Below are 132295 nucleotides of genomic sequence, written 5' to 3'. Positions count from 1 at the left end.
AGGGCAGTATTGGGAAGCCTTGCCCCCAAGTTGTTGGGACAGTCCCTTTTCCCTAGAGGGGGGATTGTGTCCCTGATCCTGCGAGCACGGGGAACTGCGAACTTTGGAGCACACTGTGCTGGGGCTGTGGGTGCTGCATGGGCTCTGTGGGCGCTAACTGGACCCTGTCCCCACAGGCAGACCTGATCTCCACCATCGGAGAGAGCGCGGCACTGGGTGCAGCTGGGGCCATTCTGTGGGGAGATGCAGTTGACACCAGAAACCGGGTAAGTTTGGGGTCAGTGTGGGAGGTAGATGGGTGGAGGGATCACCTGCCCCAGAGGGGAGGACCAGTGGCTGAGCTGCCCTCTCCATCTGAGTTACTTCTCCCTGGGTCTCACCCTGGTGCTTCCCATTCCCTAGGAGTTGTGCCAGTTCATGAAAAACTACCTGGAGGGGGACCTCGGACGCTACATTGTGAATGTCACGACAGCAGCAGAGCTCTGCAGCACCACGCTGTGCCAGGGCCGGGGGCGCTGCCTGCGCCAGGACAGCCATTCCGATGTCTTTCTCCACCTCAACTCCACCAACTTCCAGCTGCGGCGCCGGGATGCTGACCACCCCGAGCGCCCCCTCTTCTGGGCCGAGGGCCAGCTCTCCTCTGCTGACGTACTCTTCCTACGGACCCACTTTCACTGCCACTGCTACCAGGGCTGGCAGGGCAGTGGCTGCCAGACCCGCGCTGGCCCCCGCAGTCATGCCCCTGGCCGTTTGGCACCGCTGGGACTCGGGGTGCTGTTGCTGCTTGCAAGCTGGTGCTACCCGCCCCTGGACTGAGCTGCCCCTGTCTCTGGTGGTGTAGGAGGAGCCTATTTAAGATATCCCTACCCTGCCTGGGAGGCAGCTAATTACGGAGGGCTGTCCCTCACTGTGGCGGTGTGGGGGAAGAGCTCTGCGGTTGCCCCATCTCTACCCACCCTGCTGCAGTGCAGGTGCCCTTCCTGGGGATGGGGGAAGGAGGGGACCCCTCTCCTGTTGTAAGGAGAGGGATGGGGGCAAGAGGGACACGGGGGCGGGGAGCGGGTGCTGCGTGGTGCTGATCCCCCGTGTGCTGCCCCACACTGGAGTGCTTTACCTCGAATAAAGCTGGGTCAGACTGAGAGGCGTGGGCTGATTTGGGGCGAGCACGGATCACTCGACTCGCGGACCTAGCCGCCGGGACGGGAAGCGGTGCGTGTTGGTCTGCAGCCCGGGGAAAGCTCTGCTCTGCTGGGAACTGCCCCGCGGAGCCGGAGCCGTTCGGGGCAGGAGCCGCGTGGGCAGCCACGGCCGGGCCACCCACGTGGAGGCGGCGTGCGGCCCGCCCCGGCCCGCCCCCAGCGGGATTCCCCGCCTGGCCCTGCCCCCGGCAGTGTCCGGGATGCGGGGCTGGAGCCCCGGGGTCGCCTTGTGGCGACGCTGTGCTGTGCGCCACGGCCGGGCGTGGGTTCCTCCCCGCGGGGCCGGGGACACCCCTGGGCCGCGCCCGCCCCTGAGCTCCGCTGTCCCGTGCCACGAGTGTCCCCCAGCGGTGCCCTCGCGTGGCTCCTTGTCCCCGACACTGCCCTGCTCTGCCTGTGCCCGTGCAGCCTCTCCGGCCACTGCCCTGTCCTGAGGGGTGCCCGTGGGCATGGAGCGGCCCCGCGTGGCACAGCCGCCTCCCTGCCCACGCTCCTCGGCCGCTGTGAGTGCCCGTGCCGTGCTCGCTGTGCCTGCTGTCCTGTGCTGCGGCTGTCCCCAGGCCGTGCTTTTCTGTGCCTCCTGCCCCCACGCGTGAGTGGCCCCGGGCCGTGCCCTCCTGTGGCGGCAGTGCCCACGCGGGAGTGTCCCGTGCCACCGCGGGCTGTGTCCCGCCGGCTCCTGCCGGTGCCGTGAGCTCCCTCCCGGCGGTGCCCTCCTCCCGCCAGGGAACGGCCGTCGCTCTTCACTCGGCGAGCGGCGCCCGCCCGGCGCAACCCGCGTCCATCACCGTGACCTTCCTCCCCCCGCCCCGTCCGTGTCTGTTTGTCTTTCCAGCCCACTCATCGCCGGCCAGTCATGGGGTGTTGACTCTGCGCATTCCTTGCCAGCCGAGCCCGCCGCCGCCGCTCATGACGCTGCTGTCCCACTCCGGGGCCGCTCCGCTGGGCTCCAGCTGCTGATAAATTCCGGGACTTTGAGGAAGCGGAAAAGGTGACCCTGGGTGACCGGCACCGCTTGGGAACGGAGGTGTGGATTAAGGCCGGTCCTGACTTGGGAATAAAAGCTTCAAGGTTTCAGCTCTCTCCAGGCAGCTCCAGGACTCAGACTGAGCACACCATGGAATCAGCGTGGTCCTGCTGGGTCCTCCTGCTGCTCCTGCCTGCCCTGACCCACGCTGGGGGGCCTGGTCCTGTCCTCGTCAACCGCCCCTTTGTCACCATCTGGAACATCCCCACTGAGCGCTGCGCGGAGGAGCACAATGTCACCCTCAGCCTGGAGGTCTTTGATGTGTTGGCCAATGACCAGCAGTCCTTCACCGGGCAGGACATCACCCTCTTCTACAGTGACAAGATAGGTCTCTTCCCCTACTACACATCTGAGGGGGTGCCAGTGAACGGGGGGCTCCCCCAAAATGCCAGCCTGGAGGCTCACATCCACCAGGCCACCCAGGACATCAAGGTGACCCTGCCCAGCCCTGAGTACAGTGGGCTGGCTGTCATCGACTGGGAGAAGTGGCGCCCGCTGTGGATCCGCAACTGGGACTCCATGGAGATCTACCAGCAGAAGTCGGAGGAGCTGGTGCAGCAGCAGCACCCACAGTGGCCTCCCAAGGAGGTGGAGGAGATGGCCAAGCAGCAGTTTGAGAAGAGTGCCTGCGATTTCATGAACAAGACCCTGTGGCTGGGCGAGAGCCTCCGTCCCAGCGCCTACTGGGGCTTCTATGGTTTCCCCGACTGCTACAACAATCACTTTGATAGCCTGCCCTACAACGGGACGTGCCCAGATGTGGAGCAGCAAAGGAACAAGAATCTGTCCTGGCTCTGGAGGAGCAGCCGGGCACTCTACCCCAGCATCTACCTGCCCCTCTGCCTCAACGGCACCAACAAGGTTCTTACCTATGTGCGGCACCGCGTGGCCGAGGCTTTCGCTGTCCAGCAGGGAATCCTTGACAGTGCCATCCCCGTCCTGCCCTACTCCCAGATCACCTTCGAACGCACTCTGGACTTCCTTTCCCAGGTGATGAGGATGTGGGGATAGTGGGCACCTCTTGGGCTGATGGGCTGGCACCAGGGAGTCTTTCTCTCTGCCGGGGCTGTGTGAGGGCTTTGGGCACTGCTGACTTCTCTCCCCGTGGGTGCAGGAGGACCTGATGAACACCATCGGGGAGAGCGCGGCTCAGGGTGCTGCTGGCATCATCTTCTGGGGCAGCCTGGACTACAGCGCCTCCAAGGTGAGTGCAGACGGTGGCAGCAGGTCCCTGTCAGCAGGGACACCCAGTTCCCCTTGCTGTGCAGGGCTGTGACACCGAATGCCATTGCAGGAGATGTGCCTGAGGCTGAAGGACTACGTGGAGGGTCCCCTGGGCCACTACATCGTCAATGTGACGGCCAGCGCTGACCTGTGCAGCCAGACCCTGTGCTCCGGCCAGGGCCGCTGTGTGCGCCAGGACAAGCAGCAGGGCTACCTCCACCTGGACCCCTCCCGCTTCACCATCGACCTGCACGCTGGCAAGCCCTGGCTGGTGGCTCAGAGCCTGGAGCCCGGGGAGGACATCTCCAAACTGGCCACGGAGTTCAGCTGCCAGTGCTATGACAAGTGGCAGGGACCCCGCTGTGACACCCAGGGCTTTGCCAAGTGACCCCCCTGCGCAATCCTCCCACCCTGGGGACGCTGGGGCAGACAGGGTGACACTACCTCAGCACCCTTGCCATGGGGTTGAGAACCTGACTGTGGGACTCTTAATAAAACCAGAAAGCACCAGCACGCGTCTCCTTGTCTTCTGCTGCAGCACGGTTTGGGGTGGCAGGGTCCTCCTGGGACTGCTGCCTTGTGATGCTGCCAAGGGCTGTCCTTTGGGCTGGGAGTTGGGAACTTATGCCTCAGAGAAACCACAAGGAAAAAAGAAAATTTATGGGAAAAGACATAGGGAGAGGGACGATGGGGGAAGAGGATGAGAAATGGAAGAATGATGGGGAATGGCCAAAGAGTGGAGGCAAAGGGGGTGAAAAGATGTGATTGTGTGGCTGCAGTTGAGGGAGGGTGTGCTCCATGCCCTCACTGTGCACAGAGGAGTGGCCTGAAACCAATGCCCCCACTTTGATTTTCCCCTGGATAACCATATGCAAAGCAGTTAAGGCCACAAAAGATATGCAAAAGCACTGGTTTCTGTAAGCCAGGCCACAGACTTAACTGTACCTGTTCAAAGCAGCTGGGAGAAGGCATGAAACCCTGTCCCAGCTGAGATAAAGATGTTGGCATCTTCCTCTGGATGTTCATCTTGGGGTGGGGAAATCGCATGCTCATTTCTCTGATTTTAGGCTTGAATTCAGGTAATCTCTCCTTTTTGGGACTGCCCTGCATGGCACTCTGTGTGTACTCGGGACTTACAAAGCTGCACACTTAATTTTTAAGCTGGTTGGTGTAAACCATAGCAGGGTTACTACATTTCTTATGTTCACTTTTTATTTTTACATTGAGGAGGATCTGAGAAGACACCACTGGAAACATAATTAGGCCTTTGGATTCCCTAGTCACAGCTTTCAGAAACATACACTCTGTTATTACCGAGCTCTTTGACAAGCTGGGGGCCCCTGAAAAAATTAGTCATAATTGGATTTTGGCCCAGAATTAAGAGTTTTATCTAATTCTTATAGAGATAGCTTGGTAAATGTTGTATGTTAATATTGGAAACAATATTATCTTAGTATTTTTTGTATGTGAAATGTGATTTAACTTACATGAGCATTCAAACATGCTCCTCCCAAGCTACAGGAAATCTGATATTTGCCCTGTATTAAATGCTGAAATGGAAAGCAAAGTTCACCTAGCTGTTCACACAAAGAAAATTACCATGAATTTCAAGTCCTCCTTATGCCTGGAAGGGATCAGAGCTGTGTGCTTGTAACTTGAGATAATTTAATATGCTTCAAGTATTCAGCTACTGGTGCCTAACTGGGGGCTGGTCTGAGGTTCTCCTGGACAGTATTATCTCAATCCATTGACCAAAGTAAGCACTGAGGTGGGCATCAGGAAAAAGACATTTCCTCAGGAGCTGAGAGGCTCTGGCACTGTCAGAAGCCACAGAAGCCCTGCAGAAACCATGTCTCCAGGTGTGGGTTTGTGGCTTTTCTTGAAGAAAAGTGAGGCTGGGAAGTGACAGACTTCCCTTATTTCTTGAAGCAGCTCCTTTTCTTGTTATTGAAATAATGCAAACTTAGGCATGAATGCAGTTTGCCACTTTCAAATAATAGCTTTGAATGTGTAAGAGGATTTGCTTTATTCACCCTACTTATTGTAGCTCTTCTTCTGTCCTTGCCCCTCACACTGTGTCTAAAAACACCCAAGAAGCTGGATTTCATGTAATTTAGCTTGTCTTGCTCCAGACTCTGAGGAATGGAGACGAGAAAGGCACTGCATGTGGTGCCAGCAGACAATGTGGAAGCACAGAACATCTGCTGGGTGTTTTTTTCCAGGTCTGAAAACCTGTCCATGTGTCTGGCTGCGCAAAGGCAGCCTGCCAGAGCCAGCCCACGCTCCCTGGGCTGCGCTGGAGAGCAGCCAGGGTGACCCAGGCCTTTGTGTGGGTCACATTTCTGCCTCTGGGGGATGTGCTCGCGGTGTTGTCGCAGCAGCTCCTGTTTTCCATGCTCGGGGTGACTGACCCACCTGCTGTGTACAGAGCTTACTTGTCCACTACATCACAGGCTTCACAATAAATCAATTTCTAGGCTTTTTCCACGTGCTGCTCTAAGGAATGAAGGAAGACTGTCACTTAGAACTGTCATTACATTGCCAGGTTTTTCATTTCAATTACTCATTGTTTTTTGTCTACGTTCTTAAGACTCATCTCCACAAATAGTCCTAAGTATTTACCACAGTTAACTATCCCAAACAGAGAGAATTGAACTGCTGAGTGCTCTGAAGACAGAATGGCAATTTTAAAATCTAGAATGAGGAGCTTTTAAATGCTTTGATATAACCAGGACAGAAGTAGTTCAGCTGAAGGGTAAGGTGTAGATTAAGTCTTGCATAAAACAGATGGGAGGAAGCCCTTCCAAGCAATTCACAGGCTTTTCAGATACAAACAGGAAATTAGTGGCCTGTTATTTGCCTAATAAGAAAAGTTGTCATCTGCCTTGCTCCCCTGACTAGAAAAGTCAGAATCTGTATAGAGAGATATTTCCCATGTTGTTAGAAATCAGTTTAGTCTGACACAGACATGGTTTTCAGTCTTGGATTAACAGCCCACACCTATGGTTAGATGACCAAGGGTGTGATGACATTTTAGACTCCAGAAGATGTTTTAGGATTCTGTTAGCTATCATTTGCTATCCTTTTGCATTTCGCTTCATCCAAAGATCTGGGCTGAAGCCATAAAACCAAAACCAGGAGCATGTGAAGCAGGTCCTTCCAGACTACTTCTGCATCTCTTCCAGCTGGATGCTGAGCCTCTCCTGATATACAAGTACAAACCTCTCTTGGAAGAAACAGATCCTTCCCAAAAGCAGATCACAGCAACTGTAGTCTTGAAATAAAGAGGTGGCACGCGAGTCTTTAAAATGCCCTTTATTCCACTGGCATTGCATGGGAGGCTTGTGGCACTCAGGGCTGGTCACTCCGAGCTCGGGTTGCTTCGTGGGTGTGCAAACACATGGCAGCTCAAAGGCAGAGAGGAGGGCTGGGGCAGGTTTTGGTCTCTCTGTTTGGCTGCAGCTGCAGAAAGCCCCCCTGACTCCCAAACACACACTGCTCTGCTGCGCCCAAAGCTCCCGGGGAGCGGCTCACCCAGCAGGAGCAGCTGAGGGGACTCAGAGGTGTCACAATATGACACAAAAGGACGACACGGACACTGTTGTTCTCCAGGTGAACGAAAAAAAAAAAAGGACTTTTATTTTCTGACTCCAACATTTATAGTTTTCCAAAAGTGACAGTGGATTGGAGGGTGACAGTGCCACCTCTCCAATGACACTGGGCAGACTAAGAGTCTATCAATTCTCTCCTCCTCCATTAAAGAATGCAAAACATAAGTTATTTACAGAATTGTGTGTGAGAAAGTTTGTTACAAGAATGCAAACATCAGAAGGCTTAGCAAAGTCTTAAAAAATCAGGGTGACACAGAGGTACCTCGGAGAAACATGAGACCAGGAGGAGGAGGAGGAGGAGGAGGAGGCAGCAGCACAGAAACTGCCTCCAGTGACACTTGAGCCTGTGAGCAGCTTGAGGGGCCACCCAGAGCAGCAGAGGTTTCATTGGCTTTGAACAAAGCACCCCCCATATGCCAACAGCCCTGAAGGTGTGCACAAGGCTTCACCGCTTTCCTGCTAATGCTTTTAACTAAAACTTGCCACTTCTTTTCCACGTGCAATATCAAAGTTCACTTCTGGTTATTGTTTCAAAAGTGAAAGATCAGCTCCCTACAGAAATAATTTCCAGAGCTTTAATGCAAGACTGTATCCCAAGCGCCCTCAGTGTCACTTAGAGCAGCACCGACTTGAACACAGAGTTTTCAAGCTACCAGTTATCTAAAGAGGAAGAAAGAGGGGATCTTTCTTACAATGCTTTTGTCTCTCTGTATCTCTGTTTTGTTTGAAAATCACCCACTCCAAACCTTTTCCCTTGCTTTGTCATTTCTAGAAAAGAGGTGAAAAGAGTTATAAAAAATAAACCATATTTAAGAAAGATTGAAAGTGATCTTCAGGGGTCACAGGCTCTGCTACTGCCCTGGACCCGACATCCCTTGTTTCCGAGAACTAGCAGGAATATCAGCCTTCATTCCTCTGATTCATCAGATTGCAATTTCAAAAGTTACTTGGAAAAAAACAAAAGTGAGCCCCAAAGCACCGTCTGTGGGCTCCCAGCGAGTGTTTAAGCATCCAGCACAAACAGCAGACCTTGCTTTATGCTGTACAAACAGAAATGCCTCTGCGCTGGAGAACGTGTCCCGCTTTGTTCCAGAGCTTTTCCAGTCTGCCATTCCTGGGGCTGGGCAGCAGAGCAGGACTTGCACCACAAGAATGTGGGCGCAGCAGCAGCTCCTTTGTTGTGAGAGCTCCCGGCCAGCCTCAGGCAGGGCTGGTCTGTGGGGTGCAAGGGCTTCCAGGTTTTCTGCTCGAGAAAAGTCTAGTTTGTGTTTTTCACTGCTGGTGGGACTCCAGAAGCAGAACGCTTGTCCTATTTGCAGCACCTCCGCCGCTCTGATTTGGCAGCAACTTCCCTCCTGGTTATTTTCCACCCTGGGGCTCTCAAACAGGCTGAGCAGTGTCCTGTGCTGGCATTAGTAAATCAGCAGGAGCGTTATCAACAGCCCGAGGAGGTCAGAGTGAGGCCCTGGGAGCGCTTCCAGTGAAGCTGCTGGCTTGCACTGCATAAAACACCTTGTAAACTCATTTACCTCCAGCAACATGTTAAGCACAGAGCCATACAGCGCTCCAAACTGCTCTAATCTGCTGGTGCAGACTTCAAGCAAACACCAAATAATATAGCAAAACATTTTGTGGGAACTGTCCTGCATTTGACTGTAACATCTCAAGAGGAAAAATTTGATTTGACAGGGTACTGGTCCTATTCCCCAATTAAGACATAAACAGTTGTAATCCTCTGTGCTGTTGGGCAGAGTTCAAGGCTAGTTTCAGCAAAAACAAACCAAGTTAGAATTTAAGCAAGGAAAAAAAAAACAAAAAAACCCCCAAAATTTGGAGGCAGAACCTGCCCACAGTGCAAAGCACATATTCTTTATTATCTTGTTTGTTTTAATACACACCAACTGATACCTGCCCACGGCAGATACCAGCTGAGATAACAGGAAGGGAGTTCAGTATTTAAGGCTTGGCTTTTCTCACCATAGCAACAAATCTGTAAGGAGAGCAAGAGGACATGGATAACTGGCAGCATCCAGCCCAGCAAGGGCAGTGGTGCAGGCAGTGTGAATCCCCCACAGCCCCGCGGTGCCCGATGCAGAACCACGGTGGATGTCTGACCACCAGCACCCCGCGTGCCCTGGGGACTGCGGGCTGTGCAAACCAGCAGCAGAGCAAACACAGAGGTAGGTGTTTGCTTCCTTGTCTTCGAGGCAGCTGGGAAAGAGGGTGGTCTCTGTTTAATCTTATTTTCCTTTTATTAAATAGTGGAGGTGGCGACCCTTGAGTGTGGGTCTGCTCTCCCTGACTGCATAAATCAGCTCCTGGGGCACAGGTGGCTCTTCATAGTCACTGGCCTAGAACAGAAGAGCCCTCCAAAGGTACCCTTTCCTCCCTGCACCTCTGCCACTCTTCCAAAATAAATTGAATGAAACAGATTCTCTGTCATAAATCCATGCTGCATTTATTCACGTGGACAAACACCTATGTTGCTTTTTATTTCATTGATTAACTCTTGTTCGTCCACTCATAAAATTTGTTGAATCAGTAATTACATTCCAGTTGAATGAAATAACTTGAAGATCTGTCATCAGTGTCCTATCACTGTCTGAAACCAGATGAGCCCAAGAAGAATTGCCACCAACATCTATTTGGAGCTGATCTTCAGGGTTAGCTTCAGGATGTTGGTCAGAAGAGTCATGAAACCTTTTCCATTTCAGTTGTGATTAGAAGGCATAGTATGAATACTAATCTTCTGCCAGCTACAAACAAACAAACAAACAAACAAACAAAAACCAAAAAAAGAAAGCACCTTATCTTTGTTTTCTAAGCAAGGAAAAATTCTTTCTACCTATGCAGGTTTATCACAAAATACCTTCCAAAAACCCAAAAACCAAGAGTAAGGGGATCAATCTTTAAAATGCCCTGATCTGTGTTCTTGGTAGATAAATCAATGTCAGAGTTATTTTAACAAGGCAGTTAATTGATGAGGAATCCCCAAGTTAGAGGAGACACACACCAGAGTATTAATTTCCTTTATGGCCCGAGCTCGTCATTTATTTCTTCTATCACCCAGACACTGGTGGAAAGAAATGCAACACCAATGCAAGCAATTTGCCCAGAAATGTGCTTAATATAATATTTACATAATCTTCTTACATGCTGCCTGTTGTGAAGGGGAGCTGTGATTAAAGATACATTTTTTCTTAGTCAAAGGTTATGGAAAATCTCAGTTGTCTGGGATCAAGAAGCAACACTTGACTACAGCTGCACATACAAAACTGAGCAGTGTAAAAATAGCACAACAAGCACTCCAGCAATGCACATAACAAGATTTGCCTCTTCCAAAGAGCCTGAGAAAGGCCAGGCAAACTCTTGGGGTCTGACCAGATTGGAGATGAGAATTCCCACTCAAAAAGATAAGGCTTCCCAAACATCTTAAGTCTCCAGTCTTGAGTACCTTAACATGCTCCTGATACACCTGATTTTTAAAGATCTCATAGTCTAGACAAAAGAAACAGTTTAGAGAAGTTAAAAAAAAAAAAGGTACAGTGTGAACAGTGGCTACGCGGTGACTACCCGAATAATTGTATTAACTTCTGCTTGCTGGTTCACCTGTTGGTTTCTGCCTTTTATTCTTCCCCTGCACATTTACAATTTGGGTAAAGGTTGCAAATATATCTTTAAGAAAGAATTGTGTTATCTGGCTGAACTGAATGCAGTGCAATCCTGCACGTGGCCAATTTCCAAGGAATTTAACAAAGCACCCAACTGCTTAAACCTTCCAATGGAGCTGAGGAACAAAAATCCAATTGATTTACTCATCTTTAAATTATTGTCATCCAGAGGTAAAAACTACTGGCTGCCATTAGAGCAGGAGGAACGTGACCTGTGAAAACCACAGTCACTAGGATTGGTGTCCCCAGGCAGTCCAGGCCTGCCCCAGCCACGTTGCTCTGATAAGCCCCATCAGACGATTTCCCTTGCCAAGCAGCTGAAGGAAAAATGTATTTTTGTGGCCTTCTCTTCAGTTCTTTGAAACCACAAAGCCACATGTAGGGAAAAATATTTTCCAAGGCCTGTAAACGCAGCAATTTTTCCAATTTAACTGTTTTTGAGAAAGGCACAGGATTAAGTCAAACATTTTCCAAACGGATGACCCTGCTCGTTCAGTTTATCCAAGCACAAGCAAGGGTCAAACATCCCAGGCAGAAACTGTATTTACCTTGAACACTCTTCTCTCCTGCTGAGAGATGCAAATAAATTATGATATTTATTTTTGTCCCTCGCGAAGCTGTTCCTAGTTCCACTTGCCAAATTAACTACACCTCACCAATCTGGACAAAATCTCGACAACCTTATCAGTGGCTGGCTACACAGATCTTGAGCAAAACCCAAGATTTCTAGCAGGTTTTGCTGTTAATGCTTGCCCTGGTTCATCAGTGATTTAATCTGCTTTGCTCTGCACAGTTAGGACCCTGCGGTACAGCTTTTGTGGAGGCAGCTGCGGCACACAGAGGCCAAGGTGTGCCTTCAACCTGGAAAAAATGCTGTGGAGGAGGATAAACATAGCTGAGCAGAGGAGAAAAAGCACAGACAGAAGGGGCTATTTGATGCCCCCGAGGCTCTGCCCAGCAGCAGGGCAGGGTTACAGGCTGCCCTCCCTGCTGCTGCTCGGGACCTTTTGTTCTGCCAAGAGGAGGGGAGGCTCCTGGCTGACACTGAGCCACATCTCAGAGCCCAGCGGGACAGGGGAGTCACTCTGAACCTTTTCACCTACATCAAGCAGTAAGGAATCCTTGCAGAGGGGTGGTTTTGTTGGATTTTCTTTGTTTTTAAGGCCAGGGACAGGAGGGTGAGCTGCTGCAGTGCCCAGCCCCCTGAGCTCCATTTCTGGCTGTGCCTCACTACCTGCTGCTTCACGCCAGCTGCAAAAAAAAACCAAAACAAAACAACCTCTTCTTTTTTTTTTTTTTTAATAAAACATAGGGATAAGGTTTCATTAAGCCCAGAAACTGTGACTAAATGATGTTTCACGGGGAGAGCAGATGAAACAAAGGGCCTCTCTCCTATCCCAGGGCTCAGGACTGTATGATATTTCTTTCAGAGAAGTTCTCAAACAACTCCAGTGGCCCTCGCTTCAAGCTGCTAGCAGTCAGCGACCAAAAGCAGAGTTAACTAAACCCAGTTTTGAGCTGTGCCATCTGTGCCAGTGACAAGTGCTCTGCTCCAGAACAGCACAAGGACATGGTGGCTCTGAGTACCCACCACATCATCCTCCTCCTTCACCGCTGCTCTTCTTTGCAGTGGACAACAATGCTTGCTAACGTAGAAAAGGCCACAGTTATGTAAAGTCATTTGAGCTCCTTAGAAGATAAAGCAAACTAATCATTAATACTTCAGATGAAATCCTGGAGAGTTAATAAGGTTTAAGTACTGTCCAGAAGGGAGACACAGGTGACTGCACCTCCACAGAGCCACCATCTGCACTCTGGCACCTCCAGAAGCCGTTCAGCTCTAGGGGCTGCACAAGGAGCTGGATCTTTGACAGTTCCCCGAAAGAAAAGGAATTTTCCCCAGCATTGCACCAACAGTACACTTTTCTCTTGTGTTTGCCTTCAGCTGTGACAGCCGAGCATTGGAGAAGCAGTAGGGCTCTGGTTTCAGACCACAGGAACTCTGTCCTTGCTCTGAGTCAGCACACACGCACGTGAAGGAAGGGATACCGATCATCCTGCTGATCCCAGCCGCTGAGCTTCCTCATTGCTGGAGGCATCATCACCTGCAGATAAGCATGCAATTCTCCCTGTCTAAAAAATCCACACCAACAAACCGCCCTTTCTTTCATGTGGCTTAATTTCTATAAGCAATCCAGAAGTTGTACTTCATTAACTGAAGTTTTAAAGCGTCAGGTGATGCCCGAGCAGAGCCAACGTAGTTACAATGCTTATGCTGCCAGTGGGGCTCTGAAACCAACTGCCCAGACAGAAAACTTAGAGTTATGTCACTTGGAGACAACTTGGATGGAGGTGTGTAGGTAAATGAAAAGACATCCTGACAATGTAAAGAAAATTTGCATGTGAATTTTACGCAAAACCAAAAAAAACCAAACCCCAACCTCTTAACTCCATTGCCTGCATCGACCATTTTAATCTTAAAAGGGGAATTATTACTGATTTTTCACTAGAAGTGGATTTAGACTGATGCTTCCTGAACCGTCCTTCATGTTCTGTTTGGCCCCCCTCTCATCTGCAGCGGTGTTTCCCCCTCCCCACAGTTGTGTTTGCCTGTCTCTGCAGGCCAAAGGCAGGGCAGTCTGATAACTCTCCTGACAGAGCTGCCTCTCCCGCTCCTCACCCCAGCGCAGGACACGCAGTGTGATAACAGCTCTGAAGCTTCTGCACACACCCACTTAGTTCATGCCTGCCTCGGGGGGACAGCCTCACAAAATTACAGAGCCGTGAGGAAAGGCAGCCACAAAAATAACGTGTCCCAACCTGAACGAAATAACAAACGCACTTCAGTATCACCCCAAGGATGGTATAAAGACCTGGAGGATTTTTGTCGTTAAGCTCAAGCTTGTGTCAGGGGGAATGCTGCGTGTGTCCTCAGGGATGCTGTATGGCGAGGGCAGGCAATCTGCAGCCCGAGGCGGGTGGGTTGCTGGGCCCCGAGTGCACGTAGAGGCTGTGTGTGCCCAGACCGCCTTCACCGGGACAGCTCCGGCTCCCTGCGAGGTGGATCCCGGCCCTGCCTGCCCTCCTCGCCCTGCCCTGCTGCCGGTGGGGTGAGCTCGGCTGGATCAGCGCTGGGTCACCTCTGGCTCCGCGGAGAAGCTGCGCGGATGCTCCCGGGCCTGGCCGAGCGCTTGCTGCTGAGCTGAGCCCCATTCCTCCGGCCACTGCCGACCCCAGCTCCTGCCCCCCGGCTGCATGCACACCCAGCTCTCCAAAATGGCTACAGCCGCCCCACCGCCCTCACGTCCACTTAATTTTTACTTCTTAATTAATCAATTTTAAATTTCTCATTTTAACAAACCACAAAACCCAGGGGAGCAGACAGCGGAGGGACGGCCGCGTCCCGGCAGGGAGCGGGAGATGGGGCGCGCAGCGGTGCGGTGCGGTGCAGGGGTGCGGTGCAGGGAGTGCGGTGCGGTGCAGGGGTGCGGTGAATGGGGGTGCGGTGCGGTGCGGTGCAGGGGTGCGGTGCAGGGGTGCGGTGCAGGGGTTGCGGTGCAGGGGGTGCGGTGCGGTGCGGAGGGGGTGCGGTGCAGGGGGTGCGGTGCGGAGGGGGTGCGGTGCGGTGCAGGGGGTGCGGTGCAGGGGGTGCGGTGCGGTGCAGGGGGTGCGGTGCAGGGGTGCGGCACAGGGGGTGCGGTGCGGTGCAGGGGTGCGGTGCGAGGTTCCGCGGCCGTGCCCGCGCAGAGGTGCGGGAGCTGCTCCCCAAACCCCTCGGGCCCCCGCGGGCTGCGGGCGGCCGGGGCGGAGCGGGGGCTCCCGGCGGGGCGGGGGCTGCCCGGGGCCGGTCCCTCCGCCCCGCTCCGCCCCGCGCGGGGCGCGCACACCCGCGGGCAGCTCCGCGGGGCTCCCGCGGCCCTGCGCTCCGTGCCAGCCTCCGCCGGAGCGGAGCCCAGCCCGCCGCCCATGTGGGGCTGCCGCCGCCGCGGCCGCTGCCCGCAGGGCCGGCGCTGCCGAGGTAGGACCCCCGGGACCCCCGGGACCCCCGGGAGCCGCCGCTTCTCCCCTCCCGCCCCCGGCTTCCCACCCGCGGGGCGGCCCCGAGGGACCCGCGCGCGGCCAGGAGCGGGGAAGGGGGTGGTGTGTTCCTGGAGCCCTGCTCGGGATTTTCCCTCCCGGCTCCACCGAGCAGCGAGGGTGCCCGGCATCTCAGAAAGCTCGGCCGGTGGGAAATGGGAATTGCGGCTTCTGCTGGAACAGCCCGGGGTGAAGGAAGGGTTGGGAGATGTGGCGTGGAAAGAGGGAATCGTAGTGTAGCAGCAGCTGTTTGCTTGCCGAGTTATTTTTGGAGATTGCTATGCTGTGATGGACTTCTTTTTCCCCAACTGTCTGTAGGAAGGCGGGTTTACATCTCGCTCCTCCAAGCCTCGGTGCTCTCCATTTGCCGAGGAAAGGTGTAAAAGCGGTGCTTTGGCAAATACTGATCTAACTGGTTAGCTCTTCTTCCCTTATTCCTAAGGGCAACTCCATAAAAAGCACACAGTCTGCACCTTTTTTATCTGCCTTCGTGAGATTTGGCTGCTGGCTCGTTGGGGCCTTCCTTGGAAAGGGCTGGCTCTCCCTGGGGCCCGAGGTCTGGTGTGTTTGTCAGGCACTTTGTGTAATACAGGGTGACAGCTGTGATGCAAGTGCACCAAAACTTCTGCCCATAGCCTTGGTCATAGTTATCTTTGGATCTAATTTCCCCACTTCCTAGGAAAATTGTGTTACGTAGGCTGGAAGGTAAAGCAGGCAGTGCTGCTGCCGTGGGGCAGGAGGGGAGGCAGGGATGGATGTGGCCGTGAGGGTGTTGAGGAGCAGGGATGGATGTGGCAGTGAGGGTGTTGTGGGGCAGGGATGGATGTGGCCGTGAGGGTGTTGAGGGGCAGGGATGGATGTGGCAGTGAGGGTGTTGTGGGGCAGGATGGATGTGGCAGTGAGGGTGTTGTGGGCAGTATAGGAAGCAGGGATGGATGTGGCCGTGAGGGTGTTGTGGGGCAGGATGGATGTGGCAGTGAGGGTGTTGTGGGGCAGGGATGGATGTGGCAGTGAGGGTGTTGTGGGGCAGGGATGGATGTGGCAGTGAGGGTGTTGTGGGCAGGATGGGGGGCGGGCATGGATGTGGCAGTGAGGGTGTTGTGGGCAGGATATGGGGCAGGCATGGATGTGGCAGTGAGGGTGTTGTACTCGGCTTTGGTAACAGGACCAGGACCCCGGTGTGCCCGTGCCACACAAAGCTGGGTGTCACTGGGTGCAGAGTGCCTGTGGCTCTGCCCAGTGAGTCACAGGCTTGCTCTTGTTTACAGCCATCCCTTTGCTTCTGCCAGCCTCCCAGTGGGCAGCTGCCTGCTTCCTCGGTGCCCGACTCCACCCCAGGGCATGGAGAGGGGGTTCAGTGAGGTTGGGGTTTCAGAACCTCCTGGACTAGCAGGGGCACCCCCACTCAGCGGCTGAAACGTGCTGATGGCCGTTGCTTTGTGTCCGAATGAAAACCCCTTGGCTGCCCCTTCGGTCATTCCCACAGTGCTTGGGCTGTGTCTTCCACGAGCAGGGATTTGTGGCTGTGCCAGGGGAATTGCAGACTGCCCTTGCTGCTCTTGTCAACACCTGGCTCCTTGCTGGCTCTGTAACAGGTCCCTTGGTGCTCATGTGGCTCTTTGAGATGTGAGGAGGAAAAACAAAGACGTTAATACTGAAGAAACTTGGAAGACTCTTCAAGATTTTTCAATCTTTAAAGACATTAATTCTAAATTAAACTTTTTTTTATTGGCAAATGCCAGAGAAACTAGTTCATTTGAGGCAGAAACATACTAAACCAGCTATTACTTGGAGCAATCCCATATATATAGGATTGATTTTGTAGTGCTTTGTGTAGAGCTGAAGATGGGACTGAATAAATGCCCATTGTGGGACTCCTGGTGCTCGTCCAGTGTGTTGCAGAGCAGTCTGCAAAGTTTCCAATAAGTTTGCTTAATGTGACCTTACTCAGTTCCGAGGCACTCCCATAATTATGGCTGCAATTAAAGGCAATAACAGCCATTTACATAAGATGCCAGTCCTTTTAAATCAGTGCATCATCTAATGAGAGCATTCATGTAGGGATAGCTGTGCAGGATGAGGGCCCAAAGCTGAGAGCACTTTGGGGAGGATTTGGTTTCAGAACTTTCTTGAGGTCATTCGAAGGATCTTCTATGAAATAGGACATTTTGTTATGAAAATGTACTGATTTATAAATATAACCCTTACCAATAGCAGGATGTTGTTGAATTGAGTGATCGTAACACTTCATTTTTTTTTAATGTATCATCCATCCAATTAAAAAAAAAATCAGCGTGGTTGCAACAATATTTTTCTCAATTTGATTGCGTCAATGTTCCTTCTGCTCCTGTGAGTAAGAGATTTGGTAAATCCAACTTGTGGACAGTATTTAATTGCTGGTGAAGCACTATGGATGTGTTCTGAATGGCTCACTGGACTTGCATGGTTTCCTTGGGGCTTAACCTCTGTATGATGCCCACAGATTTTCCCTTGAGATAAATATAAATCTTAGACTTGAAGTGTTGGGCAAGATCACATATTTGGGGAATGCTTTGACCTTCTGAAAGAAATTACCTGGTGGAGTATTCTCACCTCACTCTATATGTTTTGTTGTTTCTCTTTTTTTTTTGTTTGCTTTAAGTTGTTGAATATGGTGTAAGCTTGTGGCCCCACACCCTGGGTGGGGCTTCTTGGGAAGAGCCACAAGGTCAGTGTGGTAGAAAGGGTAAAAATCGTCAAAATACAAGTGAGGAGGCACCAGCCCTGAGCCTGAGAAGTGCAGGGTTCCTTGGGTCTGCGCTGGTTTTCCCCAGAAGCCATTTTTGCCCATTGTAGGAGAAATAATTAGTCTGTTAACCTTTTCTCACAGGCAGCGTGCTTGGCTTGCGGTGTCTGAGACCATGAGAGGTTAAGTAATTAAATTGTAAAAGGCACTAAAAGAGAATAATCAACTCCAAACTCCCTAGACTGTCTAGTTGGGCTCTCCGGTGTCTAAAATTAAGTAATTTAGGTTGACTCCTGATTTCACTGGATTTTTACCAGGCACTCAAGTGGGGCTGCAGGACAGAGTCCCGTGTTGCTTCACACAGGTTATTTCCAGCAGTGGTGGGCTGGTTTTGGGCACGGTTTGGTTGTGCAGAGGGGCAGGGGCAGCTCTGACAAGGCTCCAGCGTGGGGCTGGGGTGTCTTTTAAACCAGGCTTGTTCCTGGGTGCCTGCCAAGACCTGGCCCTAGGTGCTGTAATCCCTCACTGATTATGAATCCTAATCTCCAGAAATACTGAACCTGTTACCTGCTGAGGTGCTGACCTGGTGAAGTAAAATCCCAGGATGGTTTGGGTTGGAAGGGACCTTAAAGTTCATCCCATCCCACCCCCTGCCATGGGCAGGGACACCTTCCTCCACCCCAGGCTGCTCAGGTCCCATCTCACCTGGCCTTGGCATTCCAGAGACGGGGCAGCCACAGCTGCTCTGGACACCCTGTGCCAGGGCCTGACCATGCTCACAGGGAAGAATTTATTCCTAATATCCCATCTAGCCCTGTCCTCTGTCAGTTCAAAGCCATTCCCCCTTGTCCTGCCACTCCATGTCCTTCCAAAAGGCCCTCTGCAACTCTCTTGGAGCCCCTTTAGGCACTGGAAGGTGCTCTAAATCTCCCAGAGCCTTCTCTTCTCCAAAATCACTCTGATGTGCTGAGCCTGTGAATTTGTGTTCATGCAAAGAGAAGAAATACTTGGGGGTTTTTTGGGTAAAATGTGGTTACCTGTGCTATTACAACAGTGCAGTTTTAGGTGCCTTTAGGGTTGTGCTTTGATCCTGCCACACTTATCTCTCATTGGAGAAGCTGCTGCATGGGGGGCTGTCCTGGGTGTTGGTGTCTGCAACATTTAAGGGTCTGAAGTAATGCTCTGGAATTAATCCTGAAGCCCTGAGCTGCCATGAACACAAGTGATGAGTCTCTTAATTGCAACTGACTTGTATCCATGTGATGGAGAAAAAGGATGTTTTGCAAATGTTTTATTAATAAAATGGGGTGGATTTGTCATGGGTGCCCTTGTAGAAATAACGTGCCTGCTACATTGGAACATGGAATTTAAAGCTGCACTCGGATATCTGAAATGCCTGCATGGCATTAGTTTCCAGGTGATTCATTATGTTACTGTATTGTTTACAGGCCATGCACAAGTAGAAAAATGTAGGGAAAAATAAAAAACCAAAAAAGGTGAATAAAGGGTTTTGAGTTCTTGCCTCTTTTTGACTCTGAAGGTGAGCTAGAGCTGCCTGAACTCCTTCCTGAGTAGTTATTAAAAAAAAATTCCTTCTGTTTCTGCATGGCTCCCTGTCTTTGTGTGGAGCTGGCTTCACACGTGCTGAGCTGTGGCCCTGGGCAGTGCCAGGGGAGCTGTGTGATCCAGGCTCCTGCAGGCACTGTTCTCCTCTGAGCAGGAGCCACAGCAGCCCCCGCCAGCCCCATCTGCTGCGGGCTCCGTGCCTGTCACCAGAGCGACACCTAAAAATGGCTGGGACGAGCCTAAAAATGGCTGGGACGAGCCTAAAAATGGCTGGGACGTGCTATTCCTGCCTGCCTGGCTGGGAAAGCCCCTCGTGGTGCTGCCTCTGTGGCTGTGGGCTCCCGCGTGAGGGGTTTCTCCATGGGCACCCAGCAGCAGCCCTGGGGAGCTGTCTGTCTGATCCCGCATGCTTTAGGTGCCTGAACGGGGAGGATTCCCTAAGCAGCAAGAAATCCTCACGTCTGGCTTAGGCACGGTTTGCCAGTGGATAGTTTAAATCAAAACCTGCAAAGACAGAACATTTGCGGTGCTTTTTTATAGCCAAAAGCTTCTCTCTGACTGCACCCCCTTTTTGGCCCCAAGGAGCACAACCACCGTGAGTGGTCTGAAGCTGCTTCTGACCAATGACCACTGCCACTCTTTGGATTTAAGGCTGCCTTTTCCTTCCTTTTAAGTTTCCATTAATGGTTATAGATCCCTGGAAGTCGAATTGATGCTGTTGGTAAATAACAAGCAACACTTGTTGTTCATGGGAGCCCTGTTGATATCCTTGGGCTCTGCAGCATTTGCCTTCTGCATTAAGGGGGGGGGAAGCTTTGTATTTTTTTCCCGCTACCCATGTGAACCTGGTTTCCCCAAAACAATGAGGAGATTTCAGGGGTTCATGACCTCTTGCAATTAGAAAATGTCAGATGGCTTGTGAGAGGTGGACTGAGCAGGGAGCAGCCCTGTTACTGCTGAAGTCATTACTCATTTTTGGTGGGAGATCAATCTCACAGATTCTTCTTCATTTTTTCCCTGAGAAATGCTCCATTTGGGGATTAGAGTAGAGGAGCTTAAAAATCCAAGCAGCTCTGGAAGAGATATCTCCCACAGATTTATGTCTTTGGGTTTCACTGATTTTTCTTCCCCAGGCTGAGCCAGTTCCAGGGATTTGGGCTGGTCTGGTGTCAGTCCCAGGTCTGATGGGACCATCTCAAAGCACTGTGTGTCCTGGGAGCACTGGTAGGGCACCTCTTCACTCCTGCTAGCCAGTTTTCCTTAAAATGTGGAAGGCTAATGTTTCTGAGACCTCTGTCCTGTGTGAAAGAAGGTTCTCATGTCCCTGGTGGTGAGGGGGACCCCCAGGCACAGACTGACCCAGGGTGGGGTGTCTGGAGCCAGCAGTCCTGGACAGCTGCTCTTTCACTGGGGGTGGTGAGTGTGAGGGCTGCTCTGCTCATTTGCTTCTGATTCCCTTGCTTTGTTTTCTATTTCTGTATCCTTCTTGGCTTTCAACTGATATTTAGATTCTGGAATGTGTTTTTACACATTCTGGTGCCAAAGGCTGTCCCTTATGCTGTTGGTGATGGATTATGGCCTTCTGTGCACCTGAACAATTTTTTGTGTTTTCTCTAGGGATACACTTGTGCTGAACCAAAGTTATTTTTTCAAAATATAAAGAGAACTCAGGTGGGCTGCTTTTATTTTGGTTTGTTTTAAAGAGAAGCTTTCTTTACTAATATTATGCTGGAGCCTCACTTGGTGAATGTTTCCCCTTGCAAGAGTTTAATGTGTAGCATTTGTGCCGTTTAGCCTGTCTGCATTCTGTAAATCTGATTATTTTGGCTGTCATAATTTTATTACTCTTATTAAGCTTCCTCATTTGCACATTGATCCTGTTAGTCTCAGGAAGCTGATAGGCCATCTAGGTCTACTTGCAAAATGCACAGAAAATGAGAAATCTGCCCTGGAGGCTCTGAATACTGAGATTCTCTGTGATTTAGATCTGTGTGTCTGGCCTGTATTTTTTTTTCCCCTTCGGTGCTGTTTTAGACTACCTGACTTCATTGCAGTTTGCCAAGTTAGGATGAATTTTTTGCTTTTATTATAAATTCTGTCACTGGTAGCTTCTGAGAAGCTTTGCTCTGGTTTGCTTGTATTTTTATTTGGATGAATACCCTCCTTTTTCACAGAGCTTAAGAATATTTCCAGCAGCGGCAGCTGGCGTCGCATATGCCGTGAGTTGTTTTCCTCCTTGTGTCAGTGTCAGTTTTCCATGCTGCCTTTCCAGACAGATTTATTCTTTACTTTCACAAAACCTGCTTTACTGTTGCTGTGGGACATGCAGGAACGCAAGTGTAACTGAGAGGACCTTGGGCCCCTTTTTCTTTGCTCTTGTTCCATTGCCATGGGCTTTTCCCTGGCTGCTCTCTGAGGCGGGCTGGACTGTCCTCTGCTGGACCTTTAACTCCCGTCCCCCTTTTAAAATTTGTTCTGGCTCTCAGAGAAGTCTAGTCCCTCTCACCAGGTGAGGTTGTACCCCCTCCCCCTCAGCCTCTGCAGTCCCAGGGCTGCCTGGGGTGCTTCTCTCTATTTACCTGTTATTTATGTCACTGAACTGTTTGCAGCCCTCTCTGCACAGTCACTGCTGCTTCCAGTGAGCTGTTCTTTCTTTGGTGATGTCCTTCCCCCCTCCTAGTCCAGTTTCCTCCTCCCCCCAGGGTTTGACCTTGTCTTGCTCTTGTCTCCCTGTGCCCTTTTCCAGGCGTTCACATGGCTTCAGCTTCCATTAAGTGCTGCTGACTCACAGATTCACTCTGCACCTCCAGGCTCTGTCACCCAGCCCAGTGGCTCTTTCCCTTCTTGCCTTTTTCCCTTTGAGCTCCCCATCAGTCATTCAGTATTTCACACCCCAAACCCCGGGTGGTGCTTCCCAAGCTCTCTTATCTCTTAAGGTGCTGCTATCTGATAGGTAGCTCCGCAAGATTTTTTAAAAATTAATTTGGAGTACTTCATGCATTTGAATCTCATGCAAATTTTGTATACTCTTTGTTGTCAGTATATTCTCCTTTTTCATCTCATCAAACAGCTCCCCTAACTCCTGTAGTAAGTTTTTACAGATGTTTTCCTTTGAAGTGTCAGCTCTTGTAGAATTGTACTTCTGAAGCCAGTTGATAGCATTTGGTTTTAAAGGTGGTGTAAAGTGTTTTAGTTCTATTCTGAGATGGCAGCTGCCCTTGTTTTATAATTTTTTTTTTTATTTAGCAACCTAGACCTACAGTTATGAGCAAGTGGGATTCATAGGATCCTTGCTGAGTGACAGGAGAGAGGATGTGTATACACCAGAAATGTTCAAATATCTAATATAAAAGTGGCTGAGCATAATTCATAAGCCTGTCAGCCTGGATGAGGGCTGTCTGTTGTACTTAGAACTGTCAGTCCCTTCCTTGTGCTCCCTTTAATTACATTACTCCTCATACCTGCACACTCAAACTCAGAACTGGGGAGCTTTTCTAATGTGCTTGGTGACTGAAAAGGGATAGAGAGCTCTGAGGTGACGGAGGCACTTTCAGACTGCTTAGCACAGGCTGCTTTTAAGCAGATTCAAGAGGCACAAAGGCAGGCATCCCCGTGGATGCAGGTGTGGTTTTGTTTTCCCTTCTCTTTCAAGCACTACGGATTAATCCAGCCCTTGTTTTCTGTGGTTGAATCGGGGCTCTCAGGTGACTGCAGTGGACCTGCTGCTGTGTCACCCTGGCAGGGAGGTGACACTGTCCCAGGGTGCACCCACGGTGCAGGGCTGTGCCAGGCTGTCCGTGCTGTTGCTGTAGTAACAACATCAGGTTCTACCCGAGCAGCGTGCAGGAATGGCTCTCCTCAGTGCACTTGCCATCTTGGAAACCCAGGGTTTTCACTTCACCTCTGGACATGTGAATGTAAATAGGCAATTTGTGCAAATGCTGTGTGTTTTGGTGTCCTCTTTCGGCACCTCTTAAAGCACAGGGCCCCTCATGTAAATAGTTTGGAGTCCTGGTGTACAGCGAGAGGGTTTATCTACAAAGGGCTTTTTAACACTGGGGTGCACTCAGAAAACATGAATAATGGATACCATCTTTCTTTTATGTTGCATCATAACAGGAAGATTTAAAATGTTGCTCAACTTTGTGATGATGGGAATAGTTTTAAGCAATATCTGGAAGCATCACTTGAGGATCTTGCCTGTTTTTCAGGGAAATAATTTCACTGTTCTCTCAGAGGGAAAGCTGGGAGAGGACTGCTTGGACTGAAGGTGTAAAGATTTAGTGATTACTGCTTCAGATTTAACAAACAGAATTAGTGCAGGCTAGCCTTAAATCTGCCCCTAATGCCAGGCTTAAGCCAGGAAACTTCCTTGTGTGAGAACAACAGCATCTCTTCAAAAGGGTTTCTCCCCAGACATTAAATTCCTCCCACATTTAAAAGAGATCAGTTATTTCTCCTGAAATGTGATAAACGTCTAGGCTAACATATTGATATACTTAGAAATGAGGAAAATACTCCGAGTGACCATGCCTCGAGGAATGGTTCACGTGAAGCTAAGGCAGAGCAGAGTGACAGTGTTGCAAGGTGTGTGTTATGTTAGCTGATAGTGCTGCGTGTGAGTCTCAGTGTTTGCTCTGGGTTCTCGTGCAGCCCACGTGCTGGTGAGATGGTGTTCTGCTGATCAGCTCTGTCTCCCCTAATAAAGTTTATGTGCCCGCAGTGCAAGGAGCGAGTTCTGTAGAGAGCGACCCCAGAGCTGATTGGTTCAATTCCTACAATGCAACCTTTGTGTGGCTGCTGCTTGTTTCCTGCTGGTGGGGTGCTCGTGGTTTGGGAAGCACACCTGTGCTGGAATGCAGGCACACATGAGCTCTGCTGCCAGGGCTGCCTCGCTGCTGTGCATGCACCATGGATAGCTCTGATGATGTTTCAGCAGATAATGAGGAAAATGCCATAAAAGCAAATTGCTGTGGGAATTATCTGTCTCTCCAGCCAAGTAAGTGTGGTGTGAGGCTTCTGAGGGCCCAAACCCTGTCAGATCTTCCCTTGTATCAGATGTGTTGGTGGTTGTTGGAAGAGATAGGAGTTTGTTTTCTTGCTGATTTGCCTGACATGAACATTTTCTGTTTGGATGAATTATTTTCCTTATCTATGCTAAGGAATATTTTGTTTCAGCTCAAGGAATCTCTTTAGTATCTGTATTTATATGGCTTTGTCTGTGTGGGGTCCTGGGTTGACTATATGATGCTTTTCTCTCCCAAATTTGTCCTGAACCAGGACAGTGGGATCTTGGGTGTTGTTTAAATCTACTCCCCGGTTAGAATAGAAGAATTTTCTTGTTCTTAGCAGTAGCTTATTCTCATCTAAAGCATGATTACATCTGGGTATTTGTTACCAATCTCTTTGGTAGATCGATCTGTAGCCGTGAAGTCTGGTAGTAAAATGAACTCTTACAAAGTAATTTCTGTAGGTGTGTCTTGCTGAGGGCAGTTTCTTGTTTTACTTCTGAATTCTTAATGGCTTTTTGCTTGTCTTTGGGGTAGCAGTCTGCTCCAAGACAATTGGAACATTTTTCCTTTAGGCAGTGATAGGAAATAAGATATGGAGTGGCTGGTGCCACTAATAAAACTTACTGGTCGCTCAGAAGAAATGAAGGAAGTGCTAGGGCTGTGTATCACAAGGCCTGGCCCTTGTGATTTCAGTTTGTTTGGAATCAAGTCCCAGATGGAAGGACCTGTGGAGATGGTCTGGGGAACCTGCTGAACCTGTCATGTGGGGTGCTTGACATTTTTGGGGCCTTAGTGGGCAATTTGTTATTTTTGCTGGGTTGACTCCTGGCACATTAGACTGTGGCAAACAAAAAGGAAAATGGCACTTTGGGTTGAGGAGGGAGCCATAGGTGGCCTTGATGAGATGGGAAGTCTTCGTTTGAGAAGCTGATGTAACAAAATGTCCTGAGAGCCTGAGCTGAGGAGCTGTGAGTCAGTGTGTGTCACTCTGCTAACCCAGCATTGCACATCTCTGCCTGGATTGCTCACTGTGCTTGCTAAGCTCTGAATGGCAGAGAACTGACTCTCTTCTCTGTGGGAAGCTCTCTGAGAAGCTTTTAGCTCCTGGGGGATCTCTTGTGGAGGATGGCTGTTCCCAGGGCATGCTCTGTGTCATCATGCAGGGGCTCAGGAGCAGCCCAGGGAGGAAGAGAGGTGCTTTTTGTGGCGCAGCCTCCTTCCTCTCTGGGTTTCCCTGGCAGTTGGATAGCGAGGCTGGGTTAGTGCCTGGCCTACTGAGGCACAGCATGCTGAGCAGAAGAGCATTGTGCTTTAGGCAGCTTGTTAGGCACTTCTCTTGCACAGGGAGGAAAAACCTGCCAGGCTTGATCTGCACTTCAGGAATATGGGAATGGCCTGGAGGAGAGAGCAGTCTGTTCCCTGCTGAGGTCCTAGTGTAACGGGGGATGTGACAGAACAGGCCAAGTGTCCCAGCTGCTCTGCGGTAGGTTTGGTCTTTATAGCAGAAACTGGGTGCATTTACAAGTCTTTTCACCATGTAAGAGCCACCAACAAATACTTGGTCAAAAAAACCCATCAGCAGTGTGCCTCACATCAGCTGAGTGGGGAGAGATCTCTCCCATTCCACCTGAAACCCAGTTTTGAAATGCTGGACTGTTGTTACTTGTGAACAGAAAGGGTGAAGCATAGTTGTGTGTGTGGTCACTGACTCCTCTCATTGGCTCGCAGTGTGGTAACAGCCTGGTATAAATTAGATAGCTGCTGTCCTGGGCTGATGCTTCCAGCTGCATAGATTTTGGCCAATGAAGGACTGCCACCAGCCTGCTGAAGGTACATTTGAAATCTTTTTGCTTGGTTTATTTTTTTTTTTGGTTTGGTTTTTTTTTTTTTGGTTGTTGTTTGGTGTTTTTTGGTGGGTTTTTTTGTTTTTTTTTTTTTTTGGTTTTTTTAATTGAAAGAGAAAATAAATTACAAGTTCAGCAGGAATTATCCTGTCTCCTTTATACAAACACTGTGATGCAGTGTAGCAGGCTGCCTGTTAGCTGGTCAGAGCCAACCCATTGATGTGAAACTGGGGAGCTTTGGATGGGTGTCAAAGCTGGATGTGTAAGATATGTGTGTGGCTGAAGGCTGTGCAGGTGTGTGTCTGTATTTCTAGAATAACAGCCATATGTAATGATTATTGCAAGGTCTCTGTTCCTCTGTGTCTCCTCAATTTGTGCTGAAACAAAACTGGTGCTGTGCCAGGGGCGATGTCTTTGTGAGTACTTGTGAGTGGGGAGCCTCACAGCCCTGTCTTTGCACCTTTTAAAATGGGGATAAGAACTTCAGCTCTGATCTGTCCCCTCTCACTATGGCCAGATGTAGAAAATGCAGATGCCAGTCTTAAGATGGGATAATTTAAACTAGTTCCTGTTTGTCACTTCGAGCTGGAGCAGTTACCTGCCATTGCAACAGAGAGGGTTTGGATTTGGGTTTTTCCCAGCTGATTATTGCCAGTTGTCTGTGTAGAGGTCAGGGACTGTGGGTTCTGTCAAAGTAGGTAGCTGAGAGTGTGGGACTGCAAAGTATATCCCATGATTTATTGGAAGGAAATGACTTTAGAGAAATTGAAGTAATAGATTTATGATGAAATGTAATTTATTTGTGTTTAATGTCTAGAAAGAAATGTGGATATTTTGTTCTGAGTGTGGGCTCACTCCTCCCAATATTTTTTTTTCATTTGAGTTAAGAAATAACTCTGGCCGGTAGATGGGCTTTCCTTCCCATCTTTTTACAGTAACTTTCTGTAAGCTCTGACTCCACCCGGTGCGCTTAAAAGCGCAATCCTGCTGTGTTTTAGTTCTGCGGAGCGTTGCTGTCCCCTGGCCTGTCCATCCCGGTGTCACTTGGCTGCGACATTGCCTTTCTGCAGGGTGGCCGGGAATTCATGTTTCCAGGAGGGCTGGCTGGGCACGGGCGGCCCGGAGGGCTCAGAGCAGCTCTCAGCGCGGGGATGGCCAGCGCTGTGTCCCTCGGTGCCCGCGGCCGTGTGTCGGTCCGGGTGCCCGCGGCCGTGTGTCCGTCCGTCCGTCCGTCCGTCCCCGCTCTGTCGGGGGCGGTGCCTTTGCCCGCCGCAGCCACCAGGGGGCGCACGCGCAGTGCCCGCGGAGGGGCCAGGGCGCCGCCTGGCGGCCAGGGCGGTGCCAGCACCCGCGGGAGCCTGAGGTGCTCCCGGGATGTGCCCGGTGCTCCCGGGATGTGCCCGGTGCTCCCGGGATGTGCCCGGTGTCCCCGCGATGTCCCCGGGCGGTGCGGGAGAGCTGCCGGAACGCTCCAGAGCCCCCCTACTCACCGCGGGCTGTGCCCAGGTCTCGTTGTCCTGCCGCGGATCCCTCCCGGCTCTCGCTGGCTGCCCTGCGCTGCACAGGGGCCCGGGCTGGCTTTGTGCGGAGCTCTGTGTGCTCGGGGTGCTGAGGGCGTGGGCACCTCAGGGACTGGAAAATCTTCTTTCCCTGTTCCAAGTAGCGAGTGTGTGCTGCCAGAGAGATGGTGGAAGACCAGGAGGCTTATGGATGTTTTATGGGCTGTCATACTAAAATGTGGTAGCTTTACTAGGGCAATGAGGGACGTGGAAGTTACTTGCACGTATTGTGAAACTTGGATTATGTGGCTGCCATATGATACAGCGTGTTCACAGATACAAGTTGGGTTTCTGTAGGATCAAGCTGAAACCTTGGTTCAGTCTCTTTTATTTCTCCCTGTCTCTAAATAATTGCCATTAGCTGTAGGCATTAAACCCTACATTTCCTGTCGTGTCAGTCAGTTGTTTCCAGAGAGTAAGTGTAACTTTGTCACTTGGCTCAAGCACGTTACTTCCATGCTGCAGCTCATTTTCCAAGACTGCCCTTCCCCTTGATGTTTTGCCTCTGGAGAGAGGTGGTTTCTCATGTGAGCTCTCTGCTCACCTGAGAGCAGATGCTTTGTGTAAATGCCTTCCCAGGTGTAAAGGCTTGCTCATGGTTTCCCTGTAACAAACAAAGCTCTTCACCTGCAGGCATCACTCTGCTCCTCCAGCCTTTGCATTAAGACAGCAGCTGATGACAATGAGATTGTGCAGAAGGTGATCTCTGTCATTTATTGGGAATCTAACAGACAACACTTCTTCTGTCTTTTCCCAGAAGTGAATGTAGTGCCCTTGTAAAGCATGTTTTGAAGGGAGACCTCAGGAGTAGTACAAGATACCTGTATTTGCTTTCTCCATGTCCTTGATCAAATAGCTCATTACTGCACTGGGGTTTAAAAACAAACCACAAATCAACTAAGCCTTGAATACAACATAATCACATAAGCTTGTCATCAACCAAGCTGAACTCTGTGCCTCACAAAAACAAAGGCTAGCAGGTGTCTCTGAACACCTCTGATGTTATTACAGACACCTGGACAAACCCTTAACTGAAGTTTTGTGCAGGTGCCACTGGTTTGAATCTGAGCAGAAAGGAATTAATTAACTGGCCCTGTGCCTGGTGCTTTGAGGATGAGACAGAAATGTGACCATTCATCCCACAGACTTCTGAAAAATGCTGTTCTTGTATGAACAACATCAGGTCAGTGTTCTTGGCTCGAGTTGTGTGACTGGGCTTCCAGTTCTTGTGCAGGGTGTGGATTTACAGAAAGGAAGTACAAACTTTATTTCTAGAGGCTGGAAGGATTTAGTAGGTTTTCTACTTAACGTATGTAAAACAAACCTGAGGAGTGTGGTTTATAAATGCGTTCCTATTCATCTCTTGTTTCTGTTAATATCGCATCTGTTGTGGGCTCTCCTGGCTTTACTGGAGGCATTGTTAGGGAAGCTGGAGGATCTTGGCCTTGCTGTCATCACAGGAGGGTGAGGTGGGGACGTCCTGCTGCTGGACTCTACCCTGGAGTCCGTGTCCCATGTGTTGCATCATTCCCTGTGTGTGCACAGACAGCTTCTGGGATAAACCTGGGACACAGGTTGAACTGTTCCTGCTCACACCTCTTCGGGCAACTGCTGGAAGTAAACACACATTTGACAGAAGAAACCAAGAAGCTTTTAAGCATTCAAAACCTCCCTCCCACTGCTCCTAGTTTTCTGACCCTTGCAGTGAAACTCTTGTAGCCCCTCTGTCCCTCCCCACGCCGGTTGTCGACCCAAAACAAAATCATGAAGAAAATCTTGGATGAAAATATAGTGTGGGGCACCTACAGAGGAAAACTGGCATTGGTCTTGGAGAGAAGGAAATGGAACAGAGGGAAAAGCAGGTCAAGCAAACATGGTTCTGGAAAAACAGTACTGACTCTCCCAGAGGTGTCTTCCCAAATGTCTCTGAGAACTGATATTTTGTTGTTTAGAAAGGTACATTTTAGCTTCTAATAGAACAGAAAGACTAAAAATAATGCTCAGGTGATCAGAGCCTGGTTAGTATTAAAAAAGAAAGTATGTACTGGCCTTCACTTGTGTTTAGGCCAGTGTCATAATAATGGCGTGATTAATAATGAAAATGTGTACTGCATTTCACTACCGTATTTTCATTGTGTTGTGTTTATTTTCTGTAAAATATATAGAGAGTTGTATATATGTGAAATATTGAACTTTTTTTAGGGCTTTGCTCAGGCCAGTTAGAGAGGTGGGTTTCCCCAAGCTGTAAAGCTGATAAAGGTGATGTGGAAAGGCGACAGCTGGGTGTTGTGTTTAGCGAAGCCACTGCTGCCACTGCAGCTTCCTAGGGCCATTTGTTAGCAGCTTTTTTTGGGGGGAGCCAAATAGGATGCAGGAAACCTATGGTTTATGTTTTTCTGCATCGCTATTAATTTAGCCTTCAGGCCAAAACAGTTTAATTGGAAAAATGTCTCACTCAATGCATGGCTTAAAACACACAGCACGCTCCCTGGGCGTTCTATATTTAGGTTTTGGGTTGATTTAAAAAAAAAAAAATCTTTTCAGAAGCAGCGTGGTGTTCCCTGCAGCAGCAGCGGCACGGAGCGGAGTCACCTGCTCGCAGCACGGCCGGGGCCGGTGCCGGGGCCTTCCCGCGGGGGTCTCGGTGGCGGCGGGCGGCGTTGCGGGGCCCGGGGCGCGGCGGGGCTGCGGCCTGCGCTGCCTGCGCTGCCGGCCCTGCCCCGGGGGCGGCCCCGGCGCGCCCCGCCCGCCGCCGCGGCGCTGGGAGCCGGCAGCGGCCGAGGATGGCGGCGGCTCCGGCGGCTCGGGAGCTCACGCAGAACCCGCTGCAGAAGACGTGGGAGCCCTACGACAACGGGCTGCCCGCGGGGCACAGCGCGCAGCGCGGCGGTGAGCGGCTCGGGCCGGGCGGGCGGGCGGGCCCCGCTCGGGCCGGGCCGGGGGATGGAGCCGAGCCCCGGCGCTTGGGGTCGGTCGCGGCGGGGCGGCGGGCGCGGGTCCCCGAGCAGGGTCGGCCCCCGGAGCTGCTGGCTCCGCGCCCGGCGGAAGGCAGGGAAGCCCAGCCGGAATGAATGTGTTTTCTGGTTGCTTTTCTTGGTGTTTTGCGGGTTTGTTTGGGTTTTTTATTTATTAGACGCTCTGGTGTCAGGGAGCGTTTGTGTTCAGTATATTCGTCTTGGAGAGGGGCCTGAAAATGTCAGTGTTCTTGTTTTGGTTGTTGTGTTCCTTTGTATTTTTTTTTTTTTTCCTTTAAGGCCAATGCTGTATCAGCCCATCTGTTCCATGAGTTAATGACTTCCCATATTTTGAGGTGCAGCCAACCAAGTCATCAGCCTCCTGAGACTTTGGCTGTGGCGTTTGTAAACCATAGTTCATTAACAAACTTTGCCTCACAGGTTGTTTTTTCCCCCTCTTCCTTTCATTTTGCCCCCTTACTTAAGTAACTGAGGTCCGGTGCACGGCAGTTTTGCAGACAAAAGGGGCTTTGTGGTGTAGAATTGTTTGTATTTGTCATGCAGAGAGGCTGTGCTGACAGGGCTGAGGCTCTGCCGGTGTGGCAGGAGTCCATGGGCTGCAGCCTTGGCTCTCTGCTCGTGCTTTGGTCCAGCCCTGGCTACAAGAGGAAACCAAACCCCCTCCCCCCAAAAACCCCAAACCACCCTGACTCTCTTGTTGTGTGCTGGGCAAACAGGCAGGAGTGTGTTTCTCTGGGAACTGAATTACTGCAGCATCTGAGCCACGGTAGATTGAGATGACTGCTGAAATAGGAAGAGGGTCAGAAAATGCGTATAAATGCTTTATAAACGTGCTAAGAAGACCGCTTTGTTTTAGCCTTAATGTGGCATCTCTTTTCCAAACAGAGTGATATCTGTTGTAGCTCTGACACAGATACTGTTTTACAAAAAAATCCCCCCAACCCAAGAACAAAATTGCATATGAGTCATGTGTAATTTGACGATGTGCATTGTCTTCTTGGCAGAATTATTTAGCTTCACTTGACTATAAATTAAAAAATATTTCACATGCCACTGGGGTTTTTTGTAGGACTCTGTAAGTTTAATGCCTCAGACCCCTTATAAATGAAAAGAACCTTTTGCTAGAAAAAGAGATTGCCTGGTTTTTTTTTTTTCAAACCCTTTTGCAGCCCTACCCGTAAAAAGTCTGCAGTCCTTTGTGATATGTAAGAATTAGAAACAGCCTGCAAAGGAGCAGAAGTTACTCTTCCTTGACAAAACCTTATATCTCGTGTCAGCAAACTGAGAACACTTCATGATTTTCCCATGTAGGGGTGTTGCAGACTCTTTTTCCCTGGGACTTGCACGTGTCCTGTGTTGCCCTGTGTCCTGGTGAGGCAGTGTGACCTGTGGGTGCTGTAGCTGTGCTGTGGCAGCCCAGGATGGGTCACCTGGGGCTGTGTTGGGCTGACCAGTTCTGGTTCTTTGTTGTTTCAGGTAACTGGGTCAGATGATACTGTTCCAAAAATACCAGCTCAAGGTGGAAGTGGTTTTGTCCTCAAGTGCAGCTTTGCAGTGGGAAAAGTGAAGTTACTCACTCTGTGTTGAGTTTCTTGGCTAAACAAGATGAACTCTTTCAGTCTCCTTTGGTTGGTGTTGGTTTTTTTTTTAATTTTTTGCTTTGTGCTGCTGACCTTTATCTGCACTGCCTTTAGTCTTTATCCTTCTAGAAGGTGGATGAGCAGAACTGTACACACTTCCAGTTGAGGCCTCGGCAGATTTGTCTACGAAAGGACTCACCAGTGTTAGCTGTTTTTAGTGTGATTTTCTAGAAGTTGTAGCAACTGCTGTTGTCTTGGGAAGAAGAAATCTGCTGAGCTGTGCCCGGGTTTAGCTGTCACAGGGCTTTGAGGAGCCAGTTCTTTCAGTCTGTGCAGTACAAGGTCTTTGAGGAGGAGTGGCGTCCGTGTGCAGCCTACAGAGCAGGCAGCTTTTACAGCTGGTGACACAGGTGCAGCCAGGGTAACTGTTCTGGTGACCTTCCAGAGTCACACCTGAAGGCACTGCAAGTGCATCTTGTTATTAATAGCTGTGGCTTGCCTTTTGTGGTCGCTCGTGAAGAGTTTCGTCTGTGAACAGGTTGAATTAAAGCTGTTCTTGGCACTGGATGTTCAGATTGCTGTAACCTCCGAATCAAGCAGAGAGCTGTAAACATGGACATAAAAAACAAATAGCTGAGTAGGCCCTAGTGAAAGTTGTTTGGGGAGGCCAGCAGAGGATGTTTATAGTGAGAGATAAATAGTGAACTTCCTGTGGTTAAACATCCCTGCCCCACTACAGTTAAATGCTTTGTTTCCCTACAGCTGCTGAAATTTGGTCATTCTAATAAATGTCATTTGCTGATGATACAGCAGTAGAATTGTACAAAAAAAGAAGAAAGTATCAAATTATTATCTCTGCTCTAAAGAACTCTACCCTTTGAGCACATGCTGCTTGTGTGTATTTATGCTCCTAATGCTAGGAACTGAAAATAGGAGCGTGAATGAGGTGAGGATGGTGCCTGAGGAGCAGGAGGTGAGATGGGATCTTTGCTGTTGGCATCAAAGCTGTAGGAAGCAAAAGGTGACCCTGAGGAAGGGAATGACAGAGCAGCTTGGAGCAGCTGGTGGCACAGGCCTGGCCAGGGGACAAATGTGAATTCTGAATCCCTTGGACCAAGGTGGTAAAAACTGGTGGTTTGGACAAAAAGAGGAGATACAAATTAGAAGACGATGGACTTCTTCAGGTCTAGGAGCAGATGCTTTTCAGGAAGAACAGCAGGATGGGGAACATCCCCATGGGATGCAAAGAAGGGAGACTGGTTGTCATTGTTGGTCAAAAAGATATGATGGATTAACAATGGTTAACTTGGATTAGTGATGGGAAAAACACAGAAGGCTAGCCTTATTTGGAAGGGTGGTTGTGTTGGCTTAGAGTCAGAGATATTTGTGTATGAGCCTCTAAATAGTGTAGGATTTTTGGAGAACAGGCCTTGAATTGAAGGCCATAGAAACTGCAAGAACACTTTGTAAACTTCAAATCTCTAACAGTAACGGCTTGATACAAAAAGCATCTGTCTTTAACACATATAAAGTAAAAACAAAATCTAATTCTGGGTCAAAGGAAAGGACAGCTGATAATTTGTTTGGTAGTAAGTGAACCTGGAAAATATCAACTCTTGACTCGGATTTCACAAGATCCAAAAGAGTTTTGAGGGCTGATGAATTGCAGCACGGCTCATCTAGATTGTTCCATGTCCCAGTTTGGTTTCACAACCTTCTTTTGCATTTGTGTTATTTCACAATAGAGGCAAGAAATAAACATGTAATTTCTTTCTCCTTGACTGTTAAGTCTGAAACTTTAGAAGGGTAGGCAGTCATAATTTTACTCTCGAGCTGCAACTTGCTGTGTTGTTCTAATGTTTAAGAAATATTAAACTGGGATAATGCCTTTGCTTCAGTTGCAGCATTTCATCATTTGGCCATTTTCCCTCACTGATGGGTATTTTGGCTGTGTTTTTTTCTGTGTTCCTTCTCTTTGGCAATGCTGTTTATAAACATGCCCTCCTAAATGTATATATCCCAAGCATCTGTTTTAAAGAAAAAACTGACTGAAGTCTTAGAGCATCTTTAGCAAATGATGGTGTACAAGCTGTAAGTTGTGTTTTACTGTTCTGAGTTTTACTCAAGTGTTTTACTGAGTGCTTGTGTTCCTCTAACAAAATCAGTGTTGATGGCACACCCACAGGTTGGGGCTGTTGGAAATCCTTAGGAGTTACATATAGGAAGCAGTAGTGAAAAATGAGATTGTTTTCTGGAGGCTAGACCGTGTAGAGATGTTTCTGAAGGTAAACCAGACAATCCAGTGGTAAGGAGTGGAGAGAAAGCTGCCCTTAGGAGTCTGCCTTGGCTCTCACACACCTGTAACTCGCACCAGAAATTTTTTAATATAAATTGAATGATGGCGAGGTGCTGTGAAAAGGAGGATTTACCACTGTGCCACTGGGATATGTGTAATTTGTGGTATGTTTGGCTATTTTTATTAGCTTACTTCCTCGTGTCAAACTTGCTTACATTTCTTCAAGGGAAAATGTAAGCCATGAGACACTGATATTGAAAATACCTCTGTGGGAATGACTGTTTCCCCCTGCTTGCAGTGAGTGTTGGCAATGTTCTGTTGAGGAAGCTGTGGTTTAGATAAAGTAAAAGATAATTAATTTCTGTGGAGTATTTAATCCATTTGATACATACCAGAACTTGGCATTCTGTTCTGGTCTTAACTTTTTTATTCAGCTAATGAGCAAAATTAAGCCTTGTTAATTACACAGGATCATAAGGGAGAAATAAAGTCTGCTGTGCTGAGTCTTTGTGTGTTGAGAATGCTACAGTGAGGTACAGAAGAAGTGAAATAGCTGCTTTGTGTGCTTTTATTTTTAGTCCTGCCACTTAGCTGTGAATGGGCTGTTTTGGCCAGCACAGGTGCCTTTGGCTTCTATTGCTAATGCACAGGTGTGTTTGTCACTGAGTGCCACCTGTGCAGCTGGCATGAGGCTGCAGCCATGGGTGGCCATCTAATCCAGAGCACCAAACATTTCTCTAGTGCCCTGAATTTTAGACTATGAACTGCCACCCTCTTGTTAAGGACAAGCACTGAGGGGTGGCACATTCCTGTAGCATCGTGTCCTGTGTAGTGTTGCTCACAGGGCTGTGGCATTTTGCAAAAGCAGATTTGGGATCATTGGCATCGGTGGTGTTCCTCCTTACAAAGACATCTGTCTTTATAGAATAAAAGCACTCTTGGTTAGCCTGGCACCTAACAGGAGTAGGACTGCCATTTGTTTATTGGGATATTTATTGTGATATTTCTCTTGGTTTCTGCTCTGTGGTTACTCACCACAGTGATTGGAATAAGGGGGGTGAGATGATGTGCCTGTTAAACTGGACACGTGGGGTTCCAGCAAAGGCAGCTCTGCTAGTTTTGTACTTTCTTTGAGGAAATACGTGTAAAAATGCAAGTGGTAGCAGACTGGCACACTGAATGTCCCTTGTGCATGTTGTAGTTGTGTTGATCTAGTTTGCTGCTTGGTTAGAAAATATATCACAAACCCATGCAGGCCTTAAGTAGGACTTAATTTAGAAATTTAGCTGTTGATATAATCTGTGAAGCAGCCATTTAATTAAAGTGGTTTGCAGGTCTCTTCATGGAAGCTTCCCAGAATTCAGTTTTACTCCAATACAGGTTTATTGTTGCATTACCAGAAGACAGATATTCTGTGAGAGGGTGAAATTTGTATGGCTGACCTCAGCAGCAGAAAAAAGAAAAGGAAAAATAAAATAATAAAAAATAGAGGTGCTCTAAGAAGAAAAAGTTGGTGAATTCTGTTTGGATTGGGTAGAAAAGCCTGTTACAGCACAGTTCCTTGCAGGGCAGGAGGAGTTGGGGCTGTGTATGGAGCCTTTCTGTACAGATATTACTGTACTTCACTGCTTGTACTGAAAAATTGTTCAGAATTTGAGCTAGGTGTTACAGGTGAAGGCCCTTTTGAACAGGCTTTGAAGAAAAATGTCTTCTCTTAGAATTTCTTGGGGCCCAGGGGTTTCTCTCATCTCAGTATTTTATTGCACTGTCCTTAAAGCTGGAAGCAGGGCTGTTAACTTAATAAGCACTGTGCTCTTGGCACTCTGTAGGCTTTGTTGTTTCCCTAGAGACCTCCTTCACCCTCTTGGAGGTGGGGCTCACAGCCTGACCTTATGACAAAGAGAAAAAGAGATTATTACCTTTATAGGCTTCTGCACAGAGGAACTTACTCTGAGGGCTTTTATCAGTGTCCTTCCAGAGACTTGGTCATGTTTGGATGGACCTGTTTTGCTTTACATTTAGTTCCCTGCAGCTTTCATTACAGGGGGTAGTTGACTGTTTCATGGATTTGAGGTTGGGTACCATTTTACCTCCTCTCCCTCATGAAAAGTGGTGTATTTTTAATGTTTTTTTTTGTTTTGTGTCTTCCAGTGTGCATTTTAAAACAGCACATCTGCCTTTGCTAATCTGCTTGTTCTTTTTTTGATCTGTTATGTGAACTCTCTGCACCAGATTTATGCAAGTGACTTTGTGGGATGGGAGTTTGGGAATTTTGAGCAATCACAGCCCTTTGTGCAACAGTTCAGTTCTGTTGTGCTTTACAGCTAATCACTGAAATTTGGTGTTTTGGAGTGAATTGATGTCTCCTCTGTCAAGGCACTGAGGAAATTGATAGATGTGTGGATTGTATAGAAATGAATTCCCTTAAACATAGAGGGTGGAGGGAGCTGGTGGTATCTACATCACTTTAATATCTTCTTTCTTCTTAGGCAGTTCCTTGTAGCTGTGATAGGTTAATGCAAGGTATCCTTAGTTTTGTGCTGTTAAAATGTTCAAAAACTTGTGATTTGAAAGGAAATGCCTCAAGGTTTTCAGATTATAAATACAATTCCTTCAGCCTCCTACAGTGTTGAGTTTTTTTTTTTTTAATGAAATGCTCTGGCTTTGATTAAGAGTGTGTACATATATCTATATCAGATTATTGTACTTGATTGTACAGAATACTTATCTTATTCTTAGTAACAGTCAAAATGACTTCTGCTCGAGAGAGATTTTAGTGTTATTTTTACTTAAAGGAGAAATAATCAGTAGTGAGTAGCTTGTTTTACTATAATGTATTAAGATGTGTTTGTCATGCTCATTTTGCTCAAAATCTAGAAAAGGTTGAATGATGTTTAGATCTTGTCTTAAAAATATAAAAATTATTTAAAAACTGTACACCTTGCTGTTTCCTTTCAATGCAAGCACTGAACTGAGGTACACAGGGGCATAAGATGTCAGTTGCCTTTATTTTGGTATGGTTTCTGTGTGCAAATACACAGGTCCTGCCTGTTTACACCTCACATGTCCATCATTGCACTACCACTGACTCACCCTTCCAAAATTCAGCATAAGAAGGGTGGTTGGGGTCCCTGTCCTGCTGTGGAGCCCCAAATGGTGAGACACAGTGCATGACCTGCTTGGGTGGCACCTTCCTGGGGAGCTCACAGAGAGGGGTTTTGCCCTGCAGCTGCAGCAGCCCTTGCTTTGTGGGAATGCTGTTAGTAAATCCTGTTTCTGTTTCTCTTGCAGTATGTATGACCAATTGCCCTACTCTGATTGTCATGGTGGGTCTCCCAGCAAGAGGAAAAACCTACATCTCCAAGAAGCTGACACGCTACTTAAATTGGATTGGAGTGCCCACGAAAGGTGATGGGTTTACTGTTGTTTACATCAGAAGGACAGGGCACAACCTTAGGTGGTTTATAAACCTGATTTCCAGTAATTTTGTTGCCAAGTTTGACTACTTAAAATCCTTCTGCTTTGTTAATGTATTTTTAAGCAATAACATACACAGGCACATTGCTGTTTATGTGTTAAATAATCAAATTATGTTGACTGTCCCTTTATCCTGTCCTGTCAGGTGACTTAATCAACCTTTTTCCCTTATCATGAAACACTGCCCATTTTTGTTTATTTATTATTTCCTTGTTTTTCTTTTCCTTTCTTCCTGTGGATGAAAAGGAATGTTGTTTACAAGCAGTCGAGCAGTCGGCACTTCTGGGTTAAACTTCCCGACTTCTCCATCTTTTTTTCTCTGTGAACTTTGTGCTACTTGCGGTTCTTTACTTCTTTATGTTTGTGGGATGACTTTAGACTTTGTCTAAATATTGAGAGCCCAAAGACTGAGGCAGCCAGTTGCCACTTGTTATCACCTCCTTGAAGATTTCTGTGTGTTTTTGGGCAGGCAGTGGCTCAGATTGGCAGTGCCAAGGACCTCTCTGGGCTCCTGTGGGATCTTGTGGGCCCAGTAAACAGGACCTAGGTGTGTTTGAGGTTCTGAGCAGCCTCCTCCCCTTCCTCCTCCTGTCTCTCTGCAGAAGAGCAAGACACGTTTGGTGTGCTGTGATTCTGTGTCCGGTGCAGTAACAGTGGCTTTATGCCTAGTTAATAATTTAGATGACATTAAACATATGAAGTCATACTAAAGTGTGGAGTTTTGGCTGGCTGTTCAGAGATGTATTTCCTAGTTGCTCTAAGAAGTCAAGATGTAAAATTCTGGCCTATATTTAAACTGCCTTTTGATTCTGGGGTAAAGCTTTTTGTGTGGGCGTTTTCTAAAGTTTTTAGGAACTTGTATAATGTGCTTTATTTAGAAGAGACATTATGAGGGATGTATTATATTGTTTAAGTAGGAGAGTTTACAGGATTTAAATTGTCACTTGATTTTGACTGTTTTCACGTGGTTTAACCCTTCTGGTGACCAGTATCAGCTGGTTCAGAATTCAGTTTTATCCAGTAGGCTGAGATGGAATAACAATCCAAGTAGTTTAGCCTATATTCAAGGTGACAGAATGCTTGTATGTTAGATACACATGTAACTTAAATTTATGAGATGTGTTCTGTATAAATGTCATTGAGTTTGAGCGCTTCACTGTGTGATCTTTGACAAGCAGAAGTCCTGTATTAGACAGCAAGAAAGATACTATCCACATCTGGCTCATGCTTGGTTGAATGCATCCCAAATACTAATTGTACTGTAGGTGGGGTTTGGCTCAGCTGTAGGAAAAATTCTGTGGGCTACTGTGAGCAGCACATCAGAAGACACACACTTGTGCTAGATGAAAAACAGGTACAGCATTGCTGCCTGATTTTATAAAAATATGCAACCTAAAGTTGCTGTATGAGTTTCTGTCCTTGGTGGCTGAGCATTGTTTGTCTTTGTTAGAAAGGGCAACTGAGATTTTCTCAGAAAACCACAGAGCCTTTCTGTTTGTGTCTTCAGTGATGCAGTTTTACTGAAGTCAGTGTCAAACACCTCACTGCCTGGCTGAGGGAATAGATGACATTTTCCCTAATTCTTCCACTTGGTGGGACTGAACTGATACAGGATAAGTATCAAGTAGCCCTAACATCTGCTACCCTTTGGCTGTTAATATCTTTAAATTACTGTGTGCTTAATTTAGCAGGGGTTCTTGTTCTCTGAGACAGATGGTTCAAATTATGAGGTTATGTAAACCAGAGAAAAGATAAATGCCATCTTTTCATGTAACATTAAGCAAGCTGGAGAGTTCAAGAACAGAAGGTGGAGGTAAATAGCCCAGGCTTTTGGTGATGGTTGAACCACGTCAGTCATCATTTCTGTGTTTTCTTCCTTCCAAAATCCTCTGCTGTATAGAATGTGAAATGGTTAAAAGTACAGGGGACTTTTGTCTGTGCTTTTTGAAGGAAATGAGGTAAATTAGATGTCTGAATAGAATTGTGTTGCAATGTGGTTTTGAGATACTAAGCCTTGGAAGCTTTTTTGAATAGTTGTGGTTGTGACACCAGTGAGTTTTGGGAAACTTTTCCATAGGCGTGGCTGCTGAGAATAAAGGCTGGAGATTGTCCCACTAGATAGCACTCTGCTTTTCCTCTGCTCTGCATGGCCCTCTGGCAGTAATTATTGCTTCTCATGAAATTCCTTATTTTTTACAAGGACCCACCTTTTCATGTAGCCACTGTGGCCAATGCTTATTAAAACCATCACAGAATCACCTGGATTGTTCTGTAATCCATGTCACGATGAATTCCATCAACACTGCTGAGCTCAAACAAAACTTGACTTTTGGGCAGAAAAATAATTTTTATGTCTTTATCCTCTGCCTCCAATCCCAACAGCAATCTGTATACAGCAGCTGGTTCATGAGCCTTTCTATTCTATGTCTTCTTTCTTAACTACAGCCTTGTAATTGAGTCTACTGCTTCTTTTCCTCTTTCCAGAAATGAAGTCTGGCAAATAGAGTTGTACCTTGCCAGCATCTCAGAGTACTTCAGTGTGGTTTAATGTTTAAAAAAAAAAACAAAAGCAAAAGCTTTGCAGTTCAACAGAAAAAAACCTGTAGGTCTGAAACAACTTAAACATAAATTGTATTTCAGAGGCCTACTTTCACAGCCATTGAATGAAATTAATTAGGGTTCAGTGTCGTTCTGCTCTGGGGCAAAGCAGAACTGTCTTGCCCTGATCCCATATCTGATAGTGTATTTGGCCATGGGCCTTTTGCACCTTTGCCCAGATAAGAAGTAGGTGTTTTTTGACCGCTGAGATGAGATCACAGTGAGATTGTTTCATACTTAGGATGATTTTTAAATGATTTTTTTTTGTTTTAGCAATTTATATTTTTTTTCCCAGTAAGTGGAATAAGGGTTGTGAAATACTAATCCTTAAGGAATAGAAATATTAGAGCAGGGTTCTGAAAAAATGTTTTCACTACTGGAATTTTAAGTTTTGCTTACTTAAAGCAAGATTTAGTTCTATTTAGAGCTCTGCCTTGTGCAAGCAAGATTTAGTTCTATTTAGAGCTCTGCCTTGTGCTTAAATAAGAGTTGTAAGTTTTGGAAGATGCTATTTAAATACTGTTTAACTGTACACATACATAGAAGAAAAAGCTAATGATAATAATAAATTATTATAAATACCAATAATCATTAGTAGTCCTTTATAGACTTTGTGTAACTCCTGAAAAGGAGGAAAAGAATTTCTTTTTGTTGTCCAGTCAAACTGGCAGACAAAGGCACTACAGTGTGGTCACTGAAGTAGAGTGACTACAGCCCAAATGTTCTTTAGCTATTTCCAAGATTTATTGCTGTCTTGCTATTTTAAACCTCACAAAACACAAAAAGCAGTATGATAGATTGACTTCTTACAGGCCAAGTTATTTTATCTCTGCAGAAGTTTGCTTTCAAAGTTGTCATAACTTTTGTGCTTTCCACGTGCCTGTTGTTGGCTCTTGCTAATGCTGGTTTCTCTTGGCAGAATTTAATGTTGGTCAGTATCGTCGAGATTTGGTGAAAAAGTATAAATCCTTTGAATTCTTCCTGCCTGACAATGAAGAAGGCTTGAAAATCAGGAAGTAAGTTTTGATTGTGCTTGGTACACCGTGCTAATTGTATTAAAAGGATATCCTGTGTAATGTGCTCCTAGAGATTGCATGAAGTTGCATTTTTGTGTGGTCAAGAAGACCCTTAGGGAGACTGCAGGAAAAGACATTCTAGAGAAGGTGGAATAGTGATTTCTTTAGGCTGATTAAAATTTGGGGGTCTTTTTTTCTTGGTTGTTTCACCTCAAGCATCAGAAATGGAGTGAAGTCCTTCTTGATTCATTTTCATTAGGATGTGACTGCTGTTTCTCCTGTAGATACTCTAGGACATTTTCACTCAAAAACAGATAGTTATAACATTTCCTGCCTTCTTGTAAAGTACCAGCTCATATATGTGACTCTGCTGCATAATTCCTAAAATCCCATTTTAGAGCTTTTGTTTGCTTCATAAAGGAAGAAAACCACGTAACTGCTTTTCTTTTTGATTTGTATAATGAAATTGTTCATTTGGAGCACTTTGAATGTATTCATCATTATCTGTTTAAATGAGTGAGAATCAAATGTGATAATTTTCTCCCTGAAATTGTGGGTTTGGCCACCATGCAGGTGCCTCATTCGGTCCCTCAATGCACAGCCTCAAAAACTGCCATGTTTTGCTAATGCTGTGCAAAGCAAGGAGAGAACCAGAGTTCTGTATCCAGATGAAGCATTTGAGTCTCTGCTCCTGCCTGGAAAGAGGCTGTGCTCTAATGTAGGGCAGACTTTGAGAAGAAAAGGGTGGATGAGGAGAAGGGTCAGAGCAAGAGGGAGCTGCTTCTTTCCTAGAGGAGATCAAACAAGAAGGCCTTTTGATTTTCTTGGACGCTCACTGTACTTTTTGGTGTGTTCAGGAAAGCACTTAGAGCGTGCAGTGTGAAATGAAAAGGAAATGGGAAATTTGAGATGGATGGAAATAATACTTAATTGGGCTACTTAAAATATGGACTGTCATGTTCTTAATTCAGCTTCACCTTATGCATCAAAAACATCTGGACTTTCTTTTGTGGCTGTCCCTAGCCTTGTCCCCCCTCTCTCTTCCCTTTCTCCCCCTCAGCAGCATTGAGTGTTGCTAAAGCCAAAGGAGAACAGCTTGCATAAGAACCTCCCAATCCTTGGGGATAAAGAGCAGTTATGGGGTGCATTAGCCTTGCAAGCCACTACCTTTTGCTTACAGGTAGAGCCAAACCTTTTTACGTGCCTCTGTGCCACCTGTTAGGCTAAGTGGTGAGGGATGTAGCATGAAATGGGCTGTGTGAGATAATCTGCCTGGTTAGCAATGAGTAAAGAGGGTTTGTATTTATTCAGTGAAGACCTGGGTGATGAATCTCAGCTCCTGACATCTGTTAACTTTACTAATGTGGAAATACTGTCAGGATCCAAAAGCCTTCATTTCTCTTTCAAGATGAAGCTGTGCTTCCAGAAGATGGTAAATAGAGGAGTTATGAATTTCAGTCTGGAAGTCAAAATTCAGGAGTAATGTAGGGAAGGGCTGTTGAAGTGGGCAGGCTTTTATGTTGGTACTGCAGAGAGGCTGTGCTTACTGGGAATAAATGGAGCTTTGTTCTGCTAATAAGTAAATCCTGTACGATGTTGCCCTCCAGCATTACTGATGTGTTAAGAATCATAATGGACTTTGAAGATAATGCTCATGCTGAGGACAGAGGAAAGTTGCATATTCATGTGTTCTTGTCCAGATGTAACACAAGTGTAAAGTATGTCAGGGTGGGGATTTTAGGTATTTGTGTCCTGAGCTTACAATTACACTGGGTTGGTGACTGCAGTGGGATGATATTTCACCTCAGTCACTAATACTTGATGCTACCTTTGTTTTGCTCTCTGCTTTAATTTTTTCTTTTTTAAACATAAGTAGTTCTCACACAATAGCTCAAAAGAGAGTAAGTAGATTACTGAAAAATAGTTGCCTCTTCAACTTAGTGCCGCAAGATAAAGGCCTTAAGTTGGTTTATTTTATTTATTTTATTTGCAAATCAAATTAGGAAGCAGTTATGAATGAATCGGTAATTGGGAAAAGCATACAGTTGCAGGGATGTTTCAGTGATGTTGTTTTAGATCAGTGGAAGTGTATCCTGGTCAGCAGAGTTGATGGGTGTTCTGTGGACACGTGTAGCTGTGTCAGTGACACAGAGGAGCAAGGTGACATGACCACATTTCCTTAGTGTAGCTTGGCAGACCTCTGTTGTTTTTTTTCCCATGCTTGGAGGGAGGTCTGTGTTTTTGAGATGAATTATCTCAACGTTTTCAGGGCCCTTTGCTCCCCGGTGCATAACAAAATGCGTTTATGTAGCATTTGACTGTGGTTCTTTCCCTCTGAAGACAGTGTGCCTTAGCCGCGCTGAACGACGTCCGGCAGTACCTCAGCGAGGAGAACGGGCACGTGGCTGTAAGTTCCTTCTTGGAGACACCTTCTTGAGGTGCCTCTGCACTAAACTCTGTGTGTCTGCTGGGTAATACACAGCCTGAGTGATTGCAACAGCTGTCCAGTACTCCAGATTTCTTTTCTTTGGCAGTTAGATCTGCCTTGTTGCTGCAGTGAAGTGAGTGCTGAATTTCAGGCTGATGATGCCATATTGAGCAACTACCTTTGATTTGAGTGGTTAACTGAGAAGGATGACACCAAGAAAAAAGTCTGCCTTCTCTCCACATCACTATAGGACAGTGCTCTACAATGTACCATTAAACACATCTGCCATTTTGCTTGCATGTCTGTTTGATAGTTCAGTGTTCCAAGTGGAAGGTAAATGCTTGCTGAACAAAAAGGATCCTCTTGGAACTTGTTACTGGCATGAGAAATGTCTGAAGAGAGCAGGAGAAACTTACAAGAAGTTGGAGCATACCTGAGTATTTAATAATGGGATGCAAAACATCAGTTCTTCGACTGTTGACATTGCATGTTGAGATTGATTTTTAAATTTTTGTCCTAAGACTACTGACACAGCTCTGGGGTTTTTATTAACTAAACAGGGAAAACCATTAACTGTAAGTTCTGCTGGATGCATGAAGTAAATGTTATGCTTTGGCAAACTTCATACTTCAGTAAAACACTGATGTCTTCGGAGCTAAACTGAATTCCTACAAGAAATGGCTGCATTGATGGTGTTATTCATGGGCAGAATTTAGAACTTTTGCAAGTTTTACACTTGCATTTTGAGCAGCCCATTGAACTGCAGGATTTTTTTTTTGGTAGCATAAGTTCACTAAAAACTTGTGCATTAATATTTAATGCTGATAATGGGCAAGGAGGAAGATTCTCTCCTGTACTATGTCCTAGCTTAAATTCTGATTTCCTTTTCCAAATCCAGAGTTCTGCTAGAACTGCTTTCAAAATATTACTAAATTTTAGTATTTAGAGAATAATATGTGTGAAGTAGTAATGTCTTTGTTTTCTTCTTGAATGCAATGAGATAGTGGGGGGTAGAGGGAAGAGGAAGTGTTTCCATTGCTTTCCTTTACACCGAGGGACTTGAATCCTTATTTTTGTTGTTACTAACACAGTGCTTTCCACATTCCTTTTTCTCTCTCCCTTTAATTGTTCCTAGGTCTTTGATGCTACAAACACAACTCGAGAACGTAGAGAAACTATTTATAAATTTGGTGAAGAAAATGGATATAAGGTGAGTCAGAGCACAGCAGTTCTGAGCTATTGCATGGCCAGGTAAGCCAGTGGTAGTTTTGCCCTTATCTGTACTCTAAGTGCACTAGCACAAGCCACATCCTTCTTGGGTGTTTAATCAATAATGTTTTGTGTTCCTAAGCATTGTTTGTGATTAGAAGTCATTCAGTCCTTGTTTTTCTCATCTTTAGTGTTTGTACTGCTTGGAGCTAAGCTGTTTTGTGCTACAGCTTCAATTTTATCTTCCTGGACCTGTGGTCATTAGTGCAGTGTCAGGAAAGAACATTTAAAGTATGGTTCTTCATGCAGTTCAGATCTTTGCTGCAGGAACACAAAGGGGGTCCTGTGTTAGTTCTGTACAAACCAAAAACTTAGTGGTTTTCTGCCTTCTGGTTTTACATTAAGCTGTTCTCCAGTCATCTTTCATTTCCTCTAAACTTAATCTCTGTAAGCCTTTGACACAGCAGAACACAAGCCTCTTTATAAGTGAGGCTTCTCCATGAGCTGGAAGGCTTCTAAAATGTTAATTCAGAAATGTTAGTTACTGTTTGTGGGGCTGAACTAGCATCCTCTGCATTTGTTTCTTCCTCTTCCATCCTACGTTTTTTCTATGGCAAGAATTTTCCACTTGCAAGCATTGTTGGGGAAAAGAGCACAGAGCATGATGTGTCATGGAATGGGGAGCCAGGAATTTCTGATGAGAGGGTCTGGAGAAGCTTTCTGAGTAAATGGAGGGAAAAAGGCCTTGGCATGGAAGTGGGTGACATGCTGCTTGTGTGTTAGTATCCAGATTCTCATGCATCTTCCTTCTTTCTCCCTTCTGTTCCTTCTTCCTCCATTTGGACGGAAGACCTTCTTTGTGGAGTCTGTATGTGTTGATCCAGAGGTCATTGCTGCAAACATTGTGGTGAGTAAGGGCAAGTTTGCTTTAATGGCTTGACATTGGGAGGTTTAATGTAGCTTAGTATTTCTAGAAGTACATTATAAGAACTTCCAATAGCAAAAACCCCACGTTAGCTCTCATTAATGGAAAAAAGTTCATTTTTTCCCCCTGTCCATGTGAATGTTACTAGCTCAGAAGTTTGATTCTCTGAAGAGTGGGGTGGTTTTTTTTTTGCTTTACATGTATTTTAATGAAGTTGCAGACAAAACATTTTTTTGTGTTCTCCCACTCCCTATTTCTTTAAGCATCCATGAAGAGGGGAAGGAAACTTAAATACTGTTCTGGTTTCATTTTAAACAGCAAGTGAAGCTGGGTAGTCCTGACTATGTGGATTGTAGTAATGATGAAGCAACAGAAGACTTCATGAAAAGAATAGAGTGCTACAAGAACTCGTATGAGACCTTAGATGAAACTCTGGACAAGTAAGTGATGGAACAATGCTGTTATTACTGCTGGTGATCACAGTATTATGAAAATGTTATTTAAGGGTTAAGGCCCTGGGGATAAGGGCTATCAAGTCATTGTTTTAGTGGCTTGATCTCTCTCTTTTTTGGCAAATTAAAGAGTGTTGACTGTGGGGATGTAGCATGGAAACTTCCTTGTTTGAGGAAAATTGGCTAGTGAGTCTAGTCTGGGACAATATTCTTTTTGATTTTCCCACTTGGAGATTGATATTTATTCTTCTGGGATAGAACCAACATTTAGCAGTTATTCCAGACTTTCTGCAGTGGTTGGTTGGTACTTGTTTTTTTGGTACATAGAGGAGACATGAGTGATTTGTCAACATAACTTAATAGGTTGGCATGGTTAACTTTAATTATGAACGCATCTGTCTTAAAAATGTGACTTCTGAATTAATTTCTTTGTGCTTGCAAAATTATCCTGGCTCTGAGAAACTGTCTTAGCCACATTATTTATCCTCACGCCAAAGCATTCTTCTGGTTTTTATTAACTTTGAACCTTTGAAAATAAGGTAGGGATGAATCATGTGAGGAGGAGCCCCTTTCTTCTTGCTACAGCTGAGGATTTCAGAGTAGGATTTGGAGCTGCAGCCATCCCAGGTGCTGCTGGTTTGTTGCAGGCCAGAGCTGCAGAGAAGGCTGAGCTGCATTTTAATGTAATTGAGCGTGAGCAGCGTGAAGCCGGCTCAGTTCATGCGTGTAATTCCTGTGATGGGCCCCATGGCTGTGCCTGGCTGGAATGGTAATGATTAACTCCAAGGAACACGGGCAGGAGTCAGGGTGCTGGTGCCTGTTTCTTACTACCCCTGTTTGGTTTCATTATCAGTTTTCTTGTTTTGTTGCAGTGTGGTGTCTCAAACACATAGCTAGAAACCAATAGTGGTTATTTTCAGCTTATGAGACATCTTTCTTTGTGTGAACGAAAGGCTGCTCTAGAATTATAGCTCAGGTGATAAAGGATAAGCAGTGAAAATTGAAATTATAAGCTGTCTGATTCTGAGAGAAGGTAGTGGTGGGGTAGATTACAGTACAGTTAACAAAGGGTTGCTCACAAAGCAGTTGAGAAAATATCTTTCTTCAGACTACTCCCAGGCTCTTCTGGTGCCCTACTTTTCCTGGAGGGATTAAATGAGATGGGTAATTAGTGACCATTCCTTTTGGCCCCTGGGTGCAATCAGACAAACACTCGGTGATGGAAAGTGTTTGTAACCTGGAGAAAAAAACAAATGTTGTTGTAAAATAGGTGTATATCTTATTTAGCTGTGGTAATCTAAGTGACTCCACTGAATCTCCTTTTCAGTGTGTGGGCTGTATTTTTCCAAGAGTAGGATCTAGATTTGGATGAAGTGCAAGTAAAGGAGGCAGAAAAGAAAGTGATGTGAGCAGCTCCACGTGAAAGGAATAGAGTTCATCCTGTACCTTTGGAGTACTGTGTTATTTCTTAGGACTAATGCATATTCTGTGGCTGATAGAGGGTTTTTTCATTTCTTTGGCTTGTCGCCCCTTTGTTTCATAACGACAGAGAGGGTGGAAAGCTTGTGCTGCGTGCTGATAGCAACTATGTGGAACCTTACTTTTTTTTTTTTTTTTAAACTTGCTCATGAAAGGGATCTTTCTTACATTAAAATTATGGATGTTGGAAGGAGTTACCTGGTGAACAGAGTGATGGATCACATCCAGAGCAGGATTGTCTACTACCTCATGAATATCCACGTGACTCCTCGGTCAATCTACCTCTGCCGCCACGGAGAGAGCGAGCTCAACCTCAAGGGGAGAATAGGAGGAGATCCCGGGCTGTCTGTCAGGGGCAAGGAAGTATGTACCTCCAGCCAGGTGGAACTGTGTGCTCTGTGTTTGTGCTGGGCACTTGCAGCTTTCCTCCTCTGCAGCCTTTTCCTCTCAATGAGTTTGAAGGACTTTTTTAGTTGCATGTTTGGGTAGTGGAAACAGGGTGGGCACTTTGTGTGTTGTGGTTTGTACTCTTTTATCTGTTTGTCTCTCTGTTGGCTAAAATTCCTTTTTATCCCACACCACAAAGCAGTTGGCTAGAGGGCTTTATTTTTTAACTGTATTTTTGTGAAATCCTGATTAGTTGGGTAATTGGGAAAGTGTACACAACTTAAAGCTGAAAGGAAAATTAGTAGAAGGAAAGCTAGGAACTGCTAAAAATTTGTATTTTCCTTGTACTTCTTTTCTTTCTCCTGTCCCTCTTGGGTAATGGAGTAGGTGGTATTTCTTAGCAAAAACTTTGGCAGTCTTTTGGAAAGGCTACAGTGAGCTTACAGAGGCTGGAACCCGTGTATTCTAAACTGAACGCCGTGTGTTGGCTCTGAGCCCTCATCCAGTGTCTCTTGGTTTTTATTCCAGTTTGCCAAAAGCTTGGCACAGTTTATTAATGAGCAGAATATCAAAGATCTGAAAGTTTGGACCAGCCAGATGAAAAGGACAATTCAGACTGCTGAAGCCTTGGGAGTGCCTTATGAGCAGTGGAAGGTTTTGAATGAGATAGACGCAGTAAGTTCTTCTGTTTTAAATGCCTGATAAGTTGCTTTGGTTGTTAGGAGTGAAGAAAGTACTTAGTTTTTTTAATAATATGTCTTTTATGGGATAGAAAATCATTGAAGCTGCTTCTAGAGACTGGAAATAATTGTAATTACCTGTAAACAAGGCTAAATGTTTCATTCAATTTTGCCATTGTTCATTTGTTCTTCTCTTGTCTTTCCCAGTAAAACATTCCTCTGTAGAAGCCATGATGTTATGAAGTTTTGGTTAGTTTGGCTTGGAAAGAAGTTTGTGTTGGGGGGGTTTGCTAGCTGGCAGTTTCCAGCTGCAGCTGTAAGATATAATAGGAGGTGCAATAGATAAAACATTGCCTTGCTTTGACCATAGATGTAACTTCACCTGTATGGGGATTGAATGATTCCTACTAACCACCTCTGAGTCAAGCTGAGTGCTCTGTTTATCATGTGTGACAATTTTAAGTGTCAGAGTAGCAAAATAAAATTGTTAAAGGTTATTTGTATATGGTTTTATTTAAGAGTGATACCTGCTTTTTGCATTACTGGCAATACATGTTTTTTAATTATTTTCATTATCGACAGGGAGTGTGTGAAGAAATGACATATGAAGAAATACAGGAAAATTATCCTCTTGAATTTGCACTGAGAGACCAAGACAAATACAGATACAGATACCCTAAAGGAGAGGTATGCTATTCTTAATCTCTCAAGTTGAAGGGCTTCCTTGTCTTCTTGCATATATGCATGCTGGCTTTAGGAAGGAAAAACAAATTTTTAAATGAATGAAAAGGCTGTTCCTTTCTCTGTGGAAAAGCACATAGGGGTCTTGCAAGGATTGAGCCCAGACCACTTACGTTGATCCAGGGCTTGAAAAATACAACCATAAATTTAGAAAAACAGTGAAGAGCTTTGATCTTGTGGGCGTTGTACCTGTGCAGGAGGAATTATTGCAGGGCTTCAAGTGTTGCATATCTAAACATGCTGCTAAGATGTCCTGTTTCTGTTCATCCCTACTCTTGGTGGTGGCTGTTTTGTAGGCAGCTCTGGCCGAAATGCTGGGGAAATCTCCAGCCACGTTATTAAACTCCTTGCCTCTGGGAAAATAAACTGGCTGATGGCTTTTCTTAAGCAGCCCTAGTGCAGTGCAGTGATGGCCAGATGGTCACAGGGTCATCGCTGGGGGCTGAAGGTCCGGGAGGAGGGATTGGCCCAGCTGCTCCTGCTTGAGCTGTGAGGAAGCAGAGCTCTCACTGTGACAAGAGCAGTGTCCCTGGCAGTGTGACCCCGCTCCTGCTAATGAGGCAGTCATTAAGCTGCAAAGTGCTCCTCATGCGTTTAACAAGGAGTGTTTGTTTTTCAAACCAGTGCAGTCCTGGGGATGGTGACTGGCGTGTCAAACTCCCTCTGTGCCTTGTGGGGATGAGTTGGTCTCTTTATCCAAGGCGGTTTTGTGTCTGCGAACACAAAAGTGTGAGGGGTTTGCACAGCTCTCTGGGGGCTGGGGGCTTTCTGTTGTCCAGGGCTCAGTCAGCAGTGCCACTTGGTCCTGCCTGGGGACCAGGGTGAAGGTTTCCTGCTGTGCTCCGTCCCTGCCCTGATGGGCAATGTGCTGAGCTCCCCACCTGTGGTACACGACACATTTGGACATACCTGACACATTTTGGAAGTACCTGGCACCTTTTGGAAGCAGAGTCTTTACCAGGCATGTGAAATTCAGTTCAGCTGTCCCCATGCAGGAGCCCTGCTGTTCCCCTGCAGCAGCAATTCCCTGTGCATGAGGCAGGACGGGTCACCAGCAAGTCCTTGTGCTGGCTCTGCCGTCACCAGGCCAGTCCAACACGAGCACAGCTTGTTTTGAAAGGGCAGCCTGAACAAGTCAGGCTTTGGGAACTCTTTGCATGCTGATTGTTGGCTGTGCTTCCTAGATTCGGGCTTGGAAGAGAAATGCTTTTGAAGATGAGCTATGGAAAATAATGTGCAAGACTCCTATATGCAGATGTGAATGAAATCCTAGGGATTTTGTGGAAATTCTTGATCAAAGTGGCTAATTTAATAAAGCTTTTCTATGAGGGAGATTTGTTTTGTTATGTGTATAATAAAATGTGTTATGAATGTGCTTAGGACTTAGTTTAATGAAAATTATTACTGCAGTATTTGTCTGTGCACTAAATAACATTTAGAAGATGACTAACATGAAAGTAAGATCCCCTCTGTATATATATATACTGTTCAAAGAGTTTTCCTGTTTTAATGTGCTCTGTGCTTCTCCTCCCCACCCAGTCCTATGAAGATCTTGTTCAGAGGCTGGAGCCAGTAATTATGGAACTGGAAAGGCAGGAAAATGTGCTTGTCATTTGTCACCAAGCTGTCATGCGCTGTCTGCTCGCATATTTCCTTGACAAGCCCGCAGGTAAGTCTTCCTTGATACATCACAAACAGGCTGTTTTTTTGAAAATTTACTGCTTAAGGTTCCACACAGTAAATTCTAACAATTTGCTGTATCATCAGAAGCTGGTTTTGCTAGGCAAGTACCCAAGTGTATTTTTTGGTATTTGACCCCCACATGAAACCTGGTAGTTGATGTTATCGAGCTGCTCCTCGCCTGAAATACTGTGATAGTTGTTTTTTGCTCTGATTAGCATCTCTGTTGCATGCTAGGAAAGGGGACATCCTGTTAGGTAAAAAGTCCTTCAAGTAATTGACCTGAAACATAACAGAAAAGTCAGTTGTGACCTGTATTTCATGTGTAATTTGTGGTTTGATTTCTCAGAACAACTGCCCTACCTGAAGTGCCCACTGCATACCGTCCTAAAGCTAACCCCCGTGGCTTATGGTAAGTGCAATTATGTATATTTATTGTATAAGTCTGGCTATACTGTGTCTGTCATCAGGAAAGGTGGTGGAGTGTTTAAAACACACTTCATGTTGCTTTAAAATAGTCAGGTTTGACATTGCATGTATGCCTGCAGGGCTTTGCTGGAATAAATGAATCCTCTGGATTATCCTTGCTTTGCCTTGTGCCAGGAAGCACATATGTGTTGCTGAAGGCCTGAAACCACAGTGGCTGTAACTGCTGGAGGGGACAGTTTTGTGCCCAGTTCATACTCTATTTCACTAATTCTTCTGGCAAACCCATGCATTTACACGTCTGCTACAGCAAGATCTGATGTTTTATTGCTGTATTGGAGGGTATTGCTTTTCAGAAGAGAGGCAAATTTGCATTTGTGTTGGTTTTTCATCTTGCCAGATGTGTTCCCTTAGCCTTAAATAACTTTGTTCTCTTTTCCTGAACTATTTTTTTTCCACAGACTATGAGAGTACCCCATGAGCTCACCTTGTTTGTTGATGCTGACATTTGTTTGTCAGCAGCCGTTCCTGGTGCTTGGCTCAGGGGCTTTCCCGGGGCTCTGTGGGCAGTGTGGGGTGAGGGTTACTGTGTGCCCTGCTTGGGCTTTAGGCCGATTGCTGATGAAGTTTTGTGTGTGTTCCCTCCTCAGCTTAGTGTGAGCCTTCCTTTCAGTTATGGCTGGGTCGTATCTGCTGATATCCCACTGCAGGAGATATCTCTGGCAGAGAATTATCTGCACACTTATTAGGAAAAATGTGTTGCCCAAAAATGCTGGTTCAGTCATTAATTGGAAGCTGTCTTTGATTATCAGCTCTAAAAAATAGCGGTACAGATCAGTGCTTTGTTTTTTGTTAAGTTTCAGATGAAGTTGAAACAAAGCATGTTACGAAACAAAGTAGCTGCTACACTGGGAAATCTGTGTGAGGAGATTTTTGTCATTTGGTTGCAGTTTCGTCTTACAGGAACGACAGCCTGTGCTGTGGTGACATCTGGTGTTCCCAGCCTTCCATGACAAGCTGGGGTCTTGAAAATAAAGATTAACTGCAGTTAAAACTTGGGCTTTTTAAAACTGAGTTCTTCTGACCTGCTAGAGTCTGCCTGTTTTCCACAGCAAGGCTTTGTTTTGGGGTTCTCTTTGGTTTTTTGGGGGTTCTCTGGTGGATTTTTTTGTTGTTGTTGCTGTTTTTCTTTCTTCTTTGTGGGGGGAGGGAAGTTGGGTGACCGTTCATGAATTTTAAGAGGGTGTGGATGTTTGAGTGTTTGCTCACGCACTAGGAGAGGAAGGAAACAAAGTGGTACAAAACACTGTCCTTGCCCTTCTGACTAGAGGGAAAGAAATGTCATCGTCCTTTTTTAAGGTGTTGGATATGTCTGTCTGATGAGCACATTTCAGCCAACCTACTTTTTGGAGTTCAGCCAGCTGAAAACACAAGGAGTGTGTAAATTATTTCTGCAGCACTGATGGATGGCACTGCTCCAAGCTGATGTGTTACTTGGCTCCAGCCAGGCAGGATGCAGGATCACACCTGGTGTGTTTGATACCTCCCAGCTAAGCCTGTTCTGGGGAAATGCCTCCCTGGGGCTTTGCTCTTCCTGGTGTTGGAGAGGAGCATCATTCCCACCTTAAGAGTCTGACCTGCAGTGGAGGAACATCTGGTACAGCCTGACAGCTGGATCAGGGTGGATGAGACCTTTCTCAGCAGTACAGGCCAGTGGTGATCTGTGGAAAGGGAAATGCAGCTTGCTGTAGGTAGGAACTTGCTCATCAGCAATTAAAAATGAGCTGGGAGAATGCACGTGGTAATTGCTGTGGAGCAAGGCCTGTCCCTTTGGTTTATGTGTAAAGCTCTCCACGTGATGCTCTCTTTGGATCTTAAACTCAGCTTGTGGCAAGGACTGAGAGGGCTCTGAAGTGTCTGCTGTGTAACAGCCCTGGGGAATGGCCAGCAGCAGGGCTCACAGCTTGTCTTGGCTTGGTCTCAAGGGTCACAGTGCATCTGTGCACAGAAGGATGAGTAAGGATCCTGCTCCAGTGGGAGATGACGTGCTTTTCCTCCTTAAAATCTGTTTTATGGTTCACTATTTCTCCGACTTCCGGCCCTCCTGCAGTGTTTGCTCACAGTGTTCCTGACAAATGCCTTTAAAAGGACAGGCTTCCCAAAGGGAAGGCCAATACTGGCCTTACTAATTTATGATTATTTTTTTAATGTGCAATGGCTTTCTAAGGAAATCCCCTTTTTCTGTCGTGTAGCAATTCTATGGAGTGTGCTATGACTTAAGGGAATAAATGGAGAGAAAAATCTGGAAACCTGCTTGTGATAGAGGATGGACTCTGGCGTGTCAGAGGAAGTGACTGTTAATGATGTTCTGTAGAGTAGTGGGAGCTTACAAAAGTCATGTTTGTTTGAGATAAGCCAGGGTTTGGCAGTCAGAGATGGCTGGATGTGCTGTGGCCATGGTGCATAGAGTAATTATATCATTCTCTAAGTGGATCAGTTTATACTACCTGGGAGATAGTTGTTTCTTCTCACTGTTTTCATTTTTCTTGCCTCACTGGGGTTTTGAGTTTTTGAATGTAAAGCAGAAGTTTCTTTTCAGGAGTCAGCTTTGAAGTTCTGTTTAGCTTGGGGTTAAAACCATTTTGCACATACAGAGGAATGGGGATTGCTGACAACACTCTGTACCCTCTTGTAGTTGTTTTTATGTTTAAGAAATGAGACCAGCATTTATCTTCTTAGAATTTTACTGTAGTACAGAAGTCCAGTATGTTTAAAACACAAAGTTACAAATAAAAACTTTCTTACTGAACGTTTGTGTATGTTTAAAAAAAAAGATTTTTTTTTCAAAGAAAATAATGATAAAGCTAAGATGAGGAGATTTGATTATCAGATTGACAATAACATTCATCCAGGGGGAACGGATTAATTTCTGTAACTTTAGCTCTTGAGAATTCAGGAAATTCTGGTATAAATCAGAAGGGGAAAGTGATTAACCTTCACCATCTCAAAATTAGATTGCATCTTTATGATAACTTCACGTCCAAAGCAGATGTGTCTAAAAATGTGTTTTCTATCAACAGGATGTAAAGTAGAATCTATATTTCTGAATGTCGAAGCTGTAAACACACACAGAGATAAACCTGAGGTAAGAACATTTTTCAAATTGGAGAACTTGATGTAATGTATGGTCTGAGCTGATTTCCATTGTCCTCGTGGCTAGAATTGATTTGATAACTCAGCTGAGTGTATTTTATTTTACATATGAAGCTTTGCTACTGGTTTACTGTGAGGGGGAGCAAATTTTTTATTGACCAAAATTATCTTATATTTGAGTTCTAGCTGGAGTAGTTTATCATTGAGAAATGAGAATGAGAAGATGTGGTGTCAGGCTAAAAACTGTATGAAGTTCTGCCAGGCTTTGTCACTCAGCAGAAGTAGGTGTAGCCCGCAGTTGTGTTATGAGTGCCACGCCTGGTCTGGGGAGAGAAGTCATCAGCTTTTCATCACTGCTGTCACTGCGGTATGAAAAAGAGGAATTGATGATGTCACCTGTGTGTTAAGCCAAAGCTGGAGAGGAACACTAGCTCTCGGGAAACAGCAGGACAGCCGGGGGAAGGAAATTGAGCATGTTTGTGAAATGTAAGTGCAGAGAAGATGTCAGCCTACGGCAGCTCTGTGCCCTGCCTGCCTCAGGCTCTCTGTGCTCCTCAGTGTCCACCTCAGCTCAGGCTCATTCTGCTGCCTGTGCCAAGCTCTTCCTTTGCCCTAGCATCAGAGTTGTGTGAAATGTGTCATGGTTAAAGCTCTCTGGTTGCCTTGCAGATCCTCAGGCTCATCCAGCAGGCATGGCACTGATTCCGTGCTGAGGTTAGGAGCAGTGCCCGCTGGTGAACTGGAAGTCAGTTTGATAACATGAGGAAAAAGTGCTGTGTTTGGTGGCTTTCAGAGCAACAGTTTATGGTGAAGAGGAATATAGTGAGAAATGAGGTTTTATCTGTGTATTCAACAAGGCACGTGACATAAAGTGCCTTTTGTAACTGAGGGTCCACTTGTGTGCAGAATTCATGCCAGAATTCTTCTGCAGATAAGTTCTGTTTTAATGACCTGGGTATTCCAAGTTCTGAAAACCCTGACTTCTGGACATTTTCTCTTCGACTGCATTGCATTATTTCCTTCCTCCTCCTTTTCCTGCTTTGTCATTTTGTATCTTAGTTTGATTTATCATGTTAGGAAATCCAGTAGTATGTGTTTTCACAGTACCTAAAGCTGGAGAAGCATAGTGAAAATCCATGAGGGTATCTTAGGTTATTTGTGTTAAATAATGTAGATGAACATTTTTAGTTTGGCTGATCAAAATATCAGTGCTGAATTTACAGCTTGCTAAAAAAATTGTTGCTGAAAATGCCAGTCCTCTAACTGAAGGGGTTTATCTCAAGGGAAAAAGCTCTGCCTGAATCACCAAGCGACTCTCCACATGTCTAGCAAGTGATGTGGCCATGCTGGCACTGCTGTGGGGTGGCTCTGTTCAGGTGCACGTTGAGGATTAGGAAGACACTTCCATTGCAGTGGGCTCAAAGACACAAGACTGATTTGAGCACAAATGAATTGAGTGAATGAATTTTATAAGAAGAAAAAAAAGGAGTAGTGGTATTTTCCTAAAACCCCCTCAACTTCTCTTCTCCCTCTGCCCCAAAGGAAACGTAGCCTGGTGAATATGGATGATGTTACACTGTTCAGGTAGTGGGTCTGAATGAAGGACTTAAGGTGGTCCTGTCTGTGTTTAATTGCTGCTCAGAGCAATTAAAAACAAAATTTCAAAAGCTTTCATTTAAATCACCTATGAAAACGTTAATTCCTTCTGTAAAAGTAACTTTTCAAGTAGTATATTGAAGTCAGAGCATTTAATTACATACAGTGTCACATAACAGCATTGTTGAACAATGAAGTTATTGGATTGAGAATTGCCCAGTGTCTGTTCTGTGACCCAGCAGTCACTTGGAGTCTGTGCTCCAGAACAGTGCCCTCCTTTTGGCTCAGCTGAAAACATCTATTTTCACGTGGCAGAAATGCAGGCAGAGCTCTGGGGTGTTTGTTGGTGGAATGTGTGAACCTCAGAGTACCGTGGGGACTGGTCTGGAGCAGACTGAAGCCTTGTGTTTGTCAGCATTGTAGTGGCTGAAGTTCTGACCTTTTCCAGTGAAGGACTCTATAGTCTTTTACAGAAAATAATTCAGGGGAGTTGCTTTAGCTGTTGTTTTCTGGCCCAAAGAAGGGACCCACCAAGTGCTGGGGTGAAATGTCTGCTTTAGACATCTGCCTTAGTCGGTGAATGACAGAGAGGGGATTACTCACACCAGATCTCTTCTTTTATTTTGTTGAGGGGACCTGAGGGAGGGAGATGTTAGTGCAAGGTGAGCTGGCTTACCACAGTGTGGAACAAGCAGGACTAATGAAACCCATCAGTGTGAAGTTTGAAGAATTGGCAATGATTTGGCCTAAAATGGATCTTTTAAGGAACGTCAGAGCAGTTTATCATGGTTTCCTCTCTTGGTAGAAGGGACAATACCAATTGCACAGGCTTTGGGACTCGCAGGAGGTGGTGCCATAGCAGATGTGATTCCTGTTTGGCTGCACTGGGGTCTTGGTTTCATTTGGTTTTAAATAGTTGAGTGCTGCACTGAGTGTCATTGTTTTTCTGCGACCTCTGCAAAAGGAGGTGAGATCTAGTTGGTGTGATCAGCCTTGAATGGTTAAGGTGTCTGAGAACATATATTTTGTTAGAGGTGTTACATTGTCTATAACACAAACACGTGTTAAAGCTTCCTCTTGGCACAGAAGCACGTGGCATATTCAGTGAAACACTGAAAGCTTCTCAGTGAGAAAATGTGTATGTGCTGCAGCATGTGATAAGGTGGATTCCTACCTGGGCCTGTAAAAGACTTCCTCCTAAATGTGACTTGACCTTTGGGTAGTGCTGTCAGCAAGGGAGCTGTATTTAATTGCCCCTAGGAGGACTGTGGAAATTTCAAAAGCTTTAAAGCTTTTTTTTTTTTTTTGTTACTGTAAATACATTTTTGTGCTGTCTCATTCTGGGACAGCGACCGGCTCTCAGTCTGCTGCGTTCTTGGGGTGTGGGGGGCTGAAACCATCTCTGCTTCTCAATCAACCCAGCTGTGTACTTGTGAAGGGACCTGATTGGTGGTTTCTGTTGGTCTTACTGCTGCATGATAAATATTCTCTGTATTTTTATTATTATACAGAATGTAGACATTTCCAGACGTACCGAGGACGCTCTTGTAACAGTCCCTGCTCATCAGTGAATCCTGTGTCCTGACCAACTGTCCAACTTGGGTGCTGTTTTCATCCTGCTACTTCAAAATAAATTGAAAAACTAATCATTCCAATCACTTTGAAATAAAAAAAAAAAAATAGCCACACCCAAACCAAACTCATAACTCAAACCAAATGTTTGTACAGCACATGACTTGAAAACAATCATCAAATCACAATAAAACTGTTGCACTGGCTAATTTATTGTGGATGAGTTATCAGACCTTGATCGGCTCTCACTGGAATGCTGGTTTTGTAAATTGCTGTAATTTAAATATCCTGCAGCATTAAGCTTTATTGTAATAGCCAGCAATCATTTAGTGTTAGCTGCAGTGTATTTATGAAAGCCATGAAACACAACATCCTGTGTGAGATAAGAAGGTCAGAATTTGTTTTGCCCAGCAGAGCACCAGTATTATCTGTTTCAGGGCCCTTGGGAGTGATTGGACTGCCATGTAGTGTAAAATAACAACCCATAATTACTGTAAATCCCTAATCCCACTGATCCACAGCACTGGTGCTCTACATGTGCTAATTAAGGATGTGCTGTTACAGCAGGGTAGCAAGTTTTCACTTAGTTCCAGGACAATTATTCAAAGAACAGGAATGTGGATAAATGTTTTTAATATACAGCTTTTGTTAACAGCTGTTCTGCATTAACCAGGCTCTAGGGTTTGCCTAGAGAAGGGATTTTCAATTCCCTCTTTTGCTGTTTGTGTGGATGTGGGTGATGGAGCATGTGCAGCTCTGCCCCAGCTGCCGTGCACCCAGATTTTATGAGGGCTCCAATAAGCAGTGCTGACCATTCCAGAGCAGGGAAGCAGAGTCAGCCTGAGCATTTTGTAGCTGGGTAGTGGCTCCAGCAGACACAGATCTCAAACCAGGGCACGAATCCCAAACTGTATGAGAGGAAAGCCTCTTGCAGGAGGGAGGAGACTCCAGGCTATGGCAGATGTGGTGCCTCGGTGCCTGTGCCGTGGTGTTCCATGGGCACAAGGCTGTGGGAAGTGCCTGTGCCATGGAGCAGGCAGCAGTGAGGCAGGGAAAGGCAGAAAAACACTGAGCCTCAGAACTGTTTTCTGAGGGGGTCTTTAAGCAGTGACAGTAAGCAGGATTGTATGTTGTGGAAAGTTTTGAGCTGTTAGGTTTCTCAGGTGGTATGTTTTTTCCAAACCAGGATTTTGGGGGAAAAAAAAAAAAGCTACATATCTGCAGTTCTAAAATGGTACTGAAGTCTTCAGAAGTTTGTAACAATTGGGAATGTTTGCCATAACCAGACAGCCTTCTGGCCAGAGAGCCTCCTGCTGTGGTGCTTGGTGTTCACTTAAACCACTGCCTCTGAACTGAAACTGGGAGAACCTGGATCATTTTCCTGTTGCTGTCGTGACTGTGATGTAGGAATGGTTGGTCACTTCTCCATGTGGAATTGCTCCAGGGTCTGGGCATGAGCTTTGCTGTGAAAGGTGGCCCAGAGGAGCACCTGAGCCTGCTGTACCCCCTGCACACAGCAATGGGCCTGGTTGCTCCTAGCTGACAGCTGGGGTGACATTCCAGAGGGATCACGGGGATGCTGGCCATAGCCAGATCCTGAGGAGCCACATGGAGCCAGCTTGGACTGCTGTCACCTCCACGGGCCACAGCTAAGGAAAAACCATCCAAATGAACTTAAATGCATTGCATTTCTTATGGAGCCAAAATCCGTGCAGGCATCTGCTGTGGAAAAACTGAGTTTTGCTGCTTGAAAAAGGATAGCTTGGGCTATCAGAGAAAATTGATGGGGAGGATGACAGGAGCAGGAGCTTGGCCAGTGAGGAAAGCAAAGTTGGCCTAGTCTGTGGCTGGTGGAGGTGGCAGAAAGAAGGGAAAAGCAGGAGCACCCAGGACCCTCCATTCCTGCCAGCTGCTGCCAGCCAGATTTCCTGGGGCTGAGTCTGCATGTTGTGCTCTGCTGAGCACAGCACTCACTGTGCTGATGTGTGCCACAGAGTGAAGTAGATATTTTGAAGCAGAATGCTCTAAGGGGTCTTCTCTTACAGCAGGATGGCTTAAGAGCCCTTGCTCTGCCAGTAAAAGGAAGGCCTGCTGCTGGATGGGAGGCTTGCTGAGGGGAAGCTGGCTGATAGAGTGCTGGATGTTTATATTGTGCTCTTCATTTCTCTGTTGATGCCTGTGCTGGCTCTTGTCTCCAGAGGTTCCTCCTTTTGCCTGTGGGAGCTTTTCTGCCAGATCTTCCTGTTCTGCTGTGAGGATCTCATTGTAGCTGAGTCAAAGCAAAACTGAAAACACGGCCTGTCCTGTTGGACACCCACTGCACTTTGCTGGGCAATGTCCAGAGGCCAGGGCATCATGAGAACAGCAGCAGTAGTGTAGGAGGGTATTTGAGTTAATCTGTGTACTCTGAGTCTTTCAAAGGGTAAGATGGGCTCTTGTGCAAGGCAGGGTCACACTGCTCCTGCCTTGGGGAGCAGGTCCTGGAAGCAGCAAGCTCCTGCTGGGGCTGGCCAGGGAAGGGGGTGTATGGCTGGGTAGAAGCAGTATTTGGGATGGTGTGTGGTTTTTATTCCTCCTCCTGTGTTTCCTGGGCTCTCCAGACTGTGTTGCTGCTGGTGAGGGGCTGTTCCCAGCACGGTCATTTGTCCAGGTGTGCTTTGGTGCCAGGCAGTTGCAGGAACACCTTCTGGCCCCAACACAAGGCTGAAACCTCTGTCCTCTTCCTAAGCAGCAGCACTGTCCTTGTTGCATGGCTTTTCCCTCACAGTGCCCATGGCTGTTCTGAAAGTGGGATCCCAGTTGCCATCATCTCATCTAATGGGATTCCTGTGAGTAGGAATCCACTTACAGTTAATGAGGATATTGGTCCCTTTCTAAGCCCCTGCTCATCTGCTCTCACTGCTGGCTGTTGTTTGTTTAATAAGCCCTTGGGGGTGTTTATCAGGGTTTATCCCAGTTTTCTTACTTCAGTGTGACAGTTCAGCACACTTTGCTTCCACAGCCTGTTTGTTTACTCAAATTCAAGCTTTTTTTGCTTTCAGCTTTCTTGCCTGCTTATCAATATTCCCTTTGGGTCTGTCTTAGCTGTTAGAATGCTGCTTTTATCCAATACCTCTCATTCACTGAAATAAGTTGTATCTTCTGCCTTGCCTTAATCACCTCATTTCCTTTTAGCTTCATGTTTGAGCTGTCTAGCTCTTGCTGCTTGAGGACTAATTTCCAGTACCTCTGGATTCCTGCATTTTGATGCTCCATTTCATGCTCCACTTAATTTTCTTTGAATCAACATCAGATGTTCAGCTTAAAAGATTTCAGCCAGTATTCTGGGAGTGCCTGTGGAGCCCTCTCTGCAGTCCCAGGGAAATTCTGGGTATGTTGCATCAGTTGCTAAGAAAAACACAAACACACCAAATGCCAGCACGTTCTGTTGGTTTGTTGGTGTTTTTTCCCCTATAACCATGCAGAGTATGACTTGTTTTGCTAACTCCTCGTGTTGTTAGCAGATACTGGTGCTTTCTGATGCTTTCCCCTTGCTGCAGGAGAGATGCTTCTTGTAGAAGCTTCTTTCTGAAATAGGATTGTTGCTTTGCTTTCCTTCAAGGAGATGTGAGGATGGGTCAGGCTGTGTGCTGGTGGGTGCAGAGATTTCCAGTACTTGGACAACTCTGTCCAGCAGCATTTGCTGTGTGTGTGTTCCCAGAAACCTTGGTGTGGTATTCGTGGTGGAAGGTGGGGATTTACCCAAGGCCTCGAAGGCTGATGACAGAGGAAAGGGCTGATGTGGATGTGGCAGAACTGGTAAGGGCAGAGCAGTGTTGGCAGAATTCAACCTCCAAAGAGAATCTGGTGCTGCTTGTTTATAGCCTGCTTTCATAAGACATGGGTGAAAATCTAGAAGCTGGGATTGAATTGCTTCTTGAGTGGATGAGTTTTGACTGATGGAGTTGTGTGTCTGCATGTGCTGGGAGGGCCCCTTGCTGTGTGCTCGTGGGGCTCTCCTTTCCCCAGAGCTTGTCTGGAGAGGCTTGTTTTAAATGTAAACTCTAATAAATGTGGTTATAAAACCACCGGAGCATTCCCTGATGTCAGTGTGACATCTGCCACATGCCATGTGTATCCCAAAGTGCATTTAAACTTTATGTTACCAGCTCTTCAGGGAACATTTGATGTTACCAGCTCTTCAGGGAGTTATTCAGAGTTGTTCCAGTGGTTTGGCTGCTCACAGATAGGATCAGGATTGGCTTTATGGTTGTTGATGTTAAGGAATTATTTCCTGGAGTGTGCTTGGAACAAGGAGAGGAGGGCTTCCCTCCCTCAAGATTTTATTGATTCCTGTGTGGTTTATGGCCTTTGCAGGATTCTGTTTTTAACTTGCACTACATGCATAAAGACTGGGAAGACAGAGGGTTAGAAAAATGTGGTTAAAACAGTGATTAAAGGAAAAAAGGTTTCAAAAGCTGTAACAGTGAGACCTGCATATGTGTACAGGGACCAATTGTCCTGCCAGATCTGTATGATACAAGTCTGAGGGATGCATTTCACCGGCAGCAGAGATCCTGCTTTTGAGTGTCTGAGGGGCTCTGTGAAGCTCCTGGCACTGGGACGAGGTCCAAGCCTGGTTCTGACTCCTGCTCAGGCGCCGGGGCCTTTCCTTGTGTTTAACAGAGCATTTTGAGGGAACAAGCCTTCCAGCTTGCTCACCTCTGTGTCGTGTAACAGCTGCATGCTGCCTGTCACACCTTTAACATTTCATTTTTTTTTTTGTCTTTAAATTTGCAGAATGTAGGTGTGAATAGGTCGAGAGAAGAAGCTCTGAGGACAGTCCCCACCCACCTATAGCTGCAGCTCCCGGGGCAGCAGCCCTTCCTCCAGCAGCTCAGGGCCCCGCGGTGTCGGAGCAGGGCGGGACGGACGCGCCTCCCCTTCCCTTCCAGACATTTCGAATGTGATTCTGCTCCTTTGGACAAAACCTGTGCTCAAAAGGTACCAGTGAAAAGATTGTGGGAGCAGAGCAGAGTTGGGTTTAGATTTTTCTTATGTAAATTTGTGCAGTTTCAGTGGGTTTTTACTGTTCGTCTGTGGATAATGCAAGGTGGTTAATTGCCCGTGTTGATTTCACTGTCAGATTTTAACTAGAGTTTATTTTCTTTTTGTAAGTGTTTTTTCTAAGAGTTCTCTTGTTTCTACTGTGAATGATTGCCTAGAATTACATGGAGTTTTTTTGATGGCGTATTTAACATGGGCAAAATTCTACATTTTGAGCACTGGAGGCTTCATGTTGCAAAGCTGCTTTACATGGGGAAGCCCATCAGCTCTGATAAATTGTCCTGTGTTTTAAATTGAACTTGGCTTTGCCAACCACAACTTAAAACTTTCCTGAAATTCATAAGGGAGACGTTCCCTTTGGAAAATCAAGGCATTAAAGCTGGATTTTGACACTTGGCAGAGACCAGGTGTATTTTGGAGGGCAGTGGGGGGCATGAGTGTGAGTGACAGGAGGGGAATGAATGGAGAGAGACGTGTCCTTTGTGCTGCAGTTATGGGAGGGGATGAGCAGCTTTTCTGAGTCTGGAAGGGAGGGGGAAAGGATTCAGTCTGTCAAGGGCTGGAAAAGCTGCTTGTCTTGTTAGTGTTGTCTTTATATTTTTAAAGAATTTTTGGAATGAATTTCAACATAAAAGTATATGTTTCTCTTTTATAGCCACATTTAAAACGTACATCAGGAAACAGTACAGAAAGGTTAGGTGAGTTTAACCATTCTAACAGCTCATGCAACAAAAACACCAGGTAAATTCTGAAATAATTTTAGCAAGGCACACCTGCCTTGGAGTTTTTGTATTGTTTTTAAGCACCTTCCATCATCCCAGTTCTTTGTTGCTCTTTTATGACTAGTGAAACTCCAGTGCTAAAAATGGAATTTTCTGTGTCTGTCAAGGTCACAACCTTTTAACTGTACTAAATCAAAGTGTATTTTGTATGTGTGTTACCAGACAACTGAAGTGAGCTGCCAGCACTGCTGCTGGCTCCAGCTCTGCAGTGAGGAGAATTATTCTTTGGTAGTTGAACTGTGTTTTTTCTAAGGGTTCTCTCCAATTAATTGAGCTTTTACCATGTGAGTTGGTGGGGTTGTTTTGTTGTTTTGGCTTTTTTTCTTTCCTGAATTCCTGTGTGAAATACCAGGCCCTGGTAACATAGTTTTGCAGGCAAGGGCTAAATTGTCTTTTGTTTGTGCAGGGTCTGTAAAATAATGTGCTGCTGTTGTGATTACTTTTTTTTTTTTTTTAAATAAGCTAAATTCAGCAATATATTCAGCTCTGGAAGTAAGCCATAGTGCATTACTGGGTTCTGTTTCAGAGGAGGAATGTGTAGGGTGCAGAATGCCCAGGAACACTTGCTTCAAGCGCTGCTGTCTAAAGCTTTGTGTGTGTGTGTTATGGTAATGCCATTTCAGACCTTTATTAATTCAGCTGTGCCCGTAGTTGTGGGGTGAGGAGAGAGCCTGCCTGGCATCGCTCAGAGGAGTGAATTCATTGATGTGTGGTTAACAAGGCCACCTTTGTGGCACAACTGAAGGAGCAATTTCCCCTCCCACGGTGGTGTGGGAAAGCTGGGCTGTGCCCCAGGCAGCCCTCGCTCCTCTGCCGGGACAGGAGGGGTGGTTAAGCAGTTTTTACACTGAGAATGTCAGGATTTATCTGTAAAAATCCCAGGAGGCTGCATTAGGAAAGCGGGATTTTACTGGCAGATGGTGAGCTCAGACCTGGCTGAAGAAGTGTGGGCAGAAATGTTTCCCCCAGTGAGAGCTGAGCCCAGGGTTGCTTCTCTTTGCTGGTGAGCACAGCTTGGAGTGTCTCCTCTCCCCCTTTGTTTTACCTCTCTGATCTGTCAGAGGTGCTGTAACATCCTCAAGGCTACATGTTCTATGTACAGTAGGTATTTTTATAGCCTGCTTTCAAATATACTGTGATGAGTGTTTTACTACAATGGGTGTTCAGTAATAAGAGTTGTATAGAAGTGTAAATAAACTATTGTGCTGATACTTGAAGAGGAAAAAAAAATGAAGTTGTTGGTTCTATGGTAGGAAGATACTCAGTGACTGCATCTGACCCTGGCTGGAGAGAGCAGGTGTGGATGATGAATGTAGATTTGAGCTGAATGTAGATCTGGAGTGATGGGTTCTACCAGCGTGTGACCCCCACTGCTGTTCTGGGAAGGCACAGTTAAGAACTGCAGTTAATTGTCACTTCTGTAAGTGTGTGTTCCCCACTCCTGACAGAACAATCACTGGCAGGGGAGGGGAAGACCCTTGTCCTGACCTTCTGTGTTTGTTCCATTTGACTGCCTCTGTTCTGTGTGTGCCTGGCTCAGATGCGGTCTCTCGACTGGGATTAAACTGTCCTTTCTTACGTTGGCCTTTGTTGTGATCTCTCAGACAAATGTAATCATTTGCCCTTTGATCCAAGTAATAAAGATCAAATGCTACAAGGTGCACTGACGTGTGTTTCTTTCCGTGTCCGTTTCCGGTGGCCGAAGTGCCAGGTGAGCGTCTCCGAGCCTCAGCAGGGTTCCACAGCTTCCACAAGCTGGGTTTAGGGAGCTTAGATGGAAATGTAAGGATTAGATTCATTCACCTTGTGGTTGCTGTACTGTGACAAATAACTATGATTTAAGTAGGAAGCTCAGTAATGGAGGAAGAAGTTGGAAGAACTGATTAACTGCATGCCAGGATTTGCACATGCTGGAGGAGAAAGGTAAGGCTTTATTAGCTTTACCTGGTCACTGGGATTAAGATCTGCTCCACCCTCTCAGCCTCCACTGTTCTTACATTGTCTTGAACATGCTGCTGGAGTTTTGAGAAAGGTGAAAACCAAGAGCCAAATGCTGCCTGTCAGTACAAGTCTGTGTGCAGAGGGGAGCTGGAGGGCATTACATTTGCAGGGGTGCTTATCCTTCAGGATGACAAGGACAAAATTAATGACTGCTTTGTGCTTTTAGAATTATGTACTCATATTTTCATTGTCTTGCTGATTGCAGCCCCCCAGGTGGTAACCACTTGTCTCTTCTCTGCTAGATGGGAGGAGTGTTTTGATTGTTTTTTAACTCCACTGTGTATTTCTCTTTGGGGAGCAGGTAACTTTTTTTTTTGTTTGTTTTAGAGCTTTTAAGCTGCTTTCTGAACAAAATCCTTTAAAAGCTGAAACTTCCTGTAGTATGAGGATGACCCAGAGCCCATGGGTGAGTGAACCCAGTTGGTGCTCACAGGTGGCCCTGGGCTGCAGCAGTTCTGCAGGGGAGGTGGAGGAGCTCCCCAGGCTCTGGAGCTTTGGTGCCTGTGCTGTAACACAGGTGACAGTGGAGCAGGGCCCTGGGCAGGGGCTGGGCAGGACAGAGCTGCTGTGGAGGAGGGAGGAGTAGCTGCTCTGCAGAGCAAAGGGATCTGTGCTCCTGTGTATTTGTGGAGTAGCTGCTCTGCAGGGCAAAGGGATCTGTGCTCCTGTGTGAGTGCAGCTGGGCACAGCTGTGGCAGCAGGAGATGCTCCTGGTACATCAGTCAGCTGGAAGAGTTGCTGTGTGAAGCCTCCTGAGCAGATCTGACACTTGTTACTCCAGAGAGCAAAGCAGGTGAGTAGAGGGAGCCAGTTCCCACAAGGAATATTTACTACTACTTATAATTGATAACAGCTTCTTTGTGTGCAGATACCCACTGCTGCTGGCACCCACTTTTGGAACTCCTTACCTAGAAATGCCTTTCTGCTCAGCTGCAAGGACAGCTGAGCAGACAAATGTAAACCAGATGTCACTCTGTAGGTTATGTGAAGGGGAAAAGGCAGGTTCCTGCTCTCCCTGCAGCACCTCCCAGGGCACTCTTGTTCCCTGGGACTGGGGTTGGTGAAACAGGCCAGCCCTGGCTGTTTGGAAATGTCAGCTGTGTTCTGTCCCTTCCAGCCTCAATCTGCTGCAGGCTCAGATGGCATCCGAGTCATGCTGGCATTACTTGAGTTACAACAACAAGCTAGAGCTGTTCTTCAGGAGCAGAACAAAGGCAGCAGTGTAGTTTCTTTTAATCTCTACGAAGTATTACAGCTTTCTGCTGCTCTTTCAGCAGGATTAACAGTCTGAAACGACGCAGAAGTTGCAGGGTTCTCCTAGGAGTCCTGTAGCATTCCATAACTCTTGGATGAACTGACACATGTACATTTTTTCTGCCTGCTCAGTGTTGAGAAAAATCAAGTCTTTTGCAATAGTGTTACAAGATACAGAAAGCTCCTGAGAAGCAAAGAAACTTTGCTTCAGCCTGAATTTTATGAGCTGACTGCAAGGCGAAGGTTTTGGAAGGAGCTTTGCAGTCATTACATTAGTTTTTCTTTCTCTCTAATGGCTAAAAATCAAAATTCAGAGGTAGGTGTTGCAAGGCAGCAGGATCTGGTTTTGTGCCCTTCTAACAGCAAGCAGGAGGAGCCACAGCTGCTGTGTTACAAACAAGCAACTAAAACTGGCAGAAGGATTTTGTGTTTGGCAGTTAAACAGAATAATTCCTCAGGCAGAGCAGGCAAGTAACTCTGCAGTCATTACCTGGGTCCTGTCCTGCTGTGAATGTTGTGGCCGTTAGCAGGAAGTGGCATTCAGTGGCAGAACCCCACATTCCCAGGCACGATGGGGCTGCTCAGGGCTGCTGAGGCCTCTTTGTCTCACACTTGAACTGCCTTGGAATAAAGATGTAGCATTTATTCATCAAAAGCACCCCTGAGCTGTTTCCCACAGCAGCTGGTGTTACACTAGGAATCTCTGCTTTTGCCTGACACTTCCTTTTGTTTAATTCACAAAAACAACCAATATTTTAAGAAAGCAATCAGGGCTGACCAAGCATTATTTTTTCACTGTACTTTAAAGACCATTGGAGTTAAATTGTATATTTTTAAAAATCATAGAGCCATGAGTGAAAGTTACATTAAACTTCCTTTTAATTGAAGACAAATAAAGGAACCAAGGGCTCAAACATATTTTAAAAAGACATCTTCTGTTCCCCAGTGTCTTCTCTCGAGCAAAATATACAGCACACACACATATATATATATATAACATAACTACATTCAAGTACCAAACAGAATTTACATTTTCCCAACCAGAGAAAATAATGCACATGATTCACATACCTTAAACCCAACCATGCATAAAAACACTGCCAATAAATCAGGAGTTGAACATAATTCATCACACTATGGTGTATTATTCTGAAGTATCGACGTCGTTGGAATGCATTAACACTTGGGAGTCTGGTTTGTAACCCTGCTTTTAAGTCCAGCTGTTCAGACACTTACTTGTTCAAGATCTGTTCAAATTTTGGGTTAATAAAAGAAAATCCATCAAATGCAGACTGATCCATAGACTCAATCAGGTTTTTGTCACTGTAAGACAGTTTTGGCTTCTCGCTCAGAAATTCTCTGTCAAAGTTGTTGTAGTCACTTGCTGATTTCTGTATTAGAGAGGGAAGACAGTTTAAGACAAACTTTGTATTTTCTTCAAGAACAAATTACTTAAATACAAAATATTGTAAAGTTAGTCTTTTAGCTCCCTCCCTCATTCCCCTGTTTTAGAGAAAAAAAACCCTAATTTGAACCTATTTTAACAACACTATAAGATTATAACTGGGCACTTTGTTATTGTTAGTTGGAAACCAACAGAAAAACCAAAGCCAGGTTGCTTTGGAGAAGAAACCTGGATTTGGGATAACACTGGGTAGCCAGAGGTTATTTGTTGACAAAAGCAATGCAGCATTACCTTACACATCAGACCAACATTTCTTGCCGTTAACCAAAATGTTTAAATTCCTGAGAACATTTTACAGGCTGTACTTGTTCAGAAAACAAAGCTATGCCCTACAGCAGCTGTTCTGTGTTTCATAAATATTCATGTAACTAGAACCTGTTTCACACTCTCAACCACCAAAGATTTCCCACTCTCTGGGAACAAGCAACACAAAAGCTGGTGTGTTTGAAGGGGACAGCTCTCCTCCAGAGCGCACATTTTACTGTTGCCTCCAGACCATTCCACCTGTTCTAGGAACAGGCTGGAGAAACACTGCTTGGGGATTTTAACCACGTGAGCTGAAGCAGCAGCACCCCACTGTGATACAGACTGAGTTACAGCCTGTTCTGCAGGTGTTTTCCAGGTAACATCAGGCATGTACATGAATTCCAAGTTCAGCAGCTTACAGAATGCTGTTTCTTGCCCCCTTGGAGATGCCTGGGTGAGTTTGAAGCAGCAGAGATTGAATGCTTGTACAGAGTGCTGCAGCAGGTACCAGCTGAGCAGCCAGGAGCTACTGCTGCTCCTCCCATGTGGCATTGCAGAAAAGCAAACTGCAAGGAACCGTTAACATCCTAACACAGAGGGGAACGGAGATCAGAGATACCTGTTGGTTTCCATGAACATTTTATCCACAAAGCTCCTTGAGAGCAATGGGAAGACAGTTTTAACAGGAAGATGTCAGGGCACTCAGAGGAATACAGTGCACCTGTGTATAACTGAACCATCCAAGAACAATGAGCTTACAGATACACAACTTTTTCACTTGTAAAATGTGAGGAGAAAATGGCAGTGGGATCCTTTGTGCAGGTACAGAATTCACCCCTTACCCCTGGGCTGCTGTTTAACAACAAAGAACAACCCACTTACCACTTTTGGCCTGAAGGGAGGGTCCACCTCCCTCTTCTCTAGTGCTGTCCAGTTGATTGTTTTGAAGAAAGGATGGTCTCTGATATTCCCAGTGACCCCAAGTCGTTTTGCTGGATCCCTTTCAAAGAGCTGCAGGAGAAGACACCCAGTAAAGAGCTGCTCTAAAGGTGCATGGCAGTGCAAGAATTACAGCTATGGTGCTAAAACAACTAAGGGTGCTGACAGCAAACAGAGCACTAAGAATTAATCTGACCTGGCTTTCCCTTTGTAAGAGCAATTTGCTGATCAACAGCTCCTTGATTAGGAGATCTGTCTCTCCCTGCACAGAGGCAGTACCAGCACCCCAAGCTGCTCATCAGCCCTACCTTTTCCAAGATATCCTTTGATTCCTTGGTGATCCAGCGTGGGTAGTGAGGGGTGTCCACTCGGATTGACTCAAACAGTTCATCTTCATCATCCCCATGGAAAGGGGACTGGCCAATCAGCATCTCGTAGAGCAGCACCCCAAAGGACCACCAGTCCACGGAGAACGTGTACCGTAAACCCTGCAGGATCTTGGGCCGCACAGGAGGGAGTTCGGGTGAGAGTCAAGAAGCAGCAATACATCCCAAAAATCAGGAGAGGTATTTCAAGAGAGAATCTTCAATTACTAGAGCACTTAAGGGAAAAATAAAAATCCATCTCTCTGGGAAATTGTGGCCACTCCTGCAGAGCTGTGGTTTTACCCTAGGCTGCTGTTTGTGGGAATGTGGCCAGCTCCATGGACAGGTCTTTGCTCTCATTCAGAAATTTTCTCCCTTAACTTTAAATAACCATAGACTTAAAAAAACATCCTCTCTAGTTTCTTTACAAGGTGAAGGGAGAAGCAACTAGTGATGCAAAGTAGATTCCTACAGAAGTCTGATATCATTTATAGCTTTAAAAGCTAAATACCTTCGTTGAGCTGCTTTGCAAATGAGATTTAAAAAACCCAACAAACTAGCACACATAATTAAATTCTCTGAGATTCCTCCTAAAAGCTCCTTTTGTTTTGAATTCTGGTTGTTTGCACAAGCACAAGTCTCTTCTCCATCTGCAGTGCCCATATAGATCCATTCTGCAGGAGCTTCATGGATGTGCTAGCTACACCTAACCCCCAGTTTTTAAAAACCTGATCATTTTAACTTTCCAAACCCACATTTTTTTAAACTTACAACTACAAAATATTTTAAAATCTGAAGTACCTTCTACAAAAAACATGGATACCATTTTTTTTTCTCTGATTTTTACCTCTAATGAGGCTTGGACTTTTCTGAACTATTAGTCTACAAACAGGTGATTAATCCCAGCAGCTCCTGTGCCATCAGGACACTAAATCCATGCCAGCAGTGTCTGTGTGCCATACTGACCTCGGGAGCGATGTAGTCGGGGGTCCCACAGAAAGTGCTCGCCTTGTTGTCACCAACAACGTTTTCTTTGCACATTCCAAAATCAGCTATTTTGATGTGGCCTTCTTTATCAAGCATCACATTGTCCAGTTTCAGGTCTCTGCAAAAAGTATTTTTAAAATGTTGTGCTCTAAGTCGTTTTTGTAATTGGATGGACACAGTTTGTTCACTGAGAAACACCTCCCCAACTGCACACACAAAGGCTTTTCAACAAAAATAATCATCCATCAACACAGTCCATCCAAAATGGTACTTTTGTGCTTTGAAGGCATGAGGGACAAGGGAAGAAGTCTCTCTTGTCAGAGAAAAGAAGAGGCTGAGGTGCATATATAGAATGTGACCTTAAAATCCTCCACCTTTGCTTTCAGATGCAGAAGCACAGCCAGAGCTGCTGTTGCTGCTGGAAGGTGGAGTGAGTTAATGCCCCAGCAGCTGACACAGCAGTGCTGCCCCAGCTCCAGGGCTCAAAAGGAGGATTGTGCTGGATTCGGAGAGCCTTTGGCAGGAATTTGATTGCTTGAAACCTGCCCAACTCTTAGTACTACCTGTGACTTGTTCCTGGTTACAGCACAAGTTCATGTGTTGTAGCATGGCCTGTGAAGGGTCCTATTCATGTCTTTTCTCAGAACAACACTATTCAACCAAGAAAGAGCTTTTTTTCCCAGCAGTTTCCAAAGCCTACATTCCCTCCCTTTGACCGTGCTGCATTTTTTGTCCATCTGGCTGCAAATGCACATACCAAGGAGGGCAGGCTGAAGAGAAACTGAACAGCCCTGTGCTTACCAAGGGCTGAAACAGAGCAGAGACTTTCACACAAGAACAGGGCAGTCTTTTCTCCTGGGTAACTGAAGTTCCCAGTAGCAGCAGTGGATCAGGGTTTGGCCCTTGATGAGGCAGAGGCATTCTGGTTTCACCAGAAAGCACGAGCAGGGAACTTTCACCTCAGTGATTTACTCAAGGAGCCTCTCCCTCACCTCCACACTAAACAGACTCATGATTTGAAGGCAGTGTTTGAAAATAGCTGAAACAAAACTGCTTTTGTGTAACACAAATCCTATTCCATCATTCCAGTTGCCAAGGAAAAAACCACACAAATAGAGATTCATTTCGGGCATGTTAATGGCCTTGGAACTGCATCAGATCTCTGACAGACAGCTTGTGTTTGTTACATCAGTCAGGAATTCAAAGATGCAGGAAGTGCTATGGCAATTCCCAGGTCCCAGCTGGAGCTACCTGCTGGTACTTACCTGTAAATGATGCCTTTGCTGTGAAGAAACTGGAGCCCACATAAAATTTCAGCTCCGTAAAACCTGAAAAGACCAAAACATCTTTTAATCTTCACTCAGTTACAACAGTCAATGCAGGTAGCCAAAATAATGCTGTGGGCATCTTTTCATGGAGTGAGAAGCACTGTACATGTCTTTAAATGCCAATGTCTGTGTGTTTATGCGGGCAGATGCTGTAACCTGCAAGGTAATCCCTTCACCACACATCGGCAGTGTCCAACACCAAACAGCAGAGGGGACACGGCAGCAACTGCTGAGAGGCTTCATCCCACTTCCCTCAGGGAACTCCATCCCTGTCCTCCTCTTTAAAAACGGTCTTTGTATGGTTTTAGGGATAGACACGTGCCTTTTGCAAGAGAGCTATGGGAGCTCAGCCCCCAGGATTGCTGCAGGGGGGACTGGGCACCAATGGCAAGGTTACAATCGGGCCTCACCCGTCTCCCTCTGCACCTGCCTGGTCACAAAAGACACCCTGAAAAATGCCATCACTTCAGGGGCACTCGCCTCAAAAGAAAGAGGTGATAATCTAGGGGACATGAAGGAAAATCTGAAAGAATGCTTCCCTCTGCCCTAAAAAGCATAAGGTTTTTTTTTTCAAATTGGAAAAATACAAAACTATTTCAATTTCTGTATAGCAGATGAATGTTGGTCCAAAACAAAGCACAGAATATACCCAGAGAGGATGCCAGATGCACAGATGTTTGCTGGGATTCAGGTAAGATGGAGGGGCTTTATCCATGTTTTTGCTGGGGAGAGTGGGAAGGGAGCTGACCTATACAACTGGATGCTGTTGATGCCAGACTTCTTGTGATCCCATCCAGTCAGCAACCCTTAGTGCAGTGCCAGGAACAGAAGTAATTTTCCTGGGGCTTACAGGCAGGTCCAGTACTCTGCACTGTCACTTTTTTTACATGCCAGCCCTTCAATGATGCCATTACAACACCCATGGTTTGGATGAGAGAAGTAGAAACTGACTCAAACTAAAAATGATAGCTAAAGTAACAATAATAGAATATTTTTCCATCCTTTAAACATCACTGGAGCTGAAAATTAAGTCCCAGATAACTGTCACAAGAGCACTTACTAAACAAAGTGCTTACCCATTGAATAAGCATCTCATGGAACGTACAGGTTTTTTGTACTATCATGTCAATTTAGCATTAAGTGAGTATTGAACTTTTTCCCCCCATGCTGTTTTCCAATTTTTTCATCAGAATACTGTCCTAAAGTACAGTGAAGCTGTGCCTTTTGCTTTTCAGTGCTGGCTCCTGTTGGAATTTATTTTGCACCTCCAGAAACGAGCACCCCATAAAGTACAACATGACGGTTGTGTAAATTAAGGAAGCCCAACTCCACACATCATCAAGTGAACTTCACTGTATTCAACCAGTGCCTAGAAACATGTTTTCAACCCTCAGCCACTGCAACCTGACTGCAGGTAAGGAGGGGCACAGAAGCCATAAACCCAGAGATGAACTCATGCACGGAGGTGGGGAATGAAGGGCTGAGGACTCACGTTGCTCTGTAGAGGTCGAAACGCCCCTTGTCCTGGATGTGGAACATCAGGTCTCCCCCGTTCAGGAACTCCATCACGAAGAACAAGTGATCCTTTAGCAGATAACCAGGGAATGGATCAGTTACTGATGCTATCCAACCATAAATGAAGTAGCAATGTGCCTCCAGGGACCAAGCAGCCACCTGCCTCTTCTCCTGAGGGATTTTTGGTTTCATGCACCCCTGTGAGGCTCCTACAGAGTTGAGTGGCTTGGTCTTGTAAATATAAATATCTGATCCTGTATTCTGTGGGTTTCTAGACTTAATACACACTGAAACAGACCTTCTGATTTCAATCTGTGACAGTCATCCTTTTCCCCTCACCGAGGGTAAAACTCAGATTAAGGACTTAAGGACTTAATAAAACTCCTTCTTATTCCAGACTGCATAGATGTTTTTCTGATTTTATTCTGTCCATATCAAGGTCATACTCATATTTACTTTCCACTAGGCCCATGAATTGCACACAGCACAGGAAAATAACATTTAATTATTGCATCACTAAGTTACTTTCATCTGACCGCTGGTATCAGCATCCATTAAAGGCTCAGTCTGTTGTGCTGCTGTCACCATTTAAATTTTTCTGACCTTTGTCTGAAACGTGCAGTAAAGATGTGTGAGAAATGGATTTTCCCAGGCAAGAGCAAGGACCCTCTTTTCCACCATGGTACATTCCACATCATCATCAATTAGCACCACGTCCTTTTTCAGAGCTTTGATAGCAAAGAATTCAGTCTTCCCTTTCAGCTCGGCAAGCAGAACCTACAAAAAATGAAAGATGAGCGTACAGCACGTGTAGGAAAGACTGAGTGGGGTCAGTGAGGGAAAGCCAAAGGTGGTGCACTGACAATTAAAAGACACATTTAAATGGGAAAGATGAGGGAGGTTTGGGAAGGTGAAGCTGCTGGACACAGATGAGGAGATGGGACTCAAGGACCACTAGCACAGGCAGTTCTTCTGTCAATGTCTTGTGAGTGCATAAAGAGCAGCCAGGTCTGTCACTGGAGCTGCAGTTTCACAGACAGCAGTGGCCAGAGCCTGTGGAGGTCACACTGCTCTCCCAAACATCCCCTGCCACTGCGCTGGGGCCTTGGGAGGGAAAAGAACTAAAATATCCATTTGCACTGGATATGTGCATTAAAGGGCAATTCCTCTGCCCCTGTGCTAAACACTGACAAACTGCTGTGCAATATAATCACTTTGGGGTTCACACAAGATCCAGCTGATGGATTTCCAGTGTCTTTAATAAAGATGTCTAAATACAATTCTGTTAGAAGATTACTGACCCAAGAAGCTGTGAGACCTTTCTGGTTAAAGGAAAAAAACCCATCACATTGCAGAGATCAAGCCAGGCAGACACCTGAACTCTCAGTTTGTCACATACCTTTCCAAAGCTTCCTTTCCCCAGCACTTTGTGGAACACAAAGCTGTCTATGTTGAATTTTCTCCTTGCAGTTCTTGGCACTGGCTTGGTTGAGTTCACCTCCCAGAGCTTGTCGTACTCACTGTTATCTGCTGAGCAAAACAAGGAGGGGAAAGGTCAGGGGATGCAGGAACCCTGCAGGACTCAGAGCCCTGGCTAAGAATGAGGTACTGACACAGCATTTCAATGCATCTGCTGCTGGAATTACTGGTGAACCTAAACATAAGGGACAAGTCCTGGGTAAGCTTTTCATGTGGTCAGGAGATGGTAAAAAGAAAGACGTGCTGCTTTTTTTAACAGCACTTATTAAAAAAAAAGTCTAACACAAGGGAAGAATGAATACCTTCCTAAATTGTCTGGTAGGTAAGTGGCTGTACTGAAACATTGTCTGCTTCCTCACCTGTTGTGTCTCCTCCTGGAGCTTTATGTTTCTTATCAAAATCTTGATAAATACCAACACTTTCTACAGATCCAGAATCAGACCTTCGTGTAGATTTCTGGGAAGAAGGGGCACATTTGAAATTATATTAGCACTGTTACTTTAGAAATAGAGTAATAGCTTTAAATGTAACATGATGGCAGCATAAACCTTTCTTTTTAGTAACCCCCAGTGTGTATCTTTTCTCAAGAAGTTTGGTTCACAGACTATTTAGTCACCTTCTTTACAGCTTCACATCAGCATTTGCTTTATTTCCTTCACTGCAGGAAAATAAGTCACTGAAATTCCTGAATAGTCTATGTTCCATTGTTCACTGCAAAATTATTAAAGGTATAATGGTCTGAACCACAGAGGAAAGGATTTGAACTGTGGGAAAATGTCCCCTTGGATGTCTGCTCATGTGAAAGAGGACATGGGAATCACTGTTTTACTGGACATGCTGAAACCACGTCTGGATGTGTCCTTAGCACAGGGAAACAACTTTTACATACGGGAGATCCCCGAGATCAAATTTCAGAAATGAAAAGATTGAGCTCCTGTGTCATGAAAGAGCTGCCACAACAGCTCTCACTGTTTTCAAAGTAAATATCCTGTGAAAGCTTAGGAATACACATCTCAGAGGAAGCACTGTTGGCTTTTGTGATATATTTTCCTGTTTTATTTCAGAGCTTGTGTCTGAATCTTTATTTGCAGAAGCTGACCACAAAGGATCACGCTGCAGCAGGAGATGAACAATGCAAGCTGTGGGGCCAGCAATAATTCCAGAGGGGTTTTCTGTGTGTGTGTATATATGTATTTATATCAGATGAATAAAAAATGAGACTAGCTGGTATATTTCTCCTTATTCACTTAATTTTATCATTCAAGTGGAATTTTAAAGTTAAAGCATGTAAAAACAGATTTTCAGCATTATGATGCCACTGATTAGCCCATTAAATGGAAAGGAACAGAATAATCTTGGCACTGCAGAAGAACAAAACTGGATTTCAGGAAGCCATACACTTTTTCAAAAATTGTTTAAGCAGCATACCCCCTTCACTATTTCAGTTTCAGGCTGTTGGTATCTTTGTTAGTCTCTATAAGTGTCAAATTAAAAAAGACAAAGCTGTTTGCATTTCCTCTTTTCCAAATACAGTTCCCCATAAAAGTGATGCAGAAAAGATGATGTGAAAACCCCAAAATGCTCTGAAAACAATTACCTGAGAAATGGCAATAAAGCGTACCTGGCTAACTTGATTTAAAGCTTCAGCTAGCAACTTCTGGTTTATTCCACATAAGTTTGCCACCTTCTTCTGACATTTATGATGCACATTCATTCCACATTCTAAAAGAAATGTAAGGATTGTTATACAAGCATCAGGAAAATACTGACATTACAACAAAAAGGGCTGTTCTGTGCAGTTCAGAAACCTTTTTTTAAGACCAGACTGGACATAGACCTGTCATTGCTACCAAAATTGCAGTTTTTATCCTTTAACACAATGAAAGCTAAAAAAATGTTTCACAAGGGAAAAACCTCCAATCATCATTACTTGATTCTCAAAATCTGTGACAATAAGGATCCTACTGCCTTTTTGTGAGAGAATTATAAAAGCAATATTTACAGTTAACGCTCTGAATGCACTTTGAGATGCTACGTTGAGTCAGTCTCCAAATTTCAGCTATTCCCAAAGCAGTAATTTTGATAATGCTCAAGATTACACCTCTGCAGTGTTTCCTGACTCCTCCAGCAGCTCACTTTGGCTGAGCTGTCCCACGAGCCCTGTGCCTCTGTCTCTCTTTTGTACAAAAGCTTTTTCACCCCATAAGGACGAGACGAGTCCCACCCTACACGACACAAGGCACCAGTGTGCACCACCAGCAGCCCCCGTGGGGGAACAGCGGAACAGCACAGAGCTGCCAGCTCCCTCCTCTTCCTCCTCCTCCTCACCTTCACACTTGAGCCCTTGCTTGACGAGCCCCCAGAGCAGGCTGCCACAGTGGTCACAGAAGGTGGGGCTCATGTAGTTGTAGACGCGGAAGCGGTGGGGCATGTCGATGTTGAAGCGCTCCTTCTGGAACTGAGCACAGCCACAACCATTTCACCTCAGCCTGGCTCCCTCCCAGCAGGGAGATGGCTCTGCCCACACGCAGCACCCACCCTCACACAGCTTTCACATGCTTGGCTTACTCGGAAGCTTTGCCCACTGCCTGTGACAGAACTTTGCACAGCTTTAAGCAAAGACAGAACCTTGGGTTGTACAGCCAAGCATCTCCCAAATGGAGCTGTCAGCCTCTGTACGAGGTTTTGTTAGTTCAGCAATGTTTAATTCCATAATTAGACTCTAAATATATTGTTTCAGCTCTTACCATTGTGTCCCTGCTGTTGGCTGCAGTACCAGTACACCTCCCAATGATTTTATCAATGCATTTCTTATGAATAGCAGCATTGCATTCTTCAAGACACGCACAAGAAAAAAAAGGATTAATTAGATTATAAATATCTGGGATAAGGTGTTTGCATGTAATGGTAGAATGTGAAAATCACACTCCTTTTGCATCATACTACAGACACCAAAAGTTTGTTTTCTATCAAGATCATAATGTTTTTAAAGCTGGCTCCACCACCCCTTTTCTTTTACCATAAACTTTATTTCTAAACTAAATCAGCAATGCCCCCAGCATTTGATAACAGAAGGACAATATTTCGCTTTTGAGTTTTGCCCTTTGATAGCTCCTCCCTGCCTGGAGTAATGCACAGATCTAGGCCAAGTCAAAGCTGATTTTCAATTCAGCTGTAAAACCCCTCAATAGTTTGTAATTTACTTTAGACAAGGTTTCACAAAGAACTGCTGTCATAATATTTAACTTCTACTACTACCCATAGTGATGATGCATTGTGCCATGCATATTTACAGACTTTTTTCAAGATCTCCAGATTCATGTAGAAAGCAGCAAAAGAAGAAATTAAAAAAAAAAAAATCAACTTACGTCTACATTTGTATCCCTGCTTGTTGAGTCCCCTGAAAAACAAATTATAAAGAAGGAAATCAATAAATTTTCTGGAATAAAAGATGCTGGTTTTTATTTTATTTTCACCATGTCAAACAACCAATTAATAAATTGGTCTAAGTTTTGGTATTCAGAATCCTCTGTTGTAGGAAAGCAGGGTTTAGAAGATAAGGTCCTGTATTTGATAGACCAGCAAATTAGGAGGAAAACCCAGAAACAACAAGGTTTCAATCACATGGAAAATCCTCCCAGCCTAACTTAGGACAAAACCAGCCTTACTATGAAAGGGATCCAACTTCTCTGTGGGTCTCTAGGCTGCCATCAGTCACTTCACATCTCAAAGTCTGGCCATTATTTTCCCAGGCCCTCCCCTCTTGTTCTCCTGTGGCAGAGCTGCTGATGATCATGGCCAGATATCACCTGATGCTGATGGAGTTTCTGCCTATTATTTCAGTGGCAAAAATGTTCAAGCTCTCTTTCTCAGTGTGAAAGACAACTATGGTTCCCAGGTATAAAAATGCTCTTATTAAGTATATAACTTCAATTTCCCAACACAAATTTATTTGTCATGTTTTATCTGAGTATATCTGAAGCAAATTTTGTAGTAATTTGCCCTTGGAGCTGGGGGAAGCTTAGATTTTATTTCTTACCATACAAAGTCTCTGCAGACAGAGCAAAATGTAGGCTGTCCAAAGAAGGTGGCGATAAATTCATGACTTTTGATGTAGTGGATTTTGGCTTGCTTGATAGCTCCTCTCCTGTTGATAGTTACTGTCCCCTCATCTTCCCTCATCGACTGTCTGCAGTCTGAGGGGGACACAAGAAGACACAATTTTAATATTTCCAGGCACTACAAAGGTTAATATTTGCTTCTCCCAAATGTTCAGTTTGTTTTCCTGTTTCTGACTCGTATTACTGCTCATTTTACACCTGCATTCTGCACTCATCCATCAGGGGTGGTGCAGGTGCACACACTGCTTCCCAAGGTGTCCCTGTGTTCTGTGCAAGCACTTCCCACTCCTGCCCACACAGAAACAGCCTTCAGCTGATGAACTGAGAGCAAAGAGCAGGGATGGAGCACGGTTTTGATAGAGAAGGGACAACCACTGCTGTTTCTTGAAAAAACAAATCTATGATTTCTGTTCTGTGATTTATGTTAATATGAATAAGTATTTTACTGGAAGCAGGAGGGTCAGCAGAAGCCTTTCCATGCTGCTGCTCCTGAACCAGGACTAGAGCAGAAATTCAGATGAACTGCTGCAGGACCTTCTGGGTGACCCCAGGACCATCCTACTGCAAGATGACTTTCTTCCAGCCTCCAGGATCATTAAGCAGCAAGGACAAATGAGATTTTCAGTTAGACATTTCCCTTTTGCTGATATAACATTCACATTTTATCTTTCCACAAGTCTCAGTCTCATTCCTTTCCCCTTCTAGCCCCAAGGAGTCAAATTATTCACTATTATAATGATACCACCTGCTCCCATCTACTGGAGCACCCAATACTGGATCACATAGAAATCACGTGTAGCACTAGGCCAAGAAATAAAACCGCAAACAAATTCTCAGGCTCCAGGTCCAGCTGGCTCATACAGGTCTTCATTAGAAGTTATGGTTATTTTCACTCATTTCCAAGGAAGCTTCTGAGTTTCTTTTACAAAAATGTGAATTTGTGGCTGTAAGACTGAGACACAAACTCAGACTCTTCAGTCTTAATTTGGCATTTTTGAAGTCATAGGGGTTTATAGCAGAGGTTACTCCATGCAGGTATATCAAGAGACTGGGTAACTGGTGATTTAACCTGAGAACACATTTCTTGTCTGTTGAGGGACAATCCCATCCAGCAGGAAAAGATAAAGGCTTGAGCTGGCAACGAGGAGCTGATCAACTGCTAACTACATCAGGTCTGGCCAGCAGCCTGCGGGTCCCAGCCTGGAAGAAATGTGGACATAGTTCATGTGTCCAAAGTGCTGTAAAGCTGAGGGCAACAGCATCTTGCTGTTTGCAGCCTGGGAATTTCCACAGCAATGGAGTAAGGAAAAAGCCAGAGGAGCATTTTTCCCATTGTCAGCGTAATAGTTTTTTAAATTTGCTCCGTTGCATTGCTGCCTTTTATCACTATCAGGGGGAGCCTTGCTTTTAGCACTGACAGAAGCAGATTTGTGTCCTTTGCCAAGTCACACTCACTGCAATGCCTGAGCTTACTACAAAGTTACCCAGGAGCTCTGGTTTGCTGGCTGCTAGATGCACTTGGTTCTTGTCATTTGTTTTAGCTGGATGCCACCGCTGCTATTCCAACAGACTGCTGAACCTGAATACAATCTGTCCTGTGACACCTTTCTGAGTGTCCTAAACTAATTTATCTGTCACAGCCAGCAGCAGCCACACTGCAGCAGCATGGGCTGTCTTAGAAAAGAAACTGCATCATCAGCTCAGACACTGAGGAAAGATTAAGCATATTAGTGAAAAGCAAGTTCAAAAAAGGTCTCCAGGTTTTGCCACTAGGTATTCAAGCGCTTTTCTGAGAAATTGGCCACCTGGTTCAGGGAAAATCCCATCCTGACAGCCCCTGAAAGGACCTTCCTGTGTGCACTGTGACAGTCCCCTGCCCCTCCAGGAACAAGATTCCTTTTCCTTGTTCAAACAGGCTGCTGAATTCACCCACCACAAACTCTTCAGCTGCTGCACTTCAGCTTGTGGCAGTCTGCAAACTGTGCTATCTCTGTTTAATCCTGCTGAGCAAACACCCAGACCTCACCCACTGCTGCCCAAATGCTTCAGGGAAACCACACTGGTGGTGCGAGGGAAACAAGGTGCTTGAGAGGCAGCAACACTTCACACTGTTTGCCGCAGTAAAGGATGTCTCGGTAGGGGAGATTTTATCAGTAACAGCAACAAAGCAGAGAAAGGCCTTTTGCTTCATGGCAGTATTCTAAGGAGATCACCTGTGATGCAGCAAATTACCAGACAAAAGCCTTTCTGAAGTCCATAACACAAGCAAACCAAGTGTTTAGTGAGGAACAAACATCTCATGCTGAAATACTTGGAGCAATTTAGTGTTGCTGATGCTGCGTGCAGAAGTTTCTGAAAACACTTGTTTTTATAGGAAACACCAGGGTTTCCTCCCTGTCAGAAGCCCTGATACCAAACTTAAGAGAAATACATGAGACTGACACTTATTTCTTTGAGAGGGGAATTATATACATTCATCACTTTCGAGGTTTTTCTTTTTTTTAATTTTTTTTTTTTTTATTTTGCACATTCTCCCTAAGTATACTTTAATGGAGAAGAATCCTTGAGCACAGCCAAACCTCAAAATCTGCATGTGAGGACACAGAGACTTTACAACCAGCTGCCTTGTTAGATGCCTTTGCCAAAACCAACCAATATAACAAAAACTAGCTGAAAACATTGTCTGGTTCAGAAGCAGCTGAGAGGTTTGGAGAGCAGCTGTGAGTCAGGTTCATCTGGAGTTGAGGTGGCTTTGAAATTATGGCATAATTTCAATTTACTATGGGCACGTTTAACAAGTTATCTTTAATGTGTAAATTGCCTTTAATGTGTATTGCTCCAGAAAAGCTTTAAGCGGCTCAGCCAACCATGGAGTTAACTGGAGAATAAAGGCTTAATTTCAGAGATGCAGAGACAATCAACTATTGCAGGGAAGTAACTTTCACAACAACTGTATGGATGCAGGGTGGAGATGAGGGGGTTGGAGAAACACAAAGAGAAAAACTTTGCTTCCCCCTCCAAGCAAGACAGAATTTCCATAAATGAAATGCTTGTCATGAACCAGCACATGGTCAGAAAGAGCCAGTACAGAACAGCTGAATCAGCAGCTAGGGTCCCGGTGACCTCTGCAGCCTGGAGTTGACATTAATAATTTTGGACCCAGCACACACCATTAAACATAATCTATTTCCTCTGTTGAGAGCTGTGGTTAATATTTATCACTGACAATTTCATGTACTTCAAGGTTTCTTCTCAAAACTTGCAGCTGATCTGACACAAATGCCCAGATCTCCTCTTTGCTGAACATTCATGAAGAAACCCCAAATCAGGGCTGGGAATTGGCAGTGCAGCCCCCAGACTGCTGTGAACACCCCCTGCACTCTCTGTTCAGCTGCAGTGCCTGTCCTGCTGAACACTTCCCAGTCCCCACAGCTGTGGGGTTTCACCCCCGGATTGGGGTGACCCCAAAAGATGGAAAAGTCTCTGCTCCAACCCGTGCCTTGAAGAAAGACTCAGTAGTCTTCTGTTGTCCGGTCTCAAGGTTGTTTATTGTTGGTTATCTACAAGATTTTTCTCCTGAACTGCTGTGGCCTGTTCAGCAGGTCAGACAAAGGCACACTGCCCTCCCAGGGGCTGGTGCCATCTTTTATATCACACATTATGTGTTACATGTTTATACTTTTTCCCCAATGCCTACTATCTATATTGAATAGTGACTTTCTACTCTAAACCAATCTGTGAGTGCCAACACCACCAAAGACATGGAGGCTAGGAAGGAGAAAGAAAGAGGACAGGGCACACCCAAGTCCCTCCATCTTAGATCTCCTAACCCCCCTGTACAAAACTTGGACCCCTGCGTACAAGGCTTAAAACCCCCCTGTACAGCACTCAAAAATCCTACCCTTTACTTCGTGACTACTTCTACTACAATATCTAAACTTTTGTGACTTCTTGTTCTTCCTGCAAAGTTGGTAAACTGTTCCATGGGTCAGGTTCAAAGCCACAGGGGTCTCTGGCTGCATGCCAGGGTCTCAGATGCTTTTGACCTGGGTCTGGAACGTCCGAGAATGTCTGTGGGACATTCTGAGTTCCGACACACAGCCACCAACACGACACCCAACCTGCCTGGAAAACATTTACTACAGTGATATTGCTGGGGCTCTGCTGAGCTGTAATAAACCTCAAGGTGAGATGTCACATTGTCTCAATTGAACCTCAAAAATCCAACACCAAAGGAAAACAACCTCAGGATAATCCTAGCAGTTTTTCCTAAAAGAAAGAACTGAAAAAATATTTAGCCTCTTCAGAGTTCATTTTTCATTTTAACCTGCTCATTTCATGATGCTGTTTGTGAAGAAGAAAGAGAACAATGCTACTGTCAGAGTCTGGGAACCAGGACTTCAAACAGGGTCAGGAAAGGAATTTTCTGAGCTGGTTGCTCAGACTGAGATTTGTCTGAAACTTTATAATTAATTACAAACCCCACTAACATTTTTGTTCAGTGTCTGTCTCCTCCTGCTGTTCTGCAGCCTTGCACTTGGCTTTGTTTGAAAGTTAAGTGCACCTTCAGGTCAAGAAAAATATTAATCTCTCAGAGCAATCATTAAAAGGGAAAGCTTGTTCCTGACAAAGGAGACTTTCCCAGCATGGACTTTCTCAGAGGCAAACTATTCTTTAACCTGGTCCTGGAGAAGACTGCTTTAAAGATCATCAGTTAAAAATGATTAAAATGTTAAAAATCCCAAGAAACCATTTACAGAAGTAGAAGTTTCCCAAAGCTGACAGTCCTGTGACATGAACTTGCTATATTAAATCGTTCTGGTCTTTGTGCTACCCCTCTTTAGAGGATCACAGGTTTGGGTTGGAGCATTTATTTGCAATGTCTGCCACAGGCAGGGATACCTTGCACTAGACCAGGTTACTGAGAGCCCCATCCAGCCTGGCTTTGAACAAATCCAGGATGAAGTCCTGCCATGGCCCTGAGGCAGCACCAGCTGCTGCTCTGCAGCTGCTTCAGTGTGTATGTGTGTGACCTTTCCTAGGCATTACTGACACCAATGGCCTGGTAGAAAAGTGTAAAACAGAGCACCAGCTTTAACAAGCCCTGCTTTTCAATCCAGGCTTAAAAATCCCCAAAACCAAACACACTTCAGCAGCCTTTGCAGTGCTCCCACCCACCCAGAGCTGCAGCGTGAACTCAGCCCGTGTTCAGTGTACAGAACTCTTGTTTTACAGCTCAGTGTTTTGCTAAATGCTTCTGCAGAGACCTCTGGTACCTCATTTGGGATGATAAAACCAGGAATAAACTGGAAAATGGGTCTTCTCTCTTTTTCAAATTACACAGTAAAACCAACAGATACAGCATCTCAATAGACAGATACAGATCTAAAGATACAGACCTCAAGCATCTCAAACTTCTACTGAAGGTACAAATTATATCAGATTTTCTGTGCTCCACACAACATGTTAGCTACCTTAGGAACCACAGACACACCAACCTGCTATCTATGAAATCACTACACCTGCAACTGTCTGATTCTCCTAGAGAAAAATCAGAAGATAAAGCCTGCAGATGTTTTTGTTCAATTCATGCCATCACACTTCTGCTGCAGATTAAAAGAGATGTGAGGTCCCACTGAACAACCTCCACATTGGCCAAATTTCTAGAAACAGCATTTTCTCAGTTAAATGATTAAATCATACCAACATCCTCATGTACAATTATACGATTCAGTTCTGGCTCTTCAGCCCTCATCATTATTATTTATTAAAAATGTGACCATCCTTCCACAACACACCTCATCCATGCAGATACTTTCTTCAAACCTTACTTTAGCCCCATACAATATCCAGACTGAAATGGCAAATCTGTTATTTACCCTATTATTTTTCACAGATAACTCAGAAAAAGGCTGAAGTCTCATGCTTCCCCAACACTCAACACACAGAGAACAACATATTCAAAATACATGCAGCTCTCCGGCTCATGTCCCTCTTCCAGAATTCAGAGAATTGAGATATCAAAGGTTTGCATGTAAATGACTCACCTTCTGGTACTTCTAATGGCATTTTAAGGAAAAACTTCACTGCCCCTTTCTGCAGGAAGCTCTAGCCAGCAAAACAGCAATTCAGAATTCAAACCCCAGACACAAGCACACTCCCAAAGCTGCTAACACTGCACAAGACACTCAGGAGAGTGAGGTTCTGCGTTTTCTTACTCGAGGAGGTCATTAACCACATTTGAATAAACAAAGACCAAGCAAAGCATTAAACTTATTTCAACTCCCACCTATTAAAACTAAAGCTGCTTTACAGAATTATAACCTAGTTTCAATACTACAACGAGAGAAGGAGGGGTAGAAGGAAAACAATTTCAAAATTAAAATTGAGGTTAACACCCTGTTCTCTCATTTCACACACCAGGAGAAAAGCTTTTGAGTTTCCAGCACAAACTCATATTCAAATCACAGGACAGAAGACAAAATGTTCTTTGACAGCTCTAAGCCAGGGCTCTGCAGTCCCCATTTTATAGGGTCTAAAAAAAAAAACAAACATGAAGATTGGTAAGACTTTTCACATGCAGCCCTAAATTAACTGGTCAGGCCTCAATCTGGAAAAAGAATATTCAAATGAAAAGTCTCAGTGTAGTCTACCATGGAAGAACTGTTAATACCAGCTTCTTCTGTGATTTTTTTTTCTCTAAGAATATACCTGTTAATGGAGCAACAACATTCTTATTTCTCTGCTCTGCACCACTGCAGCAGAGGAAAGCAGTTTTCTCTAAAGGTAGCAGAATGTCTGCTACTCAGAAGAAAGGTTTGAAAATAGCAGCTTCAGTTTGCAAAACAAGCCAAAGAAAGAATTAGTCACTTTTGTGAAGTGCTTGGAGGTTTTCAAACAAAAGGTAGCACCTATAACTCAAAGATACGAATGGCAGCAATAGAATAAACCAGGGATACTTTGAATAAACCAGGCAACAACTGAAATACCAGTTTCAGAACATGCCTTTTTTAGTATTTTAGAAACACAGCTACCATAGAGTTCAGGATGCAAAGGCAGGTCAGAGGGAGAGCAAAGTGACAAGTGCATAGGAAGGAATGTGAACTGTCCCTGAGGGTTTCAGCAGGGTGGGGAATGGAGGTTGGCACAAACATCCTTGCAATGCACCAGCAAACCTTTCTGCTCTCACATGGGTAGGTGCTGATTTAACTGGAGAGAATATTTACAGCAGTGCAACGATGAGCCAAAAATCAGTGTCTGCCTATTTAGCAGCATTATACACTGACATAAGGGAGGTTTACAACCTTGAGGAGGAGTAGTTTGTTAAAATGTATTGATATTTGCAGTGTTCACATTAAAGTATCAGACTGAGTGACTTTCCTTTACAAAATGTAGATGTATAAAAGTCTTGAAAGGCAATTTCCATCACCTCTGTGGTTTAGTTACCAAAAATGTATTGGTGACTAATTTCATATAAAGCAGAAGATATACTGGAAGTCATTGCAAAGTAGAAGGTCCAAAAAGTGCATTAAGATGTGAATATTAACTTGCCAATTAGAATATAAATGCGTGACTTAATGATCTGTTTGGTATTTAGGCTTCATCTACCACCATCTGCAATCCCTAATAAAGGCAATGAAAAGAACTGCAAGAACATTGTATCTATTTTTAAATTATTTTGATTACTGAGTAAAATTAATGTAGTACTTTCAGCACACAGTATACTACCTTCCTACTAACAGCTAATAATAAATTATGGAAGGTTTTCACTTATGCCATCTCTACTTTTCTACATATTTGCGTGGAGAGGAGGAAATATGCTCCAGCCTCATTAAATAAACAACTGGAAATACAGAAACTGGCTTTGTAGAGGGTTTGCTTGAGAAACTTCTGGGTGTCCAGGAGAAATGAATTTCTGTGTATTGCATTAAATATGTATGATTAGAGTACAACTGCCCCATGAAACAGCCTTGCACAAGAAACTATGATAAAGACCAAGGTGAATATTTCCTAATATAATGGCTCATACCAGGTTAAATGCAAACCTGAGAAAAGCTCCCACTTACAGACTCTTTAAAATCCCAGTATTTTTTTTTAATTTTGCTTTGAAGCTTTGACTTTCATAGACACCAAAGCCACAAGCATACAGGCTGGGGGGTTTTTGCCATCACAAAGATAAAACATCACCTCTGAAATGTAACCTATGCACATCACATTCTATCTTCAGTATCTTCTGCACAGAGTGAACAAAAATGTAGGGTACCTTCTTAACGGACTTGTTCTAGAGAGCAGAACTGTGCTCCTTCTATACATGTCTGCGGGGGAAAAATCCACCCATGCTTCAAAATTTCCTGCTTAGTCTTCAGTTATTTATTAACACATACTATTAAACCTTATAAGACTGCTAGGCTAATCTGGCAGACCAGTTACATTATAATTACAATATTATTTCAAATAAATAATCAATAATGGTTTCATGACTCCCAGTATGAGAAGTCTTAATTACAAGCTGAGCAAGTTGTGAGGTTTACAGCATTTCCTTTAGGACAGGACTCCCCAGATACACAAATCCACACCAAAATTCTTGGTTTTATTATTGTACTTGAAGTTTCCCTCCTAGTTCATTTCCAAAGAGCCTGTATAGGTTTCTGAAACAGATAGGCTGTTAACTTTTTAAACTGGTACATCAGATCATTGATTAGGTTTGCATTTTAATACTAAACCATTCACTCATTCCCACAATCAGTTTCTGTAATTAGTGAATAGGATGTCTGAATCCCAGCAAACTCAGACCCACTGATCCAATCCACAAAAAAAAATTTCCCACATAAGCTAGAGCAAGAGATTCAACTTCTTTGCACCTAAAAAGGAACAGATAATATATATTCTATCACATCAAAACATGAGAATAGACATATTAAAGATCCAAAAGTGCCTAAATGCAACAGCATTTAGAAATGAACAAATCTTGCCATGAGTGCACATAACAAAAAAAACCACCAAACAAACCCAAACACCTAGAATAAGATTCTACTCAGTACACCAGGTGATTTTTTTTGCAAGCTACATCCTCTGTTCTGCAAAAAACCTTTTTTTTTCACATAGTTGACTGAAAATAAACTATTGACAATACCTGCATCTTCCAAAAAATACTGCACAGCCATCAGCACCTTCCCCTGAGGCTGAAGGTCAAGCTGTGGAAAGAAAGATAGCAACAGTGAAGTGTGTGGCTGACTGCATCTCTCAGGAATTTAAACAGCTCTTTCTAGGGTATCAAAGTAGACTATTCAATAACTATTTGATTACAATCCTCTTCATATCTCACTACTGCAGCTGAGTCAGGGGCTTTTATTCTCCTGCTTTTCCCTGTGTGCTACATGGCTTTGATGTGTTCAGCACGGTCAGAGTTCACATTGTTTGTCCACAGCCCTTTCCCGTTTTGCAAAGAAGTTTGCTGGCTTCTGTTTTTACTGTTAGTAAACTTAATCTGCACAGGAACCCAGTTTTAAAAGAAGCCCATACAATCCTTTTTATATTTATTGAGAGTACACGCCACAGTGATATCAAATGCTGTTGCTGGCAATGAAAAAAAGTGGTATAATCAAAATTTATTTTCCTTTCCTCCTCAAAACCATTACACATGGTTTCTGTGGCAAATTCTACAGCAAAAAAAATAAGTGCCTTTTAAGCCAACAGCTGAGGTCAGTTCCTGTGCTCAGAATGTAGCCACTAATTCTTAAACTGCTGCCTTCATAAAAGGTAAGAAACCCTAGACCACATAAGAGTGACTCAATCTTCACTTCAGCACAGAGCAAAGTACCCCTGGGCTACACTAAATACAACTTGGGATGAAAAATCCAGTCCCCAGACAAAACCAAACCACAGTTGCATTAGGTACACCCATGAAACTATCCCCAGAAATCCCATCATCCTATTGGGATAATGAGTGAGTTCATCTCTAAGGCAGTGTCTGACACTCAGAACATTTTCCCAGCAAAGTTTACAGAAGGCCAAAACCTCAGTTACAGCTACTAATGCCAGGCTGTCTCCCCACACACAAAAATAACCTTACAGGCTATGCTAAGTGGTCTCTTTGCTGGCCATGATGCTCTGTCCAAGTCATGACAGGTTGTACAGAGAAATTTTAACACTGATGATATCAATGTGGTACCTGTTCTGTGGGCACTAAGCAGAGGATTTGAGACCACTGAACTAGCTAAAACTGATCACTATTAGCTTTTACTCTTCTGAATAATTGCTCTTGTCTTAGAAATCAAAGTGTGAAAAAAAAGCCCCAAGTGTAACAGGTGAATACAAACTAGAGAGATTCTACTGACCTAGGAAAATCTGTAAGCCTAAAAGGCACAAGGCATTCATTCAGCTTGAAAGAAACAAAACTAGGTCAGCAATTTGGAGGAATTAATCTTTTTCCTTACCCAGAACTCTGCTTTGCCATTGCCTTTCTTGCACCGTTCTGCCAGCACTGACACACCCACAGTCACCTCAGACAGTGGCTCCTCTGCTGCTTTCATCAGCACAATCTGGATCACCCGGCCCTCGTAAATGTGGGCGTCAAAAGTCGACTTCCATTCAGGGTACATGGTGGGTTTCTTCTGAACCAGAGTTTTTCCTCTCTCTGAAAGCCACAAAAAAAAAAAAAAAAAAAAAAAAAAAAAAAAAAAAAAAAACAAACAACCAAAAAAAACCCCAGAAACTGTAAAATGTATATAGATCTAGCATTTAAACTCAACAAAATAAAAGAGGGAGTACTGGTACTGAAACTACAAGCAGATTTACTGCTTCTTTTACTGTTGTTGGAGCCAGGTTTCAATACTCAGTTCAAAAGTTCATGACATGGAAGGCAAAGCCCACCATGATGAACATGCAAAGGCAGTGGAGGAGTTAACATGGTGCTAGAGAGCAGGAGGGACAAACCCTGATGTGGAACTCATAAGCTGTTTCAGTCAGTCACAATTTGCCAGGGAACACTTGCATGGCTCCATTCAGGTACAAGTCTCCATGAGGTGCCATCTGATCATCATGAATACCTACTGCTATAAGATAAATTAAGATAAACCTCACACTGACCCAGTTAAAATTGAAACCAGTGTCTAAGAGATGAAAGGCTTCACATTTCATTAATCTAGTTCCAAGTTATCCCAACATTTCACTCGTATTCATAAGTCACTCTCCTTGGCCTTGTACTTTATCATGACTGCTACTTTTTAAAGGATATTTCAGGGCCTTATCTGTCCTCTACAGTCCATGAAGACCTTGTGTAGTTAAGGAATAACAAAAAAGCTAAAATGACCTCAAAAAATGTCATTTTTCCTCTTCTTTTTTTTTTTTTTTTTTTGGTTCCCTTTAAGAGCATCTTGGCACACTCCTTTGTTAGGAGTTTTACATTGCTGTACTGCTCTTATTAGATGAATTTTCTTTTCCTTTTTGCCAAGAAAGGCTGGATGATCCTTGAAGTCCCTTCCAGTCTGGTATTCTATGATTCTAATTACACAGCTTCAGTCTCTCTTGCTACCCATTAAACTGATTTCTTCCTGTCCATATCTTGGGCACAGAAAACAGCCAGTGACTGCACAATCTGTGACAAGCTTTGGCATATTTCTACATCTGAGTCTCTAAGTCCCATCAACACATTCAAAGTGATGATGCCTCCTAAGAAGGCATCCAGCTCTTCACTGTGACTCTGGCACACAGAGCCACCTCCCAGTTTTCCTCTGATTTGCTGCCAAGTCAATTATGCTCCATTTGTGTCCAGGTAACTGAATACAATTTTCTACACAATTTCTGCTATTCATCAAGACCTTTTTTTTTGCAGTAGAAGTGCTTTCTAAGTGCCTCTCCAGCTCTGAATGATCCATCTGCTCTTATGATATCAAGGCTGTAGTAAAGCAGATTAAATATTTGGACCCTTCCCCAGGAAGCTGCAGTGTGGTCTGTTAGATACTAAATATTTTTAAATCTTCCTGAAATCCCAAGGCAAAGTCAGTGTTCATTCATGAAGGGCTTGCTGGATGCACTGCTCTCAGCTGTGCTGAGCTCTGCAGACAAGCACAGGGAATGGTGTCCTTGCACTGCTTTATTAGGGAATCCCTGCCAGCAGCAGCACTGGAGTTACAGCTCAGACACAGCCCTGAGCCACTTGCCAAAGGAGATTCCAAAATGCTCAGAAATGGCCACCTGAGGACCTCTCCACTGCAAAGCAAACTTGAGCATTCCTCCTCTACTCAGTCAAAAGCTCTTCTCTTGAATTTGAGGAACTGTGCAGACAGAAGGCTCAAGCCCTTCACACTGCAAACCTACCTCCAGAGCCCTGTTCTATGAAAAAAACTTGAAAATACTGTCACAGAATCACTCAATTGTTTAGGTTGAAAAAGACCTTTAAGATGATCAAGTCCAACCACTAACCCAGCACCACCAAGGCCATCATTAAACCATGTCCCCAAGTGCCACATCTACACATTTATTTAGAGATTATTAGGACGGACAATAAAGGTGAGGAGGGGGATAAAAAGCTGGCTGTCTGCACAGCAAGGCTTTTACACTGGCCTGCTTTTTGGATTGCTAGAGCCAGACACCTTCATCAAAAAGGCACAATTCAGGAGGCATCCTTGGCAATAGGAGAGATTGCATATTTGCAGAACCTCTGACAGTAATTCAGGGTGTGCAGAAACAGCAGCAGTTTGTAAAGAGTTGGTAATCTTCTTTGTAAGATTCTTAGAAGGGGAAAGATGATTCCAGTCTGTCCACAGCCTCTCCCCTCCCTCGTCCTATGTCCCAATTAATATCTGCTCTGATCAGTCAACTCCATACATTTTTACCCTACATAAAACATAGAGAAGGTGTCTCAGTTACTGGAAACAGCTTCCAGCCCGGCCATGCTGCTTTTGTAATTAAAATCATACTCATCAAGGTTTGTCATGGATCACAATCCCTGCCTGCAAATGAACACTGAAGGGTCAGCAAAAGACAGCCTTCAAGAACACTGTTCCTGCCTCTGCTGTGCTCAGGCCTCCTTGGCTTCTCTGCTCACACTCCTGACTACAAAACACATCCCATGTTTGCAAACTGGCTCTGTGCCTAATCGTTAAGCTCTATGATTTTCTTCTTCCTATACAATAAATTTTTCCCTCATTGTGTTTCAGCATTTGAATCCAACAAAAAGCTGTTCCAGATCTTGTCAAACTGACAACAGGAGCATCAGATAAATCCTGATTACTCCAATCACTCACCTCTCCAACCAGTTCCCTCTCCTCCCCTGTTTTTTAGTACAAAGACACACAGAAGCAAAGACTGGGAAATACTGTGACAATTCTACTTTTCAAAAGCAAATGGCCGGGGAAAAAACAGTGGATTTATTTCAATTTCTTTCATTTCTCCACATATTCTGGCAGCTGCAACACCTTCAACACCATTTATTCAGAGGTTCTCCCAGCAGATTAGGAAACTACTTCTTTGGAGCTTAGTACATTTGCTGGATGACAACACTTTGTGGAAAAGGCACCATGCCTCAAATTGCAAGTTTAAAGGCAGCTTTTACCCTCAGCAATAAGGGAAAAGACCAATCATGTTGTGAGGAAGAAACAACTTCACCCTTTTCTGCATTCTTTGGTGTTTTGTGACTCTCTAGAGCCACAGTGCAGAATTAGAGCTGCAGTCTGGCAATACAGCAATTCCCTCTCATCCTGTTTGGCTGCAGTGGTGTATTCTAGCCAAATGTCAGATGATATTATAACTTTTGGACCAGTTTCTGTAAAGATGAGGTCTTTGAAGGCTGAGGGCCTGGTGAATCACTTGGTCCGTTCAGTTGGAGAAGACTGAGGGGAGACCTCAGTGCAGTTACAACTTCCCCGTGAGGGGCAGAGGAGGGGCAGGCACTGATCTCTGCTCTGTGGTGACAGTGACAGGACCTGAGGGAATGGCCTGAAGTCGTGTCAGGGCAGGTTTAGGTTGGCTTTTAGAAAAAGGTTCCTCTCAGAGGGTGGTGGGGCATTGAAGAGGCTCTCCAGGGAAGGGGCAGAGCCCCAAGGCTGCCAGAGCTCCAGGAGCCTCTGGACAGTGCTCTCAGGCACAGGGTGGGACTTTTGGGGATGGTCCCATGCAGGGCCAGGAGTTGGACTCAGTGATCAATGAGGGTCCCTTCCAGCACAGCTCATTCTGTGTTTCTGTGCTAAGAGGACCTTCAGTGTAAGTCATTTCAAGCAAACAACTCAGCCAAAGTACCTCAGTTACTGCAACAATAACTGCACCTCTCACCCTTCAAGCCAATAAAGAGCATTTGCTGCTCTGTACTTGAGGACAGTTCCCTCAAACCTGCTCCTGTCCTGAGTACTAATAAAGAAACCTTGCTTTAAGGTGGGGCTGGAGGAAACAGCCATTATTATTTTTCCCATTCCAAAAGAAAAGCTCACATTGAAGTGCTTGGCATGATAGGAAGACAAGGACTCACTGCCATTCACAGATTAAGAAGGTTTATAGTAGTTCTCAAAAATTTACTGATATTCAGAAAAGCATCCCCATTTGTAACCTCACCTGTAGTCAGAGCTTCCTTCATCTTGATAGCACAGAAAGGCTGTAGTTGTTCTCCTTGATTCTGCACAGGTCCCAGCTCAAAGGAGTTGAAAGATATCCGTAGGAAGGGGGCCATTGCTCAGATTGATGATACACAGCCTACATGGAAAGAAAGAAATAAAAATCAGAGTAAAAGATCTGGTCTGAGACATGTAATAAAGTGACACATTTCTCAGCAGATATCAGAGCTTCTCCTGAAGCTAGAATCACATGGCTTCTATTCCTGTATTGCTTTCAGGTGGCAATTCACAAATCCTAGGAGGCATCCAGAGCTAGTGATCCAACCTGTGAGCCTCCAAACCTACACACAATGCGAGGCAAAGAGAAGGACAAGTAGAAAGAGCTCCAGAGCTACTGTGTTACCAGTCTAAAGTGTCAGGAATCAATCACAAGAATTCAAAACACCTGTGATTTCTCAGTCAGCAAAAGTGTTTCATTACAGTCTTCCCCCATTCTTAAGAGCTCTTGAATTTAGAGCAGATTTCAGTTTATAACTCTCAGCACCTTTAGCAATGGAGTTTGTCCTGCACGTCACATTGTTTTGAGACACAAAAGGGATTTATTCAAAGGCTAAGAGAAAAGAGTCATTTGAGAGAAAAGCAATGCTAGTGCGTTTGGAGAATGAGGGATGCAAGGAAGGAGGGATTAGGAGAAGAGATAACAAGCTAACAGGAAGAGATGGTGGAAAATGAGACTGGAAACTGGGCTGAGCTGGCCTTTTGACTGCAGATTGTCAACCAGCTCAGTCAAGTAGCACTAGGACAAGCAGCACTAGGAAGAACATTTGGAACAATCTTGCATGTGCTGGCATTTTTCAATGTAAAGACATTGACCTGAGAAACAATTAACATTTCTCTTCTATCTCTAAAAAGGCCCTTACAGTCATTTAGAGAAAAAACTGAAATCAAGTCTCTGCAGGAAGACAGCCTATAGCTCCTGACAGCACCATTTGCACATCTCACACTCTCCCCATGTGGGAACCATTTTCAATAAATGGAAAAATTTAATGACTAACTTTTATCGAGCTAGGTTTTTTTTAACTGACTGTTTCCCCACTTTCTTTCTGTGGAGTAAAGCAAGAGTTAGAAAGCAAGTTTAGGATTACTTGGCACCACTGCTTATTCCCCTGAAGAACAGAAAGCCACGACTATAATTCTCATTCACACAGACTCACAATAAAGCAATAACCCTCCCACACTACTCCACTGCTCACTGCAGCTTGGGGCACCATTTGATGAGAGTGGAGATGGCTGTGACCTCACAAAGAAAGGAAAATAGACAGCTTTTGTAAAATTAACAAATATCATCTGACAGCTCACTTTCACAAATGCAACTTAAGCACAATGTTTATCAAGAGTTTTAATGAGGAACATGTTTTAGCTGCTCAAGAGACCCTGTGCTCCCTATGTTCAGAACTACACCCCAGTGATCAGCTGCAGGACTTGCCAGCAGCAGATCACATATCATTCCTACTCAACATGGATGTAAAAGAAACCAGATTTCAGCCTTGTTCACCTCTGGGAAACAGCTCTAAGACTCTGTGAGGCCATAGGTAGAAACAAACTGGGTAGGTTAACATGTAGCTCCCATTGGAAGGTTTCTTGAACAGAATCACAGGAGGATTCTGCTCTTAGGGACAGCCCAGCAAGAAGTCACAATTTCCAGTAAGCCTTTGACTATATGAACAAAAAATTGGAAAGCACTGACAAAGCTAAACAATTGCACTGATTTCACTCAGCCCATGTGACTCAAGCCCGTGCTAGTCCTGAGACAGAATACAAAGATTTACAACTTTGTTTTTTATCTCCAAGTTATCAGATAGAATAAATCAGGTACAAAGCATACACATTTTGAGTAATCTCATAGCCTTTGTCATTTCCAATGGCCAAATACATTTGGATGCCATATTTTCACCTCTGCTTCATAGTTTTAGTTATGGTTATTTGTCGTAGTTTCACTGTACTCAGCTTCAGTGCATCTCCAATGCTCACTTCTCACTCAGAAATGCTACACACAAGCAATTCAGCAGAGGAAAACACCAATATCCCAGAGTTTTTGATGATGCTCAAAGTCCAAGGTCACAGTGGAAAGCAGAAGATAACTGTTTGCTTTTACATTTAACAAGAGCTTAAAAAGAGCCCAAACAAACTCTGCAGCTGTCTGCTCATGCCAGATTTCTGAACTCCTACACATTAAATGCTTTTTTCACAGATGTAGAGATCTTAAATGCCTGCATGCAAACTCTTCACTATTTGTAGTACACTATATTGTGACAGAGAGAGGTTAAGTGAGAAAGGAGGGTTTGGATTTGCTCCTCAAATACATCTTCTGATCTTTTCCTATGCTAAGATGTACTTTGAGATAGTTGACAAGGATCAGCTGCACTGCTGTAAACAAAACCATACCCCACTAAAACTGCGTTTGGCAGGGAAACTCAGTGAAAGAGATTAATTTTAAATCAACAAAGTTTCCCAAATCCCTGCTGAGTACACTCATGTGAGAGCACATTTGAGAAGGAAAGACACTGAAAGCAGCACACAGGCTTTGCTTGTTGCAGTTTAGACAAGAGTCCACCTCCAGTCTCTGTGACTGTTACAGAAGTGACAGCACAAGTGCTGACTCTTGTTTTAAAGGCTGTATCTGTCAAGAACTGAAACTGCTGCAAAACACCAGCCTTGAATTGAGGGAGATTGTAAAATCTTCTCACATAATCTGCACTGCAGCTATGAAGTGTTAAAGCCAAACTGTTTTCCCTAAAGGGCAAGATTTTATCCAAACCAAATGGTGGAAAAACTGAGATGTGAGCTCCAAGAATACTCCAAGTCTAAATGACAGGTTCAATATCTCAAACAGTTTCAAAGTCAAAGTATAATCTGAAAAAAAAAAAACCCAAAAAACTAAGGGAAAAACATTCCAGTAACATTACTCTAGATGAAGTACCTGGTGGTGGCCACACCTGGTGGTTTAGAGCACACCATCAGATGCTATCCTACACAACATTCACTTTGTCAAGGATTCCTGACTTTCTCTAATGCAAACTAAACCCATGTTCTATGCTATCAGGGACAGATTCTACAAAATCCACTGTACTTTCCACTGAGCTTTAAAATTGAGAGGTTTTGATTATTTAATATGGAAAGAAAATCAACAGTTATTATCAACTACAGAGAGGGGGGGGGAAACTGGAAACATCTTCACATCATCCATGTCAACACCCGCCAGATGAAAAAGGGCTCAATTTTCCCACTGATGTGTTTGTAACATGCAGTTTTAAAGAAACCTTCTAAGCAAATTAAAATATTAAATATTCCCAGGAGAATTTTATCAAGATTTGCTGGCACAAAATTCACATTAGATTTAAAACCTTGTTCACAGATACCAAAGGGACAAAGGGTAAATTCTGCAGTGTTTCTCCTTCCAACAGTGCCCAGCTCTCAGGGGCTGGGGGGAAGGTGGTACTTGCCAGGGTTCCTTTGTTGATGTAAGTCTGCCTTGTTGTAAACAGTGAGGACAAGCCAGCCTTAACACAGCCCAGAAACAAAGACATGGTTGTAGCTTTTACACAAAGCAGGAAGGCACATCAAAGCAGTGGATGATCTGGAGGAAAAGCAGTGGATGATCTGGAGGAAACGCTGACACTGGCTGACAACAGAGCACTGAAGAGACTGAAAACCAATGGGCCCAAACAGAGCCAGGCTGTTCCATCACTGATAAGGACCATGGATCCAAGAGAAATACAACTGAGAAAACTCCCCTGCAGGTTTGTGCCTCCGATTTCCTTGTATTAGTCTGTGAAACGTTTTGCAGATGGATGTAAAGCTGCAAGGCATCACAGCTGTTCCATGCTGTCTCACAGAACTGCTCTGGGTGCCATGAAACACCTGATTCCTGCTTAGCTCCTTGCTGAGGCTGCTTCCAGGGCCACACAACTGCTCTGGGAATCACCAACAGCACCACACACCATAAACAATGCATCCTTCCTTGAAAAGATGAAGCAGTAACTTTTTCTTCTTTAAGATGCAAAAATATAGATTATATCCAACCTTTTTTACACAAGGCTTTCCTGTCCTCTATTCAGGCAATGGACAAGAAAGACAGCAGCAAATTACTGTCCAGCTTATTGCCCCCACAGCACTTCCAAACTCAGGAACAAGGCTCTCTGTGGTCTTTGTGTACAGCCTGCAAAGGTGATTGTGCTGCTTGCATGGCGATCATACAGGATTGTGTAATGCAAATAAAGATGCTGGAAGAGGGATTAGCATCCTTCACCTGTGCAGACTGGGTGTTTTTATTGTGTGACAACCACACACTCCCTGCACTTAGATCCTTTCAGCTGATGGTCCAAGAGAGAAAACCAGTATCTGTGCTGTAGGACAATTCACTGAACCAAAGCAATAGGGTGCTAACCACTGTCTACATTGCACACCTAGGATTAGTCTACAGAGAATTTTTGCAGGTTCTGTTTCAAGCCCTGGCTTTTATTTGATGCTCTGTAGGTAAAAGTCAATCTAAAAATGAAGTCAGTTTACAAGAGGCTTGTTATATTTGCTGTTATGAACCTTGTCAAAAAGGCACATAGCAGCAGCCTTAATCAGCTGGACTTCCTTAAAACTACTGCTACCCAAATAAACCCTAAAAAACATGCTTATATCCAACCTCAAATCACTTTACATTGTGATGCTGAATGCTCACAATCACCAGGGATAACAAAAAACTCCATTATCCTCAGGTGCTGCTCTGAAAAATCCACAAAGGCCTTAAGAAGTGCTCTTCACAGAGCAAAGCTAAACTGACATGTTGCATGTAGCCCCTCGCAAAAAAAAAAAAAAAGGAGAATTCTCCAAAAATACTGCCCCTGCAGTAGCATCACTTGTGCTTTTACTTAGGTTTGGCCATTTGTAATTTAGGTTTAGCCATTACGGTACAGCTATCTCCTATGAATGGTTTAATTTAGAAATTAGAATTGTGGGACCATACTCATGAAAGCAAGATAGATGCATCCGGTGATATTTAATAAGTGCAGTTATCTTCAGAAAGATAAGGATGAAAAGAGCACTATAAAAATAGCCCAACAGCCCAATCAAGTAGAATTTCTGCAGTTCTAGTTCTAAAACAGTGTATCTCCATAAAATGTTTTAGAATTATTACACAACTCTATGAAAAGTAAAAAAAAAGACAACAAAAATTTAACTCACAATTAAATTTACTTCCTTTTAAACTAACTGCAAATGATTTTTTTTCTGGCTCATGATTTCAAAATGACAGTTCATACATTGAATTTTTGGGGTTTATATTGTCTTTTTTTTTTTTTTTTTTTTTTTAAATAGTACAAGTAGAGTGGCTCAGGTTCCTAAGGTTAGTTTGGAAAAAGTGTAGCTACCATTTCCTTCCCTTCCTCCCCCATGTATATTCTCTTTCAGATACTTCTGCTTTTGCTGGGTTAGGCCAAGTCCAGAAACAGAAACAATTACATAACAAAATCTGTCACTGTGTTGCAACAGTCTGGAGAAGAATCCATCCAGATAAGCCATGCAGCAAGAGATGTTCCTTGGTTTCATCCCCCTTGGCCAGAAGCACAGGTATTTCCAAGTTATTTCCAAGTTTCCACGCTTCTTTGCTCAGCAGTCCCCAAATTGCCCAAATTTGTGGCTGCTCTCTAAATTGCTGGTATTTCCCCAACACCCTTCAAGGCAAAAATAATTACTGATATTTTCCCTTATCATTACAATGAGTAGCTTTTCAAAATATGAGCACCAGAAATATTTTTCTAAACAGAGCAACTCTTTCAGTCTTGACAGCACAAACTCCTGGAAGCTCAAGAGGATGCAGATTGAGGGGGGATGCAGATTGGAGGCAAGCAGGAGGTAAAGCAGACCCGATTTTGGGAGCTTTTAGGAAGACACAGAGCCCAATTTATTTGAGAATAGGATAACATCAGTAACAAGAGTTGACTGCTTTTAAAGTGGTTTCAAGTGCATCGAGGATGAAAAATCTGGATTTTACACTCAAAGATCAGAAAGTGGAGGAAATCGTGGACTCTGAAATAGGCAGCAGGCCAGGCTGTCACACAGCATATCCTGCAAGATAAAAACAGAATTTTACACCAAACATCCTTTTTCTTTTTTTTTTGAAATGGATAACACTTGGAACAACTATTGGCTTTTCCAATATTCCACAACCACTACTTGGTGGGGAGAAGGGGGAAGTACCGTCAGCTGTTTTTTCTTTATAAGTGCATAAGAAATAGCCATTTAAATATTTCTTTTTAGAGCCCTGAGTTCTCCTTCCTCTGTGAACACACAGGACTAACCATGGAACACTACAGGCCACTGTCACCATCGCCAAAATCAAGCTTGAAACAAAAGTGCAAATGAATCCCCTTCATGAACTTCAAACCCAAACATCACACATTGGCAACACACAGAAGAAAGGCTGCCTGAAGCCCAAAGGCTTTGTTAATTATTTCTGATAGCACAAGCTGGTATCATTTGTTGAGCACAGCTGAAACAACATTTTGGAAGGATTAATACAACGGGGCTGGCTGGACAGACCCTTATGAGGCTCCAGGTGAACGAACTATTCATTAATATCAAATCACACTATGAAATGACAGCATGTCCAAAATATTTTGACAGGAGGCAAACCGTGGCTCTCCTCTATGCAATGCATAATTTAAGTCTAATTAGGAAGCTTTCTTTTTTCTTTGACATGGGGAATAAGCAGAGGCTGAGGTTTTTTTCCCTTCAATTAAGTAACACAATCCCTTCCACATGAGAGGAAAAAACCTATTCTGTGAAAGGGATGAAGTTACACTTCTCTATAATAATGGCCTGTAGCCAAGCTCTACACCAGCTCTGGCTCTGTGTCACTAAGGAGGGCACTGAAGGAGCTGTGCTGAATCTGAGCCCCTGATCAGCTCCCACTTCCCCAACAACGGTCAAGAAACTGTGCAGCTGTTAGTCAGCACTGAATTGCAAAACTGCACATCAAGTTTATCATGTGAATAAGAGTTCTCCAAAGGAAGGCAAGCCATTCTGCAAAAGGCTTCACAGACCTTTTTGTAACAACCAGTACATGAGGACCAAGCCAAAGGAAAATAGCCAAAGAAAATGCAGTGTACAGTAACTGTTTAGGTACCACCATGATCAAGTGGACAGAGGTTCATATTCAGGCGTATTCCAGTAGCATATTTCTCCTCTAACAGAGGAGATAAACACCAAGCCTATCCTCCAGTTCAGTCTTGATGAATACTTCTATCTAGGATCTGTTATAACATCCAAGATTTTCTGGCCTTCCAGTGCCTGAAGGGGCTCTAAGAGAGTTGAAGAAGGACTTTGGGCAAGGGCCAGGAAGAACAGGACAAGGCGGAATGGCTGCCCATAGCCAGAGAGCAGGGTTAGATTGGATATTAGGAAGGAATTCTTGGCTCTGAGGGTGAGGAGGCACAGGGTGCCCAGAGCAGCTGTGGCTGCCCCATCTCTACAAGTGTCCAGGGCCAGGTTGGACAAGGCCTGGAGCCACCTGGGATAGTGGAAGGTGCCCCTGCCCATGGCAGGGGTTGGAACTGGATGAGCTCTGAGGTCCCTTCCAATCCAAGCCCTTCCAGAATGTTGTGATTTTTCTGCTCAATTATAAGCTTCCTGGAAATTGAGATGTATTTCCCAGAAAGAATAATAGATAATGCCAACAACATCTTTTCAAACCAAACAGAAGTTTGGGTTTTTTTTCAAACCAAACAGAAGTTTTTTCTCTTCAAAACACTGGAGGAGTTTTATGTTTGGGTAGATTTTTTTTGTATTTTCCACTCAATTCCCTTCACACTGAAAAAGCCAAATACCATAAAGATAGTAAGTAAATTACAGTTTAAGATAAAAAGGAATGTTTATTTTCTCTTATTTCAAATGTACTGGGTTAACGAGTCTACGTGAACCATGAAGAGGGGAAAATGGAAATAAAGAAACTGGACATTCAACAGAATTATAAAAAATGCCTTCTGATACATTGTAGTAAGAAAACAATTTTAGTTTGCTCTTTTGAAAACATCAGCAAATCATGCAGTCTAAGTGCCTCTCCAAGTGCACAAGCCTCCAAGTCAAAAATTTATCCTACTGCCAGCACTTATGACCTAATCCTCTAAGTATCTGGAAAACTAGAATATTCATTAGCTGAGAGAACTGTATCATCATTCATACACGCTGGAAAGCTGCTGCTCAGATAACCTCATCACAGGGAACACAATTCAGCCCATGGGTATATGACCAAGGCTTTTAAACTAAAAGGGTGCAAGTGTTATGAACCAAAAATCTTGCTCATTAACTGTGTATGGAGTTGTAGGAATAGATCCAGTCCACCCTCCTGACTGCATCTGGCATTATTTGGGTTGTTTGGTTTGGTTTTTTGAGATGACTTTGAGGGTCCCTTCCCACCCAAACCATTCTGTGTTTCTAAGATGGGCTGGATCTGCCTTTCTGAGCACAATACTCCTCTTGCTATTTCCTGGCACTCAGAGGCTGCTCAAGGCAGGTAGAAATCACCCTTTTGTTCTGTTTGTTTCATGACTGGGAATGTGAAAGCCAAAAAACCAAAAAAGAAATGTAAATAACGGATCTTAGTCAACTTAATCAAGACCTTTTTCTGTGGCTTATAAACTGAAAATAAACAGTGAAGCCGTACAGGCATCACTACCTGTGATTGTGTGATCTCTCTTCTGCCATGAAGAGAGAAAATAAGCACAGCTCTGTTCCACTGAGAATGTATAGGGAGATGCTAAATAGTGAACGGCCACAGGGGTTGATAAGGAGAAATGGAAAGAAGAAAACATAAACAAAACTTATTTTTAGTTAATACAGCTTTGCTCCCGCTGTAATTTCAAGGCTCAGCCTTTGACTTGCAAAAAGAGATAAGAAAATGGAACCACAAATGATTTTTAACTGTCCCCTCCCCTCTGAATCACCTTCTGGAAGAAATGAGCATATAAAGCTCTACAGCAGACCTGGCATTCCCAAAAATACAGAGAACAGACCCAGCTCATTAACAGCAAGTTGAATTTAAGCATAAATAGATCTCAAGAGAAATTTGGGTTATTTAAAGGTAGCACAGAGTTTGCATAACAAGTTGTAAACTCAGGGTGAGATGCACAATTTAATACCACTTGAAATTTCTTCTTTTTTTTAATCCTCCCAATAAGAAGTTAACAGTGAGCATTTCCTTTTTTTTGCCTTTTCCTGAATTTTGTGGTTTAAACATATAAACTTCACACTCTGAGGGATCTAAACACTAAGGATTCATGTCTGCTAAAAGCCATATTGAATGATTTTCCAGTAAATGAATGAAAACACATCATTTTTGTACCCTTATGGGGCAAGAAAACCTGTATGCATTGAAACGTCTGGAACACAAGCCAGTAAATGAGAAAGAAAAAGCTAAACAAAAATCCCTGGAGCTTCTGATACGCCAGAACCTTGTTTGTAAAGACAACCATGTCAGGACATGCTCAACTAATATTTTAGGTTTTGAGAGCATAAAAAGTTCTGTGGACTGGGTACTGTCAGGAACACCCTCTGGGCACCTTCCAGAAATGGTATTCTACTGCCTGAAGGACTCACATTTCTGGACAGTGCAAATCAAATTATAAAGTGTGTATTGTTTGCCATGGCTTTTTCCAGCTTCCACTCCAGTGCTCGTCCTACTAAAAACTGGAGAATCAATTAAAAATGAGCATTTTGCTTTTCATATGCAAAGCGCTATACACAGAGAAACACACACCAAATAAGCAAAGAACTTCACTTCGCAACACTGCAAGTCAGCACCTGCTTTGTTACTTTATTGGGTCATTGCACTGATGAACCTGTTGGTAAACAAGACACACACTTCAGTACTTTTCTAAAAAAATACTTTCAGGAAGATTTGTGCAACTGACTTGCCAGGGTATCTACAGATTATCCAAAAAGTAACTGAAGACAAAGTCTTTGATTACAGTTGTACTCTCGTGTCCCAGTTAATCCACAGAAGCAGCAGAGTGTTCAATGATTTTCCTACAGACAAGCTTTCCTGGCTCATTATGGCATCTCACTTTCTCCATCACTAAAAGGATAAATGAGTTAAAGTCTTGGTCACTTTCCCTGCACCTTCCAATTATTTCTGAGGGGATTTTTTGCTGCACATGTTTCTTCTGCCATAGAAGTGCTTCTTTACAATAACTTCTACAGCAACTTTTTTTGATAGAAATGACACGTTGTAATGGTCTGCTTTGCAACCACGCTGGGATTCTGGAGGTGACAGCAGGCTGAGGGGTTTGTCTGTGAGATCATTCAGTTAAAAAGGATGGAGCATGACTGCTACTGCCACAGAAAAACTCAGGAGGAAAACCAAACGGTTGTAAATCCTCACAGCTCCTGAGGCAGTAGCACACAGTATGGGTACAATGCTCTTCCCAACCCTTCCAGTGCTTTAAAGGGGACAGGGAGGTCACAGAGTGAAGCCCACAGGAACCAGAACGCTCCCAGCACTTCCAAAGGCAAATGTTCCTGCATGGAAAGACTGCTTGTCCCCAGGCAGCTGAGTGGGAAATTCTCTTTCCACATGGTGTCATTTGTTTGAGTAGATCTACCCTTAATGGTCTGCCCAGTCCTGCCTCCAAATCTTCCCTCTGTGAATCTGTGCTATCCACACTGCCTTGATTCTTTCCCTTCTCCAATGCCAAGAGGCTCTTTCACGCTGTTTACTATGCAGCTTGCTTAATCACAGCTTGCTTAATTATAATTACTCTGGCATTTTGTCTATCTGAAATACCTTTCACTTCCACAAAGCAGCAAATGAGGGAGTAGTTAGTGCTGGCCAGGAGCTCTCCTGATGTTTACAGCAAACCCAGCACAAATTAGCCCAAAAAGATTCCTTTCTGCCTCGTGGTTTGCAGCACTCAGCACACCCCAGGCCACAGCTGCTGGCTTTTCCCCACAGGTCTGGATGTTTGCTTCTACTACAGCACTAAGTACATAAATCCTGGTGTAAATGATGTTTTTTTCCATGTTAGCAATTACTGCTGAACCCACAGACACGTTTTGTGACCAGGACTGAGAAGCAATTCACACAATTAAGAAGAGGCAAATAGATGCCCATAACCCACTTCTTACAAAAAGTTAGTCCACATCTTGGATAATTTGAGAGTCCCCAGTACTGAGTAAATAGAATTTAAATCAACTTCAGCCAATGAGTTACAGCTTTGGGGGAAAGAGCTGCAGACAGCTACATTTCCAGTCCTTAACAGACAACCCCATTCTGCCCCTGTGGGACTATTAAAAACTTAAAATATTTACTGATACCTGAAAAACAGCTATATTGAAGAATTTATTTGCTTGTGTGCACTTAATTAAAAAGTGTTCTGGTAAATGTAATTTTTATGGTCCTATGATGCATCTCCTTGTCCCCGACGCAGTTTCCCAAGCAGAGCATAAACGTTTTCTCAACTGCTCTAAAACAAAATCCACCTCTGAAAATGAAGTTCTGAAACCTGTTTCTGACAGAAAATCACTTACAATTCATCTGAGGAGATGTCAAAGGAGAAAAGAACCTCACGATTCTCTTGCAGCTGTCAGCATCCCACCTTGATCTGAGATGTGCACTGAGGAACTGCACCAGGTGAGATGTGCAAATATGGATCACACGCAAAAAGATCGGATATCCTGAGCAAGGAGAGTAATCTTCATAATTATCTCCTCTCATTAACATTTTGTTCCACCAAAGCAGTAGGACTTTTTTTAATTTTAAAATGTTATGAAGAAAACATTGCATAAAGCCATCTTGCTTTCCAACATATGTCAACTGAATATAGTAAAGTTTGATACGATCTTGACTACCAAGCACATAAAACTACTTAGAGCAGCTCCCTTGCCAAAAGGCAAAATCTAACTTCCATATCTTGTGTAAGTGAAACTGAGGAAAGTTTCCAGTATTACTGGAAATACTGGAAATAGTGTATGTCATGAAGTATTTGCTCAGTGGTAGAACTATTTCCCTTATTTTTTTAGGATTACAGATTATAGTTGAGTATAAAAAAATATGGTATTTTAAGTAACAACTTACACATCTCAAATAAATAATACAAAACTATTCAAGTTGCTGTCATTTTCTTTTCCAAAGGAAGAGCTGAAAGGGAAAATGGAGAATAAACTCCGTGTTGCTGACTTCAGACATTACCCTCAAAACCACAGAAACCTCCAGAACAAGGCCTGCATCTGTTCTACCATTACTTACAGGGTAAAAGGGTACCTAGGAAATAAAACAAGAACTTCTCAAAGAAGAAATAGAAAAAAACTGGTGAAGATAGATTCTTTCCTGTTATTGCAAGTAACATTTTTCTAGCAATAGCACTCATTTACAGTGGATGATGGACTGGCAGAAAACACCCATCTGGTATAAGAGAATTAAGACAAATTGAAAATAGTTCCTTTAAAAAAATGGAATAATATTGCTAATTCATTTAAAATGGAATAATTTGCTGATCATATTCTTATCAACCCATCTTAATGCATGGAATTGATATCACAGCAAACTGGATTTGTACACTGACCTCTTTCAAAATGCTTAATGTTACAAGGCTCAGTGCAGTGTAAACATCAGAGTACTTTTAAATTGGGGCATTAGGAGTTACAAGAGTTTGAATCTCTAGTTATTCTGATAAAATCTCCTCATGTTGCTACCACCTCTGAAAGACTCAGATATAACAAGTAACAAATACTACATGTATTTAGTACAGTTCTGGAGCAGTGGCACATAGTGTAGGCACTGCCCAAGAAAGATTCTTCACCCTTCCCAGAAGTAGATCTGAGCAATTATCTACTTTCAATCTTTGAACACAAAATTAAAATAGAAGCACTTTAAGCATCAATCTGTACTGTTGCATAATCCAAAAGCAGTTTAGGAGACTTAAACAGTAGGTGGGGTAGAACTGTTTCCATTGTTTGTAACTAACTTCCAACACCATGTTAAATTTTAGGACAAGCAAGTACAATAAACTCTGCCTACAGAAGAGAAAACACTGTTCAGTTTGGTTTTTCTTGTCAGTAAATATTTTGTGGCTCTTGCTTAATTCAGAACAAACTTTCAGGATGCTCTACAATGAAAACATTAATTTCTGTTCTCCAAACAGAGAACGGTTAGAATCTCTAAACAATTTTTAGCAACAACTTTAAACGGCACAGTTTGAACTCTTCCAGCATCTCCTAGTGAAGTTACCTGAGCTACACAGAGGAAAAGCTACTGCAGGCAGTTGTATGGAGTTCAGTGGAAGACAGTATTACATTTAAGATCTCGGCATGAGAGAGTCAAAAGATCAAGGTTTGGTTTGTGACCCATTTACTGCTGACCTCCTTTCCTCTGTTCCCTTTTCCTATCATCACCTGCCTACCAGAAAGTGAAGTTGCACAAATGGTTACTGACAGGCTTGGCTATATAGTAGCAATACCTCATCGTAGCTAAGGATTATCATCTAAAGTCTCAAAAGTCTTTTTACCATTTCTTTCAAGAACACTCAACAGAAAGAGTGAATATTATACTTTCAGCAAGGTGGCAGGATGGCCAGTTACAGGCTCCTAACACCAATTCAACACATTTCTGAGGCAACGAGCAACTGAGTTTATATTCCGAACTTTTCCTCCCGTCCCCTACGGCAAAGAGAATCCAGAGTCTGTCTGTCATTTTGGAAAGATGCATTATGCATGCAGGTTAATTAATTTGCTTCCATGATCAGACAGGGACGAGCCTCTTAGGAATCCTCCTTGATGTGAGTAATTCTTGTGGAAACTCCCAACTTCCGTGCTTACTCATAAACCAAGGAGCCAGAGTGCTGAGTACGGACACAGCTCAGAACTGCACAGACAGGTAATCTGCCATTACAAATACTCATTAAAGCACTGCACTTCCTAAAGCTCCTTTCCAACATCCTTTTCTCCATCTGAAACAAATTTACCAAACTTAATATCCAAGGGGCATCTCAAGAAGTTTGTAGACTATCTACGTGCCTTTGAGATATATCTTTAGGAAAAAATTCTTATAATTTTATAATGTTTTTTTCTTTTAAGGGCCTTTGAAAAAGTGGGATGTTTGAATCAACCTCAAGGACAATTCACTGAAGAGCTGAAGGGCAGAGGAATAGAACTGCATTTTAGTTTAGGATAAGAAGACTACAGACCAGGCTTGATGTAGACGTCAGTAGCACCTTAAATGGCAAGTTCTCAGTTGATATCCTACACAGTGTTAAGTGAAACATATTTTTCCTACAAAACTGTTACCCTGAAAACCCCTGGGCTTCCCCTGTAATAAATAATAAGTAAACCAAGCTGAATACAAGGAATGATGGAGAATGGAAATGCCCAGGGAAGTGAAAAAAGAGAACTTAAAATAGAAAGACTAAATTCATTTAACTTGCTTCTCTTCCTGGTTTTTTACCCATCACCAGCAAGAGTTTCATGTTATTTACTCACCCACCAGACTAGAGGGTAACCAAAGACAGACCAATGACAAGACCAGCCTTACAACATGTTCATTCTTTTATTCATTCCCTTACACACAAGTGAGGAATCATTTTGACAAAAGTTTCACAACACCTTAAAACCATAAAATCCTTTACCTCGAGGAACACTACAGCCCAGGTTCTTTGTTTTTCCTCCTGGGCCAAGGCCCAGCTGGCCTCAGTTTCAGGAGGCGCCTCTCAAGAAGGAAACAGCAGCATTCCTTCAGGTTTCAACATTCATTGGACTCACTACCAGCGATGACTGAAACCTCATTTTCACATCCAAACATAAACAACAGGGAGAGATTAGCTTGCAGAGAAGCAATTGGTGACTTCTGCTACTACAGGGAGGGGTGTCAGTAACCATAAAAGTAGACAAGGTCCCAAGTTGAACAGTACTGTTTTCCTCTGAATCTGATCCTGAATGCCCTATGACACTGAGAAACCTTTTAACTTCTCTGCTCCTTAGTTTGCTCTAATAAAACGATATATAGACACTTGGTAAAGTGCTTTAATTGTGAAGACTCACAACAGAAACTTCAATATTAAAAATAGAATTTGTTAACACTCACTCTTGTTAACACTCACTCAATTTCAAACATACTTATTTACAGAAGAAAGCAAAACTACTTGGTCTGAACGAATCCCACAAATAACAGATACATGGAAGAGCCTACATTTTGAAATTGAATTGTCAGTCACAGCCCTGTCTGCAGAACAGCTATCACAAGTCAGCTAAATGGTGGAGGAATGGCAGATAGGGAGCAGTGGCCTCTGGAGGCTTTGTGGCATTTACCAGCTGTCAAAATACAGTTAAGCTCCATGGGAACACACCAAACATTCCCAGACACTCTGCCTGTAAGTTTACAAACACTCCATAAATAATGCTTAAGCATCTGACAGGAGAGAGACTCACACATGACACTGAGAGCCAACAGTGCAAGTAATGCAAACTACAACTTAAGATGAACAAATAGAGATACCCAGAGCTCCTGAAGAACTCAGGATTGTTTCCCCATAGGTATTTAGCAGGTGAAATAAATGTTCTGGACCACACAGTGTGCAGAGAGAAGTCAGTAAGAGCCAAACCACAGAACAAAAAGGAGAGATCTAGATCTGGAAGAAAAGACTCAAACATGTTTGAAAGCCAAATTGTTAAGAGAGTTTAGATCACTGCCTGTCAACTGTATCTAGCATGGGATTAAAAATAGGCAACAAGTGGGAGGGAAAGATGGAGAGGAATTTGAAAATTTTTACTTTTGTTGCTAGCTTTCACCTGTGTCTTAATCATCCAGGGGACATACCTTGATGGGCTGGATTTTTGGATACACATAGCATAAACCATTCTTCCTTCTCAAGCAAACTAACTGATTGTATATACAGACTTCTGGATTATCAGAGATTTTAGTCTGCTTATCATTTTCTCAAGTGACAAACACTAATTAGGTGTATTCAGAAGAATTATTTTCCTTTTGTAATTCCTCAGTTAACTCCTGTAACTTCTGGAGAATTTTAACCCCTCTTTTGGCATAGTTTAGAGACAAACATTCCTGCTCAAACAAACTAAGGGAGAGTACATGGAAACACAGAGTTTACTAAAAAAGACAGTAAAAAACAAAAAGCTTTAACACCATGAGTGCACTGATATGATACTGGAAATTCCTAGGTCTTGAAAATAGGAATTAAGTACTCTGGGGAAAAAAACAGTTGTGCTGCAACTTGGGAATGAAGCACTCCACGTTTTAAGGGAATAAATAGCTCGTGTGAGTGTTTGGACCACACTCCTTTGAGTGGCAGTGTCCTTGTTGGGATGCATTCCACGGACCACAAGTTCAGCTGAGCTCCTAAATCAGTACTTGTCTTCTTAGGAGGCATCTGCCAGGAACAGAAATGATGGATAAACCAGCCTTGATGGACTCCAGCTCCTCAGCAGGCTCAGCAAAACCAATCAGTATCACCCCTATGTAGTTATAATATTTTATGAAAATCCCTTTACTAGGATTTTTTTCTCCTGAGAAGCTGAAGAGCCTCAGCTTCAAATGTAAACAATTTATTATCTATTACTGTGGAATACAACAGGTGCTTTCTTGATTGGTCAAAGTGAGATGTTTCTACTTAGTGACCAATCAAGAAAGCAACAACTCTCAGATTCTGAGAGTCACAAAACTTTATTATTCATTCCTTTCTATTCCTGTCTCACCTTCTGATAAATCTTTCTCTTTATTCTTTGTAATATAGTTATAGTGTAGTCTTTTTAAATATAATATATCATAATATAATAAACCAACCTTCTAAAATAAAGTCAAAATCTCTCCTTCCCTTCACCAAGTCCTAACTACCCTAAAGACCACTGCATCACCCCTAAGCTTGGGGACTGGAGAGATGCATCCCAGCTGCATGGTGGGAGATGAAGGAGAGGACTGGTCCTGGGCTGCAGAGGCAGGGAGAGTCCCCATAACATTTTAAGACTTTGGTCAAGGCCTTCTTAGTTTTTGTTTTTCTCTTCATTTTATTGTGAGGGCAGCTGAGCACTTTTTGTTTCAGAAGGAACAAAGCACCAACAGCAGAAAAGCAGCTATTTGTATTTTTTTAATCTTCCACCAGGTGCTGAGCTATGGAAAATCATTAGATGGATCACTGGATGATTTCCAAACAATGGTTCCTCTTTTACCAGGAAGCTGAAGGATGGTGCCTTCTGAGAAAACACTAAGCAACTTTTCTGGAAGTTGACCAACAGTTCATTGGGTCTATTCCACGTGAATTATTTGAGGATCATATAAATATTTCAGTGTGGCATCAGAAAGATAAAGCTCTCTCTGAATACATGCAGTTTAACCTGTATAAGCACATATCTCCTTCAGATTGCTCCTCTCCCTTTGGAAATACATTTTTGGATGACAGACAGTAAAAATATATTAAAATGCAGAAGTAGTTAACAGGTGGTTCTCGTGCTCTGAGTACTTATGTACACAACTAGAAATTAAATTATGACCTCTGTTACCCAAGTGACTCACTGAAAACAGCAATAACAGCCTCTGACATGCACTACAGTCATGGCTGCCAGAAAACTCCACTGAAGCTGCTTAACCTCTCTGATTAGTAGATGTGGTTTTGGTTACTTACAAGTATGTCTAATTTTAATCATGACACTGAAGTTCCACAGACATTGCAGGTTTCCTGCCTCAAAGGGACAGAGGAGTTTTTAATTTTCATCCAAAAAAAAAAAAATTCAGCTCTTTATTAGGACACGGCTATAAATCACCTGGTATGTAGTCTGAAGACACAGGTATAGCTGTGTCTATCTCTAAAATATGAGATTAGTATCTTAAATAGATGAGAAACTTTTACTTTTCCTATAACAATTCCCCTCTTTCAGAATGCAAATGATTCCACCTCAATGACACAGTGAAACTACCCTGAAAAAAATCTGACTTACTCAAATCACAAACACAGTGAACAAGAAAATTACTGACACTATCTTCAGAGCAGTTTAAGCTAATAAACAGAAAAAACTCCCCCCAAAATAAGACACCATTCCTACTAAATTAAAGAGAAACAAAAACCCCCAACTTCCTCCTCTCTTTACACATTTAAGGAAGGTACTACATTACTACAGCCAGCCTCAGTTCTAGTTTACATATTAATCCTCACTTGGGCCCTTTCCAACATTTCATAAACACATTTTTCTGGCTGGCAGTGGAAGACATGGTACACATACAGTGTCTGGAACTGGCATGATTTAGGCCCCATGGGTCCTACCAGCATGAAATGAAATAAAATTATCTGTTCTACCAAGGGACAGGACAAAATTTCTGTCCCACAGTATTCCTTGTTCCCGGTGACCTTGTTAGGCAATTATCTTCCCTTTAACGTGGAAAGCTGGCAGCTTGCCCCTTCAAATAGCTGCATAATAAACTAAATTGCCTGCCAAGAGTACTTGCCTGTCATACCTGTCTTTCATACTTGGCAAAGATTTCCCTCTGCCTTCTAAACCTCTTGGATTGGGGCCATAACCACACCTAGGCAAGACAGAAACACTCACATCACTGGGGGAATATCTGGAGTTTTTCCTTGAATACACAAGGTAGTCGATGAGTAATGCACTAACTCAAAAAAGTCACCAAGTTTGTCTTTCTCAGGGAGCCCAGAGCACCAGTCTGTGCTTCCTACCTGTTTCTAGTGCAGGTTAACCACAAGAATTTCATTCTACTGAGTTAAACTCTATTAACTCAAACAATAAAGAACAAAATAAATACTTAGCAGACTCACTGTTAATCCCTTTTCCAGAATTTTCTTTGGTAGTATCTTGCTAGAGAGATGAGTTTTCTCCTAGGTAACCTACAACTTTTAAGACCCAGGCTGTGGTAAATCTAAGCCACAGTGACCAAGTCCTCCAGGACCAAGTGTTTGCACCTGTCAGGAAATTACAGTTGACCACTGAAACTAAGAATCCACCTAAATGAGTGTTGTAGCCTGAAAACTTCTGCTTTTCCAGATAAACTGGGCAGAGCCACGAGAGAGAAGCTTTCCACATTGTAAATGGAGGAGCAGCCAAATGGAACTGCTTCATCCTCGCTCTCTTGAGCACTAACACTGAATCAAGAACAATTATTTGAAATACCACATGTGGCTCTCTACAAGGAGACACAGCTTCTTGCAACTGCTAGAGTTTATCACAACTAAATATCCTGAATTTAGGCAGTAACTCAAATATGAATGACAAGAACCAAGGCAAGGAACAACCAACAGAGGAATCCTTATGCTTCAGATGAAGCATCAGCAGGAATCGTTTCCTTCTTCACAAAGAGCCAGCTTGGAAGCAGAAAGTAAAATTATTAAAGCCGTGCCCTCATAGAGAAGAGCTAGGATTTAGCAAAAAAACACAACTCTGCAAATGAAGTAAAGCACGTGAATGCTTCATTAATCTAACAAAGCCCTTTTTCAATATGATTCCATAAAAAGTAATATTAGTCCCTGAAAATAATCAGGACTTTGAATGTTTTCACAGACATCAGCGGGGGGGGGAAAAACCCAAACCAAACAAAAACACAAACCAGAAACCCAGGATCAAAGCACACAGTAAAGCGTCAGGCATCAAACTCTGGAGCCATAACAAAGGCTTTACAATCTAAAAAAGATTACATGGTTGCCATTTTGGAGTGTTTCTGGGAGTGAGAGATAAATGAGACCATGGTAAAGGTCCAAAATATACCAGCTGAATAAAACCCAATCTGTTACATTTTCCAAGACAACACTCTGCTCTATGAGCTTTACTAGACGCAGCACGGTGAGTGCAGCCAAATTCTGCCTGAACAGGAAAACCTCAGACCTGTGTATCAATGGCAAGAGGAGCCAAAGGGTGTAACAAAGATCCTTTCAAACATGGCAAAATCTAACTAGGAGGGACAAACCAGCTACTGTAAAAGAACCAAAACCTCTATGCCCTAATATACTGCCAGAGGTGGGGTTTAATAGGAACACATGACTTTATTTATATAACTTTACACTTCACACTAATATCGTATCAGGTCTTTCAAAGTATTTCACCAAACAAAACAAGCATGAACTTTGAGAATCTCAGAGTACACACTTGCAGAATTGTTTGATCACAGTACAGTTGCTCTGAATTTTACAGTTTTCAGCCCTCTGTTGACTTTACAAAGTATTTTGAAAAGGAAAAACCCGCAGCTATGAGCAACTTCTGAATGCCAGCTCACTGTGCTACCCCCCTGCATTGCCTGCTACTGAACAGATCATTGGGAAGGTTAGTACCAAACTTCAGCAATTCAAAGGAAAAAAAAATCTTTTAAAGTTGCTGCTTTAAAGAGAGTCACACAAATTAATTACTGTGACAGATCCTGGGAACATCAGATTGCAAACTGCTGAGGACTTGACAGCAGCACATTGGATTTTGTTCAGAAGAAAAAAGTAGGAAAAAACTACAAATACTCCCATACCTTCATAAGATGACTGAGACACTTAATTTTGAGCAAATGCATTTTACCACATCACATGTTTTTCTCTGGAGTTTTACCATCCATTCCTAAATAAACTAGATACTAACACTGTACATATTTTCAGAGATCATCTATCTGGCTTTTTTTCTCCAAAACCAGGACGCATGTAAAACCAGCAGTTTCCATATAACAAATTAAGGACAGAGAAAGATGACTTAATGACCGATCTCAGCAATTCATTAAATTGCCATCCACTGCTTCCTGCTAGAATTACTGTTGGAATTGGTTATTTGTTTTAAAAATGGACTCACTTCAGCGTTTCCTAGGAGCACCAGGGGAACTGCAATTAATCTCTGAAAGGATTAAACTAAGAGGGAGAATCAAAGTAAACCAGTAAAGTTTCTTAAAATCAATTTTTGACTGTTGGCTACTTATGTATCCTAAAATACAGAAAGCAAAGGTAAAGGCAGAGAGCAAGCTGAAAAACAGAAAATCAAAGCTTTTTTGAGCTTCATGATTTAAAAAGGTTTCACTGCAGAACTTCTTTGTATAACATGCCTTTTAGGAAAAAAAGTATTGAACTGCATCTGCCTTTTTAGCAAAGCACAGAAAAGGCAGGGAAAAGAAAGTAGAGCACAGGCACACAAAGTGAAAAGTGAAAATGAGTTTCAGTTCTCTGAAGCTCTACTAGGACTGATGTCACCAGAATGCCAAAATGTGTTTTAAAGTACAGCATTTCAGGCCTGAAATTGATTTCTCTCTTTCTTAAGCCAATATTAAGATTACATTTTCCTATTTTCACACTTGAACAAAAGATGGGGACTTCTTTTCAGTGTTTGAGGTCACACATAGCCCACATCCCTTAAGGGGTGCAATGGCACTGGTTAAAACAATTGCAGCAGAAAGAAAAAAAATATCAGCTTCATTAACATTATAATTAAATGTGTTTTCTGGTTAAAATCAGGGAAATTTCATTCTTGAAGTACAATCTTGCAAGTGTGAAGCATGAACATAAGAATTCATTTATTTCTCTGTCAATGACAGTGCTACCAAGCCAGGTAAATTATGGACATACTGAAATCTTTGTAAACACAGCTACAGCAAAAGGAAAACTGGTTGCACTGCTTTCAGTCTGGTTTTATTCAGACATTGTTCAAAGTCTGGTGAGCCCAAGTAACTCCACTCACTATCTAATTCCTTCCTGATATGATGGGCTGTGCAGTATTTGAGGATGTGTAGGCAAAGCAAAGTCTAACAGCAACAGATAAACTTGGATGTCTTTGCAGCAGGCCAAGGCTCTGGGCAGGGTGAAGTACAGAGGTTTCTGGCTCTTGGTTGGGCTGTGAAGTAAATAAATCAGCATTTTGCTTTCCCTGCTGGGTTCCTCCAGCACTGCTAGCACTGGATGGGACTAACAGGATCAAATTCATCTGCAGTCCCCTCTCAGGACCCTGGGCATCTCCCACCAGTGGAGATCCCTCAAGTAGCCCATGGCCACCTTCTTGCTACCCTTTCTACTGACCTACAAAGAATGCAGGGTTTTGATTTGCACTGTTAGAACACACAACCAAACATCTGAAAACTGTTTCAAAGTAAAAGCTCACAATTTTCTTCCTTTCTTAGTATTTAACATCTGAAAACAAAGAGCACTATCGTAAAGGCCAATTAAGAACTTGGACAACTTCAACGTATAAATGATGTGGGAATGAGCTTAGAAATGTGTTTATGAAACGCACAGTCAGAGACAATCAACCTCTGGATTTCAGGATCCTCACTGAAGGAACAGGAGCAAGAAGCCTACTTCCTCTTAATATGTTGCTTGCTAGGGATTACTCATTACTTGTTTGCATTATTGCTTATTTGCAGTTGTTATCACTGTTCAACTGAACATTTCCATTATTGATGAATGCCACATGCACCTGATGTCACACAGCACTACACATTTGAAAAGAAAAGAGCAATTGTACTGTTTGAGCTTTTGGGGAGATGCAACTAATGGAAAAACGGTGCCAAAGTCCTTCAGCCAGTCCTCTCCATCTCCAGCTATCCAAGCCAAGCTGAACACAAACTACACAGGTGCTAATTCTCTATAGCATGGGCATATTGAGAAAAGTTTAGTATAAAATGCTGCAACAGTTGAAGTCATTGCATTGCATAAAGCCCAAGAGGCTTAAAGGACATCTCCCATTCTTTGATCTACAACCTGAGACTCCAGCTTGTGGATGCATCAAACGCAACAGGAGCTTCCCACAGCTTCTGTCTTCCATTTCACCACACTTAGTCTCCAACAGGAAAAGATTTTGCTCACTGATACCCAGAACACGCCCTTTCAGCAATTTATCTGATCAAGCATTCTGAAGATTCAAAATGAGAAATTCTGTGCAGTTGAGTGTGAAGATTCTCAAGCCCAGCCAACCACAATCTCAGGTAACTGTGAGACCAGTACGACTCTGCTACCCTGGCTTTGTGCAAGTGCTTCCAGAGAGAAGCAGTCAGTATCAGAATATGGCTCCAAGTGATACTGAGAGAGTCCAGCTGGAATCTTTGGAAAGATGAAATGGACCAAAAAAGCTTTTCCAGCTTCTTTTCCTAGAGGACAACACCTTCTCTGTTACTCCACTTATTTTACCCCCATCTTATTAACACACCTGCACAGGCACAAAATATGTGAATTATACACTTAAAACCTAACTTGGAGGAAAAGAAATCACTCAGAAACTTTATAGTCATAAAGTCACAAAGAATGCACAGGAAAATTCACAAGCCTCAAGAGTACTTGCTTTTCCCTAGGATGCTGGCAGAACATCTACCTCATCTTTGTTCCAGCTTTGATACAATATTGTACACAGTCAGATGGAAATTTCTCCAGTTTGCACCAGGGAAGGGCTCAGGCTGTGCAAGGACAGCAGTGGGTGTTGCTTTGCAGCACACACAGCTGAGCTCAGCCCTACACTGCTGGATGGGAGCTGTGGCTGTGTCCCAGCTGGACAGCTCAGTGCTCAGCCTGTCAGAGACGGGGCAGGCAGCAAACCACAGGACACTGGCAGGACTTGCTGGGGTGTCCCAACCAGGCACCCACTCCTGGGCTACTGCAATAGGAAAAACAGGCAAAAAAACCCTGAAAAAACAACCAAACCACCACAGCCAAATATCCAAACCCCTAAAACCAAAACCCTGAACAAGCACAAGTTTCACTACCCATGATCTGGGCATGCAGCAAGCAAACAATTCCACAAACTACTCAACTTGTCAGGGGTCCAGCAGAAGCAGAACAATTCTGCTACCCAGTACAACAGCCCTGTCACTGTCTTACCTCTACAGAGTGCCACATCCAGCTGCAAACATTTCCCCCAGCTGCCTCTGCTTCCCTCCACTGCCTCTCACCTGGAGCACAGAGAGCAGATGGAGCTACACTGGGGTATTTATACACAGGCTTTAAAAGGCTTACACAGCAGACACTGATGGACTGCAAAGTGAGGGTTTTTTTTTTTGTTGTTTTTTTTTTTTTTTTTTTTTTTTTTTTTTGTAACTTTCCTAAAAAATTACTTTGGGAGATTGAATGGTTAAGCAATTAAAAAGTGGTATTAAGTGGAGTTTGGCAAAGAAGACCCTGATCAGAAGAGCATTATGCACACTGCTCTCCATGTACTGTGACTTCACCCACTAGAACTCCATATAAGAGCTAAAGGACCACAAGAATAAAACCAAAATCAGAGACACAAACAGGTAAAGCTTTAACTTACCTTTAACTCTTATTAGGCAGCAGGGTTCCCCTACTAACCAAAGCAAAACTAAACACAGCAGAGCAGGGATAAGTCCTTCCACCTTAGCCTGCCTGGGACACCTTGCCTACAGCAAACGTTTTCAATTACACGAGTCTGGCATCCTTTTTTGTGCTTTCAAACAGGATAAAACACTAGATATGGCTGTCTTTCCTTTGAAGTATTTGAATGCTCAGTATCTGAGAAGCATTAAGTGGTCAGCCCAGCTTGGAGAGCTGTTAATTCAAAACAGAGCCGTGTAACCCGCATGGTTGGTTTAAAGCAAACAAAGAAAACATCCCTCTGTTTGAGACTCACTCAAAACTTTTTTAGTATTAGGATCAGCTTTATTCAAAGCTAAAGTAGAAAGTAGAATGAAATAGCAGCAAGAAAACCAGATTTATTAAAAAAAAAAAAAAAAAAAGCAAAGAAAGAGAAATACCCAAACCATAATACAAGTAGATGTTTTTCTGCAATCTAGAGTAGGAATAATGCTAAAACCCTTCCACAGCTCTCCAAACAAGATGTGCCAGTTGGATGAAGTCCTAAAGAAAGCATAAAGCCCTCCAGAATTCAAGCATGCCATGACACACAATGTGTGTATCAAAATGTTTTAAAATAATTTAGAGCCTTTTCCTCACCATCTATAGAAGCATCATTTTCCAGCAAATGATATTAGAGGAATCGACAGATAAAGGAACTGCAAATAAATGTGGGGGGTTTTTTCCTACTGACTTGCATTGAAGTCATCACAGATGTTATTATAGAGTCTTGTAACAAAAAAAAAAAACCCAAACCAAAAACAACAAATCAAACAAACAAAAAAACCCAACAAAACCCAAAAAAAACCCCAAAAAACAAGTCATGACTTTCAGAGGAGTAATTTTCTGTTTGAGTGGGTCCTTTTGACAAAACTGAGATCATGCTACGTCATAATTTTCAGAGTACTTTTTACTTTGAAAAGTTTTCCATTTTAGGTTATTACAGCCATAGAGTACTGCTGCAAAGCAAAATCAGTTTTGTTATCAATAAGACAAAGCTCATCTTGTTGCTGCTCTGGTAATTATTTCCTTGTCATTTCACTTGGCCAGAAGGGGAAGAAAGGTTTCTTCCTGGATACTTTTCCATTTAGAGTCCTAAATCCGTTGCAAGTTTCATCCATCAACCACAGAAGCAGCAGAACTTGTATCCACACAAGCGGCAAATCAGTTTATAAACATTTAGAATTACTGTGTTTGCACAAGCTTTTGTATTTAACTGCATCAATTTAAGAGCAGACTTAAAGTGGACTGGCACATATGCTTAGACAAGGCTTAGTTATGATAAACTGACTCAGTCATTAAATATCTATATAAGAGCTTATTTTCTTCAGGGAAAAGATGGAGATTAATTGCTAATTTAGCTATAATCACACATTATAGAAGATGAATGGCTAGCTCATCCCTAGGGGAAAAAAATTCACTAAAATAATACTTCCCCTGCTTTTTATGCTTCATTAAGTATTTATCCACCAAATAAAGCACTAGGAAATCCTGGAAATATCCTTTCACAATTTAAGTATTTTGGGAAAAAAAAAAAAAGTAAAATTTGTACTTCTTAAACTACATTAAATTCTGCTTCTTGATCCAACAATAATTACCAATTTCACATTTGGTTTCAGCACTGATACAGATACCTCTTGCAATTTTAGAAGAATAGATTTAACAAGCTCTACTCTACTCAGAACTGCAGTATTTTATACATCAAAATATGCTTATATTCTTATAAACACGCACTAATGTTTTACTCAGAACTGTTTACTAAATGCACTAATGTGCACTTTAGCTAGCACACTGGATTCCAAGTACTGCTTATTTTAATAACATATGCTTGAACTCAGCTGAGAGTAAGATATACACTAACTCCATACAAGAAATGTGCAGGAAAGTAATTTGTAGTTAAAATTTGACCCTATAAGGATGCAGATATTAGATGTAAAATACATTAAATTTCAAATAATCAGTATTAAAGACTTTTTGACAAGATGAGCTTTTTAACAAGAGAAAGAAATGCTATTACATGTCACATTCAAAATCAAAATAGAGCTCTAGGAAGGTGAATGCTTTGCTGCAAGAAGTCAGCAGCTCCCTGCTTCAAAGTTTTGAAAGGAGGCTTATGCAATGCAGAGTCCTAGAGACGGAAAGATTGGGTTCAAAGTTATTAACTGGTATGAAAATAAGGGAATGAGTGCAGAACAACACACAAAAAGTAGGAGATTGAAACTAAAAGCGGATTTTGCTCACAAGAGGTTTTTGTTCTTTTCTCCAGCTGCAAGATGCAAGGCAAAAAGAACAGAATTCAATATAAGGAGAGACAATGAGCAACTGGTTTATTTTGGCTTGTTCTCCTTAAATCCATATCTATATAAACTTCTAAGAAAATAAACATTTCTCTTTGCTTCAACTGCCACCCACTGGAAAAGGAAAGCAACATTAATTCCAAATTGGGAGACCCAAAATAGGTCAGAAAATCAATCTGACAGACACTGGTACAGATAACATTAAAACCCTGGGGTTGCCTTGAAAACTCTGAGTGACACTGCAAGAAATCAGCAAGCTTGCAAATTAAACTGAAACAAAAACCAGGATACAGCAAAGAACTAGAGCTGCACTTCCTCTCTCCACCCTGGCCCTGGTGAGAGCATTTGGGTTGTATTAGAGAAGTTTTGGGGAGGAGTTCCTGAGGATGGAGCAGGAGGGAGGCTGGCAGCACAGGGTGTGACATGGACAAGCAGCATTGCAGAGCCTGGCATCTCTCATCACTCTGGGCTGCCCCTGCCACGCTCCAGGTCCATGTCTACACACTCATGGTACTTCTCCTTCCCACTTGCTCTTGCCTTACAGCAGAAATCAATCAACTTCCTTGCCCAAATAGCAGTTTCGGCATTCTTGCTTTCCCTTGCCAGCAACCCCCACGTTCCCTTCAATGGACACGTGGGGTGTCTGTGGTGCAGATCCAACAACTTCATCTTTTGGGAAATGGAGCCACGTGGAAAGGCTTGCTGAGTAAAAACCCATATAGGCTGCAACAGAGCATTCTCGCTTGCTATGGACAAAACTTGTTCTAATTCTCGATAAAAGGAACCCACACATACACCTACAGTGTGTCCCTAGGTCAGCCATGTGAGGTGCTTGCACACCAAGCCTGCACTGCAGGTGCAGTGACAGCACTTTAACAGCTGCACATGTGCCACAAACCCCAGCCTTGCCTGGAACTGACTGCTCTGCAGAGAGGCAGCCCTGGGGAACCTCTGCCACGGCTGCCATGGCTCAGCCAGGGAAGGCAAAAAACACAGCTGAGACTACTGAGGGAATGAGACAGACACGCTCTGACTTCCTGCAGAGAAAACCCAACCTCTAGTGAAACAAGACCAAAAACATGGGGAGAATCAGATTCCAGAGGACCTTCAAGAGTTAAGATGTTCTAAGGTGTATGTGCAACGATCCTCTGCAATTACAGATGAACTTAGAGGTACAAATTGATTGCAGATTCCCTCACCGTAAGGGTCCAAGAAAACTGGAGAAGGGAAAAAAGTCCCAAGAACCTCATACAAGCATGGCAGGGATTAACAGAGAGACCTATAAATTCTTGGTCCAAATAACATGTTTCTTCAAATGGCCTTTACTTTAAAAACAAAAAAAATCCACCAGGAAAAACTACCTGGCAATATTCCCTCATGACAAGTCTCTTTTGTTAATGTAAAGGTGAGGAATCCCCAGTGGAATGACTTCACTGGACTTGCACAACAAGAGATGCTTCTTTCACTGGGCAGAGCTGGGGCCATGATACCTGCCAAATTTGTAATACTGCTTCAAGTTGTGTCTCCTCTCTAGTTCCCCAACATGATTTCTTCTAGGCAGATGCTGTCTGCTGACCCTTGGTTTAACCTGTCCTTCCCTAACGTGTGCTAGGTTTGAAGGAATGTGGTAGATGGGGATGTTGGCATCCCCTTTTCAGCCGAGAGAACAGGAGAAGATCTGTTCCAGTGCCAATGGCTCACTGCATTCAGACACAGCAAAACTAGTTGAATTTTAGCTTTTAAGTTACCTGGGAAAGCCTAGGTCCACAGCAAGAAGCTCTTGCCCCTGGGATGCTGTTTCTTAGGTAAACTTGTCAAACAGAAATCGCAGCTTGTGGGTTCCTGTCAGCTACTGAGGAATGTAAGCAAATGTAACCTGAGAGGGCTCACAATTCCCTGACACACTAATCTGCTCTGGATACTTGGCAATCAGCACCCCCAAGTCATTAGTGAGACTGAGTTCAGCAAAGGCCACAGTCATCAGACACGTAAGGAAACAGCTGAACCCTTGTTGAGCAATTCACAGCTCAGCATGAGCACAGCATTACAGACCAGCCCACCGCACGGGAAGGGATGTCATCATCACTGATCAGCAAGTGCAGGAACCACACTACTAAAACAATTCTTTAAAAACCCCAAAGCCATCGATACTGAAAGCATCTAGAGTCAAATCTACTCCTACTTGCAGAGATACTTGTTTGACTAAGGGTTTCAGATCTAGTTAGAGTTCCTTATCAAAATTATAGAATCTGTCTGCACCTGCTTGATGTAAGGCAGCCATCTGTGCTCATTCTTACAGAAACATACATTAATTACTTTTTTTCCTTTAAATAGGCAAGAATAAATCTTACTTTCACGAGAGTTTTTCAGTAAAATATTCACAGTTCCATAGCAGTTTCTCATCAGGCCCTAATGACATCAGTGAGGTACAAAGTACCCATTTTGGTTACAAAGTCACACCAGCAAAATGCAGTAACCAAGAGGCATTCCAAAACATATCACAAACATCTTGAGATAAAACGTACAGGCCAGTCAGCGTCATATTTCAAACATAACAGTCTTTCAGCGTTATTGCACTATGTCTATCTTACTTCTCCATGAGAATACAAGTTGAAAGCATATGATGAACACTGCTTGTTACTGCCTGGACCATATCTTCTACCAAACTTCGGCACACAGGACTTTTTGAAAAGGAGGGACTGTTCCTTTTAAGAAAGAAATACAAGATCCCTCCTTTGTTCATGCAAGAATCAAATACAGCCTCCTAAAAAAGCATAGTTCATACATCAAACAATGTGTTAGCAATTGCTTAGCTACCTTTGTACTCAGAATTTCCCACATAAAGGCAGACTTCGAAGCCAAGCTTAACCTTAAGTTTGGCTCTTAAGACAGTTTTGATCATCTTTTCAAATATCTATCCACATGTTCAAGCATCTAAATCAAGAAAAAAATAGAAGTTTTGCTATCAGAAAGAAAAATCTGTTATCACAACCAAAAATCCTTCTTCCTTAAACTGTTCCTCATAGTGAATATTGATACATTCAATGCACTGAAGTAAACTACATATCCTTGAAATGATGAGAAACAAAGTGATCCTGACAAACACTCAGATTTCAAGAGTACCTTTGGCAGAAAAGCCACGGCAAAGCTTCAACTGCATTTCCTCAAGAAACCAGAGAATATGATAGAGTCAAGTATACAAACCAGGATTTTTTAAATCTCTATTAAATAGGTGTTGATGGGGAGAGGAGCAGATAAAATCAAACACTCAGAGTAGCTCAATGAGTGCTAAACAGCCATGTAGTTTTCTCTTTGTCATCTCATCAGTACAAATTTATCACAAAATAAACAACAAAGCTAAACCAACACAGGTCTGGGCTTCCAGCTCCAGATCAGTAGTGTGAATTACATCATCGCTCAGGGGTGTGGGAAAATGAGCTGAAGTTTAGATTTAATGCATATATTTCAAGATTTGCCTTACCGATAGCAGGCAGCCAGGATTAAACCAAGTCCATAAATACCTAAATCACTTATGAGACTGCAAAGGACTAAACAAAACATAAATTAAAGCAACTCCTGTGCAAATGTACACCCCATTTTAGAGATTTTCAGCCATCCACGAGGTGAGAAACAAGACACTAATTGAGATAACTCCTCTGAGCCCTGTAGGGTGGAAGGATGTCAGCCCACATGCACCTCTTCAGAAAAGAGGGGCACCCTCACTAAGGAGTCTGGGAAGAGCCTGTTTCAGGAGGGTCTCTGCCACAGACACACAGCAATGATACCCTGCCCTGTTATCCAGTCTCCCTGACTCCACTCCCACTGGGTCAAAGTGGAACCACCTGGCTACATCTCAACCAAGACAGATCATAGCCTGCCCACAGCTCTAAGCAGAAGTACAGGAAAAAGCAGGATATGTATACCCATTACACACCATTCCATCTCAAAAGCAGGTTGGAATTCAGAATAACCTGGTTCTGAGGCACATTCAGGAACTGCTGCTTATTTGATTTTTGATAGTTGGCTGATTAAATGGGAGGAGATGGCAAGCACACACACTCCTCCCTTAGCAGTCAGGCCAGCATCATCCAAGGCTAAAAGCTTAACATGGATCAGTTCCATGAAGTTATCTGTGATAGTCATTCCCAGACTTTATGGATGGTGATTATTATCATATGAATACCAGCTATGCTTAAGTATCCTTAAATAAACTTTTCCAGATAGAGCATTGCACTCAATGGCAAAGCAATTACCAGAAAACACATTAATTTCAGTAAGAGGATACCATAAAAAGTATTCTGTGGTTTTATGCACTTTCTTGGCTTAAGAAGTATTTGCAAAGAATTTATTTTATGGCCTGCCTCTTGGATTTGCAGCTATTGATATAAATCTATGCTGCATCACTTCCATCTTTTAGTCAGAACTGCCAGCTCTATTGTCAATCAGAAAAAACAGCAGGCTCAAAACACAACTTCATGGATGTTAGGGCACCTTGCTGTCACCAAAAAGCAGACATAATACTCCACTTGCATAACTTTCAATCAGAAGGAAAAAAAAAAAGCCAACAGAAAATTATTTGAAGCACACAGATATACATGTCAGATTTCTATCCTCTGCAACAATGTTACATGTAATAACAGAGTCTAGTCTAGAGCAGACCAGAAATAAATCCCGCATGACTCTTGCCAAGGTCAGATTTGTGCAGTTCCCAGCACTCCTGTGTGCCAGAGTCCTCATTTCTCTACCTTTCCTGGTGTCTCTGGACACTGGTGCAGCTTCCAGGCATAAAGGCAGTGTGGATAATCCCGGAGGTCCTGCAGAGCTAGAGGCAATCCATGGTTTCCTATGGAGCAGGTTTCTGCTAAAGTACTCAAATACTGTAAAAACCTGCCGGGCAGCTCTGGCTTGAAGAGGCAGTGCCTCTTTAAGAAAGTGTAAAAACTCTTTCGGGTAGAAATAACTGCCTTTGAAATGAGAACACAACACAGGGCACTTCAGCATTATTTTACCAAGGCTGTAAAGAGCTCTCCCAGGCTCATTTCTGTTAATTGCATCTTTGCAAAGTGCAGCCAAGCGGATGCAGAATGATTACTTTTAATGTGCTACCCAAATGGCTCTGAATGGGTGCAGCTTTCCCCCTTTCGTTACTCCTGCTCCTTGTCCTTTGGCTCCACATGGAACTCTACAGAAAGAAATTCTGCACTTGGATTATGCACATAAAGGAAGACTCAGAGAAGGATGACAAGTTCTGTCACAGAGCAGCAGTTAAAAAACGACTGGAACACAAACTGTTTTGGTGCTTTACAGGCAGCTTTTGGACAGAACCTGATAAGAAGAATGGAGAAGCTGCATTCAAATGCAAGGATAATCCCAGAGTAAAAAGTCACAATCTTTCTCATCAGTGGATGATTAACAGAGGAATTTGGCTCCTAATGAAGTCAGCCAGCCCCCAGACTCCACTGGTAAATCCCTTCTTGTCATCTTTCACATTCAGCTCTGACTCATCTGCAACCAGGAGTCAGCCTATTCCCTTTTCCCCCCATTCCTTCTGCAGCTGCTGAAGTACATACTTTGCAAATGCAGTGAAGGGGATGGTGGACTACAGGCACACAATGCACTGGGACTGCATCAGGAAGAGACACACCTGAGTTAGCTTTGGGGAGCTGAAACAGTGTGTCAATGAACACCATCCAGGCACACAGCTCAGTGCTGGCCAACCCCTGTAACACATTTCCACTGCACAGGCCACGCTGGGGCTCAGGCCACTGCAGCTCCCTGTAGAGCAGCTGCCCTGAGTGACCTTGGCACACCCACACTGCCACGGTCCCACCTCCGGGCACAGCTGGGGACTGGGAGGAGGAAGGGGCTCCTCTCTGTGAGAGCAGCAGCCAGCTGGGCTCCAGCTGTGGATGGGCACAGGGCAGATTTGTGCCTCTGCACAGAGGCAGGTGACAGGGCAGCCCTTCAAGTGGGAACAAGGATTGATGGTTAATTTAAACTATTAGGCCCTGACGTACTCACCAGAATCACAGGTTAAGGTTGGCAGGGACCTTAAAGACCATCCAGTCCCACCCCCACGGCAAGGGCAGGGTCACCTTCCACTAGAGCAGCTTGCTCAAAGTCCTGCTCAGCCTGGCCTTGAACACTTCAGGGATGGGACTTAATCTGAATGGACTTTAATTGTAATGACTGTGGCTTTTAGACATGAAAATAAACTCAGAGGCCTGAAAGCTCCTATGCTTTTCCCAGGAAATCAGTTACTTTACTAATAGATGGCATCTTTCCAAGATTTACTGCTATTTCCTAGATCTACATAGCATCAATTAGCCACGTTCTCTTTGAGAGAGTCTTCTAAAGATTTCTTTATAAGAAATGTACCTAGAAAATTTAAGTTTTTTAGTTTAGAAATAGTTTCTAAATAATTCTTTCTGTACAGAGTATCTTTTTATCTATGGTGTGTGATCAAAAAGTAAAAATTATTATGCTATTTCACTGTTCCCATAAAATAAAAGAGGACCCTACTGTATGATTATGTCTAATGAAAAGGTGGGTTATAATTAACAAAGCACAAAATGGCAAAAATATTAACAATGAGCTCTTTTCTGGTGATAACTATATGAGCATCTTCCTGATCAATTATGTCACATAGACTGCCAGAGCAGAATCCCCTTATAACTCTCTCATTACCCACACAGACATCACATCTGTGTAACTGAATATTTTTTTCTGTATGTTTTTATCAGCCACTGAGTGGCAGCAATTCCTTCATACCTAAATCTGAATTATGAGATGTAGGATGAAAATCTCAAAGGATTCCCAAATCTTAATTCTTCTGCGCTGCCCCTAAGTTCTTCTGTGTTTAGCAGTACAGGCAAATAGAACAACTAGTGAAATATCTTACTGCACCTTTCAATTTTTTAGCTGTCCAAGTTCCAAAAGTATTGAACTTCATTCTGAAAATCATATGTCCTTAGAACTTGGATGTATTCAATTTTATAAAACACAGTAAAACTATGTGGGTCAAAGAAACTGAAAATGCCAGTATTTAATGATTTCTTAAATTAAAGCACACACCTGTATTTTATTATGAAATCCAAGGTGAGGATGAGAAATATTAAAAAAGAAACCTAAACCCATGTTTTGCAGACTTATGTTTGCTTTTCTCCTCAGTATTTGCAGGTTTCCACAGCAGTGACTTAGGGTGACTGAAATCTGTCAGTTCAAATACAAACAGATCATTTTTAACACGGCCATTTTCAGGAACTAAAATAAACAGGAAATCCTGCATATACACTTAAAAAATGCTTATGAATTATTGCTTAACCACTTAAGAAACACTTCTTCATAGAGTTCCTGCTCAGAAATCTATGCTGGTTGTAGCTTCCTATTTGATTGGCACCGTGCTGCAAGGCATTATTTGATAGATGGAAAGCTGAAGATTTAATTTGCTGTTACATTATTAATAGACTACTGACTGTACAAGTCCGGAGCAAAAGAGATTTTAAAGGAACTAAACACACCGCAAGGGTATAAAGGATTTTGGTACTGATTATTTGTAGAGACACTAAACATTGCAGCTCAGGTTTTAAATGAGTCTCTAAAACTAGGTAAAGATCTAGTAGTAGAACTGATTCTCCCACACCCATCTGCTCTGCAGAGTCAGCTCTCTCCTTGGACGTATCAAGGGATGGGATACAGGGCAATGTCATTGTTGCACATAAACCTCCTAGGTCCAGACCTACGCTCTGCTCTGTGCTACTTGGACAATCTAGAAGTGAAGTGGTGCAACTGTCAGGGCCCGCAAGTAAACTGATGTCAGATGTAACCACAGACTGCTGTAATCCAATTATTTTAATATTTCATGCCCCAATGCAAACGGGGAATTCTCTAGCGACGAACTGAAAATTGTTTTTTAATAGATGCACGCCTGGCATGTATGTACACAAAAGCATCAGGCATTCCCGCTCCTTCATTTCTTACTGTCTGTCGCCATTCAGCTGGAAACCTGACCGTTCCAAAGCCTGTGCATTTCATCTGCCCAAACTCACCGCGACACGGAGACCGAAACAGAGACTCGGGGCGGCTGGGTGGGAAAAAAAGTTGGTGGTATCAAAGTTGGCATTTCTGCCGGGAGGAAGCTCCATGTTCCTGTCAGGACCGACCCCGGGGGTCTCGCCGCCTCCCCGCGCGGGGCACGGCGCTCTCCCCGCCGCAGCCCCAGGCTTGCCCCGCTCCGCCCGCAGCACCGCGGGGCCCCGGGCGGGCCGGGGCCGCAGCCCCCTGCCCTCAGCGCAACATGGAGGCTGCGGAGGAGGCAGCCCCGGGCCGGGGGCACGGCCCCGCCGCCTCCCGCCCCACCCCGGCGCCGAGGCGCTGCCCGGGGCGCACGGGGGACGGCGGCGGAGCCCCGGCACCCTCGATGTCCCTCCCTCTCGCTCTGCCCGCCGGGCGCCCCACGGAAGGCGGGCGGGCCGGAGGGAGCCGGAGCCCGTCTCGCTTCCTCCTTCACCCCAGGCGGGGCAGGAACTGCCGGGCGGCGGCAGCGCCGCGCCGGGGGCAGGTACGGGCACTCACCGCGTCCGGAGAGCCGTCGGGAGCCGCGACCGCCGCCGAGTTTCGGGCGCTGTCCCGGGAAACAGAGAGCGAGAGCGAAGGAGTGCGGGCGGAGCGGCGGGAGGGAGCGGAGTGTGCCCGGCACGGCCCGGCCCGGCGCTCCCCGCCCCGCGCTCCGCCCCGCCCCGGCGCGGCTGCGGCCACGCTCACCTGCTCCTGCCGCCGCCGCTCCTCCTGCCGCCGCCCCGCCCCGGAGGTGCCGTGCCAGGCGCTGGCTGTCCCTGCCCGGGCTCCCCGCGGCTCCGTCCCCGCCCTGCTGGCCCCCTCCCCTGTCCCGTGGCGGTGGCCGCGTGTGGGAGCGGCCGAGCCCTCAGCGGGAGCCCCGCGCTGGGCCCGCCCGAGGCTCCGCTCCGCACCTGGGCTCGGGGCCGTGCCGAGGGACGGGCTGCGGCAGCGCTCTGCCGGGCTTTGGGCTTTGGAGGTGTGGGTCCGCTGGTCACCCGGACACGGGGAAGCACCGGGGTTGGAGGTGCTGGAGCTCGGAGCGAGCTCCTGCCCGGCGGGGAGCTGCGCTCAGGTGTCCTCAGCCTTTACTGCGCTTTTGGTTAAAACATTCTTTAGTGGCTTAGAAGCCACGGATGGGATGTTTTTATGGGGCCGAGCCCCGTAGCTCTGTGGTCACTGCCGTCGCCTCAGCGAGCTGACCTCAGAGACCTCAGCCTTGGAGGCGTTCACCGGGTCATTTTGGGTCCCAGCCGCGGCTCCCTCAGTCCGTGCTCTGCTCTGAGTGATGGGGCTCGGTTTTTCTTCAAGTGCTGTAAGCGTTTGTATTGAAATGAGATACTTTAGGGATGGGCTTCAGCACAGGAATGTGTGAAGTGTAGAAACCAGAGAAAACACCTCTGTACTTCAAGGCAGACCTTTGTCATCACTTTTTAACTCACTCACACAGGTCATGTATAATTGCTCTCATGTTTTCATCTTAAATGACCTCATTCAGTTCTAGCTGAAAACGGTGACGAAATTCCCAGTGTTTTTGTGGTGCTGTGGTAACTGGGTGTTTCTCCAGGCAGGTGCCAGCCCCTGGTGTGCAGTGGAGGTGTCACCATTGCAGGGGCTGTGACCCAGCTGTTACATCGCTCTAGAGTCCATTCTGAAATGCCAAATTCCACCCATGTGATCTCCAGCCTCTTTCCAGAACATTTCACTTGATAGTTGTAAGGTAATGTCAAAGTTCCTTGCTTGTTCTGTCTGACATCATCTTGGAAAGGCTATAATATGTATATAAATCAGTCAATTTATACTTGGAGAGTCTAATTTGAAGAAACATATTTCAAAATTGAGAGCTCTAGTAGATATATCACAGTTTGGGTGAAAGCAAAGGAACAGAGTCATCTGAGGTAATTTCCTTTTTACTTCTGCTGCAAATTAAACTATGTAGTATTTTGTACAGATACATGTTCTTATGCATGATTAAGTGTGGGGTGGGTTTTTTTGGTTGGAACATCTAAATAATGTTTTCCTGGTTTGGGAGAGAATGTCATCTCATTAGCTGTGATGCTGTAATAAATAGTATCATTTAAAATTGTGTGGATTGCTGTTATGCTGAAATCTGGAGGAGCTTTATATGCATGAGCAGTTCATGAATGTCATGTTCTAAAAGCAAAACTAAAACTAGTTTGAATGAGAGGAGAAAAAGCAGAAACTAATTGTGGCAAGGAGTTTTCCTTGTTTCAATACTTTCACAGAAGTTTGGAAACAGTGCTTTAAAATATGTTTTATTTAATTTCATGCTCTTTGGGTATTTAATGTCATGTAAGTGGTCAGAGAGAGTCCATTTTCCTTTGTGACCTGGCCATATAATGTTGCAGCAAACCATTAGTTAACTGCAGCTGTATTTCAATTATTTAGAGCATCACTTTTGTCCAAGTATTTCTGAAACAAAGAGTCATTTCTCATTTGGACTGTGGAAAATTTTGCAAGACCTAAAGAGCTTTGCCTCTCATGTCTTTGTTCAGACAATGGGTTCGAGTTGGATTGGGACTGAGTAAAGATGTATAAATTTGATCCACAGGAAATGAAATGCTAGAGTCTTCTCAACTGTTAATGTGACTTTAGAAATCTGAGGTGTTTCCTGGTACTGAGACTTTCTTGCTGCCTATTCTCTGTAATTTTTCCTATACAACTCAGCTGTGCTAAATGCATAGAAATGCTCCTACAGCTGCAGAGAGTTTTTCCTCAGAATAGATTCTAATGCAACTCAGAAGGCTTTTATTAAGCCATTTTATCTGCAGTGGAGTTGAGAGGGGGATGAAAATCAGTTCTAAGTGAACATCCTTTAGCAGTACTCTCTGTCAGCTTCTAAGTAAATAGTAAGAAGGGCTGGGTTCCATAGTGATTACAGGGTAACTATTGGAAAGGAAAAGGGCATTACTGTCTCTGATCCATTTTCCTGAAATGTGCCTTTGGATATTTCATAAAAAGAAAACAGTCTCAAGCTGAGTTAAAACATCTCATCTCTTTGGTAGCTGGATAGACATCCAGTAATTCCCAATCCCATGGTAAATCTCTGCTTTGTTCAAGGAGATCTCTGGGGAGAAGAGGAACTACCAGGGCCTCCCACAGCTGGATTTTCTCTTGTATTTTCACATAGAGGAAACCTGCTTTACCTGGGGTCACTTAATTTTTGCCATATGACAGGATGACAGTAAGGAGTGATGCGACTTTGAACATGCACATTAGAAACAAAAGTTAGAGATAAAACTTTCTGCAGCAAAAAAATTCTAGTGGAAGTTAAGAACTAGTTCTCTGAAGATTTCTGAGGCAGACTGGTGTAAAATCACTTTCCACAAGTGTGTAATAACCCATTGTGAGCTGA

The 132295-nt window shown here is 44.1% G+C and overlaps 4 protein-coding genes across 10 annotated transcripts; 3 read left to right on the top strand and 1 right to left on the bottom strand.

Moving 5' to 3' along the window:
* Nucleotides 1-31: 31 nt before the first annotated feature.
* On the top strand, nucleotides 32-1139 carry LOC119706252 (hyaluronidase-2-like). Its single transcript, XM_038149595.1, has 2 exons — nucleotides 32-266; nucleotides 403-1139. Exons 1-2 carry the CDS (start codon nucleotides 138-140, stop codon nucleotides 814-816), a joined length of 543 nt encoding a protein of 180 aa, XP_038005523.1. The 5' UTR covers nucleotides 32-137; the 3' UTR covers nucleotides 817-1139.
* Nucleotides 1140-1284: 145 nt separating this feature from the next.
* LOC119706251 (hyaluronidase-1-like) lies at nucleotides 1285-3955 on the top strand. The gene is made up of 3 exons (XM_038149594.1): nucleotides 1285-3216; nucleotides 3341-3430; nucleotides 3521-3955. Exons 1-3 carry the CDS (start codon nucleotides 2317-2319, stop codon nucleotides 3836-3838), a joined length of 1308 nt encoding a protein of 435 aa, XP_038005522.1. The 5' UTR covers nucleotides 1285-2316; the 3' UTR covers nucleotides 3839-3955.
* A 10642-nt stretch (nucleotides 3956-14597) lies between these two features.
* LOC119705935 (6-phosphofructo-2-kinase/fructose-2,6-bisphosphatase 4) lies at nucleotides 14598-65672 on the top strand. 5 transcript variants are annotated; one of them, XR_005258363.1, is made up of 15 exons: nucleotides 30247-30404; nucleotides 37658-37774; nucleotides 41361-41457; nucleotides 43798-43864; nucleotides 45021-45095; nucleotides 45945-46001; nucleotides 46338-46459; nucleotides 48106-48313; nucleotides 48866-49012; nucleotides 49600-49704; nucleotides 51298-51427; nucleotides 51788-51850; nucleotides 54945-55009; nucleotides 62965-63168; nucleotides 63887-65672. XR_005258363.1 is itself a non-coding variant. In XM_038148867.1 (14 exons), exons 1-14 carry the CDS (start codon nucleotides 14699-14701, stop codon nucleotides 63022-63024), a joined length of 1365 nt encoding a protein of 454 aa, XP_038004795.1. In that variant the 5' UTR covers nucleotides 14598-14698; the 3' UTR covers nucleotides 63025-65672. The 5 variants fall into 5 exon arrangements, 4 of the variants coding, with proteins under 4 accessions (XP_038004795.1, XP_038004792.1, XP_038004794.1 ...); XM_038148867.1 differs by lacking the exon at nucleotides 30247-30404 and adding an exon at nucleotides 14598-14750 and having other exon boundaries at nucleotides 62965-65672; XM_038148864.1 differs by having other exon boundaries at nucleotides 62965-65672.
* A 2451-nt stretch (nucleotides 65673-68123) lies between these two features.
* PRKCD (protein kinase C delta) lies at nucleotides 68124-94417 on the bottom strand. Of its 3 annotated transcripts, none has more exons than XM_038148861.1 (17): nucleotides 94261-94417; nucleotides 90150-90349; nucleotides 88847-88907; nucleotides 79632-79788; nucleotides 78961-78992; nucleotides 78340-78425; nucleotides 77921-78050; nucleotides 77214-77314; nucleotides 75952-76048; nucleotides 75513-75643; nucleotides 74717-74890; nucleotides 74091-74182; nucleotides 72536-72598; nucleotides 71250-71388; nucleotides 70227-70415; nucleotides 69862-69990; nucleotides 68124-68659 (listed from the first exon to the last, which is right to left on the bottom strand). In XM_038148861.1, the coding sequence occupies exons 1-17, from the start codon at nucleotides 94373-94375 to the stop codon at nucleotides 68501-68503; spliced, it is 2055 nt and encodes a 684-aa protein (XP_038004789.1). In that variant the 5' UTR covers nucleotides 94376-94417; the 3' UTR covers nucleotides 68124-68500. The 3 variants fall into 3 exon arrangements, with proteins under 3 accessions (XP_038004789.1, XP_038004790.1, XP_038004791.1); XM_038148862.1 differs by having other exon boundaries at nucleotides 75513-75640; nucleotides 94261-94416; XM_038148863.1 differs by lacking the exons at nucleotides 88847-88907; nucleotides 90150-90349; nucleotides 94261-94417 and adding an exon at nucleotides 85761-88796.
* Nucleotides 94418-132295: the final 37878 nt, after the last annotated feature.

Source organism: Motacilla alba, chromosome 12 (assembly GCF_015832195.1).
Source record: "Motacilla alba alba isolate MOTALB_02 chromosome 12, Motacilla_alba_V1.0_pri, whole genome shotgun sequence".
In the NCBI taxonomy this organism is placed as follows: Eukaryota; Metazoa; Chordata; class Aves; order Passeriformes; family Motacillidae; genus Motacilla; species Motacilla alba.
The sequence above is the reverse complement of the archived record's forward strand: the minus strand, read 5'-3'. Positions and strand labels throughout refer to the sequence as shown.

Bases quoted from the DNA above. Each gene is read 5' to 3' on its own strand.
- LOC119706252 (XM_038149595.1), top strand. From the start codon at position 138: ATGGGCTCTGTGGGCGCTAACTGGACCCTGTCCCCACAGGCAGACCTG. The intron at 267-402 runs GTAAGTTTGGGG...CCCATTCCCTAG, and splicing joins CAGTTGACACCAGAAACCGG to GAGTTGTGCCAGTTCATGAA.
- LOC119706251 (XM_038149594.1), top strand. From the start codon at position 2,317: ATGGAATCAGCGTGGTCCTGCTGGGTCCTCCTGCTGCTCCTGCCTGCC. The intron at 3,217-3,340 runs GTGATGAGGATG...CCGTGGGTGCAG, and splicing joins CTCTGGACTTCCTTTCCCAG to GAGGACCTGATGAACACCAT. The intron at 3,431-3,520 runs GTGAGTGCAGAC...ATGCCATTGCAG, and splicing joins TGGACTACAGCGCCTCCAAG to GAGATGTGCCTGAGGCTGAA.
- LOC119705935 (XM_038148868.1), top strand. From the start codon at position 30,299: ATGGCGGCGGCTCCGGCGGCTCGGGAGCTCACGCAGAACCCGCTGCAG. The intron at 46,002-46,337 runs GTGAGTAAGGGC...CATTTTAAACAG, and splicing joins TCATTGCTGCAAACATTGTG to CAAGTGAAGCTGGGTAGTCC. The intron at 49,705-51,297 runs GTATGCTATTCT...CTCCCCACCCAG, and splicing joins ACAGATACCCTAAAGGAGAG to TCCTATGAAGATCTTGTTCA.
- PRKCD (XM_038148861.1), bottom strand. From the start codon at position 94,375: ATGGCCCCCTTCCTACGGATATCTTTCAACTCCTTTGAGCTGGGACCT. The intron at 74,183-74,716 runs GTCAGAAAAATT...TATCTGCTAAAG, and splicing joins ACTGCACGTTTCAGACAAAG to GATCACTTGTTCTTCGTGAT. The intron at 69,991-70,226 runs GTAGGGCTGATG...CTTCTCCTGCAG, and splicing joins CAAAGGATATCTTGGAAAAG to CTCTTTGAAAGGGATCCAGC.